This window comes from Heptranchias perlo, chromosome 11 (assembly GCF_035084215.1).
Source record: "Heptranchias perlo isolate sHepPer1 chromosome 11, sHepPer1.hap1, whole genome shotgun sequence".
NCBI classification, from domain to species: Eukaryota; Metazoa; Chordata; class Chondrichthyes; order Hexanchiformes; family Hexanchidae; genus Heptranchias; species Heptranchias perlo.
In genome coordinates this window covers 54,155,582-54,299,760 of record NC_090335.1, presented here as the reverse complement: position 1 = coordinate 54,299,760, position 144,179 = coordinate 54,155,582, and the positions used below count along the sequence as shown (strand labels likewise).

General features: G+C 43.4%; 1 protein-coding gene and 1 long non-coding RNA gene across 4 annotated transcripts; both read left to right on the top strand.

The window, feature by feature from the left end:
• The first annotated feature begins 3,313 nt into the window (after positions 1-3,313).
• On the top strand, positions 3,314-13,977 carry LOC137326974 (uncharacterized). 2 transcript variants are annotated; one of them, XR_010964315.1, is made up of 2 exons: positions 3,314-3,484; positions 13,386-13,977. It is a non-coding gene; the product is annotated as an uncharacterized lncRNA (long non-coding RNA). The 2 variants fall into 2 exon arrangements; XR_010964316.1 differs by lacking the exon at positions 3,314-3,484 and adding an exon at positions 12,465-12,942.
• Positions 13,978-27,293: 13,316 nt separating this feature from the next.
• On the top strand, positions 27,294-113,203 carry LOC137327351 (tapasin-related protein-like). 2 transcript variants are annotated; one of them, XM_067993055.1, is made up of 7 exons: positions 27,294-27,382; positions 83,155-83,233; positions 91,852-92,214; positions 101,330-101,632; positions 104,139-104,237; positions 109,862-109,989; positions 110,158-113,203. In XM_067993055.1, exons 2-7 carry the CDS (start codon positions 83,170-83,172, stop codon positions 110,164-110,166), a joined length of 966 nt encoding a protein of 321 aa, XP_067849156.1. In that variant the 5' UTR covers positions 27,294-27,382; positions 83,155-83,169; the 3' UTR covers positions 110,167-113,203. The 2 variants fall into 2 exon arrangements, with proteins under 2 accessions (XP_067849156.1, XP_067849157.1); XM_067993056.1 differs by lacking the exon at positions 27,294-27,382 and adding an exon at positions 27,804-27,912.
• Positions 113,204-144,179: the final 30,976 nt, after the last annotated feature.

Here is a 144,179-nt window from a genome sequence, read left to right as displayed (position 1 = left end):
GTCGCGATCTGCCCACTTACCTTCCGGGTTTTGCACCCGGAAATCTTTCCCTCGGCTCCCTTCCTGGGTCTCAATTAAAATTGACCCCTGGATCTGCGCCTCCCACAGCATTGCTTTTTAGCCAAGTGCCTGAAACTTTCAATCATGGGATACATGATTATGATTTGGTTTAGAAATGGTATTTCTTACATCTCCATTCCTTTTGACCCCGAGTGCGACCACTCTGGTTTATGTTTCACCTTATCTCCCTCTCCCACCCCCACCCTTTTAACGTTTGCCTTGGTCTTACCTAAGTTTACTTTGGGTATACATTTTGTCAACATTATGTTCACATAAACACACATATATGTATACATACTGCTTCAGTGGGCCTTAGTCCAACAAATTTATTTTAAAATCACAAGCTTTCGGAGATTATCCCCTTCGTCACCTGACGAAGGGGATAATCTCCGAAAGCTTGTGATTTTAAAATAAATTTGTTGGACTATAACCTGGTGTTGTAAGATTCCTTACATTTGTCCACCCCAGTCCATCACCGGCATCTCCACATCAGTGGGCCTTGTTTGTCATTAAGGGCCTGCCCAATCAATACAAAATAATTACTAGCCACAATGCACAGCATTGAAAAATAATTATAGTTGTACCACCATTCTTGTCCACGGGTGGACAGAGAAATTCACGTATTCAGCTTTTTATACTTTAAAATACTACACAAAACATTATAACCACAATTGTAATCAGAACAAACTGAACAAGGATTAAAACCTGTGAGAGAATTTTGGCCCAACGATGTTGTCCTACGTCATATACTGTTTCCCACCATTTAGGTTCCCCTAGCTGTCCTATATCACTTTCAATGGCCGCATTTTGTTGTTGTAGATGAATTAGATGATGCACTGATGTGACCGTCTGGTTGAGTACAGTTTTAAGATTTAGTAACAGTGGTGGAATCGGATGTCCAAATTTTATAACCGCTTTCTGAGCTTTGTCTCTTAAACCAATTTCCACCTGAATTTCCGTAGCATTAAGAATGTTCACTGGGATCAGGACTGAACTCGCAGCTCTCATTGGTAATTCAGGGGTAAAGCAAAACGATGGAGTTAGTACAGGGCACTCCTGTTTCCCATGGCGGTAAGTCAAGTCTGATGCGGTCACACAGTAACGACCTCTTCCCATGTATCCATGCATTGCCTGTCCAGATTTCCATCTTCTAATACAGAGTTAGGGGAGTGCTCATCTAGGGTGAAACCACAAGCCGGGACTCAATTCTGGGTAACATTGCACCAACACATCCACGCGCCCTTGATCTGAGTACAGCAAGATAAAACTGGTGCCACCCAGATTTCACCATCCTTTGTCGATACGTTTGGATAGTTGACAAATTCTTTATGTATGTCACCTTCAAGGATGCCTATGGACTCCACCTTGAAGACCTCTGAAGCCTTCTGATCGGGCGAAAGGCGTGGAATGACAATAGTCATCGCAAAAACGTATCCGTCTTTTCTGTTGTCAAAGGAGTGTTTCACTGGGTTTACAGATCCCAGGCACCTGATATTACAATGGTTTCCTCCATTCTCACCAATCCATTTATCTAGCTGTTCATCCATTATAAAAGAAGGGATGCGATTTCTCTCAATGTCTTCCAATCCCTTCTGCACTTGAGACAGCATAAACCCACCGTACATTCTGCACGTAATTCCTTTAGAGATCTGAATCTTAGATAACTCCATATCACTGGTCATTGTATTAACCTTTTCCTGAGTCTGTCAAAAGTTGTCGACCATCTCCTTCAGAAACATTAAAACTTGTTGCTGTTCATACAATGACCCTGTCACGACCCTATTCTCCCCTTTCATAATGCCTTTTAATTGCATCGCATGGCTTCATCATGTTCCCACATGCTCCCTATGTCTATCCTATTCCAAGTGGCCATTCCTGTTATAGCCCTCAACCATTCAGCCATTTCCCATTTTCCTTTCTGTCTACTGGGGGGTGTGGAGTTATTCCTTGGGACTTTGTCTATGTCCCGACCTGAGTTTCTCTCCATAAACTGTCTAAGTTTCTCAGATAACATCGGTTGGTAGAATCGCTCATAAGTTTCATTACACAAACTTGGTAACGGAGCAACTTTTGAAAAATTAAACAAAACAGGGAAGATGTCAAATCTCATATCATTGGATAGGGTCTGATATGTTTTGAAAACCAATAAATCATTGCTGAGACCTTTGTCTGCAACCAGGCACCCGGTGGAGGCCGAATGGGCGGTTGCTTCTGACAATTTTGCATTCTCGATTACTTTAAAGCAGAAGGACCAGGATGACAGCATTCTGGTTTCTTCTCTGAGTAGCCACCCATTGCAATCGGCATGTCGCTTCCAGACCTGAGGGAAATTCAGAGTGCTTGTCATTGCCCGTGTCCCATTAGGGAACGCAATGGTCTTCTTAGTGTCCCCTATATAGGGCATGTCAGAAAGCACCAGGTCACTGTCTTTACTGGTGTTCGCACTCATCTGATACCATTTGATAGTAGTTGGTTCTTTTCCCTCGCTGATACACATACATGTCAATCGAAGCCTTTTCCTGCGGGTACGTGAGCCAAAAAGTCCTGTGTTGACCATGGTCTGGTATCATTGGTGGTATAGCCCGTGATGTCACAGTCCCAGTAGTTCCGAAGGTGATTGGCTTCACCGAGGGGCAAGATGCATCCCAACACGACAGGTCACCGGTATGTTCATGATCCAACCTTGATAATGTGTAATATACCTGCAAGATGTGATATATGCTCTTAGAGAATATCTGATACCATTATTCATTTACTTACATGACAAACATATAGTATATGACTTGCCGTGACCAAATTAATAAAACGGTGCTTTGTGCCAATGTAAAGCACAAAGGTTTCCTTAAATTTAATTTGAAATGAAAATCTTTTATATGTTTATAGCAAGAATGCTTTAAAATCCTGTCATAAAAGACAGGACCACAGAGGGTTAAACTGCTTTTAGCTCTGTTGAAAGAAAAGGGCAGAGCTGACCCTAAAAAGAGGGCGGAGCTGACACTAAAAAGAGGGTGGAGCTGACACCGAAAACAATATCACACAGACATATTTTTTTTTAAAGTTGCTTTTTAATAAAAAAATGCTACAGCTTTTTAAACGTTTGTAGCATTCTTAATGTTAAGCTATCAGCAAATTCACCGATTACTGAATCACAGACTAATTGACACCCTCCTAACCTTCTTTCTTAGTTTCCATTGAGGGGGTGTCACATTACAGACGTATTCGCCTGAGGCAAGCCACTGTGGTTTCACACTAGGTCGAGCTCGAAGCTCTATGCTTGTTATGTTCAGAGGATTGGGGTGGGGACACCAATCTTCCGCATTCTCTATTGTTATAAGTCTCATGCTGGCCACACTACCCTCAAGTTCAGGTCTGTTGTACCGCTTTAGCTGATTTGAATGAACCCAGCGATTGTGGGATTGAACGGGTAGGTCCTTGGCAGTGTATTTTGTATACCTGTGGACTTAATTTGTCGATAATGGGATAAAGGCCTTCAAATTTTGGTTTCCATTTTCCCTCATACCTGTTAAGCCGGACCATCACTTGGTTGCCTATCTCATATCCATCTGAGGTGGTCTGAGTCTGGCCCAGTGGGCCTACTCGGGCGTGTCCCATTATTTCGGGATGCTGAAAGTTGCACTTGTTGTAACTGCTGTTGTAACTGCTGCATCCGGGTGTCCATTTTTACACCCTTTAGCTGAGGTCCTGAGAAATGACCTGCCATCCATATTTCAGGGAGGCGCATCTTTCTAACGGTTATTATTTCTAATGGGCTATACCCCGTGCTTTTAGAAGGGGTGCCTCAAATGGCCACTAGAGGAGGGATAGTAAGCTATCCCATTGTTTTCCTGAATCGGAGAGGGACTTGGCTAATCTATTTATGGTTCGATTCATTCGTTCCACTATTCCTGCTGCTTCAGGATTATATGGAATGTGGAATCGCTGCTGGATGCCTAATAATTGCAGTGTTTCTTGCATAACTTTGTCTGATTCAGTAGTGTCTGAAAACCCCACCTGGTGGATACATGTTCATCAAGATCCTCGCTGTTTGATGGGCGATGTTTCATGCCACTGGGAAGGCCTCTACCCATTTCAAGAAACACTCTACCACTACCAGGGCATATTCCTTTTATCACGTGGCGCGAGGCAAGGGCCCAATGTAGTCCATTTGCAGGCAGTTCCATGGCCCTGATGTGGCATTAACATGACCTGCTGGAATTTTAATTTTTGGACTGGGGTCATATTGGGCACAAGTGATAAATTGGTTTACCACTTCCCCAACAACGTCGCCCATTGTGGGCCACCACATATTTTGGAGTAGCCTCTGAATCAGGCCATCTCCATTGTGATGTCCGCTGGACGTATGAGTCCACCAGACAATTTCCCCACCTAAGGGGGCGGGAATTATCACTCATTCTTGGTAACAGACCAAGCCATCCAGGGTTACTGTGAGTCCTTCACCATTTTTAGGGGCTGTAGGAGGTCACGACCATGCCCGTAATGGCCTCTTTAATCTGTTTGATCCAGGAATCTTGGTCCTGTAACTCTATTAAATTCAGTGGGTTTGGTGTAGGGAAAACAGGGGTCATTGGGACGTTATCGGATGGGTTTGGGCTCCAACTTTCATCAGTCTGCCGGCAAGTGCGGGAGAGTTTATCTGCTACTCCATTTCGTCTGCCCAGGAGGTGTTTTTAGAGTGTGCCTTTAGCCTTACTATAGCAACTAGAAGTGCGTGCCCCTTGGCCATCGCCAAGATATCTTGTAATAGGTTAGCGGTGGGGAGTGGTTTACCATCAGCCGAGGTAAAACCCTGCTTTTTCCAAATGGCCAAATAGTCCGCTAATGATAGGCATGTACCTGGAGAACATATACCACAGCTGCCAATTCTGCCGGTTGGGCTGAGCGGCCTCCCGTAAGCATTACTGCTTTTTCTATCCCGAGTTCCGGGACATAAATGCCTAAGCCAGCTACCTGGCCTTTAGTGGTTAAGATGCTGGAGCTGTCTACAAACACCTGCAGGGAGTGAGTACCAAAGGGGCCCTTCCCAGGCTCTGGGATATTAATCGTACATTCATGGGGTGTTCCCGGGATTAACAATCCTTGTGCCAAATACAAGGGGGTGGAAATGTGTCAGACCTCCAAGTTGCTTTCTCCAAGACCCAACATCCATCGTGCGATGAGATCATTAGATACGGTCCCGTCTCCCACTTTGCCGGAAAATAATAATTCGGTGGGGGTATGGGCTGTGAATAGGATTACTTTGTCAAGCCCTATGTTATAGGCAAATTTATTGGTGGCCCAATACACTGCCAGCAAGTGACACTCGCAGGCGTTGTAAGTTTGTTCCGTGGGGATCAGCCCCTGTGAAGCATATAACACCAGCAACTGGTGACCAGGTCTCTCCTGTAACAGAACTGCCGAGGTTGCCACTTCCATGGAGTAATCCCTTCCCGCTTTTGGTATTTTAAGCGCAGGTGCCCGGGCTATAACTTGCTTCACAGCTACTGAGATCGACAGATTTTTGACTGAGATCGACAGATTTTTGACTGAGTTCGGCAGATTTGTGGACAATAAGGGAGTCAAGTGATATGGGGATCGGGCGGGAAAGTGGAGTTGAGGTTGAAGATCAGCCATGATCTTATTGAATGGCGGAGCAAGGCTCGAGGGGCCGTGTGGCCTACTCCTGCTCCTATTTCTTATGTTCTTATGTTCTTACATATCTCTGCTTGATCTTGTTGGGGTCCCCACAGTTTGGGCTGCAAAATTTTCCACAAACTGCAGGTGGTATTCCATCATTCCCAAAAATGACCTCAGGGAGGGAATATTGGCTGGAGTAGGGATGTTTTTTATTGTGGCTATTTTTTCCTCTGTAATCTGTCGGCATCCCAGGCTTATTTTTACCCCTAAGAAGATTACCTGTGGTCAAGCAACCTGCGCCTTACGTGGGTTTAATTTTAATCCACCCCGAGTTATTATTTCTAACAGCTCTTGTAGCAGTTCCACAGGGCCCTGTAAGATTTCGGTATGGAGTAGAAGATCGTCTACATACTGGACTAGGGCACGTGGTTGCAAGAAGTTTATCAATTGATCTCGCAAAATTTGATGAAAGATCAATGAGGAGTTATGAAATCCCTGGGGTAAATAGGACCACATATATTGCTGCTCGCTTAAGGTAAAAGCGAACTTATACTGGCACTCTTGGGTCAGGGAGATGAACCAAAATCCATTTGAAATGTCCAGCACTGAGAAGACAGCAGATTCCGTCAAGGTCATCGTGAAGGTCTTGGGGGATGAGGCAACCGTTGGGGCTGTGGCTGGGGTGTATTTATTAACCTCCCTGTAATCTATGGTCAAACGTCATGAACCGTCAGGTTTCCTAACTGGCCAGATTGGGGAATTACAAGTACTGGCCGTTTTGCGTATTACGCTCAGCTCAACTAGGGAGCGCACCACGGTCATCACTGGCCCTTCCGCCTCCCTTGGGAAGCGGCATTGAAAAGCTGGCCGTGGGGGGTCAAGTCCTGATATCTGGACCTCACGATCCACCCTACCGTACTCATTCTTATGTGTAGCCCAGCAACCCGCATCCCTCAATATGGTCTCAACTCCACCCACTCATTTCGTAAATGGCACCTCAGGTCATACATTTGTTTCGTCCCCACAGACCAGATCTTCCCCTCATGTTTAATTACTATTCCTCCTTTTGTCCCTTTTTCCACTTGCCGTAGGCAGCAGTTAGCCATTTCCACCATAATATCACGGCTACCTAGCCAGTCCACTCCCAATATATCGTCTGTCTCTCCTTGCTTTCTTGTGTGCACTATATTGTGACGTGTAGTCATATTTCCGACGGTTAGACCTGTTTCCACTATTACCCCTTTCACTCCGCCTCCTCCAAATCCTTCTAATTCTATAAATCCCTTAACACCAAACTGTTGTGGTATGTCTCTCCACAGACACGTGTGAGATGCCTCGGTATTGATCTAGGATGGCCGCCTACATGGGGCATACCGTGGGGATCTGTTCGTAATCAACCAATGGATCAATCTACCGTTGAGGCTGAGTACTGTCGATTTGCATGCTGGCCGTGATCATCCATATTGAACGGCTGGGTACTATCTGTCCGGCCCCTTTTCCAGAATTACCAATATGCCTTTCCAGTTGTTCCATTTTTTTCCTCAGCGTTCTGTCTTTGACTCTCCTTCCTTACTATTTCCTTTTGGGCATGCTGCGCCTGCCACCTTCTTAGGACATTGCTGGGAAAAATGACACGCCTGGCCACAATTCCAACACGCTGGACCCGACCGATCACTGGTTGGGGCCGATGGGGCAGGACGGCACTGGGATCTTCCCTCGTTCCTCCAGGTGGGGCTGTTGAGCCGCTCTGCGGTTTTATTGCTTATATCTTGGCCACCCTTGCCTTATTGTGTTCCCATTTGCAGTTCATCCACCCCAGTACCTATGCCTCATCATGAGTTGCTACCATGGGATCAAATATGTACATTATATAGATACATATATTGGTACCATATTTATCATTTAATGCCCCTAAGGGCTTTATAATAAGCCGCACACATTATCTTATAATTTGTGTCACATATTATCTTATAACAAGTCTCACATATTACAATCACTTAAATCCAGGGCCACCCAGGGACTCGAGAATGTTGGAAATATGTTATTATTAATGCTACCAAGGGTTGTTAATCCTTTTTAATAATAACTTCCACGATGATTAGGGCTCGAGTGTGACTGAACATGCACACTTTATTATAGACACAAAAAAAACGTTCTGATCATAGAAATAGAATCAAAGAAAGATTCCAGCATGGAAGAAGGCCATTTGGCCCATCAAGTTGGCCCAGGAGCAGCATCAGGCATACCTAAAAATGAGGTACTAACCTGGTGAAGCTACAACTCAGGACTACATGCATGCCAAACAGTGGAAGCAACATGCTACAGACAGAGCTAAGCGATTCCACAACCAACGGATCAGATCAAAGCTCTGCAGTCCTGCCACATCCAGTTGTGAATGGTGGTGGACAATTAAACAACTAACTGGAGGAGGAGGCTCTGTAAACATCCCCACCCTCAATGATGGCGGAGTCCAGCACGTGAGTGCAAAAGACAAGGCTGAAGCGTTTGCAACCATTTTCAGCCAGAAGTGTCGAGTGGATGATCCATCTCAGCCTCCTCCCGATATCCCCACCATCACAGAAGCCAGTCTTCAGCCAATTCGATTCACTCCACGTGATATCAAGAAACGTCTGAGTGCACTGGATACAACAAAGGCTATGGGCCCCGACAACATCCCGGCTGTAGTGCTGAAGACTTGTGCTCCAGAATTAGCCGCGCACCTTAGCCAAACTGTTCCAGTACAGCTACAACACTGGCATCTACCCGACAATATGGAAAATTGCCCAGGTATGTCCTGTCCACAAAAAGCAGGACAAATCCAATCCAGCCAATTATCGCCCCATCAGTCTACTCTCAATTATCAGCAAAGTGATGGAAGGTGTCGTCGACAGTGCTACCAAGTGGCACTTACTCACCAATAACCTGCTCATCGATGCTCAGTTTGGATTCTGGCAGGACCACTCGACTCCAGACCTCATTACAGCTAAAGATGGTAGGGCCGAGGAAACTGCCCTGAGGAAGTCCTGCAGCACTGTCTTGGGGCTGAGATGATTGGCTTCCAACAACCACTACCAGTGTCCTCGGCCCTACCATCTTCAGCTGCTTCATGTTGGTCCAAACATGGACAAAAGAGCTGAATTCCAGAGGTGAGGTGAGAGTGACTGCCCTTGACATCAAGGCAGCATTTGACTGAGTGTGGCACCAAGGAGCCCTAGTAAAATTGAAGTCAATGGGAATCAGGGGGAAAACTCTCCAGTGGCTGGAGTCATACCTAGCACAAAGGAAGATGGTAGTGGTTGTTGGAAGCCAATCATCTCAGCCCCAGGACATTGCTGCAGGACTTCCTCAGGGCAGTGTCCTCGGCCCTACCATCTTCAGCTGCTTCTTCAATGACCTTCCCTCCATCATAAGGTCAGAAATGGGGATGTTCGCTGATGATTGCACAGTGTTAAGTTCCATTCGCAACCCCTCAGATAATGAAGCAGTCCGTGCCCGCATGCAGCAAGACCTGGACAACATCCAGTCTTGGGCTGATAAGTGGCAAGTAACATTCGCGCCAGACAAGTGCCAGGCAATGACCATCTTCAACAAGAAAGAGTCCAACCACCTCCCCTTGACATTCAACGGCATTACCATTGCCGAATCCCCCACCATCAACATCCTGGGGGTCACCATTGACCAGAAACTTAACTGGACCAGCCACATAAATACTGTGGCTACAAGAGCAGGTCAGAGGCTGGGTATCCTGCTGCGAGTGACTCATCCCCTGACTCCCCAAAGCCTTTCCATCATCTACAAGGCACAAGTCAGGAGTGTGATGGAATACTCTCCACTTGCCTGGATGAGTGCAGCTCCAACAACACTCAAGAAGCTCGCCACCATTCAGGACAAAGCAGCCCACTTGATTGGCACTCCATCCACCACCCTAAACATTCACTCCCTTCACCACATCCCATTAACGAATAAAAAAAGAGTCCGTGCCGGCTATGCAAGAGCAACCCAACTAATGCAGTTGTACCTAACAACAAGTATTTATATAGTAATGTTCTAATATAGTTATATCAAATAAACAAGTTTTGTACAATCTTCCCTAGAAGATGTCAGGCTGTTCAGGCCTGGTTCATAAGGTACGTGGACGTCTGCCACCCCGCGAAGCTTCTAGCTTTTAGTGGGACAATGCCCCTGTTCTTATATCTTCCTGAAGCATATTTGCTTGTAGTACCTTAACAACATTAGTCCCATGATATCATCTGTCCCGGGTATCATCCCCCCCAGGGTGCCCATTGCTCCAGACATCTTTCGGATATCGATTCTATAGTGTTAACTGTTATCAGACACCTTTTCTATATCGACAGTTTCCTAGAAGTAAAGGGAATTAGGGGTTACGGGGAGCGGGCAGGAAATTGGACATGAATTTAGATTTGAGATTAGGATCAGATCAGCCATGATCTTATTGAATGGCGGAGCAGGCTCGAGGGGCCGGTTGGCCTACTCCTGCTCCTATTTCTTATGTTCTTATATGAAACTGTCTATTTCAGTTTTAAATTTATTTAATGATGTAGCTTCCACAGCTTCCTGGGGCAGCAAATTCCACAGACCTACTACACTCTGAGTGAAGATGTTTCTCCTCATCTCAGTTTTGAAAGAGCAGTGATGTGGAGATGCCGGTGATGGACTGGGGTTAACAATTGTAAACAATTTTACAACACCAAGTTATAGTCCAACGATTTTATTTTTAATCCCACAAGCTTTCGGGGGCTTCCTCCTTCCTCAGGTGGTGTGGAAATGACCACACTGCCTGAGGAAGGGGAAAGCCCCCGAAAGCTTGTGGGATTAAAAATAAAATCGTTGGACTATAACTTGGTGTTGTAAAATTGTTTACAATTGAAAGAGCAGCCCCTTATTCTAAGATTATGCCCCCTAGAGGCCAATCACGAAGATTACCTTATTATCTGAACAAAGCTCCTGCAATTAACATAACAGGATTAGTCTGTGTCGATGTCCTGAGCCTTTGATTATGCCCTGGGACTTCTGTTATCTGTTTCTGACAATTGGTCGTCAATGTATCTGTTTCACGCTTCTATTGTCTCTGCAATCTTCCCAATCACTTTGACTGATGTCAGATTTAATCTCTTGTAAACAATTTTACAACACCAAGTTATAGTCCAGCAATTTTATTTTAAATTCACAAGCTTTCGGAGGCTACCTCCTTCCTCAGGTGAACGATGTGGAAATGATTTAATCTCGTCAGAAAATATTTAATCTCGTCAGAACTAACTGCCTCAGCAATATCGATATTCCCATTTTCTATGGAATTACAGACACAGGGTCTGCGCTTCCCACAGCACCACTTTTTGGCCAAGCACCCGAAGCTTTGCATGATGGGATACATGATTATGATTTGGTCTTGAAATTGCATTTCTTACTTCTCCAACCTTTTGATCCCCAATGCGACCACTCTGGGTCATATTTCACCTTACCCCCACCCCCCCACCCCAACTTTTAACGTTTGTCTTGGCTTTGCCTAACATCACCCTGGGTTTACATTTTATCACCATTATATTCACATAAACACACATAGACATATATGTATACATATTGCTTTAGTGGGCCATGTTTGTCAATAAGGGCCCATCCAATCAATACGTACAAAATTATTACTAGCCACAATACACAGCATTGAAAAATAACTATAGTTGTACCACCATTCTTGTCCATGGGTGGACAGAGAAATTCACGTATTCAGCTTTTAATACTACACAAAACATTATAACAACAACTATAATCAGAACTAACTGAACAAGGATTAAAACCCGAGAGAATTCTGGCCCAACGATGTTGTCCTACGTCATATACTGTTTCCCACCATTTAGGTTCCCCTAGCTGTCCTATATCACTTTCAATGGCCTCATTTTGTTGTTGTCGATCAATTAGATGATGCACTGATGTGACCGTCTGGTCGAGTACAGTTTTAAGATTTAGTAACAGTGGTGGAATCGGATGTCCAAATTGTACAACCGCTTTCTGAGCTTCTTCTCTTAAACCAATTTCCACCTGAATTTCCGTAGCATTATGAATGTTCACTGGGATCAGGACTGAACTCGCAGTTCCCATAGGTAATTCAGGGGTAAAGCAAAATGATGGAGTTAGTACAGGGCACTCCTGTTTCCCATGGCAGTAAGTCAAGTCTGATGTGGTCGCACAGTATCGACCTCTTCTCATGTATCTGTGCACCCATAGCAATCGGCATGTCGCTTTCAGACTTGAGAGAAATTGAGAGTGCTTGTCATTGCCCGTGATCCTTTAGGGAACGCAATGGTCTCCTTAGTGTCCCCCATATAGAGCATTGCAAAAGGCACCAGGTCACCAGGTCACTGTCTTTACTGGTGTTCACAGTCATCCGATACCATTTGATAGTAGCTGGTTCTTTTCCCTCGCTGATACACGTACATGTCAATCGAAGCCCTTTCCTGCGGGTACATGTGCCAAAAAGTCCTGTGTTGACCATGGCCTGGTATAACCCGTGACGACACAGTCCCAGTAGTTCCAAAGGTGTTCGGCTTCACTGAGGGGCAAGATGCATCCCAACCAGACAACCAGATATATGCTCTTGGTGAATATCTGATACCATTATTCATTTACTTATATGACAAGTGTATAATATATAACTTGCCGTGACCAAATTAATAAAGCGGAGCACAAAAGTTTTCCTTAAATTTAATTTGAAATGAAAATCTTTTATACGTTTATAGCAAGAATGCTTTAAAATCCTGTCATAAAAGACAGGACCACAGAGGGTTAAACTGCTTTTAGCTCTGTGAAAAGAAGAGGGTGGAGCTGACACCAAAAACAATATCACACAGGCATATTTTTTTTAAAAGTGGGTTTTAAACAAAAAAAATGCTACAGCTATTTAAACGTTTGTAGCATTCTTAATGTTAAGCCATCAGCAAATTCACTGTTTACTGAATCACAGACTAATTGACACCCTCCTAACCTTCTTTCTTAGTTTCCATTGAGGGGGTGTCACATTACAGACGTATTCGCCTGAGGCAAGCCACTGTGGTTTCACACTAGGTCGAGCTCGAAGCTCTATGCTTGCTATGTTCAGAGGATTGGGGTGGGGACACCAATCTTCCGCATTCTCTATTGTTATAAGTCTCATGCTGGCCACACTACCCTCAAGTTCAGGTCTGTTGTACCACTTTAGCTGATTTGAATGAACCCAGCGATTGTGGGATCGAACGGGTAGGTCCTTGGCAGTGTATTTTGTATACCTGTGGACTTACTTTGTCAATAATAGGATAAGGGCCTTCAAATTTTGGTTTCCATTTTCCCTCATACCTGTTAAGCCGGACCATCACTTGGTTGCCTATCTCATACCCTTCTGAGGTGGTCTGAGTCTGGCCCTGTGGCCTACTCGGGCGTGTCCCATTATTTCGGGCTGCCGAAAGTTGCACTTGTTGTAACTGCTGTTGTAATTGCTGCATCCGGGTGTCCATTTTTACACCCTTTAGCTGAGGTCCTGAGAACAGCGTCCACGACACCACACAACCCTGCCACGGCAACCTCTGCAAGACATGCCAGATCATCGACACAGATACCACCATCACACGAGAGGACACCACCCACCAGGTACATGGTTCATACTCCTGTGACTCGGCCAACGTTGTCTACCTCATACGTTGCAGGAAAGGATGCCCCGGAGCATGGTACATCGGCGAGACCATGCAGACACTGCGACAATGGATGAACGGACACCGCGCAACAATCGCCAGACAGGAGGGTTCCCTCCCAGTCGGGGAACACTTTAGCAGTCAAGGACATTCAGCCACCGATCTTTGGGTAAGCGTTCTCCAAGGCGGCCTTCGAGACACACGACAACGCAAAATCGTCGAGCAGAAATTGATAGCCAAGTTCCGCACCCATGAGGACGGCCTCAACCGGGATCTTGGGTTCATGTCACGCTACACGTAACCCCACCAGCAGGGGATAAAAAAGTTATCTGTTTTAATACAACTGGAAATTCTCTCTCTCTCTCTGTGTCTTTCGGGTCCCTTTCTCTCTGTCTGTGTAATTTGACACATTGTCTATTCAGTATACTGGGACCTACTCTTTTCCGTGGCTAACCTGTCTGAACACCAACGACACCTTTGATTGGTGTGATGGTGTCCCAGCCTAATATACGATATGCGATTTGAGAACCTCCCATTCACTACTCACCTGACGAAGGAGATAATCTCCGAAAGCTTGTGATTTTAAAATAAAATTGTTGGACTATAACCTGGTGTTGTAAGATTCCTTACATTTGTCCTGATAAATGACCTGCCATCCACACTTCAGGGAGGCGCATCTTTCCAACGGTCATTATTTTGAATGGGTTTTTTTTTATTATTCGTTCATGGGATGTGGGCGTCGCTGGCCAGCATTTATTGCCCATCCCTAATAGGCCTTGAGAAGGTGGTGGTGAGCCGCCTTCTTGAAGCGCTGCAGTCCGTGTGGTGACGGTTCTCCCACAGTGCTGTTAGGTAGGGAGTTCCAGGATTTTGACCCAGCGGCGTTGAAGGAACGGCGATATATTTCCAAGTTGGGATGGTGTGTGACTTGGAGGGGAACGTGCAGGTGGTGTTGTTCTCATGTGCCTGCTGCTCTTGTCCTTCTAAGTGGTAGAGGTCGCGGATTTGGGAGGTGCTGTCTAAGAAGCCTTGGCGAGTTGCTGCAGTGCATCCTGTGGATGGTACACACTGCAGCCACAGTGCACCGGTGGTGAAGGGAGTGAATGTTTAGGGTGGTGGATGGGGTGCCAATCAAGCGGGCTGCTTTGTCCTGGATGGTATCGAGCTTCTTGAGTGTTGTTGGAGCTGCACTCATCGGGGCAAGTGGAGAGTATTCCACCACATTCCTGACTTGTGCCTTGTGGATGGTGGAAAGGCTTTGGGGATTCAGGAGGTGAGTCACTCGCCGCAGAATATCCAGCCTCCGACCTGCTCTTGTAATATACCCTGTGCTCTTAGAAGGAGTGGCTCAAATGGCCATTAGAAGGAGGGATAGTAAGCTATCCCATTGTTTTCCTGAATCAGAGAGGGAGTTGGCTAATCTATTTATGGTTCGATTCATTCGTTCCACTATTCCTGCCGTTTGAGAATTACATGGAATGTGGAATCGCTGCAGGATTCCTAATAATCGCAGTGTTTCTTGCATTACTTCTTCAGTGAAATGGGTTCCTCTATCCAATACAATAGTGTCTGGCAACCCCTCCGGGTGAATACATGTTAAATCAAGGCCCTCGCTGTTTGATGGGCGGTGTTTCTTACCACCGGGAAGGCCTCTACCCATTTCGAGAAACAATCTACCACTACCAGGGCACATTCCTTTTTTTGCGCAGTGTGAGGCAAGGGCCCAATCTAGTCAATCTGCAGGCATTTCCAATGCCCTGATGAGGCTTTAACATGTCCCAGTAGAATTTTAATTTTTGGACTGGGGTCCTATTGGGCACAAGTGATACATTGGTTTACCACTTCCCCAACAATATTGCCCATTGCGGGCCACCACATATTCTGGAGTAGCCTCTGAATCAGGCCATCTCCATTGTGATATCCGCTGGACGTATGAGTCCACCAGACAATTTCCCTATGTAAGGGGGTGGGAATTATCACTCGTTATTGGTAATAGACCAAGCCATCCGGGCTTATTGTGAGTCCTTCACCATTTTTAGGAGCTATAGAAGGCCACGGTGCCGTGCCTGTAATGGTCTCTTTAATCTGTTTGATCCAGGAGTCCTGGTCCTGTAACTCTATTATGTTTAGTGAGTTCGGTGTAAGGATAACAGGGGTCATTGAGACATATTCGGGGATGGGGGAATTACAAGTGCTGGCCGTTTAACGTAATAGACCCTGCTCAGCTAGGGAGCGCACCACGGTCATCACTGGCTATTCCGCCTCCCTTGGGAAGCGGTATTGCCTAGCTGGCTGTGGGGGGTCAGGTCCTGATATCTGGACCTCACGATCCACCCTACCGTACTCGTTCTTATGTGTAGCCCAGCAACCCGCATTCCTCAATATGGTCTCAACATCCACCCACTCATTTCGTAAAAGGCACCTCAGGTCATACATTTGTTTTGTCCCCATAGACCAGATCTTCCCCTCATGTTTAATTACTATTCCTCGTTGTTTTGCCCCTTTTTCCACTTGCCATAGGCAGCAGTTAACCATATCCACCATAATGTCATGGCTATCCAGCCAGTCCACTCCCAATATACCATCCTCTGTCTCTCCTTGCATTCTAGTGTTCATGAAACATAACAACCTGTGGGTTATGATGTGTAGTCATATTTCTTATGGTTAGACCTGTTTCCACTATTTCCCCTTTCTCTCCGCCTCCTCCAAATCCTCTTAATTCTATAAATCTCTTAACACCAAACTGTTGTAGTCTGTCCCTCGACAGACACGTGTGAGATGCCCCGGTGTCGACAGTAATACTCTGGAATGGCCTACTACCCATGTGTCTACATAGGGTCTACTGTGATGGTCCATACGTAATCAACTAATGGAACCGTCTACCATTGAGGCTGAGTACTATCTATTTGTATGCTGGCCGTGATCATCCATATTGAATGGCTGGGTACTATCTGCCCGGCCCCCTTTTCCAGAATTGCCCATATGCCTTTCCAGTTGTTCCACCTTTTTCCTCAAGCGTTCTGTCTCTGACTCTCCTTCCTTACTATTTCCGTTTGGGCAAACTGTGCCTTCCATATTCTTAGGACATTGCCAGGAGAAATGACCTGCCTGGCCACAATACTAACACTCTGGTCCCAACCGGTCTCTGGTTGGGGCCGATGGGGCAGGACGGTATTGGGATCCTCCCTCGTTCCGTTGGGCCTCTCTGGGGTTGTACCACATATATCTTGGCCGCCCTTGCCTTATAGTGTTCCAATTTGCAGTTCCTCCACCCCACTACCCATGCCTCATCACGGGTTGCTACCATGGGATCATATATGTCATTAATTGCCCCATATTTATCATTTAATGCCCCTAGGAGATACTGGACCCACTGCCTTGTACCGGGGCAGCCCAAACCATTATGGTCTTCTGCTGGGAAGGCACCTTGATAATGGTTCCATTACCTGTCTGCAAAAGCCTGTGGGTTTTCGATATTCTCCTGCCTACATTCTTGTAACTCTTTGAATCTGTTCCGTGCCTCATGGCTTTCCATACCATCCCTCTAGCTTCCTCCCAGGGATCTTTCCCATTTCTAAGTTGTCTGGCTGTGCCTTATATACCTCGGGGTGACATATGTGAGATAATAACTTAATCCTTTCCTTGTTATCACATTCATGTAAATCGGAGGCTTGCTCAATGATAGCCAGGCTGGTACCCAGGGGGTATCATCTCCCAGGGGGACCCACTCCCAGTATTATCGGTACTGATTTGCTTTTTGGTTACTGCAAACATTATACCCTTATGTTATTTCAATTATTCATTTATTTCACTAATCTCTTTTTGACATTGCTCGTGATTTCCCTGTTTATTAGCCTTAGGGTGATCTTCTTGATTCTGACTCGCACCCCTCGCAGCGCGGACCCGAATTCCTCCACTTTTACCTTGCGTTTCTCCGCCAGCTCTGTTTCTTCTGCCAGGGCTGCCTGGTATTCTCCCATTTATCGTGCCTTATAGCTACTATCTGACTGCAATCAGGATACTGATGCCGGGAGAGTTTCACAACACAATGTTTTGTCGGCTAATAATTTACTTGATTCTGTCTTTAACTTGCTAATCTGTGGAGTTTGTAACAGTAAGGGTACAGCTTTCCAACTACCTTTCTTAAGTTTCTTTTCCTTAGTGAGGGTCCATACCAGGATCCCAAACTCTTTTATATTATCAATATCTTTTACCAGGGTTCTACATAACTCTAACTTACCATCGACATATTACTGAAATGTCGACACCAAACCATTTGCATCTTTGCCATGGTTTCCGTAAAGATATATATATATATCTATATCTCTACCCAGGAATCGGTTACCGCTTTTCGGTTCCAATCTCACACTCCTCCAGAGGAATCGGCTACAACCGTACACTCCTCTCAGATATCTAATTTACCACGGAGTCGTCTGCAGCGGTTCAAGAAGGCGGCTCACCACCACCTTCTCAAGGGCAATTCGGGATGGGCAATAAATGCTGGCCTTGCCAGCGACGCCCACATCCTATGAACGAATAAAAAAAATAATAAATCTCACGTATTACAATCACTTAAACTCAGGCCCACTCAGGGACGTCAGAATATTGGAAACATGTTATTATTAATGCTTCCATGGGTTGTTAATCCTTCTTAATTAAAAACTTCCACAATGATTCGGGCCCTGGTGTGACCGAATATGCAAGCTTTATTATAGACACAAGAACAACGTTCTAATGCAGTTATACCAAACAACAAGTATTTATATAACAACGTTCTAATACAGTTATATTAAATAAACAAGGATTGTACAACCTGCTGTCCCTGGGAGATGTCAGACTGATCAGACCTGGTTCGTAGGGTATGTGGACCTCCACTGTCCCAAGAAGCTTCTAGCTTTTAGTGGGATAATACCCCAGTTCTTAAATCTTGCTGAAGCATATTTGCTTCTAGTAGCTTAACAACATTAGCCCCATGATGTCATCTGGCCCGGACATCTCCCTCCAGGGTGCCCATTGTTCCAGACATCTTTTGGATATCGATTCTATGGTGTTAACTGTTGTCAGACACCTTTTCTATGGGGTTAACTGTTGTGGGGGAGCTTATGGGGGAGGGATATACCCTTATCTTTCTGTATAGGCAGGCCCCTCCGTGACCTGTTTTTGCTCCACAATCTTAATTTGGATTGTTAGGATGCAAACATTTAAGATGTCTCATCCTGTGTAGACCTGATGTGGAGATGCCGGTGATGGACTGGGGTTGACAATTGTAAACAATTTTACAACACCAAGTTATAGTCCAGCAATTTTATTTTAAATTCACAAGCTTTCGGAGGCTTCCTCCTTCCTCAGGTGAACGTTGTTGGAAATGTGTAGACCAATCACGAAGGTTACCTAATTATTTGAACAAAGCTCCTGCAATTAGCATAACAGGATTAGTCTGTGTCGATGTCCTGAGCCTTTGATTATGCCCTGGGACTTCTGTTATCTGTTTCTGACAATTGGTCGTCAATGTGTCTGTTTCACGCTTCTATTGTCTCTGCAATCTTCCCAATCACTTTGCTTGATGTCAGACTTAATCTTGTTAGACCTAACTGCCTCAGCAATATCAATGTTATGATCTCCTGTGGAATGTTGGCTCCCTTTCTCTCACAGTCTCAGGGTCTGCGTTTCCCACAGCATCACGTTTTAGCCAAGTGCCTGAAGCTTTGCATGATGGGATACATGATTATTATTTGATGTAGAAATTATATTTCTTACAGTTTTAATAGAGTAAATAAGGAGAAACTTCTCTCAGTGGCAGAAGGGTCGGTAACCAAAGGACACAGATTTAAAGTGATTGGCAAAAGAGCCAGAGGCGACATGAGGAAACATTTTTTTAAACAGAGAGTTGTTATGATCTGAAATGCACTGCCTGAAAGGGTGGTGGAAGGAGATTCAATAATAGCTTCCAAAAGGGAATTGGATAAATACTTGAAAAGAATAACATTACAGGGATATGGGAACACTGCAGGGCAGTGGGATTAAATGGATAGCTCTTTCAAGGAGCCAGCACAGGCATGATGGGCTGAATGGCCGCTTTCTTATATTCAGACACTATCAGCATTAGTAGCTATCTATGTCTCCATATATATATAGTCTGACTTGAATCAGAAATTAGCTTCTGGGATCCAACAGATTCTAAGATTAAAACTGAATTCTCTTTCAATTTCTATTGTAAAGATTAATAGTGTTTCCAAATTATGAAGTGCTCGAAAAAAATTGATTTAAATCAATTTAATTTTAAAGTTAAAATGAGTTAATCTTGTAAGTAAAAATGTTTACCAAGTGATCACAAGGTAAATTTTGATCTTCAGTGCTTCTGGGGCAGAACTTTGGCTGCTGAGAGTACATACTAGTAAGGGAAAGGAGTCACCATTTGTGAGATAGGTTTTTTTCAGGTGCAGGATGTCAAGGCTTTCATCTAAGATGAGGTCATGGGTGGGAAAGGCCTTATTCGAGAGAGCTCAGATATTTTGAAGAACAAGGCAGAGGTGGAGGGTGGCTGGAAGCACATTAGCTGGAGGTCGGACAGGTGACTCACTCTGGGTGAGGGAGAGGATGGGTGGGGGAAGGATAATGGGGAGGTGATTTGAGGGATTTGTTCCAGTGAAACACAATGGGTGGGAGAGGTGCTGGAAAAGAGGAAGAGGATAGTTAGGATGATTGTTGGGGTAGAGCCATCGGTTGGAGTCACAATGGTCTTTGTAAGTAATCTGTTAAAGATTCGGTCTCTTGCACAAAGAGACTCGAGGATGTTTTGTTCCAAAATATAAAGGTTTCATTAAGAAGTTACAATATAAGCAGTAAAGATGTTAAAATGTGAGAGTACAATTATAACATACTAAATAAGACATTGGGATACAACCTGGCAAAGCTTAACAACCACAAGGTTCCGAGGCGATCACTCTCGAAGGTCCTTGTGGTAATACTTGAGCAGTCCAACCTCGCTCCGAGAATATTCTAACTAGTACACGATAAGTCTCGTGTACTAGTTATAACCACCCACTAGTTCTCACAGGACCTTGAGCTCCCCCTCCTCCCCTTTTGAGCCCACACATCAATTATTCTTTCTGTCACATTCCACAAGAAGGCAGAAGCAGAACTAATGGTTTCCCATGCCATGATCCTATAAACATTGAGACAATAATGAAGACATGTGGTGTAGGCTCTCACTGCATCATTAAATCTTGGGGCAGCCTTTGCATTCCTGGACTCCATTTCTCCTTTCTCCTTCAAAATCTATTCTTGGACTGGCCCTTTAAATAGTGGGCTTCAAATCGCGTCATTCAGGTGCTCAGTAGGTCCGCTGTGCAGCTTGGAGACACAAAACCTTGAAGTAAAGATAATTGACTGCAATCGAGTTGCGATTGCACATTTAAATGCGCGCATTTGACTTTCAGATTCCTCATGCGCCAATTCACCCACCCGCTGAGTTCCTGGCTCCAAGTTAAAATCCAGGCCACGGTGCCTCATGACGTGGTATTCATCAAGGATGCACTAACTACAAAAGGTTTAAACAATCTTAACAGGTTTGTTGAGGCTCTTAACAATCTTTAACAGAAAGCCTGTAAATGCAGTTTCTTAACAAGGTTAACAATATTCAGCAGAAAGCCTGTAAACATACTTATCTTACAGGCACGGTGAAGGATATCTATGTAGAGGTAGAGATCGTTAACCAAAATCTCTAAAATAAAAGATGATCTGGTCATTATCACATGGCTGTTTGTTGGACCTTGCTGGGTGCAAATTGCTGCATTTCTTACATTACAACAGTGATTACACTTTAAAAGTACTTCATTGGCTGTAAAGTGCTTTGGGACATCCTAGGGTTGTGAGAGGCACTATATAAATGCAGGTCTTCCTTTTCTTTCTTTGTGAAATTGAAACAAAAACTAACATTACCACAATAAAGTCAGTATGAGCTCTATTACTGTAACCCTAAACCAATCATAATTTTGAAAAGAGAATGAGATAAACAATTGAAAAAGAAAAAATTTAAAGGAGTATGAAGAAATGGCAAGGGAATTTGCTCTGAAAGTGGATAGCTCTTTCAGAGAGCCGCACAGACACAATGGCCCCGATATTAGTGGGGAGGCAGGTCGGCAGCGGGAGGGCGATTGGGTGCATGGCAAACCCGCATGAACCAAACTTACAGTTTCCGATGCAATCGCACGTTGATTGTTGATGATTAATGTCCTCTCCGGGTTTCGCGCCCGGCAGCTAGCCTGATTGACAGCCTGAGTGGCTCGGTAGCACCACTACTGACCGAGCTGGCCGAGTCCTGAAGGACATAGCTGCCAGACGGGGCCTGCAGCATGTGGTGAGCGAACCAACACGAGGGAAAAATCTACTTGACCTCGTCCTCACGAGCTGCAATGCGAGGTGGGGGGGGGGTGCAGGAAAGAGAGAGAGCCAGACGTCATCCGGCGCTGGACTGGAAGACTGGGGGGAATGGGGGTGGAGAGGGGAAGACCAGGGAGGGGAAGATCGGGAGCAGAGGGGAAGATCGGGGGGGGAGATCAGGGGAAGGTCAGGGGGGACATGGGAGGACATCGGGTTGGTGAAGAGGGGGACATCGGAGCAGGAGACATCGGACATTGGCGCAGATTTCAAAGGTAAGTACATTTAGTGTTTTAACGTCATTGCATGTTTTGTTATTTATTTTATTTAGTTTCTTGTTCCCTGATCTGGCCCTTCATGCCTCGTTTCACCAGGTGCTGAGCAAGCCGCCCAGGTAAGTTAAGAATCTATCTAATCACTTACTCTGTCACAGGTAAAGTGCCTTAATTACCTCAATGAGGTACACGACAAAGGCAAACCAAGCCCAGTCGACACTGCAAAGTCCTCTTCACTAACTTCTGGGGACTTATGCCAAAATTGGGAGAGCTGTCCCACAGACTAGTCAAGCAACAGCCTGACATAGCCATACTCACAGAATCATAACTTTCAGCCAACATCCCAGACTCATCCATCACCATCCCTTGGTATGTCCTGTCCCACCAGCAGGACAAACCCATCAGAGGTGGCGGTACAGTGATATACAGTCAGGAGGGAGTGGCCCTGGGAGTCCTCAACATTGACTCCGGACCCCATGACGTCTCATAACATCAGGTCAAACATGGACAAGGAAACCTCCTGCTGATTACCAACTACTGCCCTCCCTCAGCTGATGAATCAGTCCTCCTTCATGTTGAGCACCACTTGGAGGAAGCACTGAGGGTAGCAAGGGCACAGAATGTACTCTGGGTGGGGGACTTCAATGTCCATCACCAAGAGTGGCTCGGTAGCACCACTACTGACCAAGCTGGCCGAGTCCTGAAGGACATAGCTGCCAGACGGGGCCTGCAGCATGTGGTGAGCGAACCAACATGAGGGAAGAATCTACTTGACTTCGTCCTCACCAATCTACCTGTCGCAGATGCATCTGTCCATGACAGTATTGGTAGGAGTGAGCACCGCACAGTCCTCGTGGAGACAAAGTCCCGTCTTCACACTGAGGACACCATCCAACGTGTTGTGTGGCTACCACCGTGCTAAATGGGATAGATTCAGAACAGATCTAGCAGCTCAAAACTGGGCATCCATGAGGCGCTGTGGGCCATCAGCAGCAGCAGAATTGTATTCCAGCACAATCTGTAACCTCATGGCCCGGCATATCTCTCACCCCACCCTTACCAACAAGCTAGGGGATCAACCCTGGTCCAATGAGGAGTTTAGAAGAGCATGCCAGGAGCAGCACCAGGCGTACCTAAAAATGAGGTGCCAACCTGATGAACTTGCAACATAGGACTACATGCATGCTAAACAGTGGAAGCAACATGCTATAGACAGAGCTAAGCGATCCCATAACCAACGGATCAGATCAAAGCTCTGCAGTCCTGCCACATCCAGTTGTGAATGGTGGTGGACAATTAGACAACTAATGGGAGGAAGAGGCTCTGTAAACATCCCCATCCTCAATGATGGCAGAGCCCAGCACGTGAGTGCAAAAGACAAGGCTGAAGCATTTGCGACCATCTTCAGCCAGAAGTGCCGAGTGGATGATATATCTCAGCTTCCTCCCGAGATCCCCACCATCACAGAAGCCAGTCTTCAGCCAATTCGATTCACTCCACGTGATATCAAGAAATGGATGAGTGCACTGGATACAACGAACGCTATGGGCCCTGACAACATCCCCACTGTAGTGCTGAAGACTTGTGCTCCAGAACTAGTCTTCAGCACTACAGTGGGGATGTTGTCAGTGTTGTAGCTGTACTGGAACAGCTACAGTGTTGTAGCTGTTCCAGTACAGCTACAACACTGGCATCTACTGACAAAGTGGAAAGTTGCCTAGGTATGTCCTGTCCACAAAAAGCAAGACAAATCCAATCCGGCCAATTACCACCCCATCAGTTTACGCTCAATCATCAGCAAATTGATGGTAGATATAGTCGACAGTGCTATCAAGTGGCACTTACTCACCCCGCTCACCAATGCTCAGTTTGGGTTCCGCTCGGCTCCAGACCTCATTACAGCCTTGGTCCAAACATGGACAAAAGAGCTGAATTCCAGAGGTGAGGTGCGAGTGACTGCCCTTGACATCAAGGCAGCATTTGACCGAGTGCGGCACCAAGGAGCCCTCGTAAAATTGAAGTCAATGGGATTAAGGGGGAAAATTCTCCAATGGCTGGAGTCATACTGAGCACGAAGGAAGATGGTAGTGGTTGTTGGAGGCCAATCATCTCAGCCCCAGGACATTGTTGCAGGAGTTCCTCAGGGCAGTGTCCTCGGCCCAACCATCTTCAACTGCTTCATCAATGACCTTTCTTCCATCATATGGTCAGAAGTGGGGATGTTCGCTGATGATTGCAGTGTTCAGTTCCATTCAAAACCCCTCAGATAATGAAGCAGTCCATGCCCGCGTGTAGCAAAACCTGGACAACAGCCAGGCTTGGGCTGATAAGTGGCAAGTAACATTCATACCAGACAAGTGCAAGGCAATGGCTATCTCCAACAAGAGAGAGTCTAATCACCTCCCCTTGACATTCAACAGCATTACCATCGCTGAATCCCCCACCATCAACATCCTGGGGGTCACCATTGACCAGAAACTTAACTGGACCTGCCACATAAATACTGTGGCTACAAGAGCAAGTCAGAGGCTGGGTATTCTGCAGCGAGTGACTCACCTCCTGACTCCCCAATGCCTTTCCACCATCTACAAGGCACAAGTCAGGAGTGTGATGGAATACTCTCCACTTGCCTGGATGAGTGCAGCTCCAACAACACTCAAGAAGCCCGACACCATCCAGGACAAAGCAGCCCTCTTGATTGGCACCCCATCCACCACCTTAAACATTCACTCCCTTCACCACCAGTGCACCGTAGCTGCAGTGTGTACCATCTACAAGAAGCACTGCAGCAACTCGCCAAGGCTTCTTCGACAGCACCTTCCAAACCCATGACCTCTACCATCTAGAAGGACAAAGGCAGCAGGCGCATGGGAACACCAGCACCTGCACGTTCCCCTCCAAGTCACATACCATCCTGACTTGGAAATATACCACCGTTCCTTCATTGTCGCTGGGTCAAAATCCTGGAACTCCCTATCTAACAGCACTGTGGGAGAACCTTCACCACACGGACTGCAGCGGTTCAAGAAGGCGGCTCACTACCACCTTCTCAAGGGCAATTAGGGATGGGCAATAAATGTTGGTCTTGCCAGCGACGCCCACATCCCATGAATGAATATAAAAATATATAGTAAATTGATTCAACAATTTCACTTCGAACAAATGTACAAGCGCAGGTCCCACATGAGAGCTCAATTTGCAAATTATTCTGTAATTTAGGGGTGCTTTGTAATTAACAATTGACAATTAATGAATTGATTTCAACTTCTAGTGCATGTTAATGTGTTAAATACAGTTGATTTTGATGTTTGTTTTCTTCCAGAGTGCACAGGAGGTTATACCTTTCAAGAAGGATTGAACAGGCTGAGGCTCTTTCCTCTAGTACAGAGAAGACTGAGGGGTGACCTGAAAGAGGTCTTTAAGATCATGAAAGGGTTTGATAGGGTAGATGTAGAGAAGATGTTTCCACTTGGGGTGAGTCCAGAACTAAGGGCCAGAAATATAAGATAGTCATTAATAAATCCAATAGGGATTTCAGGAGAAACTTCTTTACCCACAGAGTGGTTAGAATGCGGAAATCGCTACATAAGAAGTAGTTGAGGCAACAAGCATAGATGCATTTTAGGGGAAGCTAGATAAACACATGAGGGAGAAAGGAATAGAAGGATATGTTGATGGGGTTAGATGAATTAGGGAGGGAGGAGGCTCGTGTGGAGCATAAACACCGGCATGGATCTGTAGGGCCGAATGGCCTGTTTCTGTGCTGTGTATTCTATGTAATTCTATGTAATATACTTGCAGTTTACATATTCTGAGTCAGGACTAGGTCTTTAACCAGTATAAACGCATTGGAAATGATCCAGAAAAATGTAGTCATTTAAGGGTCATGAAAGTTAGCCTTAGCTACTTGAGGGTTGAAGTTGCACTGTGCACTATTAGCAATGAAAGTGCAATCTCTCTGTCCATACTTTAACAAAGGCCAAACCCATTTAAAATGAATGGGATAATGCCATTGATAAATTGTGATTTCAGCCGAATTGATTTCTCCATGCTAATCAAATATATAAATAACTGAATTTTCCATTTGACTCAAAGCAGCCATAGAAAGCTCTTGGTACTCACATCGCCTTATCTAAATAATTTTATTTCATGGCAATTATAATTTCAGGCCATTGTAAAGCTGCTGTATTAAAAGAACACTCGGCAACTAAATTGCATTGCAAGGTAACTTATCTGGTTAGAAGAGTACAACAATGTGATTAGATACACAATGACATTAATGCACTCCTGATCAAGACTGCTGAATTTCTTGCAATTAACAAACAAGAAGCCATAGTATGAAAAATAGCAGTGAAATACATATTCTGACAGCATCTGCTAAACCTGGTTCAACATCTGAAATAAGACCAGAAAAATTCAAGTTCAACATCTGGTCCCATGTAATTGCTCCCCCATGGCCATACCTGTTCAAGCTGTACCCCACCTCACAACTTTAGCCCTTTAAAATCAGAATTTAGGGGAGGTTTCAGGTGTTACTTGATGTTTGCTGCGATATGTACCCCTCATTATCTTCAGAAAATCATCCATACTGTCATGGAAAAAAATGTGATTTGGTGTGAAAATGTTAAATTGCAGTTATCTGAGATTATATGCAGGAAACACATATCTAAATATAGTTTAACAGTGCTCTCCGTTTTGATGGCGAATCGAAGGAGCAAGTTGCCGCATTTGCACATGTGCAGTAAAATGCGGAAGTTGTGAACTTGTAATTGGTTCACCAGCAATTTGACAGCTGCGAATTAAAGGGCCATCGCACGCTACAATCATGGAAATCACTGAAAGATCGCAAACTTGCTCATCAGCCCAGCTCGAACGTAACTAATTACACCACCAAAAGGTACGCTTCAAAATATCAGGTCAAAACTAAGTTTTAAAAGTGCGAAACCCTTCATGTCTGCCAAACAATTAAAAATTAAATTTTAAAAATGTGGAGTCTTGTATTATTCCTTATTTTAATAGTTTTTGGTCATTAAAATTTTTTTTTTTAAATTAAAAAATTGAATTTTTTTTTGACTTTTCTCTTCTGTCTCTTTAACCTCGTTCAATTATTTCATCAGCTTTTTATTAAAAAAATAATTTTTTTATTTACAATGACTTGCGGAATATTACTTTAAATGAATGAAGTTTGCTTGCCTGCTTGGCGGCGTGACTTCTCGTCCTGACAGATTTTGAGGGCGTGTCTTCTATTCTCACAGACATTTCCCATGCAAATCAACCCATGCTGTTCAAAGGCTGGGTTGATCTTGCACGTTTTGTTATAACTTCAAAATCACACAAGTCGATGCCACGGAGCCCGCAGTAAGTACATTCATAAATTTAATTCACAGGAGCTGCAGCGATCGTCACTCTGCCCAAGTTCTGGCCCAATATTAGCTTGTATCCAATGTATGTGTTATTTTGCGGTATTTGCACCTTTATGATGCTTTTAACAGCTTTAAAATGAAATGTTCACTGGCAATATTTATACTTTGAGATGTGAAGATAAAGAGAGCAGAATACTGTAGACTGATGGCACTTTGGAACCATCCTTATCTCTGAAATATGTTCGTGAAGCTCTCATTGAAATTTTGGAGGAGGAAGGAAGTAAACAAAGCCAAATTGCATCATCAGTGCTCTAGTTTCACTGCACCTCTCAGTCAAACATAGTTTTAAAGGAAGATTCAAGCCCAACACATGTTATGCATTTCTGCCACATTTAAACTACCTACAAAGTCAGAACTTCAGAGAGTTTCTAGGTGTCTGCAGAGGAGCTCTACTGAATTAACAATCAACCACTTGTTTCTCAAGCCTCTCAGCAGAAAAAACAACTGGCACTGGAATTTAAAAGTGTAAGTAATATGTAATGGATTTATGCCTTCAGTGAATTGTGTGCTAATCTATCTGAGAGATATCAAGACGTTGGTACTAGTGTGAGCAGTGCATGTCAGGTATGGCCCAGGCCAGATTCAGAGTAAATATCTGCACCAATGAAAGAAGTAATTCCCAATTTTTATTGATAACTGGGAGGACACATCTGGGACAATGGGCTAGGTTTTCTGACTATTGACTATGGATGGTCGGAAATTCTAGCCCACTGTCTGCAATTTAGTGAACAATACTGTATCTACAAAGTCAACTGGTGCATTTGATGAAGCTTCAGAGAAAACCAACAAGGATAATCCCAGGAATGAAGGTTTTCAATTATGAGATGAATGGTTGAATTTGTTTTCATTGGAGAAGTGAAGATTGTGGGGAGTTCCATGGCATTAAAATGCCGAGAGACATAGAGCAGGCTTGAAAATAGAACTGGAGGACATGAACCTAAAATAAATGAACAAGCCTCAAGCAGGACAAGAGATAAGAATGTTTTCCCTCTTAGAGTAACAGATTTGAGGAACAAACATCACTGATGTGTTGATTAACTCCTTTAAAAACGAATAGGATAAATATTCAGTTGGAAATGCAATTGAAGGTTACAGACCTGAGATGGTCAACAGCAATGACTTCCATTTATATAGCTACCCTCGCGTGAAAGAGTGGGATATTACAGGGGGATAGTGAAATTGAAAGAACTTGGAGGGGGGTTGGGGAAGACACCGAAGGCACAGTTGAAAGAGGCACTTGAAATCAGGGCAAGAAGTAGCAAGGCAAAGTGCTTTTGAAAGAGTATCCTGGAGTAATAGTTGCTGAAAGATCAGCGTCTGCTGATGGAGCAGTAATCCAGGCCCTGATATTTATGGGGAGGCGGGGAGGGAGCAGGGGAGCGCGATTGTAGGGGAGAAACCCGGGGACGCAGAGGTCCTGCCGCATTTAACAGCAGGACCTCATTATAATTTTTAAATTCCGTTTCTACCTGGCAGCCAGCCAGACTGACAGGCTGACCAGGTGCTGGGCGGGAAAGCCTGTGGAAGAAGGTTGCAGTCGGCGACCACTGGGGATGGTCCCCGGCATTCAGGAAAGATCGGGCTTGGAGGTGGGGTTGTGGGGGGAGGGGGGCGGTCGGAGCTCGGCAATCGGGAGGGAGGGAGGGGAAGATTGGGGCTTGGTGGGGAGTGGGGGCGGAGCCCGGCAATCAGGAAGGAGGGAGGGAGAGATCGGGTCTCGAAATCAGGAACTGGAGGTGGGGGGGGAGGTGGTGGGAGGCAGATCGCGTGGTAGCGAGAAGAGGCCGTGATCATCAGAAGGTTTGCTTGAGAGGCAGGGGGCGGCGGGGGGCGGGGGGGAGAACTCCTACTCTTTCTGGCCTACTAGGAGTGCTGTAAAAAGCACTTACCGACTGCAGCCAGCTGCATCCATCTCCATTCCACTGCCAGGTTTCCTGAGCCCGGCTGGCAACTGTTAAATTTAAATCAGGCTCCCAAATGCACTGTGGGAGCCTGATTTAAATATTATAATGAAATGTCCCACCTCTCCAAAATGGGACACAAGCACGGCAAGCAACCCTCTGCCGTAAAAATGGCACGTATGCGGCGGGTTGGGGTCACGTTTCACGATTTTAAATTTTTAACCCCCGCCCCTACCCTCTCCCACCAGCCTTGGAGGGTTAATATCGACCCACCAGAGTCAGAGGGTTGTGTGGCTGGAGAAGGTTTTTCAGCTGGAGAGGAGCAAGGCTTTCTGGAGGGATTTGAAAATGAGGAAGAGAATCTGAAATCAATTCATTGGAGCACCTGGATATAATGGGGTTTGGGAAGTATGGGAAAGGACCAAGGCTGCAGAGTTCTTGGTTATGTGAAGCCTATGACTGGTGTTGCTGGAAATATGGGATTCACTAGTGATGGGGGTGCATAATTGAGCAAAACTCTAGAGATTAAAGAAGGGGGTTTTGGCCAGATATGGGGTTTGAAACTCAGCTCAGCATCAAACAGAACACTGAGGGGGCACGTCTTTGGATTGAGCCTGATTGGGCAGGCAGAGAGGTTGATGTAGCCAAAGCTGAACAAGATGGTGTCAAATTTTGTTGATATTGAGCTGTAGGAAACTTTAGCTAATCCACACTTACTGCTGGACAGGGAAATAAACCAAGAACATGAAAATGACAGAGATCCGTTAACTGAAAGTACGATCACTAGACAAAACCATGTTGGTTAAGGAGACAGAGTTACTGCCCTCCAGCACATGTTAGGCTGCCAGAGAAATTCTTACTAATTCCCCAGAGGAGAATTGCACACTCAAGGAAATAAGGAAGACTGTAATTTGGTATTGTGATTATGTATTTGATTTTTTTTTATTCGTTCATGGGATGTGGGCATCGCTGGCAAGGCCAGCATTTATTGCCCATCCCTAATTGCCCTTGGGAAGATGGTGGTGATGAGCCACCTTCTTGAACAACTGAGTGGATTGCTAGGCCATTTCAGAGGGTGATTAAGATTCAACCACATTGCTGTGGATCTGGAGTCACATATAAGCCAGACCAGGTAAGGACAGCAGGTTTCCTTCCCTAAAGGGCATTAGTGAACCAGATGGGTTTTTACAACAATCTGGTAGTTTTGTGGCCACCATTACTTATACTAGTTTTTTTTAATTCCAGATTTTATTTAACTAATTGAATTGAAATTCCCCAGCTGCTGTGGTAGGGTTTGAACTCATGACTCTGGATTACTAGTCCAATAACATAACCACTATGCTACTGTACCCATAGATTAATACAATCTAGTTACAATCCACCAGCGTAAATGTATCGAGATGTTTCATAGTCACAACATATCAAGGTTCTTGGGTGAATTTCACATTATAAACAAAAGATCCTGATTTCTCATCCTTTCTCCTTTTCTTTTTCCATTAGCTTCCTGTTTTCGTTTCCATTTGTAACTTCAGATAATCTATAGGAATGGTGGTTCCTCTGGAGTTGGGGGTCAGTGGTAGGCAAGGCAAGATTGAGCATGACTAGAGGGCAGCGAGCCTGAGTTGAGTAGTGGAGATATAGGTGTCATGATTTTTGTGCTACACAGGATATTTCTTGCTCAGCACCAAGGGCCAGTCCCGTAAGTGAGCCATCACTTTCCGTAACTGGTGTAACCTATGTAGTAAAGTAGCGTTGTCCAGTGATTGAACACACTGGTTACTGTCATTTGCTCACTGGAAATATCACAAGCCCTCTTGTGTTCTCCTGGTCTTTGGACAATGAAAGAATAACAACTCTGACAGACCTTAGGCTATAATCTGTTCAGGTTTATTAAAGACGAAAATGAACTGGTAGCGAGAAGTCAGAACAGTGGGTTTCATAAACCTACAACAGAAAATTCACAACTACCGGGTGCAAAGAATTAAGGTGCCATATTTCGGTAACCCTCCTAATAACACTGAATTTGGACCAGCGATCGTATCAAAAAGTTTTAACAAGAAGATCTAGCAAGCAGTGATTCTTCACGGTTATTACTCTGCTGCCCATGTGATCTCAGAAGTTCAAAGGTTGATTGACAGATAGATTATATACAGTTGAACTAAGCTATTGAATTAAATTGATGGTTTCCAGACCTTAACAGATGTTAGACACAAATTCATTTGGACCTAAACCTTCATTGATTATTTTCAGAACAAAGCAAGCAGATTATCCCCACAGACTCAAGGGAGGGCTTCCCTGCAGAGTATCTTCCCTACTGCATTTTGTTCCTTCATGGGGGTACTGTGGTTACATTTCAACTGGGGATAATCATTTGCTGCAGTGAACATATTGAAGCAGCCTAAACACAGTGTATATCTCTAAAGCCTTTATAGTAGAAAATATAAAGTCCTAACACGTTAAATAGGTCAGATTCTGATCTTTCATAGTGGGGATGATTATCTTTGAGAATCAGTAAGTATTTACACAGAAATTTCTCTCGGGGGTGGGGGCGGGGGGGTGGTAAATGGTCGGATAGGGCCCATGATAGAATAGATTTTACGTGGTCTATGGAAGGAGTGGGCTTTATAAAACAAATGTCCTTTTCTCATTCCATGCTTCCTTAAGTTCTAATAATGTGCTGTAACTGATATCTCTGAAGAGTTCCTATAACTTCATGTTCAAAGTTTGCAACTTCCTGCATTGCCACCTTAATACTCATCTAATACCAATTTGTGCCAAATTATGGGCAGTTTTGTGTTGCAGTTTCTCATCTATAAGAACTTGTATCGATTCTGCTCCAAACTCATTTTACATAGGATCTTTACAGCCAGTAGAGAGAGCATTTATCTCATTAGTCTGGGATAAATTCAAGCCCAGGCCCCAGAAAGCCAACCAGCGTTTCTTTAAAAATAATAGTAATATAAAGTAATATTTAAAGACAAGTTGTTTCTTTCTTTATCTTGTGTGCAGGTGCATTTGTCATGAAATCCTTCTGTGATCCTGTACAAATGCTTAATTTGGTACTTTTGTCAGGTATCTATTTGGTTTTACTTCCTCATGCATTATTTTGTAGCTTAATGCATTGAGTGATAAGGGTACAATATATTTGTAAGATATTACTTAGCCATTTATAGGAATAGAAATTGGACTGTCTAGCGCCCGTTGTTTCAGCACTATGCGGCTTCCCGATCATCCAAGATGGCGTCTTGGATGTGCATGCACACTTCTAGCGTGACATGCGCTGGATGCCAGCTTGGTAAAGGGTTTAGCGCATGCCCAAATAATGCACGTCGGCAGCATGTAAAGTAAGGAGAAAATGCATTCAATCAGTGTGCAATGCTGATTTAAAGTGATAGACGTCATTTTGGGACTTAACGTTCCGCTCAATGCACTGTCTTAACCACAACCACCTTAACAAGTCTTAGAGTGCCTGGAGGACCCCTCACTAGCGCTACTTAAAGAGACCATGCAGGATTTACAGGTTAGTTGTTGGATTATTACTTCTGGCTGGTGATGCATTTGTAACTGTTTTTGGTGGCCCCCTATACTTGAATACTAGGACGAGGGGACATAGCCTAACATTTAAAGCCAGGACGTGTAGGAGTGAAGTTAGGAAACGCTTCTACACGCAAAGGATGGGAGAAGTTTGGAACGCTGTTCCGCGAACAGTAGTTGATGCTAGCTCAATTGTGAATTTTAAATCGGAGATTGATAGATTTCTGTGAATCAAGGGTATTAAGGGATATGGGGCAAAGACGGGCATATGGAGTTAGGTCACAGATCAACCATGATCTTACTGAATTGCTGCCTCCTGTTTTGCACCACCTTCTCTTGCAAGAAAGCGGGACGCGTGTCTAGGTGATGTGCCTATTGAATAGCTGCCATTGTGTGTGGCCTGTGAGTTGTGGGTGTGTGGCTTGTAACAATGGTAACGTGTAAGGTTGAGAGGAAGCATCCGATTAGAAGAATTGAGCACTGATGGAAAGGGTTTATTGGTAGGTGTGTGATGGGGGTGTAGTGCATGGAGCAGTGGATGCGGCTAGTGGTGCAGTTGGTAGGTGATACCACTTGACAGTTGACCTCATTCACCTTGACCACTCATGTCAAAGCATTGAACTTCTTCCAGCACTGCATCCATGTTCGTGGTGCTATGCGCCTGGCATTGACTGCGTCCCCTACTGCCTCCTACTGCTTTTTGAGCATATGTCTAGAGGGCTTCTTGCCCCCTCCCCCTGTGGGTATAGGATGCCCCTCTTTCTGTCCACCTATTGCACTTAGGCCTCTAGCGCATCATCAGAGAACCCTGGTGCATGCAAATAACAGGTACCGGCTATCTTTAAGAGATTTTGGCAGGCTGTCAGAGGGACAGCCTGCCTTTAAGAGATTGGGTCTTCCCCTGCTGGTGAAAAGTGCAAATGTCCTTGAATCCTTGTGGCAATGCTGATTTGAAATGCTGCTTTCAGGTGAGTACTGAGGCTGGACAAACGTCTCGTCCTCCCAGCGAAGGAAGCAACGGGCGTGGGTTAATTGCGGATCGCGATACCCGTGCCCAGTTTTGACCCTATCCAATTCAACCCCCATAGTGTCTTGAATTGATGCACAGTTACATTCATTTGAAAGTTTTTGAAATTTCCATTATTAAGACAAATGTTCAAAAGTTTGAACACAAAATATCCTTACTATCTATCACAAGCTAATATTCTGTGCATGGGCAGAACTGTAAAAGTCCAAAAATCTAGAACAGTTCTGAATTCACACATCTTAGTCTGATGAAGATACATGCATGTTGCTGAAAGCATTTCTAAAACTACTATTGAGTAGACAGCAGCACAACAGATATTATTTGCCTCTGAATAGATTAAAAAGCTGCATAATTGTAATATTTCTTATATTGGTTTGATGTAGCCTTATAGTACTGCTATAAAGACATCTCAAATCAACACATAAGTTGTAACTGATAATTTACATGGCAAGAAAATGAAAGAATTGATGATAAGATAGCTCTAATGGGCCCAGTGCAGTATTCTACATGCATTTTTTTCCAATTCTTTAGATTCTATTCCACAGGTGTTGACATCACTGGGGTAAAAGCAAAAATGTTCAAGTAGACTTAAGGAGTTAAATGTTGAAGTCGTTAAGTAGATGCACAAATATAGAGACAAAGTCATAGAGATCCATTTCAAAAAGCATGATTTTAGAGTTAGATGTTGGAGCTTCCAAAATAATATGCTTGACATTTTTAATGAGATTTGTGCACATAACAGAATGCTCACAGGATTCAAAACAGCTAAGATATAAGACTAGAAATTAGTGGATGAATTTAACGGAGGTGTTAAACCATTTAAAATAAATTGATTTTATTCATCTCAGTATGTACTTAATCACCTCAGTATGTTTTATCCAGTTTGCTGTACTTGACTCCATTGAATATATTTCATAGGGTGTTATTTATCTCACTATATTTGTGTTATGTGTAAGGGGAATCATTTTCAAGATTGCTATGCATTGCTGTTAATGTCATGTTTAACTCAATACCGTGCCTTGTGATCAATCCGAATCTTGGAAAAGGATAATACAGAACATGAAAGCTCATGTACCACCATATGTGCTGCAATCATGCTAGAACCCAGTTCAGAATCCTTTCACAAAAATCATTGCAATTGAAATCAGTCCAAATGCAATGAGAAATTGACGGTGTGCAAATGACACTGTGAACTGAAAATCAGCATCTCTACATTATACATGATATTCTTTGTAAGTCTTGTAATGCTATCTGTAGTATACAAAAATAAGCACAGAAACTTTATGATCATTAAACAGGTAAGAAAGACATCTCATAGTGATAATCTCAGGGGTCAATTTCAGACTCATGAGTGTACACATAAGGTCGACACTTGATGGCACTACTGAGGCAGTGCTGCATTGTCAGAAGTCCTTCGAATGAGATGCCCAGCTCAGGTGGACTTAAAAGAACCCTTAGCATTATTCAAAGGAAGAGCAGTAAGTTCTTCTGGGATCTTGGCCAACATTTTTTCTAACTAATACCACAAAAAATTCATCCCTTTTGCTGTTTGTGGGACCTTGCTGTGTGCAAAATTGGCTAACAGGTTTACCCAGATAACAGCTATGACTGCACATCAAAAAATTAATTTGTTTGGCGCATTCTGACAGACACAATACGGCACTATATAACAACAAGTTACATTTATATAGTGCCTTTAACATAGTAAGATGTCCCAAGGCACTTCATAGTAGCGTTATCAGACAAAATTTGACACTGGGCTAAATAAAGAGGACAGGTGACTAAAAGATTGGTCAAAGAGGTAGGTTTTAAGGAGCGTCTTAAAGGAGAAGAGAGAGGTAGAGAGGCGGAGAGGTTTAGGGAGGGAATTCCAGAGCTTAGGGCTTAGTAAGCTAAAGGCACAGCCGTCAATGGTGGAACGATGGAAATCAGGGAGGCACAAGAGGCCAGAATTGGAGGAATGCAGAGATCGCGCAGCTTTCTTTACGTAAACAGTGTTCACTGAAAGGCATGGTGCATTCTGTTTATTGGTGCTTTTTTTCCCCTCAATTTTGGTTCCAATTTTCTCCTCTCCACCTTTCTCTCCTGAAGCCATTGACTCCCTCACTTGAGTACAGTTGCATGAGGACTGGGCATCTGACAGTATCACACCCAACTGACCATGATTCATGTATGAATCCTGACAACGAGTGCTGCAAAACTACCTGATGGTGGTGTGCATCATCTGAGCCATATCGTTTCCTCATCCAGCATTCAGATACACACAATTCAAGAAGGCTTTGTGGGTAGTGACTAGAGGCAGGATCCTTTGCCAAATTTCCCTTTTCATAACCCAGGGTACTGCAGCCAATTGTACAGTTTCTCCTCCCCTTCCAGCTGAGCTCAACTAATTCAGCAAAGACCAGAGATTGAATCTGGGACCTTTCCTGTTTGTATGATTCAGAGACAGAGGAGTAAAATTATACCTCATTGCAGCCGTTTTACGGGTGGAACCAACATCCTGATGCCAAAGTACACCTGAAAGACGTCCGACCCGATATTAGATTGGGCCATTTTGCAGCCGTCCCAGTCGGCCGCCTAAAGCAGACGTTAGGTCCCTTACAAATTTACATAAGTGGCCTAATGCCTGTTTTAGGCCTCTTTGCCCAAATTGGATAGCGATGAGTGGAGCAGGAGCCGGGCCTGCTCCACTCAAGATTTTTTGACAGCTGGTAACATTTTTTTAAAAATAAATAAATTCAAATTGTTGCTGTGAAGCCAGGAAGAGCAGGAGTGTTCCTCCAACTCCACAGTACACCCAAGTGACAACCCACCCTTTTGCCGCTCCTCCCCAACTTACTTACTTTTGGGCTGCTGCCGACGAGGCAAGTGGCCTAATATTCATTTCCTTAAAATGGCTGAGTTGCCTGCTGAGGCACGACAGGCCCTGGCTGCTTGCCCAAGTAACATTAATAAGGCCTGACGCCCAATAAATGAAAAGAAAGATCTCTTTAGGTGTAGTTGGTCATTAATGGCATTATGTAAGATATCTTTGTACACAATGCTTTTAATGTGTGTCACTCACGGGGAAAAAATATTCAAACCTCATGTTTTGTGATTTTAGAAAAATGCTTTCTGGAAATAAAAATGTTGATGTAGTTATTGGTCATATATAAGATTTATATAATGTTTGGTTGTATTTAGTTTAGCATTTTTCATTTTATACATCAATCATTTCATGATTGATGTATAAAATGGCACCAAGGAGCCCTAGTAAAATTGAAGTCCATGGGAATCAGGGGGCAAACTCTCCAGTGGCTGGAGTCATACCTAGCACAAAGGAAGATGGTAGTGGTTGTTGGAGGCCAATCATCTCAGCCCCAGGGCATTGCTGCAGGAGTTCCTCAGGGCAGTGTCCTAGGCCCAACCATCTTCAGCTGCTTCATCAATGACCTTCCCTCCATCATAAGGTCAGAAATGGGGATGTTCGCTGATGACTGCACAGTGTTCAGTTCCATTCGCAACCCCTCAGATAATGAAGCAGTCCGAGCCTGCATGCAGCAAGACGTGGACAACATCCAGGCTTGGGCTCATAAGTGGCAAGTAACATTCGCGCCAAATAAGTGCCAGGCAATGACCATCTCCAACAAGAGAGAGTCTAACCACCTCCCCTTGACATTCAACGGCATTACCATCGCCGAATCCCCCACCATCAACATCTTGGGGGTCACCATTGACCAGAAACTGAACTGGACCAGCCATATAAATACTGTGGCTACGAGAGCAGGTCAGAGGCTGGGTATTCTGCGGCGAGTGACTCACCTCCTGACTCCCCAAAGCCTTTCCACCATCTACAAGGCACAAGTCAGGAGTGTGATGGAATACTCTCCACTTGCCTGGATGAGTGCAGCTCCAACAACACTCAAGAAGCTCGACACCATCCAAGATAAAGCAGCCCGCTTGATTGGCACCCCATCCACCACCCTAAACATTCACTCCCTTCACCACCGGCGCACTGTGGCTGCAGTGTGCACCATCCACAGGATGCACTGCAGCAACTCGCCAAGGCTTCTTCGACAGCACCTCCCAAACCCGCGACCTCTACCACCTAGAAGGACAAGAGCAGCAGGCGCATGGGAACAACACCACCTGCACGTTCCCCTCCAAGTCACATACCATCCCGACTTGGAAATATATCGCCGTTCCTTCATTGTCGCTGGGTCAAAATCCTGGAACTCCCTTCCTAACAGCACTGTGGGAGAACCGTCACCACACGGACTGCAGCGGTTCAAGAAGGCGGCTCACCACCACCTTCTCGAGGGCAATTAGGGATGGGCAATAAATGCTGGCCTCGCCAGCGACGCCCACATCCCGTGAACGAATAAAAAAAAAAAAGACCTTTTTGGTTAAAGATGGCCTAACATCTTAAAAAAGGTAGCTTATCATGACGCTTTAGGTTTTAAAAGAAACATTACTTTAAGTAGAATTGTGGATAAGCTGAAAGGTCACCATCATTCTGGTTAATGTTTATCTGTGTCTGTCTGACCGCTGTTGATTACGCCGGAAACTGTATACAATCAAATGTTTTCACTGCTAGTTTGCATTTACTATTCTTAAAGGTCATGCAGAAAGTTTTAGATATTTTCAAATAACTGCCTCCCTGCATTATTATTAATTTTTAAAAACTGATAAATTTAATCTTTCTCCAATATTCACCATATATCAGGGAAAAGCCTGGGAACTACAGACCGGTGAGCCTGACATCTGTAGTGGGTAAGTTGTTAGAGGGTATTCTGAGAGACAGGATCTACAGGCATTTGGAGAGGCAGGGACTGATTAGGAACAGTCAGCATGGTTTTGTGAGAGGAAAATCATGTCTCACGAATTTGATTGAGTTTTTTGATGGGGTAACCAAGAAGATAAATGAGGGCTGTGCAGTAGACGTGGTCTACATGGACTTTAGCAAAGCCTTTGACAAGGTACCGCATGGTAGGTTGTTACATAAGGTTAAATCTCACGGGATCCAAGGTGAGGTAGCCAATTGGATACAAAATTGGATTGACGACAGAAGACAGAGGGTGGTTGTAGAGGGTTGTTTTTCAAACTGGAGGCCTGTGACCAGCGGTGTGCCTCAGGGATCGGTGCTGAGTCCGCTGTTATTTGTTATTTATATTAATGATTTGGATGAGAATTTAGGAGGCATGGTTAGTAAGTTTGCAGATGACACCAAGATTGGTGGCATTGTGGACAGTGAAGAAGGTTATCTAGGATTGCAACGGGATCTTGATAAATTGGGCCAGTGGGCCGATGAATGGCAGATGGAGTTTAATTTAGATAAATGTGAGGTGATGCATTTTGGTAGATCAAATCGGGCCAGGACCTACTCCGTTAATGGTAGGGCGTTGGGGAGAGTTATAGAACAAAGAGATCTAGGAGTACAGGTTCATAGCTCCTTGAAAGTGGAGTCACAGGTGGATAGGGTGGTGAAGAAGGCATTCAGCATGCTCGGTTTCATTGGTCAGAACATTGAATACAGGAGTTGGGATGTCTTGTTGAAGTTGTACAAGACATTAGTAAGGCCAAACTTGGAATACTGTGTACAGTTCTGGTCACCCTATTATAGAAAGGATATTATTAAACTAGAAAGAGTGCAGAAAAGATTTACCAGGATGCTACCGGGACTTGATGGTTTGACTTATAGGGAGAGGTTGGATAGACTGAGACTTTTTTCCCTGGAGAGTAGGAGGTTTAGGGGTGATCTTATAGAAGTCTGTAAAATAATGAGGGGCATAGATAAGGTAGATAGTCAAAATCTTTTCCCAAAGGTAGGGGAGTCTATAACGAGGGGGCATAGATTTAAGGTGAGAGGGGAGAGATACAAAAGGGTCCAGAGGGGCAATTTTTTCACTCAAAGGGTGGTGAGTGTCTGGAACGAGCTGCCAGAGGCAGTAGTAGAGGCGGGTACAATTTTGTCTTTTAAAAAGCATTTGGACAGTTACATGGGTAAGATGGGTATAGAGGGATATGGGCCAAGTGCAGGCAATTGGGACTAGCTTAGTGGTATAAACTGGGCGACATGGACATGTTGGGCCGAAGGGCCTGTTTCCATGTTGTAAACTTCTATGATTCTATGATTCTATTCTATGTCTGCCATGTCTTTTAAAATCCTTGCCTTTTTCAAAAAACTTGTGCTATTTTATATCTTCCACAACCCTGCCACCTTTGCACCCTCAGGAACAATGCAGCACAAGTACCTTATTTTAATTGTCCTCCAAATTTCTCTCTGATTTCATCACTCACAAAAGTGACAATTTATGCAGGTACAGCTTCACAAGCACCAACAGTTCTCTGGACCTTACCCAAGTTACCATTCTTCATGTTCGGGCCTAGCCCTGCTCAGGGGCTGAGGGGGACCACAGCCAGGCTTAGGGGAAGGGGGTGACCTGAGCAACACCAGATGGGTGCCAGAGACGCATACAAAGTGGTACCTGTCCCATGGTAATGAGGTACCCTCCCACTGACCACGCAAATTCCACCAGGGTCAGTGAATGAGCACCTCATTACCATGGGGCAACTGCCAGGATCATGACCCAAGGAATTTTGGGGTCCATGTTCTTAGTACTCATGCCAACCTGGTAGGCTTCCCATGGTATTAGGCACTAATAGGTATTCCCAACCCCAAACAACACTGAGATACCACACAAAGTGGAAAATAAAGTTTTATAAATTATTTCAGTGCCTATTCAACAATGAAATAATCTATTTCCTAGATCTATGTATCCCCTTCGTAACTGTGTAAGATGTACTCAATCTATTTCTTAACCTTATACTGTGCTGAAGTGTTGCCCAAGTGAGAGGATTAACTGTGGTGGCAGCCTGAGGTGGAGTGTTGTGAGCCACCTTGGATGGTCATGGCCATGATTGTCTGGGTGCTGGAGCAGCAGATGTCCTTGTAATTTTGGAGCCATGTGTGACAATGCAGTGGCTGCTAACATCGGTCCAATCTCAGGCACTTCCTCAACCCTTTGAGAGGCTTTGCTAGACAAGAGCATGTGGGCCTACCATGAGAGGAAGTTACTTCATCAAACCTTTCTGCAGCCATGCCACTGGTGCTGGGCCCCCAGCTGAAGGCCTGGCAGGTTGCTTGAGATAAGTTCTGCAATTTGTCTCCAGTATGGGTGAAGCCTGCTCTCCTGATTTCCTGGTCTTTCCAATCTGGCAGTGACTGACTTGTGCAAGATTTCCATGGCACCAGTCACAATATTTATGAAAGAACACTGTATCGTGATTGGTCCCTCACTGCTTTAGGGTTCCCTTGCAGATGGCTGTGAAGATGCCACTCGTACTCTGCATTGGTGCAAATCACTCCAATTATGTCTGAGGTGCTCTACTGCACGTTCTCCATATTCCCGCTCTCTCCCCATACTCCTTGATGCCTTTGTGTCTAGAAATATATCTAGCTCCTTCTTAAATATATTCAGTGACTTGGCCGCCACAGCCTTCTGTGGTAGAGAATTCCACAGGTTCACCACCCTCCTCATCTCAGTCCTAAATGTTCTACCCTGTATCCTGAGACTGTGACCCCTCATTCTGGACCCTCCAGCCAGGGGAAACATCCACCCTGCATCCATTCTGTCTAGCCCTGTCAGAATTTTTATATGTTTCAATGAGATCCCTCTTATTCTTCTAAACTCGACCCAATCTCTCCTCATACGACAGTCCTGCCATCCCAGGAATCAGTTTGGTGAACCTTCGTTGCACTCCTTTTATGGTAAGTATATCCTTTCTTAGGTAAGGAGACCAAAACTGCACACAGTACTCCAGGTGTGGTCTCACCAAAGCTCTGCATAACTGCAGTAAGACATCCTTGCTCCTTTACTCAAATCCTCTTGCAATGAAGGCCAACATGCTATTTGCCTTCCTAACTGCTTGCTACACCTGCATGTTTGCTTTCAGTGACTGGTGTACAATGACATCCAGGTCTCTTTGTACATCAACATTTCCCAATCTATCACCATTTAAATAATACTCTGCCTTTCTGTTTTTCCTTCCAAAGTGGATAACTTCACATTTATCCACATTATACTGCATCTGCCATGTATTTGCCCACTCATTCAACTTGACTAAATTGCCTTCAAGCCTCTTTGCATCCTCCACACAACTCACAATCCCACCTAGTTTTGTGTCATCAGCAAACTTGGAAATATTACATTTGGTTCCCTCATCCAAATCATTGATATAGATTGTGAATAGCTGGGGCTCAAGCACTGATCCCTATAGTATCCCACTAGTCACTGCCTGCCACCCCGAAAAAGACCCATTTATTCCTACTCTCTGTTTCCTGTCTGTTAACCAATTTTCAATCCATGCCAGTATATTACCATCAATCCCATGTGCTTTCATTTTGCACACCAACCTCTTATGTGGGACTTTATCAAAGGCCTCCTGAAAATCCAAATAAATCACTTTTACTGGTTCTCCCTTATCAATACTACCAGTTACATCCTCAAAAAACTCCAGTAGGTTTGTCAAACATGATTTCCCTTTCATAAATCCGTGTTGACTTTGTCTAATCCCGTTGATATTTTCTAGTGTCCTGTTATCACATCCTTTATAATAGACTCAAGCATTTCCCCTACTACTGATGTTAGGCTAACTGGTCTGTAGTTCCCTGTTTTCTCTCTCCCTCCTTTTTAAATAGTGGGGTTACATTTGCCACCCTCCAAACTGCAGGAACTGTTCCATAATCTATAGAATTTTGGAAGGTGACAACTAATGCATCCACTATTTCCATGGCTACCTCTTTTAATACTCTGAGATGCAGATTATCAGGCCTTGGGGATTTATCGGCTTTTAGTCTCATTAATTTCTCCAGGACTATTTTTTTACTAATACTAATTTCTTTATTTCATCCTTCTCACTAGTCCCTTGGTTCCTTGGCATTTCTGGGAAGTTATTTGTGTCCTCTTCTGTGAAGACAGAACCAAAGTATTTGTTTAATTGCTCTGCCATTTCCTTGTTCCCCATTATAAATTCTCCAAGGGACCTACATTTGTCTTCACTAATCTTTTTCTTCTTACATTCTTGTAGAAGCTTTTACAGTCCACTTTTATGTTCCTTGCAAGTTTACTCTCATACTCTATTTTTCCCCTCTTAATCAATCTGTTGGTCCTTTTTTGCTGAAATAATGTGTAGAAACAGTACAAGTAATAAAGGAATGGTGCTCTCTCCCATGGCACCAGCAGCCTGAACTTTCCTGGGCACAATAATTGGTTCCCGGTATACCAAGGGTTAATTGAAATTCTGGCAGTTGAAAAATAAAGTTAAAAAATTACCAGCAAATGTATTTTTTTAGTTTCCTTTGTGAAATTAAAAGGTCTAGAAATCCAACAGAAGCAGCTGGTAACTTTAGCATTATTTTGAGTTTTCTGACCCCCTGAAGAAAGACATTGTCAGACAAACATTCAGTAATAACTCTAGGTCAGGAACAATGAGGGCCAATGGATAATTTGTTGTACCAAACAGAAGTAGCGCCAAATAGCATTGAGATCCATTAATAACCTCTTAACTGGAATTATTAAGCAGTCAGAATTAAAACAATTATGTAAAATCAATCTTGAGATATCTAGCCCATAATAGAATGAAAAAATGACCTTTGGGCCTAATTTTTGCCAATGAGTGCCCAATTTCTTCAAAGTGTTTCTAGTCTCTGAAATGGCCCTCTGAGCCATGGAAAAACAAACAAGTAATGTGTTTATTTTTTAAAGGAAAATGGTAAATGATATATAGAATAAAGGATATTAGAATAAAATTAAATTAAATTAAAGCTGAAGTAATAATAGAAAAGGGAGAATGGGGAAAGGGAAGAAAGGATGAGCAGGAACATTGTGTTTAACATTTTTTTATTTTAGCATTTATTTTAGTTTTATATTTTGATCTTACGACAACGACAACTTGCATTTATACAGCACCTTTAACATAGTAAAACGTCCCAAGGCGCTTCACGGGAGCGTTATCAAACAAAACCTGACACCGAGCCACATAAGCAGATATTAGGACAGGTGACCAAAAGCTTGGTCAAAGAGATAGGTTTTAAGGAGCGTCTTAAAGGAGGAAAGAGAGGTAGAGAGGTGGAAAGGCTCAGGGAGGGAATTCCAGAGCATAGGGCCTGAGCAACTTTACAGTAATAAAGTTACTCCTGTGATTTAAGTAATTTTATTACTGTAAAATTAGGGTTTGTTTCAGTGCATAAGCTGAATCTTTAAAAACTGTCCAGTCAAAGGAGCCTGGAATTCCCAGGAGCCTCAGAAGAGTGGTACATTAGAACAGTTACGAACATTAGAAAGTAATATAAATCATTCTTTATTGTGCTTTTGAAAGTTTCAACAAACCTGCTTTGAAATATTCTTGCTTGTTCAGGTAAAAAAAAGCATATTATGCAAGATTATTAACCATTTATTAGACTAGACAGAAGCCTAATCTTAGTTAAACAATTACATTGACAAAAGTTATATTATATTATGATATCAATATAATAACCAAATCACCATCAATTACAAAACCAAATGAGAAAAAGGAAAGCTGAACTTTTAAAACGGTTTCCATTTCAAACTTAATACAACTGGATTCATTGAAGTATGTGTTCCTAGTCATGCAGTTCAGCATTGATGTTAAAATGATCAGCATCATAATTCCTATAATCAGATAAACACATTTATTCGAAACAAAGATATAAGAGCACTTATATCTTAGAGTATCCTTCTGGAGCGAAAGACCCTGCTCATATTGTTGTTCCATATTAAGCTTTATTTTGATCATTATTATCTTCCCATGGGTTCACATATACAAGCTAAGAGGTTAGAGCTTAGTCAATCATGGTCCCAAAAGTGACATCATTGCACATGTTAAGTAATCCCTATGTGAACTCTTTCCAAACTCTTCCCTTGCCCCCTACAGGTATTTATAAGTTAACATAGACTCCTCCATAGCTAGACTCAAACTCTGCAGGCTGCTTAGTACACTTTCAAATAACTGCATGAACTGATGACCTACATTGACCTGCCTGTGAAGTGCAAACCTGTGGGCTTTGCAGCTGAACGAGCGCTTAAGCTGGCTTTCCAGCAGCGCCTCCAATTCCTCCTCACTCGTGCTCAGTGCATTACCAGATTCTGCAAATTCACTAGCTAAACTTCTGAGGGTGGATTTATCTGTGCAGGGGCTTGCCACTGTATGAGTGAGTAACTCAGAATGTTGGGCCAAGGCTCATATTGCCCTTTGGAGTCTCCTTGTCATGGGAACTTATAGGATCAAACAAGAATGTATGTTGTAATGCTGCCAGTAGGACAACACTTCAGATATAGCTTACATAGCAAGATCGTCTGCGTTATGCTGCTGTAGGTCACTGAATGGCTGTGTTTCAATGAATGAATGAGTGAGCATGTTCAGTACTTGTTACTTCACACATTTCATGGGATGCAGGGCAAATGCACTGTGAAGGCAGAAATACAGACTACCTTAGTAAAACACGGGACTGACCATACATTTAGAGAGTACATGAACAGTTATCAGACTGATGCGCATTCTCCCTTTATGATGCTCCACTTATCTGTAATAAACTGCTGTTAAGATGCATTATAAGGTCACATTGTAAATGAAGCAAAATATGAGCACATTTATCTTGCTAACCTATCTCAGAGTGACAGGATTTCTTTCTTTCTCGCCTGCTCACAGGTGATGCAGCATTTACTCTTTCTTCCACCTCCGCCCAGGCTGCTCGGGCACTAGCGTTCACTGGAAGATGGTCTTCAACACCAAAAGGGACCACTATTCAATGCAGAATCCTCTGCAGCAGAATCTCCATAGTTGCTTCATTCAACGGAGCAGTTCTCAAAGGTTTTGTATTGTGGACAGTAAAGGTGGAAAAACTTCTGCATACTTTTGCCGTATAAATATTGAGTGTACATTTACAGTCATGGTGAGGTGCTCCACTCCAGACCCTTCCACTCCCCCACGACAGACCTGCCCATCACCAAATCACTAACTTGTCCGCTACCTCTATCACAGACCTGTCCAATGCCCCCTTCAAAGACCCATCTGTTGCCCCACCACAAACCCAATTGCCACAAATTGTCTACATATTTAAAACTGGTGGCGACTAAGCTTCTAACCCTCTGTTGTCAGTACGTGTGGTGTTCACACACTTTAAGCCATCATACAACTACAGTATATGAGCCTATTATGGTTTGAGCTTTTTCCAACCGTTTGAAAGCAGTGTCTGTAAACAGAGCACATTTCTTACAAACTGAAACCTATGTCTTTCACTCCCTGCTGCACCAGGTTAGTGTAGTCCAGCTTTAACAGTTAAACCCAATAATGGCAAAGTACTGACATGAAGAACATGCAGGATGCTCACCTCATCACCTGTCAATCTGAAAGTGGAAAATATTACAATAACAGAGGCTGAACAACTGATCAAATTTATTTACAATTAAAAAAAATTCACATAATCAAGAGGATACAGGAAAATTGCTGTGTTGGTATAAGAATAGAATCATACAGTACAGAAGGAGGCCATTCGGCCTATCGTGTCTGTGCTGGCTCTTTGAAAGAGCTATCCAATTAGTCCCACTCCCCTGCTCTTTCCCCCTCCCACCTTTCCAGAGAACTGGAAATGGTCCACAGGGGTTAATCTATCCCTTTCAGACATTAGGCTTCCTGTTGTTGAAGTCAGACAATGCTGGTTTCAGCTTTTCTTGCAGTTTCTTTGGAATGGAACGGTTTCTTTGAATGAGTCAGATGAGCCATCTCTTCTTTGGTAAACATAATGTAGTTTCAAAGTGTGTCTTATCAGGATGAGGTGTTACATGTAAAATACGAGGGCTGCAAACACCCACCATGTGTTTATGCCAGAACTGCTGACCACTGTAAAATTCTTGTACTTATACTACTTAATTCCTCTGAAGACAGTGCTGTCAATCAATTGTGATTAAAGGAACAATCGCTCAGACATTACTACATCAAATACATGAAGACAATCCCATGGAATGCTAATGAGAAGTTAAAGGTATGAGGCAAGATTTTCAGCTCTGCTTCCACCTGATTGGAAGTGATTAATGGGAAAGGACAGGAATTCTGGTGTTGAATACACCCAAATCCACCCAAATATGGGTGGAGTCATTCCAGAGACCTCAGACGTAACATTTTATAGAAGATTAAGAGGTGATCTAATTGAGGTGTTTAAGATGATTAAATGAGTTGATAGGGTAGATAGAGAGAAACTATTTCCTCTGATGGGAGAGTCCAGAACAACAGGGCATAACCTTAAAATTAGAGTTAGGTCTTTCAGGGGTGATGTCAGGAAGCACTTCTTCACACAAAGGGTAGTGGAAATCTGGAAATTTCGCCCCCAAAAAGCTGTTGGGGCTAGGTCAATTGAAAATTGCAAAACTGAGATTGATAGATTTTTGTTAGGCAAGGGTATTAATGGTTACTGAATCAAGGCGGGTAGATGGAATTAAGATACAGATCAGCCATGATCTAACTGAATGGCGGAACAGGCTCTAGGGGTTGAATGGCCTATTCCTGTTTCTATGTTCCTACATAACTAACATTTTCTGCTGTTGCCTCTGTAGCAACGTTGGACACAAGGAACTCCAGCATGTTTCTGGTATCCAGTGTTGCTATGGCATGTGGGAGGGGATGTAAACTGTAAAAGGCCCCTAAAGGAGTGCAATGATTATCAGTTGACTGATTGCTCTCCCACACTCCTCAAATCTGAAAATTATTTCAAACTTTGGCCTTCTTTTTTAGCTTCCCTGGAGATAGCTGGCCCCACTCCACTACTGCATGTATCTGAGGTCTGTGAGCAGCCATTCTCCCCTGCAAATTAATGATATGAACATTAACACCTTATTGAAACACTGGAAAAGTAGATTATTTCTCAATTAAAGCCCACGACATACTATAATGGACATCATCTGAACAGTACACATATTCAGACCTGTTTCACCAGACTTCATTTTGCACTGTATTAAGCAAGGAATTTTGAAAAAGGTAAATAATTGTGTTTCAGGCACACTACATCACAAGTTACTGGCAAACATGGTACTCTTTATGAAAATTCCACAGTGCTAAACCTGGTAGCAATATATATTCAGTGGTCTGAATTTACTGCTATCTCAGGTCTCAAACACCCTCACAAACCTAATAGCAATTGCAAAGCCAGAGAGAGAGCGAGAGAGAGACAGAGAGAGAAAGAGAGAGGAAAGGTTAGAGTGTGGAGAAACAGGAAAAGGATATTTCAAACTCCAACCAAATGTAAGTTCAAGCAGCTTTTCCTCCATGAGGTGTTACCCAGGGAAAACATTTTTGGGAGATTTCAAACTGCAGAATAGGCAACTGTATGGATAAGGTTAATGATTTTGTTGTGAAATGTGTAAGTTTTATGTATTTAATATGTTAGAAATCTTATTTTAGTATTATGTTCTCCAGTTACTGAGAAAACAAAACATGGGAGATGAGAGGAGTTTCAAAAAATATTTGAAGCAGTTTTATTGATACCCCTCCTACTCCTTGTGAGTTGCTTCATTGGTAGTTAATTGCTGAAAACTGATCCTTGATTCATAGTTTTCATATCTGCTTTATACTTCTTTCATTTGCCCTTACTATTTCTTCATTGGTAAGTTCCTGACTTAGTCAGTTGCAATTTGTTTATGAATATGAAATTTGACCTAGGCAACTATAATTGTGATACAGAAATTTGCATGTGGTGACAAAATGTGACCTTGATGTGTGATGGAGACTGATGCGCAGTAGTCATGATATATGATGATGGTTTGTCCATGATGACAGCCTATGATTGATCTCCAATTTAATACAGGTTTGGATTCTCATATGACTGTAAAGTCTGATTTTCACGAGGAATGTTATCGAATGCCAGATTGACCTGAGGGCTGACCTCTCCTCGATTTCCTTTGGGCTCCCTTATCCTTGGCTAGCTGGATACAACTTGATTCAAGCTTTGTTGTGCCATAGTAAATCGTATTTTGCCACTTTTTCCTATCACAAGCATCATGTTCCCATGTGTCAGTTGAGATGCTGCATTATAATATAATATAATTAATATAATATAATAATATAATACAATATAATTTAATAATATATGATCTAGTATAATAGAATATTTATTTCTTTATTTTGTTGTAGTCAAGACTTACACACTTTTTCAGATTACAGCATGAAATGGAATAAATAGCACTATCCAGATTACCGAGTACTTGTAGATATTTGAGGTCAGTTACATTTGTACAGCTCTACATCATTGGATGGGATTGCTGAATGACATGAATGTCACTTTTAAAATAAACCTCATCTCAATATCTTTAAATGGATACACAAATGCGTCACCTCTAACATTTCCCTGTTGTTGACTGTTTTATTTGAAATACAGCTTAAGTAGGCCTACCTTTTTTGCCTATCAGTGACTAAAACTGTAATTGAACAGTGGGTGGCCTTTAAAGCGGAGATGGTTCAGGAACAGTTTAGGGACATTCCCACGAGGCAGAAAGGTAGGGCAACTAAAGCCAGAGCTCCCTGGATGACAAAAGAGATAGTGAGTAAGATGAAATGGAAAAAAGGGACGTATGTCAGATGTCAGGTTCAATACACAAGTGAGAACCAGGCTGAATATAGAAAGTTCAGAGGGGAGGTGAAAAAGGAAATAAAAGGGGCAAAGAATGAGAATAGACTGGCGGCCAACATAAAAAGGAACCCAAAAGTCTTCTACAGGCATGTAAACAGTAAATGGGCAGTAAGAGGAAGGGTGGGGTCGATTAGGGACCATAAAGGAGACCTACTCATGGAGGCAGAGGGCATGGCTGAGGTACCAAGTGAGTACTTTGCATCTGTCTTTACCAAGGAAGAAGATGCTGCCAGAGTCTCAGTAAAGGAAGATATAGTTGAGATATTGGATGGGCTAAAATTTGATAAAGAAGAGGTAATGGAAAGGCGAGCTATACTTAGAGTAGATAAGTCACCCGGACCGGATGGGATGCATGCTAGGTTGCTGTGGGAAGTAAGGGTGGAAATTGCAGAGGTGCTGGCCATAATCTTCCAAACATCCTTAGATACGGGGGTGGTGCCAGAGGATTGGAGAATTGCAAATGTTACACCCTTATTCAAAAAAGGGTGTAAGGATAAACCCAGCAACTATAGGCCAATCAGTTTAACCTCAGTGGTGGGGAAACTTTTAGAAACGGTAATTCAGGACAGAATTAACAGTCACTTGGATGAGTTTGGATTGATTAGGGAAAGCCAGCACGGATTTGTTAAAGGCAAATCGTGTTAACTAACCTGATAGAGTTTTTTGATGAGGTAACAGGGAGTGTAGATGAGGGCAATGCAGTTGATGTGGTGTATATGGACTTTCAAAAGGCGTTTGATAAAGTGCCGCATGGTAGGCTTATTATCAAGATTGCGGCCCATGGAATAAAGGAGGCAGTAGCAACATGGATACAGAATTGGCTAAGTGACAGGAAACAGAGAGAAGCGATGAACGGTTATTTTTCAGACTGGAGGGAGGTGTATAGTGATGTTCCCCAGGGGTCGGTGCTGGGACCACTGCTTTTCTTGGTATATATTAATGACTTGGACTTGGGTGTACAGGGCACGATTTTAAAATTTGTAGATGACACCAAACTTGGAAGGGTAGTAAACAGTGAGGAGGATAGTGATCGACTTCAAGAGGATATAGAGAGGCTGGTGGCATGGGCGGATACATGGCAGATGAAATTTAAAGCTGAGAAATACAAAGTGATACATTTCAGTAGGAAGAACGAGGAAACACAATGTAAACTAGAAGGCACAACTCTAAAAGGGGTACTGGAACAGAGAGATATAAGAACATAAGAACATAAGAAATAGGAGCAGGAGTAGGCCAATTGGCCCCTCGAGCCTGCTCCGCCATTCAATAAGATCATGGCTGGTCTGATCCCAACCACAAATCTAAAGAACACAAGAAGTAGGAGCAGGACCCGGCCACTCAGCCCCTGGGCCCGCTCCGCCACCGACAGGGCCTTGACCGATCCGAATTCAGCTTCATGTCCAATTTCCTGCCCGCTCCCCGTAACCCCTAATTCCCTTTACTTCTAGGAAACTGTCTATTTCTGTTTTAAATTTATTTAATGATGTAGCTTCCACAGCTTCCTGGGGCAGCAAATTCCACAGACCTACTACCCTCTGAGTGAAGAAGTTTCTCCTCATCTCAGTTTTGAAAGAGCAGCCCCTTATTCTAAGATTATGCCCCCTCGTTCTAGTTTCACCCATCTTTGGGAACATCCTTACCGCATCCACCCGATCAAGCCCCTTCACAATCTTATATGTTTCAATAAGATCGCCTCTCATTCTTCTGAACTCCAATGAGTAGCGTCCCAATCTACTCAACCTCTCCTCATATGTCCACCCCCTCATCCCCGGGATTAACCGAGTGAACCTTCTTTGTACTGCCTCGACAGCAAGTATGTCTTTTCTTAAGTGTGGACACCAAAACTGTATGCAGTATTCCAGGTGCGGCCTCACCAATACCTTATATAACTGCAGCAATACCTCCCTGTTTTTATATTCTATCCCCCTAGCAATAAAAGCCAACATTCCATTGGCCTTCTTGATCACCTGCTGCACCTGCATACTAACCTTTTGATTTTCTTGCACAAGGACCCCCAGATCCCTTTGTACTGCAGTACTTTCCAGTTTCTCGCCATTAAGATAATAACTTGTTCTCTGATTTTTCCTGCCAAAGTGCATAACCTCACATTTTCCAATATTATATTGCATCTGCCAAATCTCCGCCCACTCACCCAGCCTGTCTATAGCCCCTTGTAGGTTTTTTATGTCCTCCTCACTCTCTACTTTCCCTCCCATCTTTGTATCATCTGCAAATTTTGATATGTTGCACTCGGTCCCCTCCTCCAAATCGTTAATATAGATTGTAAAGAGTTGGGGACCCAGCACCGACCCCTGTGGAACACCACTGGTTACTGGTTGCCAGTCTGAGAATGAACCATTTATCCCAACTCTCTGCTTCCTGTTAGATAACCAATCCTCCACCCATGCCAGAATATTACCCCCAATCCCATGATTTTTTTTATCTTAAGCAATAATCTTTTATGTGGCACCTTGTCGAATGCCTTCTGGAAGTCTAAATACACTACGTCCACTGGTTTGATCTGGGGGTATATGTGCACAAATTGTTGAAGGTGGCAGGGCAGGTTGAGAAAGCGGTTAAAAAAGCATACAGGATCCTGGGCTTTATAAATAGAGGCATAGAATACAAAAGTATGGAAGTCATGGTGAACCTTTATAAAACGCTGGTTCGGCCACAACTGGAATATTGTGTCCCAGTTCTGGGCACTGCACTTCAGGAAAGATGTGAAGGCCTTAGAGACAGTGCAGAAGAGATTTACTGGAATGATTCCAGGGATGAGGAACTTTAGTATGTGGATAGACTGGAGAAGCTGGGGTTGTTCTCCTTGGAACAGAGATGGTTGCGAGGAGATTTGATAGAGATATTTAAAATCATGAAGGACCTAGACAGAGTAGATAGAGAGAAACTGTTCCCATTGGCGGAAGGATCAAAATCCAGAGGATATAAGTTTAAGGTGATTGACAAAAGAACCAAAGGTGACATGAGGAAAAACTTTTTTACACAGCGAGCGATTAGGATCTGGAATGCACTGCCTGAGGAGGCAGACTCAATCATGGCCTTCAAAAAGGAACTGGATAAGTACTTGAAAGGAAAAAAAATTCTGGGCTATGGGGATAGGGTGGGGGAGTGGGACTAGTTGGCTTGCTCTTGCATAGAGCCGGCGTGAACTCGATGGGCCGAGTGGCCTCCTTCCGTGCTGTAACCTTTCAATGATTCTATGATTCTATAAATTCCTCTGTGTTTTGCTTCCATTCCACTGGCAAAGTCACAGTGAGTACAATTAGTTGGACCATGAAATAAATGTAACTCACAGAGGAATTTTTACCTCTATTTCTTAAATGACTGCTCACAGTTTCTATCTCCCAGTGTTAATCCATTAGGTGCTTTTATATTTGTTACCTCTGTAGCTTTCTATGACAGTAGAACCATGTTTCCCATGACCTGAGCTACAAATGTACCAAATGTAAAAACATCAATAGTCATTATTTCATTTATGTGGTTGATATACTGAGAACAGCCATTAATTGCTTTAAAGCAATTATTAGCTTCCTGTCCCCAAATAACTGTGACACTGCACTGTTTACAGATAACTGGAATTATTTGGAAATCATCATTTATTCCCGGGATGTGGGTAACACTGGAAAGGTCACATTTATTGCCCATTCCTAGTTTCTCAGTTAGGGTATTATGACAATCGGACAGCCTTCATGGTTCATTTCTGTTTCTGGTGCTAGCTCACAAACTTTACTGAATTCAATTTCACAACTTGGCCCGGGTGAGACTTGAGCTTGTGATCACTGGGTTGCTATTTCAGTGCCATAAACTTTTCACTACAGTGCCAGACTGAAGTTCATTTGTTAGGATTCCCATTAAACACATGAAATTTCTATTATCACAAGTAAAATCTATTTTTATCAAATTAACAGATAAGGCCTCCTACACTGGCATTTCTCATTACCCATGCACTTCAGTCATTGCCAGTGAGTTTTCTGTATGCAACATTTGAATGAGAAGTGAGGGTATCCATGAAGTTGCTCTTACTCATTTCATTTCTTTGTGGTCAAGTTCCAGATGATTTCATACCAGTACGGTTAGGTTACTGTTCCCCTTGTGGTACTTGTGATATTTGCTAATGAAAGCTGTGGACAAATAGGTTTATGTTACAAAGTAAAGAGTCATTCATTAGCCTTCTAAATAAATGAATGTTTTCTTATGATAAATTTATAAAACACATTTCAAATTGTTCTCAAGTATCAGGATGGACCCAGCAGCCATGATGTGTGGTGAATTATCATAGCTGTTGGGTCCATCCTGATACTTTTATGTTTCTTCTGAATCCATTAAATTCTATTTGTACAGAAACATAGAAACATAGAAAATAGGAGCAGGAGTAGGCCATTCGGCCCTTTGAGCCTGCTCCGCCATTCAATAAGATCGTGGCTGATCCTCTATCTCAATACCATATTCCTGCTCTCTCCCCATACCCCTTGATGCCTTTTATGTCTAGAAATCTATCTAGCTCCTTCTTAAATATATTTAGTGACTTGGCCTCCACAGCCTTCTGTGGTAGAGAATTCCACAGGTTCACCACCCTCTGAGTGAAGAAATTTCTCCTCATCCCAGTCCTAAATGTCCCACCCCGTATCCTGAGAATGTGATCCCTCGTTCTGGACCCCCAGCCAGGGGAAACTTTCTCCCTGCATCCAGTCTGTCTAGCCCTGTCAGAATTTTATACATTTCAATGAGATTCTCATTCTTCTAAACTCGAGTGAATACAGGCCGAGTCGACCCAATCTCTCCTCATACGACAGTCCTGCTGTCCCAGGAATCAGTTTGGTGAACCTTCGTTGCACTCCCTCTATGGCAAGTATATCCTATCTTAGGTAAGGAGACCAAAACTGCACACAATACTCCAGGTGTGGTCTCACCAAGGCCCTGTATAACTGCAGTAAGACATCCTTGCTCCTGTACTCAAATCCTCTTGCAATGAAGGCCAACATACTATTTGCCTTCCTAACTGCTTGCTGCACCTGCATGTTTGCTTTCAGTGACTGGTGTACAAGGACACCCAGGTCCCTTTGTACATCAACATTTCCCAATCTATCACCATTTAAATAATACTCTGCCTTTCTGTTTTTCCTTCCAAAGTGGATAACTTCACATTTATCCACATTATACTTCATCTGCCATGTATTTGCCCACTCACTCAGCTTGTCTAAATTGCCTTCAAGCCTCTTTGCATCCTCCTCACAACTCACGATCCCACCTAGTTTTGTGTCGTCAGCAAACTTGGAAATATTACATTTGGTTCTCTCATCCAAATCATTGATATATATTGTGAATAGCTGGGGCCCAAGCATTGATCCCTGCTGTACCCGACTAGTAACTGCCTGCCACTCCAAAAAAGACCCATTTATTCCCACTCTCTGTTTTCTGTCTGTTAACCAATTTTCAATCCATGCCAATATATTACCCCCAATCCCATGTGCTTTAATTTGCACACTAACCTCTTACATGGGACTTTATCAAAGGCCTTCTGAAAATCCAAAAACACCTCATCCACTGGTTCTCCCTTATCTATTCTACCAGTTACATCCTCAAAAAACTCCAGTAGGTTTGTCAAACACAATTTCCCTTTCATAAATCCATCTTGGCTTTGTCTAATCCCGTTGATATTTTCTAAGTGACCTGTTATCACATCCTTTATAATAGACTCTAGCATTTTCCCTACTACTGATGTTAGGCTAACCGGTCTGCAGTTCCCTGTTTTCTTTCTCCCTCCTTTTTTAAATAGGGGGGTTATATTTGCCACCCTCCAATCTGCAGAAACTGTTCCATAATCTATAGAATTTTGGAAGGTGACAACTAATGCATCCACTATTTCCATGGCTACCTCTTTTAATACTCTGGGATGCAGATTATCAGGCCCTGGGGATTTGTTGGCTTTCAGTCCCATTAATTTCTCCAGCACTCTTTTTTAATAATACTAATTTCTTTCAATTCCTCCTTCTCACTGGACCCGTGGTTCGTTAGCATTTCTGGGAAGTTTTTTTTTATTCGTTCACGGGATGTGGGCGTCGCTGGCGAGGCCAGCATTTATTGCCCATCCCTAATTGCCCTCGAGAAGGTGGTGGTGAGCCGCCTTCTTGAACCGCTGCAGTCCGTGTGGTGACGGTTCTCCCACAGTGCTGTTAGGAAGGGAGTTCCAGGATTTTGACCCAGCGACAATGAAGGAACGGCGATATATTTCCAAATCGGGATGGTGTGTGACTTGGAGGGGAACGTGCAGGTGGTGTTGTTCCCATGCGCCTGCTGCTCTTGTCCTTCTAGGTGGTAGAGGTCGCGGGTTTGGGAAGTGCTGTCGAAGAAGCCTTGGCGAGTTGCTGCAGTGCATCCTGTGGATGGTGCACGCTGCAGCCACAGTGCGCCGGTGGTGAAGGGAGTGAATGTTTAGGGTGGTGGATGGGGTGCCAATCAAGCGGGCTGCTTTATCTTGGATGGTGTTGAGCTTCTTGAGTGTTGTTGGAGCTGCACTCATCCAGGCAAGTGGAGAGTATTCCATCACACTCCTGACTTGTGCCTTGTAGATGGTGGAAAGGCTTTGGGGAGTCAGGAGGTGAGTCACTCGCCACAGAATACCCAGCCTCTGACCTGCTCTCGTAGCCACAGTATTTATATGGCTGGTCCAGTTAAGTTTCTGGTCAATGGTGACCCCCAGGATGTTAATGGTGGGGGATTCGGCGATGGTAATGCTGTTGAATGTCAAGGGGAGGTGGTTAGACTCTCTCTTGTTGGAGATGGTCATTGCCTGGCACTTATCTGGCGCAAATGTTACTTGCCACTTATGAGCCCAAGCTTGGATGTTGTCCAGGTCTTGCTGCATGCGGGCTTGGACTGCTTCATTATCTGAGGGGTTTTGAATGGAACTGAACACTGTGCAGTCATCAGCGAACATCCCCATTTCTGACCTTATGATGGAGGGAAGGTCATTGATGAAGCAGCTGAAGATGGTTGGGCCTAGGACACTGCCCTGAGGAACTCCTGCAGCAATGCCCTGGGGCTGAGATGATTGGCCTCCAACAACCACTACCATCTTCCTTTGTGCTAGGTACGACTCCAGCCACTGGAGAGTTTTCCCCCTGATTCCAATTTTACTAGGGCTCCTTGGTGCCACACTCGGTCAAATGCTGCCTTGATGTCAAGGGCAGTCACTCTCAGCTCACCTCTGGAATTCAGCTCTTTTGTCCATGTTTGGACCAAGGCTGTAATGAGGTCTGGAGCCGAGTGGTCCTGGCGGAACCCAAACTGAGCATCGGTGAGCAGGTTATTGGTCAGTAAGTGCCAGCTTGATAGCACTGTCGACGACACCTTCCATCACTTTGCTGATGATTGAGAGTAGACTGATGGGACGGTAATTGGCCGGATTGGATTTGTCCTGCTTTTTGTGGACAGGACATACCTGGGCAATTTTCCACATTGTCGGGTGGATGCCAGTGTTGTAGCTGTGCTGGAACAGCTTGGCTAGAGGCGCAGCTAGTTCTGGAGCACAAGTCTTCAGCACTACAGCTGGGATGTTGTCGGGGCCCATAGCCTTTGCTGTATCCAGTGCACTCAGCCGTTTCTTGATATCACGTGGAGTGAATCGAATTGGCTGAAGACTGGCTTCCGTGATGGTGGGGATATCGGGAGGAGGCTGAGATGGATCATCCACTCGGCACTTCTGGCTGCAAAACGCTTCAGCCTTGTCTTTTGCACTCACGTGCTGGACTCCGCCATCATTGAGAATGGGGATGTTTGCTGAAGCCTCCTCCTCCCGTTAGTTGTTTAATTGTCCACCACCATTCACGACTGGATGTGGCAGGACTGCAAGAGCTTTGATCTGATCCATTGGTTGCGGAATCGCTTAGCTCTGTCTATAGCATGTTGCTTCCGCTGTTTAGCATGCATGTAGTCCTGAGTTGTAGCTTCACCAGGTTGGCACCTCATTTTTAGGTACGCCTGGTGCTGCTCCTGGCATGCTCTTCTACACTCCTCATTGAACCATGGTTGATCCCCTGGTTTGTTGGTAATGGTAGAGTGAGGAATATGCCGGGCCATGAGGTTACAGATTTGTGCTGGAATACAATTCTGCTGCTGCTGATGGCCCACAGCGCCTCATAGATGCCCAGTTTTGAGCTGCTCGATCCATTCTGAATCTATCCCATTTAGCACGGTGGTAGTGCCACACAACACGTTGGATGGTGTCCTCAGTGTGAAGACGGGACCTCATCTCCACGAGGACTGTGCGGTGGTCACTCCTACCAATACTGTCATGGACAGATGCATCTGCGACAGGTAGATTGGTGAGGACGAGTTTCAAGTAAGTTTTTCCCTCGTGTTGGTTCGCTCACCACCTGCCGCAGGCCCAATCTGGCAGCTATGTCCTTCAGGACTCGGCCAGTAGTGGTGCTACCGAGCCACTCTTGGTGATGGACATTGAAGTCCCCCACCCAGAGTCCATTCTGTGCTCCTTGCTGCCCTCAGTGCTTCCTCCAAGTGGTGCTCAACATGGAGGAGGACTGATTCATCAGCTGAGGGAGGACGGTAGGTGGTAATCAGCAGGAGATTTCCGTGCCCACGTTTGACCTGATGCCATGAGATTTCATGGGGTCCAGAGTCAATGTTGAGGACTCCCAGGGCCACTCCCTCCTGACTGTATATCACTGTACCGCCACCTCTGGTGGGTCTGTCCTGTGGGTGGGACAGGACATACCCAGGGATGGTGATGGAAGAGTCTGGGAAGTTGGCTGAAAGGTATGATTCTGTGAGTATGGCTATGTCAGGCTGTTGCTTGACTCATCTGTGGGACAGCTCTCCCAATTTTGGCACAAGTCCCCAGATGTTAGTAAGGAGGACCTTGCAGGGTCGACTGGGCTTGATGTTTTGCCGTTGTCGTGTCCAGTGCCTCGTGGTCCATCCGGTTTTATTCTTATTATGACTTTTCGTAGTGCGATTTTACAACTGAGTGGCTTGCTGGGCCATTTCAGAGGGCAATTAAGAATCAGCCACATTGCTGTGTGTCTGGAGTCACATATAGGCCAGACCGGGTAAGGGTGGCAGGTTTCCTTCCCTAAAGGGCATTAGTGAACCAGATGGGTTTTTACGACAATCCGGTAGTTTCATGGCCATCATTACTGATACTAGTATTTTAATTCCAGATTTTAATTTTTAATTAATTGAATTTAAATTCACCAGCTGCCGTAGCAGGATTTGAACTCATGACTCTGGATTTTAGTCCAGGCCTCTGGATTACTAGCCCAGTAACATAACCACTATGCTACCGTTATTTGTGTCCTTTTCTGTGAAGACAGAACCAAAGTATTTGTTTAATTGCTCTGCCATTTCCATGTTCCCCATTATAAATTCTCCCGTTTCTGACTGTAAGGGACCTACATTTGTATTCACTAATCTTTTTCTTTTTACATTCTTGTAGAAGCTTTTACAGTCCACTTTTATGTTCCTTGCAAGTTTACTCTCATACTCTATTTTTCCCCTCTTTATCAATCTCTTGGTCATTTTTTGCTGAATTCTAAACTGCCCGCAATCCTCAGGCTTGCTACTTTTTCTGGCAACTTTATATGACTCCTCTTTGGATCTAATACTATCCTTAAGTTGGGCATTCAGTTCAGTAGAGTTTTATTGCACTTATCTTGTTATCAAGTACACTCTCCAAGCTGTCTGGTCTGAGCTGGATTTTAACCTAGGCTCCAGAGATGAACGACCAAGCATTTTATACTTCTTAAGAAGCCAACAATACGTTTGAACTTTGCTCACATACAGTGAAGATATATTGAGCTGGACTTAGGGGACTGCTGAAATTGATGTGCAAGAGGTCCTCTTGCATCATCAGGATGTGACCAGTCGGCTGGGTGCACCAGCTATGCCCCAGGAGGCAGTGCACCAATCCTGAAGAGTATGAAAGTTGGGTGGCTGGGACGTCGGGCTCACGGTGGGTCGGGGGGCAGGAGATCGAGAGGTGAGCGAGCGGTGACCGGCAGCAGCCCGCAGTTTCAATATGGAAATACTGGAAAGTACATTTTCTTTTACTCACCTTTTTGTGGCAGCCTCCAGCAGCTCCTTTAACAACCACTGGTCTGGCTGCTTTAGGCCCAATAAAACTGACCGCAGCATGTTGTCTGCAAAACTGGAATTTGGGATATGATTTTCAGGTCAGCTGTAACTTGAACTGGTACACTACTGTTGCTGGGAACTCCATTTTCCACCTGGTAATAGCAGTAAAAGTAAACTACTACCCTCTGAGTAGGTTTAGGGAAGAATTGGGCCAGGTTTGGGGTACCCTTGTAAAAGTTATTCTGTGGATCCCTTCCTTACTGTAGTAGTGAATCAGCAAAGGAATGGGCTGATCGCAAGAGATCGGGGGGGGGGGGTAATTTTAACCCCCAAGGACGGGTGGGTTGGGGGTGGGTGGGCAGTGAAAATTCTAAGAAATCGGAGCAGGACCACGTCCCGGCTCCAACTTCCGGGTTTGACCCAGGCGCATTTGGATGCATGCGCAGGTCTGACACCCGGAGGTCCAGCCGGCATTTAAAGCCAAAGAGCCAATATTTAAAGGGCCAATTTAGATATTTAAACACTTAAGGGGATTAACTTTTTGTACATTGAGTTACACAAATGATCTTAACTTTCCCTGAATGTGACCTCTGAAACACACCATGGAAACGGAGGTGAGTTGCAGCCGACCCTCATTTGGACCTTTAAACCAGTAATTGACACCTGAGTTTTTGCAGCAGGGCACTCGGTTCTCTCATATAAACCTTTGGCTGGAAGTTATTTGTGTTTAGACTGAGATTTCTTTGTTCACACTGAGAATTCTTGTGTTCAGACATATTTACCTACATTTTGGACCCCCTCAAACTGACAAGAACAGGATGGGTGGGGGTGCAATGGATCTATTCAACAGTACATCTGAGGAGGAGGCTCATCACCATCTGCGATAGGCACCTTGTGCAGTTCTGGGAGTTGCAGGTGCACAGGATAGAGGTGCGCCACAAGGACCTGGAGAAGAGCAGAGAGGGGACCAACGGAGGGGCCGGGTGGCTCAGATTCATGTCCTGACTGCTGAGATGCTCTTGGCCTACAACCTCTGGGTTTTGGAGCCTGTGAGGGCCCCGCCAAAGACTGTTCCACCTGCAACTGTGCAGGGGCAGACTCGGACATCAGTAGAGGAGGCAGCATTGCGGGTACTGTTGGGAGGGGTGCAGGTAACGGGTGAGAGGTGAGAGCGCTTTGAGTGGAGTCCCCACTTCCATGTCCCCTTTTGCCATCATCCCTCTCCTGAGCAACATCACTCCCACCACTCTGCTGGACAGCAGGCTGGTGAGGAGATGTGCCGCTTTCTAAGGCCATGGATGAAGTTTCTGTCTGCCTGTTTAAGGCGGCAGACATGTTGGCATCCAGAGTCTGTACGGCAGTTGTCATAGCCTGAATGAACTCATTTGAGAGCCATGCTTGAAGCTCAACAGAGGCTGCCATTCTCTCCATCAAAGACATTCCCGCACTTACCTGCACCACCAATCCACTAGCGGTGGAGTTGGACTCCTCCAACCTATCCGCTATTGTGGAGAGTGTGCGTGACTCGAGCTGAACCTTGATCATTCTCATTCTCAACAAAGACCCCGGGGTTCAGCATCTGGGTCCAGCTGAGCAGAGCTTGGAAAGGAGTGCGGCCCCTGATGTGGACTTTCCACAGCTGGCCCTGCTAACAGTGTCTGCTCGTGCTCACTTGTGAGTGTTGAATCGCCAGGTGACAACCCAACTATCTGCCTAACAGGACCCACCGAACTGCCAGTATCTGTGCTGGTGCATGTCTGGATGTCATGTGATGGTGCACCCTCAAACAAATGGAGCTCCTCTGATGAGTTGTCTTCTTCCATGGCACCTGCCTCCTCATCAATCCTTGAAGGCCCTGGAAGAGAACATAAAGCAATATTAAAAATCATTACAGAAGTTACTTTGCAATGAGCGTACTGAGGTGTGCAATAGGTCAATCATTGATATCATCAATTCATGATGTGTGTGAAGGATGTTAAAGTTCTGTCACCAGCCATTTGTGGGTTGCCATTCTCGCCATCTCCGACGACCAGGCATTCAACCGTGCGGCTCAGAGCCAAAGCCTCCTCCTCCGCGTTTGTCAGGGGCTCTTTTTGTGGTGGCCCCTCTCCAGTCCTACTCCTCTCCCGTGCATTTTGAGCCCGTTTCTCCCGCAAGGGGAGAAAGAACAGACGTGTAAGTGAGTGAAGGTGACGTGGTCACCCAATGGATGCATTGCTGACAATGAAACAAATGCATCAGAGGGTGACTATCAGACAGATTCATCACATTGCATCAGGGTTGGGGTAAGTGGGAGTGGTGGGTTCACAAATGGGGAGATGAGGAACTGCACAGAAAGTGAAGGTAAGTTGATGATGAAACTTAAGTGGATGTGAGGAGTGATGTCATGGAGTACGCCTGGCAAGACAGAGTCGGGGGGTGGTTAATGTACACTACAGGGTGTAAGTGAATCAGTAACTGTACTCATTTTTCCTGACCTGGTTAGGTCGTTAAAGCGCTTCCTGCTTTGTACCCGTGACCTTGCCTTCGTGCTCCTGCTCCTCAACTTCTCTGCTAATTCCAGCCATGCCTTCTTGTTGGCAGAAGCAGTAGCAACTCAAGAGGGGAGTCACTAAAATGGGGTGCTGCCTTACACCAGTAATGCTGCATCTCTGAAGTTTCCTCCTTTCTCCTTCAAAATCCATGGTTGCAATGCTCCTTTAAATATTCCAGTTCAGCACATCATTCGGGTGCGCAATACTCCCGCTGTGCAGCTTGGAGATGCGAAACCTGGAAGTAAAATTAAGGGCCTTCAATTTAGTCGCGATCGCTGGAGCCGTCGCGCAGAAAATTTTTCTGGGTTTCCCAGGCAACTACTCACCCCCCCCGCTGATATGTTAAAATCATGCCCCTGGAGTGGGTTGTTCTAGAGGGATCCAGTGTGAGCTGTTCTCAAGGGATCTGGAGTGGGTTGTTATTCTAGGAAAATTTAGTAATTTACACATAAGAAGATAAATTGAGGAGAAACAACAGTCAAATTATTGAAGAAAAATGATGATTGGAACAGTTGGAGAGAGTTCAATTGATGATTAGAAGATTATTTTCAGATCATTCTTGGATATCTACCGTGCGATTTTGTTCCACCCTCCGACTGATATTCATCAGCCATGTACCTCAGCCCACATTGTACATTCCTCTGGTTCCAGATTGCGGCTTATTCCCCTGCTCCCTCTATTCCATCATTTGAGGTTGATCTTTCAGTCAATTCACTTCTGTACTCTGGAATTCTCTACCAAAGACATTTGCTTTGCTACCTCCCTTCCTGCTTTCAAAAGCCTCTTAAAAACTCATTCCCCTAACCATGTCTTCGGCCTCACCTCCCTCTCCCCCGGGCAACGAGTTCCTTTTTTTCCTACTCAATGTCCACCTCTCTGTCTTGTAAACCATTTTCAGATATTATTTTACATGAGGAAGATTACATTGAATTACAAAGAATGTACAGCACAGAAACAGGCCATTTAGCCCAACAGGTCTATGCCGGTGTTTATGCTCCACAGGAACCTCCTCCCTCCCTTCTTCATTTAACCCCATCAACATATCCTTCTATTCCTTTCTCCCTTATGTGTTTATCCAGCTTCTCCTTAAATGCATCTATGCTATTCGCCTCAACTACTCCTTGTGGTAGCGAGTTCCGCATTCTAACCACTCTGTGGGTAAAGAAGTTTTTCCTGAATTCCCTATTGGATTTATGAGTGACTATCTTATATTTATGGCCCCTAGTTCTGGTCTCCCCCGCAAGTGGAAATGTCTTCTACGTCTACCCTATCAAACCCTTTCATAATCTTAAAGACCTCTATCAGGTCACCCCTCAGTCTTCTCTTTTCTAGAGAAAAGAGCCCCAGCCTGTTCAATCTTTCCTGATAGGTATAACCTCTCAGTTCTGGTATCATCCAACTGTATAAATGATTGTTGTTGTTGTTTATTTATATGGTGCTATTCTCTGATCAAAACAATGCAAGTTACATGAATGCTGTGGTTAAATGGATCATAGGAAATTTGCACAACGTCTGGAAAATTTGAGACTTGGATGGAAGTAAATGTGTTCATTTAGCTTGTTAAATTTCACAAATAACTGCTGATCTTTCCTGCAGTATGTTATCATCTGGTCTCTTGTACTCAAATTCTGAGACTACACAGGGATGCTTCACAAAGGTCTCCTCTTTGACTGTCAGTTGAGGGCTCTGTATTTCAACTGCTCACTTCCATATCTGAGGACGGTGATGGGTGGGCCAGCACTGTCTCACTGTTTTTTTAAAGCATTTAGATAACAGGAAGGCATACCTATTGGGTAGCAGAGATAGTGCATCTGGTTTGTACATAGATCTTGTGATACTTCAATTTAGCAGTTGATTCCACTGTTGTAACTCCTTTCCTGTTGATGGGATTGTCTAATCTTCTTGATAAAATAAAGTACATTTGTCTAATGCTGATACATTCTAACTAATTAAAAAATAGTATTTCTGTCTTTCCAATGCATGCATACATAAATTTAAACTTTAAAAAGAAGTCAGTGGGCCGAGGAATGGCAGATGGAGTTTAATTTAGATAAATGTGAGGTGATGCATTTTGGTAGATCGAATCGGGCCAGGATCTACTCCGTTAATGGTAGGGCGTTGGGGAGAGTTATAGAACAAAGAGATCTGGGAGTACAGATTCATAGCTCCTTGAAAGTGGAGTCACAGGTGGATAGGGTGGTGAAGAAGGCATTCAGCATGCTTGGTTTCATTGGTCAGAACATTGAATGCAGGAGTTGGGATGTCTTGTTGAAGTTGTACAGGGCATTGGTGAGGCCACACTTGGAATACTGTGTACAGTTCTGGTCACCCTATTATAGAAAGGATATTATTAAACTAGAAAGAGTGCAGAAAAGATTTACTAGGATGCTACCGGGACTTGATGGTTTGACTTACAGGGAGAGGTTAGACAGACTGGGACTTTTTTCCCTGGAGAGTAGGAGGTTAAGGAGTGATCTTATAGAAGTCTATAAAATAATGAGGGGCATAGATAAGGTCGATAGTCAAAATCTTTTCCCAAAGGTAGGGGAGTCTATAACGAGGGGGCACAGATTTAAGGTGAGAGGGGAGAGATACAAAAGGGTCCAGAGGGGCAATATTTTCACTCAAAGGGTGGTGAGTGTCTGGAACGAGCTGCCAGAGGCAGTAGTAGAGGCGGGTACAATTTTGTCTTTTAAAAAGCATTTGGACAGTTACATGGGTAAGATGGGTATAGAGGGATATGGGCCAAGTGCAGGCAATTGGGACTAGCTTAGTGGTATAAACTGGGCGACATGGACATGTCGGGCCGAAGGGCCTGTTTCCATGTTGTAACTTCTATGATTCTATGATTCTATGAAATGCAAAGAGTTTGAATTTATTATGTTGACATAATGGGGGCAATTTTAACCTAACTTGCTGGGCGGGAAGCCCACGGGATTGGTGGAACACTGGTTTTACACCCGGCCCGATATTACCCTCCATTGACTTCAATGATGGGCGGGTTAGGTTAATACTGCCCCTAAGTCTCTATAGATTAAAATGCTAGTATATTTTGGTAGCTCTATAAAGAAACTCAAGAGATGGAGGGAAAGCTGATCACCGTGAATCTATTTTATGTCTCACTTGGAAAAATGTCAAATTGTTGTGTCCAGTTTTTCCCTCTGTAACTCAAGGGGAAGGGGCAACTGCAAACGTTTGCTTCAGACAGAGAAGTAGAGAGACACCACAGTGATTTTGGAGCTCAGACACATCAAACCCCGAGATATGTCAAAGAATCTAGAGTAATTTGTTTAAAGAACTATGAAGCTGATTCCCCAATTGAGTGCTCCCAGTGAAGAGCAGTGCTCACAATGAGCATGGTTAGGATACTGTAGGTCTGCAGTCTCTGATTTTCCATTCATTAATTTAGATGGCTAGGGAATCAAGTGCTGCTGGTACGTGATTTCTCGACCAGCACTGCTCTTCGTCTGGAGCAGTTGATTGGAGCATCAGCCCTATAGTTACCGGGATCTAATGTGTAACATGTGTGTGCAAACTTACAGAAATAATTGATGAAATGCAATTTAACAAGTTTAAGGATCAAAATAGATAGGGAGGGAAGGTAAAAACTAAACAATTTGCTGCTTTGGATATAGGTAAATGCAAAATAAATTGCCAATTGTTAATTCACTCATGTTAAGACCATAAGACCATAAGAGAAAGGAGCAGGAGTAGGCCATTTGGCCCCTCGAGCCTGCTCTGCCATTCAATGAGATCATGGCTGATCTGATTTTTACCTCAAGTCCATTTTCCTGCCTTTTCCCCATATCCTTTGATCCTTTGCTGATCAAAAATTTGTCTAACTCAGCCTTGAATGTATTCAATGACTCAGCCTCCAGAGTTTTTTGGGGTAAAGAATTCCAAAGATTCACAATCCTCTGGGAGAAGAAATTCCTCCTCATTTCCATCTTAAACGGGCAACCCCTTATTCTGAGACTGTGTCCCCTAGTTTTAGATTCCCCCATGAGGGGTAACATCCTCTCAGCATCTACCCTATCGAGTCCCCTCAGAATCTTGTATGTTTCAATAAGATCTCCTCTCATTCTTCTAAACTCCAATGAGTATAGACCCAACCTGTTCAATCTTTCCTCATAAGACAACCCTTCCATACCTGGAATCAACCTAGTGAACCTTCTCTGAACTGCGTCCAATGCAAATATGTCCTTCCTTAAATAAGGGCACCAGTACTGTATGCAGTACTCCGGGTGTGGTCTCACCAGCATCCTGTACAGTTGTAGCATGACTTCCCTGCTTTTATACTCCATCCCCCTAGAAATAAAGGCCAATATTCCGTTTGCCTTCTGGATTACCTGCTGCACCTGTATGTTGACTTTTTGTGTTTCATGTACGAGGACACCCAGATCCCTCTGTACTGCAGCATTTTATAGTATTTCTCCATTCAAATAATATTTTGCTTTTTTATTTTTCCTCCCAAAGTGGATGACTTCACATTTTCCCGCATTATACTCGATCTGCCAAATTTTTGCCCATTCGCTTAACCTGTCAATATCCCTTTGCAGACACTTTATGTCCTCATCGCAACTTGCTTTTCCACCTATCTTTGTATCATCAGCAAATTTGGCCACAAGACACTCTGTTCCTTCATCCCAGTCATTGATATATATTGTAAATAGTTGAGGCCCCAGCACTGAGCCCTGCGGCACCCCACTAGTTACAGATTGCCATTTTGAAAATGACCCTTTTATCCCGACTCTTTGTTTTCTGTTAGTTAACCAATCCTCTATCTATGCCAGTATATTACCCCCAACACCATAAGCTCTTATCTTGTGCAGTAATCTTTTATGTGGCACCTTATTGAATGCCTTTTGGAAATCCAAATATACTGCATCCATTTGTTCCCCTTTATCCACCCTGCCGGTTACTTCTTCAAAGAACTCTAATAAATTTGTCAGACACGATTTCCCCTTCATAAATCCATGTTGACTCTCCTTGATTGTATGCTAGCGAATACTAGTTGCAAAGGCCACAACTAGATGTGGTAAGGAGATTAAGGGCAATGAAATGAGGATTTAGTTTTCAAGAGAATAATGATTCCAAATCTCAAGAATTTGTATAAAACATCAATAGAAGTAAAAACGTATTTCAGAATTTGAGCCTGATAAAATTGTACTTTACACTAATACACAAAAATCTATCCTGAGGTTCATAAATAAAACAAATACGGAGAGATACCAACAGTGTCAGTTCACCCAGTGGTAACACTCTGACCTCTGAAGCAGGAGGTTGTGGGTTTGACTTGAGCCAATGAAACTAGGCCGATGCTTCAGTGCGGTACTGAGAGATTGCTTTTGGATGAGACATTAAACCGAGACTCTGCCTGTTCTGCTGGATGTAAAATCCTATGGCACTATTCAAAGAAAAACAGCAAGTTGTTCTGGCCAACATTTATCCCTCATCCAACACCAGATTAGTTATCTCATTTTCTATTTGTGGGACGTGGCTGTGTACAATTCGCCTGCTGCATTTGCCTAATGCATTTCAAAAAGTAATTTGTTTGAAGTGCAAGAATCCGGGGTGTCCTGAGGACATTAAAGGTACTATATAAATGCAAGTTCTTTCTTGCTTGAGTTCAATTTGGCAGTCACTTATGCAGCTTAGTGCTTGGGCCTCCCCTCCCAAATTGACTGATTTCTACAACCCTAGGATTTGCAGGAGGCTTAAGAAAGAAATGAATGCAGTTTCTTATGAATAGGTAACTATGAATGTTAAATAAAATTGCTGATCCATGACTACTAAATATTGATTTAGCACCATTTATGTCTGCAAGTTGTTAGCTTCATGAACTAGTGAAGATGGAACTTACTTTTTGCCTGCAAATTGTAAGAACCCTGGATCGGTATCCCAACAAATATTTATCAAAGCACTAGACAAATCCTTAACCCCTTCACCTTAACTCCTCATCAAGGACCTGTCTGGTGTTTTCCACCCAGTCTACACCTAGGAGTGAATGATGCCTAAATTTGGTTTGATGAACTGTCTTACATCAACCAGTGTGCATTTATCCTACCAACCTCCAAGATACACAGAAACTGACACACAAGTGAGTTAGTTACCCTTTCTTGCCAAATCATCAAAGAAGAAGTCAGACAGCAAATCATGCACTAACAATTGTCTATTAACCTCAAAATCATAATTAGCAGCATCTTAAATCTAAACATTGAGCATGCCAATAATTACTAGATAGGGTTAACTAACAAAATGAATAACAGAGAGGATAGTAATAGACTTTAAGAGGATATAGGCAGGCTGGTGGAATGGACAGACACATGGCAGATGAAATTTAATGCAGAGAAGCGCAAAGTGATACATTTTGGCAGGAAGAACGAGGAGAGGCAATGGTACAATTCTAAAAGGGCTGCAGGAACAGAGAAACCTGGGGGTATATGTGCACAAATGTTTGAAGGTGGCAGGACAGGTTGAGAAAGCGGTTAAAAAAGGATACTGGATCCTGGGCTTTATAAATAGAGGTGTGGAGTACAAAAGCAAGGAAGTTATGTTGAACCTTTATAAAACACTGGTTTGGCCACAACTGGAGTATTGTGTCCAATTCAGGGCACCACATTTTAGGAAGGATGTGGTGGCCTTAGAGAGGGTGCAGAAAAGATTTACTAGAATGGTTCCAGGGACGAGGGACTTCAGTTACGTGGATGGACTGGAGAAGCTGGGGTTATTCTCCTTCGAACAGTGAAGGTTGAGAGGAGATTTAATAGAAGTGTTCAAAATCATGACGAGTTTAGATAAAGTAAATAGAGAAACTGTTCCCATTGGCGGAATGGTCGAGAACCAGGGGACACAGATTTAAGGTGTTTGGCTAAAGAACCACAGGCGACGTGAGGAAAAGCTTTTTTAAGCAGTGAGTAGTTATGATCTGGGATGCAGATTCAATCATGGCTTCAAAAAGGAATTGGATAAATATTTGAAGGGAAAAGCTTTGCAGGGCTATGGGGAAAGAGTGGGGGAATGGGACTAACTGGATTGCACTTACAAAGAGCCAGCACAGGCTCGATGGGCTATAACGATTCTATAAGTTAAAAAGGCAGTTAAGTTGTATCACAGTAATTCAGCATTAACTAGTTTGCTGATTATCAATTTGCACTTGAGATCAGTGTCTGAAATTAATATAAATTGGTAATTAATTTAGGATAAGACTCCTTAGACAGCATTAAATAGTCAGTTTATTTGACAGAGTAAAGTCTATATGATTGCAGTTAGCGATGTTTCCAGAACTTATACAACTTTGTGCTTAGGGGCTACATGGTTGAGTTGGTTTCTCGCCTTTCCGTGGGATGATGTGTAGGCCTTCTGGGATGTCAGGATGATGAGCCTCCATTAGTAGAGATGTTATCCATTCCTCTTGAACCCTTTGCTCCTGGGTAGTTCCACCTTACTTGCTGGTAACTGTATCTGGAGTAGCTTGTTTAAATCTCATCTCCCTTGATCTGAGGAATACTTATACATCCAAGTGGCACATTTATATCTACCCTGTATGTGGTTAGTACAGCCATAGGCCTAGAAATTTGATGATGCTGCACCGTTTTACCGATGTAAAGCGGACTCAAAAGCATCCAATATGACAGTCAGCATGCTGAGAAGGAAGTACTCAGCCTGCCATATTGGTATAGGCATTAAAAGTGGCATTCAGGGCCCGTGCCTGAAACCAGCGTTAGACTCTTTGCATATGCAAATAAAGGGCCTAACGCCTGTTTAATGTCAATTTACCAAATTTGTTTGCCCTGAACACAGCTCGATCAGCTATGCAGCCTAACTGGCAACTCTTAAAGGGACCTATTTACGTGAATGTGGAGCTGGGAGGTGAAGGAGTGCTCCTCCCGGCCGCACATTAAAACCAAGGGCTGCTGCTGGCCACTGCTCACCCCCCAGCCGATCACTTTCCCCCCATCTCCCGGTTGCTCTCTTTGCTTTTGATTGCTTACCCCCCCTCTTCCAAGACATACTCGAGGGCCACTGCTGACAACGCAGTAGCCCGAAATTCAAATGGTCTCCACTGACAAGCTGCCTGGGGATGCCCAGCGGGTGTTTGCAGCCGAAGGCCCATTATCGGGTGGACCTCAGGCCTACCTGTTCCAGCTCAGGCATCATTTTCTATGCCCAAGTCAGGCTGGCCTGCTGGCTCGAATCAAATTCTAGGCCGTACAATCTTACTTCTGTCACCTTTCTCTCGCTCTCTCACTCTATCAGAGAATGCACTTTCCATCTTTTACAGAGACACACTTCAGATAGGTCAATTTATTTGAGGGGGCTTCTTTGAAAATCAAGAAAATATAAGGTGGTGCATTGACACTAAAAAGAAGTTTTAAAAGAGGTCCAGTTCAGATTAGTTCTAGTTTTCTTTGTTCTTTAGTTCTCGTTCTTGTAGTAATCTTCTACTAAAGAAAACTTTAGGAGGGCGATCTCGGGGGGCGGTGGGGTGGGGGTGGGGGGTGTCTCCCGGAGCAGCAGCGGCCCAGGCTGGCTTTATGGAGCCCAAAGGAATACTCCTGCTCTTCCCAGCCCCACAAAAATAAACACAAACTTACCTGTCGGCTCCTCTTCAGCGAGTTGTTAGTCCGAAACTGCAAAGACATTATCAGGGCAGTTAGCTCCCATAGTTGGTAAGATTATAAAAATTAAATAAATAATGATCAATCTGTCGGATTGTAGCACCCACAGCTATTTGATATGCAGTACATGTCATAGTTTGCACTTTGTGATAGCAGCATATCTACAACCGGTCAACATCTGGTAAAGTGTCAGTGTGCAAAGTTTCACACTTTTTTGCAAAGTGCACAATTTAAGAATTTAGCTGCTATCCTATACTGCATACCAAATAAGCTGCATTAACCTCAGCCACAGTTCCGACTTTAGCTACACGTATCTAAAAATATTTCTGAATACTGTACAATTAGTATTAACAAAACATGGAATTTGTAATGTGTGAAGGGTATATTGAACAGGATGGTGTGAAGATCTGCATTTTGATAACTGTGACAAACATCCTGTGTGGGCTGGAATATGGGGAAATTTCAGTTTTACCAGTCATCAGCTACACCTCTTCATATTCTACACTGTGTTCCATTTACTTGACCCATGGTGATATAGGTGATATTCAAGGGTTGCAGAATATTAACACTAGATGCCTCTATGTAGGTGGACTGCTAAACAATTGTTAGGCTCAAAGATCCCCCAGGTCATAGAAACATGCTGCGTGAGAGACAGCACTGACTCTCTTGGCCACCTCCTGCCACATTCCCTGCACAGTGCCTTTGTTTGGAGGGTTCCCCTTTGCCTCAAAAATTCCTCTGCAGCAGCTTCCCCAGTAGCACATCCAGAGCTGAGGGGGCAGACCTGGGACTTGGTCCTGGTGCATAGCAGTCCTCCTGAGCACAAACTGCCACAAAAGCCTGTATGAGAGAAGAATTGAGCAGCAGTCTTTTAAGAGCTGCTGTAGATTCCCTGTCCACCTGCTACCAAAGCGTGTCGTGCAGATGTGAAAAAGACACAAAGAGCATATTATAATCATGTTAGTAAGCTGGCCTTTCCAAATATGTGCACCACAACCTCAAGACCATTTTCTTCAAGGTTGAGAATCAGCCTATCAGGCAGACTGAGTGCATTTGAAACCTACTTGTGATTGACGACTGTATTCGCTTATACTTTATACTAGTTTGGACTGCAAAGTAAAGACGGAGTATAATTGTGTCCTGTGGCAAGGTTTCTTTCATGAATCTCTGCTTAGCCAGACAGTTGAACCTTGAGCTAGTGGAAACACTGTAAATACCTGAGTTCATATACAAGGGCCAATTTTATAAATGTGCGCATCAAGGAAGCCTTCCAGATGCGCTTATCGGGAAATTGTAGTTGTGCGACTGTAATTTTCCCCACATTAAAATTGATGGATGGAAAATCGTGGGCAGCACGCCTTCAATTTCCTGATATGTACAGCCAGTGGGCGAGGCTTCCCACCAGTAGTGCGGATTCCTGAAACTAGCCCTATAAATCTTCTCCTTGCAGACGTGTGCCCCAGGTTACAAGAATTGTTAAAATTTTGAGACTTTTTAATTTTGAAATGGGTTTAAAGTACAATTGAGAATTCAAGTGTTCTCTTATTGAAATCTAAGAAATAAATTGCATCTATAATAATGCTTTTCACATCCTCAGGATATGCCAAAGTGCTTTACAATCAATGAATTGCTTTAAGAAGAGCAGTCATTGTTGTTACACAGCCAATTTGTGCACAAGGTCCCACAAACAGCAAATGAATGAATGACCAATACATCTGTTTTGATGGTATTGGTTAAGGGAGGAATGTTGGCCATAACACAGGGAGAACTATTTGTTCTTCTTCATATAGTTCCATGGGATATTTTACGTCAACCTGAACAGGCAAATGGGGCCTTGGTTTAACATTTCATCTGAAAGAGAGCACCTCTGACATTGCAGCACTCCCTCAGTACTGCACTGAAGTGTCAGCCTAGATTATATTCTCAAGTTCCGGAGTGGGGTTTGAATCCGCAACCTTCTGACACAAATGCGAGATTGCTACCAACTGTTCCTAGCTGATGGGGAAATTCTGATCCCTTGTTGCCAGCGGGGCCTTGCACACAGTTGGCAGGACCGCAAAATCATGGACGCTCTGGCTGCAATTTTCCACCATAGCAACGTGAGTGGGCCATTCAGCCCCTCGAACCTATATCACTCTGCCCTGACCCCAGCAAATTTTCTGGAGGCAGAGATATTTATGATAATTGTGGTGCACTTATAGTGGTACTTCCGGTTCTTTGGGATAGAGGGGAAGGAAATCCCTGCAGCACTTGTCGCTGTGTAGTGTGGCTGGCAGCGCCATCCGAAGAAACAAATTTAATTGGTATACTTCACGGTGCAATCACACGGTCTTTGATACCCTTTCAATTTTAAATCCTCCTGCCTTAGAAACGCTGGACACCAGGAATGCAGTACTAAGGTATTAATTACAGAAAATACATTGGATGACGTGTTTCCATCATTGACATTTAATATTAATATGCCCATCCAAATATAGTTTGCACCGTCCACCATTATTTCTGGTGGGGAAATCCCAGAGATGGTGGTGGAAGTTAGGGAGCTTGCTGAACAGCTCCCCACTGCATTTCCCACACTCACCCACCAAAATACCAGCCAAAAATGAATGATAAAAACCTTGGAAAATCTAAGCAATAATTTCTAGCCTGTGATATTTGGTCAGTCAGAGTGTTGTTTGTCCATCAGTCGGATAGATCAGGAGATTCTGTGACTAGCATATATATTGATGGTAAATGGGGTTATTGTTCACCCTATCTCCTAGATTACTTTGTGCATGGGGTCACACTTTAGTTAATAGGAATTGTTGGTTTGCCTGTGGAAGCAGTCATTTTCAATGGACATGAGATATAATATTTGAATATCATCTGAATCATAACAGGAGGGTTTGAGACCCAATAACAACAGCTTACATTTATTTAGTGCCTTTATTATAGCAATAGTCTCCCAAGGCACTTCACAGTTGTAGGTCAGAGGTGAAAAGGAGTAGGAGAGAATTAGGGGAGTTTGCCAAAGGTGCTATCAAATGGTAGGCTTTTTGCAAATGGGGAGAGATGTAGCAAGGCAGAGGGATTTAGCAAGAGAGTTCCAGACTGCAGGGATGAAAACTCTGCCACCAGAGGGAGGGTAAAATATATAGTATGCTACTGTAGGGCAGAGGGTGTGAGCAGGGATGTAGGGCTGGAGGAGATTGCACAGGTTGGGAGGAGCAAGACCATGGAGGGATTTGTAAATGAGGATGAGGATCTTGAAGTCAGTATGCTGAGGAAAGGGGAGCCAATAGAAGTTGGCAACTGTAGGGGTAATAGATGAATGGGAATTTGTGCAAGAAAGTTAGCAAGTAGCAGAGTTCTAGGTGAGTTGGAGTCTATGTAGGGCAGCTGTATACCATTTAAATACACACAGCTCCACCCTGTAGTTCCAAGGAAATGTGCATCAAGTATAAACAGGGCAGAAATCCAGTGATATGGGTCCCCGCTCCTAATTTCTCCCAGTAATTTGAGCATATAGAGCATTAGGCAGACAAAAATAGGCCCCAGATATGTTTAGCAGGGGGCACTCTTAAATTCAGTGTTACTTGTTGAGCTGACAAACAGTGAGGGACATCCTAGTGAGAAAAATCATCGCAAGCTATTTTCATTGCCTTCAAATCTATTTTTTTTCTGGTTAGTAACATAATTAGTTGAAATATATCTTATATTGATACTAGGACCTGCAAGGAAATCCACTCGTTCTCATTATTTCTTTCATGCTCCAACTCCTCCAGCCACGAGGAAATCAATGCTCTTTTTCACCAGAGGTAATATTGCTGTAGTACTGACTATCAGCCGCCAGGTGACAGGGTTATGTTTTGAGCCAATGGGGGATAAATTGGATAACCTCCAAAACCAGTCGTGGGAGTCGCGGTGCGCGATTAACTCGTGCACGTGAAATTCGTGCTGCTTAGTCATTTACCTGATATCTGCGGGCAGCCAGGCTGTTGAATGGCTTCTCACCAGCAGGGGAGGGGTCTGGATATCGTGTGAGTTGCTTGCACCTCTTAAAGGCATCCTGTACCTCTTAAAGGTAGCCTGCACCTCTTAAAAGCAGCCTGCACTTCTTAAAGGCAGCCTGCACCTCTTATTTGCAAAATATAAGATCCCGGTCCACACGGAGTCCGAACGGAAATCAGACATCGCACACGTAAACACAGATGCAGGTCCCGTCCCTATGTTTACACTGTTGAGTTATGTTAGAACATTGAATAAAGGTTGTGCACTATTAAAAAACCACATCCTCCAATCTGCACGCCAGACCTCACCAATCTGCCGATCTGAGTTTGTACCAGGCCTGCGAGAGAGCATGCACCAAAGTTCTCTGATGATGCACTAGAGGCCTTGGTGCAAGAGGTGGACAGAAGGAGGAGCATCCTATATCCTCAGAGGGGCAAGAGGCCCTCCAGACATATGCTCAAGAGGCAGTGGGAGGCAGTAGGGGACGAAGTCAATGCCTGACACATAGCACCATAGCACATAGATGCAGTGCAGGAAGAAGTTCAATGCCTTGACACGAGTGGTGAAGGTGAGTGAGTTCAATTATCAAGTGGCATATCCTACCAACTGCACCACTAGCCGCATCCACTGCTCCACACACTACACCCCCATCACCCACATACCAACAAATTCTTTCAATCATTACTCAACTCTTCCAATCAGATGCTTCTTCTCACCCTCACACATTACCACTGTTGCAAGCCACACAACTCACAGGTCACTCACACTAGCAGTTATTCAACCATGATAGACACATCACCCAAACATCCTGCAGGTCACTCACTGACACACGTCCCGCTTTCTTGCAGGAGAAGGTGGCACCTAACGGGAGACAGCAAGTGGCAGTGGCTCCATGGAACATGAACCTGCTGTCCTCTCTCAGGATGATGCCATTCCTGCCACTCTGCCAGCTGTTGCTTGTCAGTAGCCAGGCCACTCCCTATAGTGTATTGAAACTTTATTATAGGATCATAGGAAGATAGGAACAGGACTAGGCCATTTAGCTCCTCGAGTCTGTTCCGCCATTCAATATCATGGCTGATCTGTGACCTAATTCCATATACCCAACTTAGCCCCATATCCTTTATTACCTTTGGTTCACAGAAATCTATCAATCTCCGATTTAAAATGAACAATTGAGCTAGCATCAACTGCCGTTTGCAGGAGAGGGTTTCAAACTTTTCCCACCCTTTGCATGTAGAAGCGTTTCCTAACTTCACTCCTGCAAGTCCTGGCTCTAATTTTTAGGCTATGCCCCCTAGTCCTAGTATTTAAGTACAGGAGACCTGCAAAAACAGGTACAAATGCATCAGCAGCCAGAAGCAATAATCCAGCAAATAACCTGTAAATCCTGCATGATCCCTTTAAATAGCGCTGGTGGGGGGTCCTCCATGCTATTTATGACCTGCTCAGCTTTGCAAGATTAAGACAGTGCGTTGGCTGGAGCATTGAGTTGGAAAATCGTATCTGTCCCTTTAAATCAGCGTTTCACACTGATCTACCGCATATTCTCCCTACTTTACATGCTGCCAACGTTCATTATCTGCGCGGGTGCCAACACCTTTACCAAGATGGCATCCAGTGCACATCAAGCTAGAAGTGTGCGTGCGCATTGCGGACACCATTTTGGGTCCTTCGGAGGCCGTGTAGCACCTACAAAATGGGCGCTACATGGCCCAACTTATAGCTCGATGAGTTTTGTTATAGGAGCAGAATCACACTATAAATTTGAGCAAATGTGGCTTTCCCAGTTCTGTCAATATTCTCAAAAATTTGGCCTTAGGATTCATAAAATTTGTGAAACCAATTCTGAAGATCTGACTGGTTGACAAATGAGTCATCCCAGACCAGCAAGAAACATGGATGCATCCCCCCTCCCACTATATCAATCAATCAATGGCTAACAGTTATTGAAAGCAGAATCATTGTAAACCAACAGGGATCAGAGCTTCCACTTTTTTTCTATTATTCGTTCATGGGATGTGGGCGTCGCTGGCGAGGCCAGCATTTATTGCCCATCCCTAATTGCCCTCGAGAAGGTGGTGGTGAGCCGCCTTCTTGAACCGCTGCAGTCCGTGTGGTGACGGTTCTCCCACAGTGCTGTTAGGAAGGGAGTTCCAGGATTTTGACCCAGCGACAATGAAGGAACGGCGATACATTTCCAAGTCGGGATGGTGTGTGACTTGGAGGGGAACGTGCAGGTGGTGTTGTTCCCATGTGCCTGTTGATCTTGTCCTTCTAGATGGTAGAGGTCGCGGGTTTGGGAGGTGCTGTCGAAGAAGCCTTGGTGAGTTGCTGCAGTGCATCCTGTGGATGGTACACACTGCAGCCACAGTGCACCGGTGGTGAAGGGAGTGAATGTTTAGGATGGTGGATGGGGTGCCAATTAAGCGGGCTGCTTTATCTTGGATGGTGTCGAGCTTCTTGAGTGTTGTTGGAGCTGCACTCATCCAAGCAAGTGGAGAGTATTCCATCTCACTCCTGACTTGTGCCTTGTAGATGGTGGAAAGGCTTTGGGGAGTCAGGAGGTGAGTCACTCGCCGCAGAATACCCAGCCTCTGACCTGCTCTCGTAGCCACGGTATTTATATGGCTGGTCCAGTTAAGTTTCTGGTCAATGGTGTCCCCCATGATGTTGATGGTGGGGGATTCGGCGATGGTAATGCCGTTGAATGTGAAGGGGAGTTGGTTAGACTCTCTCTTGTTGGAGATGGTCATTGCCTGGCACTTATCTGGCGCGAATGTTACTTGCCACTTATAAGCCCAAATCACAGTAGATACGTTTTTTAAAATTGTTTGGTCAGCCAACTGTCTGATGTGCCGAAACCCATCACCATACTTGAGAAATCCATGTAAGCAGAGATTCCATTAGGCTGATATGGAGAGCAGACCCTCTCCATGTAGGGACACCTCACTTACCTAAATCTGGAAAGCCTAGGAGCAGGTTGGCAAAATCCATAAGTTAGGGACCCCCCTCATTGTGACTGGATACTGTGCAGTTAACCAGGACAGAGCACTGGTAAGCTTTTCATTGCTTGTTAAACTGGGGTCACTTACCCATTAGGGCATTGTCTTGTAGAATTAGCTGGAACTGAGTGGGAGGAATCCCAGCCCTTAGTGATAGGTCTAATCCCTCCATGTCCTGCTGGCTAGGCAAGCAATAACAGTGTCCTAGAATACTACAGATCAGATATCAGATTACCAAGTGATTGACTTGGTTGTAATTTCATACTGTGTAACCTTGGAGTGAATTTGACTGAATGAAACCCACTAACCACCCCCCCCCCCGCCCCATGGAGATTGGTCACTAGAAACTACAAGGTCAATTTTAAAAGGCTGCACTCCCGGAATGCGGATTGGAGAATCAGGCATGGAGCTGATTTGTGATGCCCCTAATTTTTGAATGATTAAAACTAATCACTGGAAAATTGGGAGCACTTGGAATATGGACTGTTGACCTCCTCACCAAATTCTCCGATCAATGATCCTGTTGAGTGAGGCTTCACACCAGCGGCAGAGCCGTGCAAAATTCACCCTTATAAGCCAACTTTTATTGTGGTTTGTTTGTCATGGCAGCAGGCAATCTCAAGTTACAACCGAGAAAATGCCAACAAGCATGCCCAGTGGAGCTTTTTTTTTATATATAAGGACATGCCAATATCAAACTGAGATAAATCAGGCCACATTTACCACTTTGAAATATTTGCTTATTATCGTTATTATTTGCATGGTCCAGTTCAGGGTACTTCAGGTTATCAGTTAACTTGTACCCCCAAATATCCAACTTAGATCCTACTTCAGTGTTAACTCATATTGCTTGAGTGTGTGACCTGAAAAAAACGAAACCTTTAAAATCTCCACCTTAAATCCAGGAATGTAGATAGTCAGAAAACAAAAATGAAAAATCCTGTTCAACCAGGAAAACTGGTTTCTGTAAAATGTACTTCAAATTGCTCATGTGTCAAAAGAAGTACAGAGAAACTAGAATATTTTAATATTGTCTCTATGGGGTAAACTTTTCAGATGGACAGAAAATTGTGGGCTGGGATTACACAATTTTTTAATATGCGCTGTTGGGATACACCAGGAATTACAGGAGCAGGATTTGTATCCCTGTACGCTATACCATGGGGGCAGCCTTCTAGTATCCTGGTTATACAACCTGCTGGGCTAAACTGAACTCTCAGGTGCCTGATCTTCCTTGGGTGTGCCAGTGTCAAGGTAGAATGAGATACAAATACTTCAGAGCTGTTTAAAATGATGAAGGGGTGGGACAGGGTAGATAGAAACAGACTGTTTCCATTGATTGATGGCTCTAGAATGAGGGGACATGGATCTGATGGTGAGGGAAAATCTTGCGAATACTGACCGTAACATGATTGAATTTGATATTAGGTTTGAGAGAGACAAGAGCAAGTCACAAACCAAGGTTTTAAATTAAAGTAAGGCAAACTTTGAAGGAATGAAAAATAAATTGGCCACAGTAAACTGGGATGAACTGTTAATGAGTCAGTCTACAGACAAACAATGGGAAGTATTGAAAGAAATATGTGGTACAATACAAAACCAGTATATATCCCTAAAAGGCAAATGCTCCATTTGTGTAGTGAAGCAACCATGGTTAACAAATCATAGAATCATAGAATCATAGAAGTTTACAACATGGAAACAGGCCCTTCGGCCCAACATGTCCATGTCGCCCAGTTTATACCACTAAGCTAGTCCCAATTGCCTGCACTTGGCCCATATCCCTCTATACCCATCTTACCCATGTAACTGTCCAAATGCTTTTTAAAAGACAAAATTAGGTAATAGACAGTATCAAGCTAAAAAATAAGGCTTACACAAATACAAGGAAGTACTAATCCAGTGGACTGAAAGAGCTATAAAGAAAACAAAGGGATACAAAGAAAGTAATAAGAGGTGCAAAATGGGAAAATGAAAAACAACATGCAAAGGATATCAAACCTAACATTAGGAGAAAGAGTGGTAAGGGGTAACATGGGCCCATTAAAGACAGATGTAGGGGAGACTATAATGGGCAACAAGGAAATGGCAGACTTGTTAAATGAATACTTTGCATCTGTTCAATAGAAGAAGAGAATAAAATACTATAAGTACAAAGGAAGCAAAAAATAAGCCAAGGGGAGGAATTTATTGGATTTAATAGAAGGACATGGTGATAGGGTTAGATGAAGAAGGATGGGAGGAGGCTCGTGTGGAGCATAAACGCCGGCATAGACCAGTTGGGCCAAATGACCTGTTTCTGTGCTGTAAATTCTATGTAATTCTATGTAATATAAGATTAAATGTAAGAGATTAGGACAGAGGGCAAGAGAAACTTTTTTACACAGAGTTGTGTGGCCATGGAATGCAGTTAGTGATTGAAGCAGAGACCATGTCAACATTTAGGGAAAGGTTAGAAAGGTGGTCAAAGAAAAGAGGAATAAAGGGATATGAGAACAGCCTAGGCACATGACATTAGGACTACTGGTCATATACAGGATAAACACCAACACTGATGTTTGAGCCAATAGGCCTGACACCATATTTTAATTTCTATGTAATTTTATGAGAATTAGCAGCAGGTAACTTGCGTCTTGTTGCTTTAGAAAAATTAAGGTAGTTTGAAATGGGACAGTGGGCTCTTTGCTGGGATTGACCATAGTGGGTTGCAAGCTGGTGCATTAAGGTGGGGGCAAGATTTAGGTATACGTCTGTGGTTCCCTGCAAATAGAGGGATGCTGAGCAAAGATCAGGTCTTGCCTCACAGAGGGGGAGGGAAAATCAGAGGGGCGGTTACCAGGACTGCTTCGACACACCTCCCAGTGGCCAGTGGTGGGAAAAGGCCTCAAATAGGGGTGTCCAAGCTTTTTTCTTCATGGCCCACATAGGTGCATATCATGTAACCTTGAGGCCACATATAAAGGCAAATTTTCTCTTTAGTGCCCAGGCATAAGAGCTTGGTGCGGCAGAAGCTCTAATCTCAAAGCTGGGTACAAGCTGTCCGTCATTTTCCATCTATTAAAATGAATGGATGGAAAATCATTAGCAGCTTGTGCCTCAGTTTGTGATAAATGTTTCCGCCCCGCCAAACTCTTATGTCCAGGTGCTGAAAAGGAAAATCTGCTACATAAAATTTGAATCCATTCCCATTTACTTGCACATTCCTCAAGTTGCCGATATGAACAAATCCCGGTGTTCTAATTTATATTTTATCCAACAAAGAGCCAATAATGTGAAAAACAGCCCTTTTCAAACCTCCAGTCCACAAAATTCAAATCAGTATAAAAAAGAAAAAAAGTGCAAATAGGACTGGGTTTTGCAGCTGAATGGCTAGGACATAGGGCCTGGGGCTGCAGGTTGGAAATTGGCTGAGCGAAAGGTGACAGAGAGTTGGGATAATGGGTAAGTATTCACATTGGCAGGATGTGACTAGTGGAGTCCCGTAGGGATCTGTCTTGGGGCCTCAATTATTCACAATATTTATTAACGACGTAGATGAAGGCATAGAAAGTCTCATATCTAAGTTTGCCGATGACACAAAGATTGGTGGCATTGTAAGCAGTGCAGATGAAAACATAAAATTACAAAGCGATATTATAGATTAGGTGAATGGGCAAAACTGTGGCAAATGGAATTCAATGTAGACAAATATGAGGTCATCCACTTTGGATCAAAAAAGGATAGAACAGAGTACTTTCTAAATGGTAAAAAGTTAAAAACAGTGGATGTCCAAAGGGACTTAGGGATTCAGGTACATAGATCATTGAAGTGTCATGAACAGGTGCAGAAAATAATCAATAAGGCTAATGGAAAGCTGGTCTTTATATCTAGAGGACTAGAGTACAAGGGGGCAGAAGTTATGGTGCAGCTATACAAACCCTGGTTAGACCGCACCTGGAGTACTGTGAGCAGTTCTGGGCACCGCACCTTCAGAAGGACATATTGGCCTTGGAGGGAGTGGAGCGTAGCGTACTAGAATGATAGCCGGACTTTAAGGGTTAAGTTACGAGGAGAGATTACACAAATTGGGGTTGTATTCTCTAGAGTTTCGAAGGTTAAGGGGTGATCTGATCAAAGTTTATAAGATATTAAGGGGAGCAGATAGGGTGGATAGATAGAAATTATTTCCGCTGGTTGGGGATTCTAGGAGTAGGGGACACAATCTAAAAATTAGAGCCAGACCTTTCAGGAGTGAGATTAGAAAACATTTCTATTCACAAAGAGTGGTAGAAGTTTGGAACTCTCTTCCACAAACGGCAATTGATACTAGCTCAATTGCTAAATTTAAATGTGAGATAGATAGCTTTTTGGCAACTAAAGGTATTAAGGGATATGGGCCAAAGGCAGGTATATGGAGTTAGATCACAGATCAGCCATGATCTTATGAAATGGCGGAGCAGGCACAAGGGGCTGAATGGCCTACTCCTGTTCCTATGTTCCTAACAGCTCTGTACCTCCTCAGTCACAGATATGTGATTTAAGGAGACTTCAAAAGAGAGAAAATGAGGGAATAAAACAATAAACTACAAAAACAAAATAAGTAAGATTACCTGTCGGTATCTACAGTGAATAAGTGAATGTACCATGACCAAAAAGAAATTGCATTTATATAGCATCTTTCACGACCTCAGGGCATCCCAAAAGCGCTTTACAGCCAATGAAGTACTTTTGAAGTGTAGTCACTATTGTAACGTAGGGAAACGCAGCAGTCAATTTGTGCACAGCAAGGTCCCACAAACAGCAATGAAATAATGACCAGATAATCTGTTTTAGTTAGTGATGTTGGTTGAGGGATAAAAATTAGCCAGGACACCGGGAGAACTCCCCTGTTTCTCTTCAAGGTTACTGGTTTCTGGTTTCATGGAGAAATGGATGAATTTTGAAATGTTATCCTGAAAACACTGGTAAAAATCTCCTCAACATTTAGTTCCTCTGACTCCAGCTTACTGTGCATCCCCTCTTCACCCCAAAGCCTTCAGTTGCTTCGCTCTTAATCTTTGGAATCTCTCGCTAAAGCTCACTGCATCTCTACCTCTCTCTACCTTTGAAAACCTTTTCAAGACCCGTTTCTTTAACCAAGCTTTCAGTCATCCATCTGAATGTTTCCCTTTCTGGCTTGGTGTCCATTTTTCTTACATCTACTTGTGAAGTGCCTTGGAACATTTCTTTACGTTATGGGTGTAAGTTGTTGTAAATGATATTGTCCTAACATACTAACAAAGTATTTCCTTTTTCGTCAAAGTTACTGATTTCTATTCTCCTATCTTCAGAATGAGACAAATGAAATGTTACTTCTGGGAGCACAGGGGATCAAACTTTGTGTTTTGCTTCACTTCTTTCTAATTGCAGGTAAGACTAATTCAAATCTAACAACAGGCAAAAGTAACTGCAGTCATTATTAATTGCATTGGGATGACAAAGAAAAGAAAAATGTTGCTTTTGCCTACTGGCAAACAAAAATGTGTCTTGCTTTAACTTTACAAATCACTGCATAGAAATGGGCTCTACCACAGGTATTAGTTGCAAATAACGTTAAAATGCCATGTATTCAAAATCAGCTTTGTATTCATGTCTATATGAATGCAAGTTCTTTCTTTCTTTCCAGTAACACGAGTAGCAAAGCCCATTTTTATTGTGTATCATATGGAGTGTAAATAAGGAGAGGGCAGGGAAGGCAGCAGAGACTGCAAAGAAAGGCAGGCTCTATGAGGGACAAAACAATGAAAATAATGAGCTGAGAACAAGAAAAACATTTTAAAAATCATGCAAGGGTAAGCAATGATTTGAAGAAAGGAGGTTATTAAATTTTAAAACTTTCGAAATGGCTTTGCACAGATTTCTTTCAACAGATTGGTGCTGGGAAGTATTAAATCATCAATACATCCAGACAGTTTTTCCTCCTTTCAGGGGAAAAGATTCACATTGGTCTTTATACCGACCCAATTAACCCCCTGGTTCCCACTGAATCACAAACTACTAACAAAGCTTTACATTTATCAGAGAATATATTCAATGCTGATAGGAGATTGTATACAGTTAATGTAGAAATACAGGGGCCTGTCAGTGCGGACTGCACGGTGTGCGGATATTACACAGTGTGCTGAGAGTTCGGTACGTGTGGGAGTTGAAGGGTTGATCTCTTTAAATCTAGTGCATATTGCTTCAACTGTTTAAGGTCAATTTAAAAGTTTAAATTTCTAAGTTTCTGTCAGGTGTGGGAGTTGAAGGGTTGATCTCTTTAAATCTAGTGCATATTGCTTCAACTGTTTAAGGTCAATTTAAAAGTTTAAATTTCTAAGTTTCTGTCAGGTGTGGGAGTTGAAGGGTTAATCTCTTTAAATCTAGTGCATATTGCTTCAACTGTTTAAGGTCAATTTAAAAGTTTAAATTTCTAAGTTTCTGTCAGGTGTGGGAGTTGAAGGGTTAATCTCTTTAAATCTAGTGCATATTGCTTCAACTGTTTAAGGTCAATTTAAAAGTTTAAATTTCTAAGTTTCTGTCAGGCTTCAGCAGAGAGCTGCTGTAGCAAGTTAATTGGTCAGCTAGATTCAATTGGTCCCTGAAGGTGGGGCAGGCCTGACTCATCTGAGTCTCAACTGTAGAAATACAGGGGCCTGTCAGTGCGGACTGCACGGTGTGCGGATATTACACAGTGTGCTGAGAGTTCGGTACGTGTGGGAGTTGAAGGGTTGATCTCTTTAAATCTAGTGCATATTGCTTCAACTGTTTAAGGTCAATTTAAAAGTTTAAATTTCTAAGTTTCTGTCAGGTGTGGGAGTTGAAGGGTTGATCTCTTTAAATCTAGTGCATATTGCTTCAACTGTTTAAGGTCAATTTAAAAGTTTAAATTTCTAAGTTTCTGTCAGGTGTGGGAGTTGAAGGGTTAATCTCTTTAAATCTAGTGCATATTGCTTCAACTGTTTAAGGTCAATTTAAAAGTTTAAATTTCTAAGTTTCTGTCAGGCTTCAGCAGAGAGCTGCTGTAGCAAGTTAATTGGTCAGCTAGATTCAATTGGTCCCTGAAGGTGGGGCAGGCCTGACTCATCTGAGTCTCAACTGTAGAAATACAGGGGCCTGTCAGTGCGGACTGCACGGTGTGCGGATATTACACAGTGTGCTGAGAGTTCGGTACGTGTGGGAGTTGAAGGGTTGATCTCTTTAAATCTAGTGCATATTGCTTCAACTGTTTAAGGTCAATTTAAAAGTTTAAATTTCTAAGTTTCTGTCAGGTGTGGGAGTTGAAGGGTTGATCTCTTTAAATCTAGTGCATATTGCTTCAACTGTTTAAGGTCAATTTAAAAGTTTAAATTTCTAAGTTTCTGTCAGGTGTGGGAGTTGAAGGGTTAATCTCTTTAAATCTAGTGCATATTGCTTCAACTGTTTAAGGTCAATTTAAAAGTTTAAATTTCTAAGTTTCTGTCAGGCTTCAGCAGAGAGCTGCTGTAGCAAGTTAATTGGTCAGCTAGATTCAATTGGTCCCTGAAGGTGGGGCAGGCCTGACTCATCTGAGTCTCAACTGTAGAAATACAGGGGCCTGTCAGTGCGGACTGCACGGTGTGCGGATATTACACAGTGTGCTGAGAGTTCGGTACGTGTGGGAGTTGAAGGGTTGATCTCTTTAAATCTAGTGCATATTGCTTCAACTGTTTAAGGTCAATTTAAAAGTTTAAATTTCTAAGTTTCTGTCAGGTGTGGGAGTTGAAGGGTTGATCTCTTTAAATCTAGTGCATATTGCTTCAACTGTTTAAGGTCAATTTAAAAGTTTAAATTTCTAAGTTTCTGTCAGGTGTGGGAGTTGAAGGGTTAATCTCTTTAAATCTAGTGCATATTGCTTCAACTGTTTAAGGTCAATTTAAAAGTTTAAATTTCTAAGTTTCTGTCAGGCTTCAGCAGAGAGCTGCTGTAGCAAGTTAATTGGTCAGCTAGATTCAATTGGTCCCTGAAGGTGGGGCAGGCCTGACTCATCTGAGTCTCAACTGTAGAAATACAGGGGCCTGTCAGTGCGGACTGCACGGTGTGCGGATATTACACAGTGTGCTGAGAGTTCGGTACGTGTGGGAGTTGAAGGGTTGATCTCTTTAAATCTAGTGCATATTGCTTCAACTGTTTAAGGTCAATTTAAAAGTTTAAATTTCTAAGTTTCTGTCAGGTGTGGGAGTTGAAGGGTTGATCTCTTTAAATCTAGTGCATATTGCTTCAACTGTTTAAGGTCAATTTAAAAGTTTAAATTTCTAAGTTTCTGTCAGGTGTGGGAGTTGAAGGGTTAATCTCTTTAAATCTAGTGCATATTGCTTCAACTGTTTAAGGTCAATTTAAAAGTTTAAATTTCTAAGTTTCTGTCAGGCTTCAGCAGAGAGCTGCTGTAGCAAGTTAATTGGTCAGCTAGATTCAATTGGTCCCTGAAGGTGGGGCAGGCCTGACTCATCTGAGTCTCAACTGTAGAAATACAGGGGCCTGTCAGTGCGGACTGCACGGTGTGCGGATATTACACAGTGTGCTGAGAGTTCGGTACGTGTGGGAGTTGAAGGGTTGATCTCTTTAAATCTAGTGCATATTGCTTCAACTGTTTAAGGTCAATTTAAAAGTTTAAATTTCTAAGTTTCTGTCAGGTGTGGGAGTTGAAGGGTTGATCTCTTTAAATCTAGTGCATATTGCTTCAACTGTTTAAGGTCAATTTAAAAGTTTAAATTTCTAAGTTTCTGTCAGGTGTGGGAGTTGAAGGGTTAATCTCTTTAAATCTAGTGCATATTGCTTCAACTGTTTAAGGTCAATTTAAAAGTTTAAATTTCTAAGTTTCTGTCAGGCTTCAGCAGAGAGCTGCTGTAGCAAGTTAATTGGTCAGCTAGATTCAATTGGTCCCTGAAGGTGGGGCAGGCCTGACTCATCTGAGTCTCAACTGTAGAAATACAGGGGCCTGTCAGTGCGGACTGCACGGTGTGCGGATATTACACAGTGTGCTGAGAGTTCGGTACGTGTGGGAGTTGAAGGGTTGATCTCTTTAAATCTAGTGCATATTGCTTCAACTGTTTAAGGTCAATTTAAAAGTTTAAATTTCTAAGTTTCTGTCAGGTGTGGGAGTTGAAGGGTTGATCTCTTTAAATCTAGTGCATATTGCTTCAACTGTTTAAGGTCAATTTAAAAGTTTAAATTTCTAAGTTTCTGTCAGGTGTGGGAGTTGAAGGGTTAATCTCTTTAAATCTAGTGCATATTGCTTCAACTGTTTAAGGTCAATTTAAAAGTTTAAATTTCTAAGTTTCTGTCAGGCTTCAGCAGAGAGCTGCTGTAGCAAGTTAATTGGTCAGCTAGATTCAATTGGTCCCTGAAGGTGGGGCAGGCCTGACTCATCTGAGTCTCAACTGTAGAAATACAGGGGCCTGTCAGTGCGGACTGCACGGTGTGCGGATATTACACAGTGTGCTGAGAGTTCGGTACGTGTGGGAGTTAGGTAAAGTGGGGGAAGGAGGTGCTGCTTTGCCTTGCTTTTCTTGCAGAGCGGTAGTGGACCTGAGAGCGGTGAGCGGCGGGAGAGAGCGAGACCAGAGCGGGGATATAAACAGCGCGGAGAGAGCGAGACCAGAGCTTACTCTGAGAGCGAGACTCTGAGACCAGCGGCAGTTCGGGGTGACGTCACCAGTCAGAAAGTGACGCGGCACAGGGGAGGCAGCTGATTGGTGAGTAGGTTCAGGTGAGTATTTCTACCATTTTACTGTAAGTAAAGTAATAAGAAAGGGAAGATCTGCAGGTTTTATAGCAGATAGTGTTTTTTTTTTAGTGAACCTAGGTCCCTAGTATAGTTAACATTTTCTAATTTCAACATAATTTAAAAGGGGTAACTCAGCTAAGGCAAGTCATGGCAGCAGACCTCGCACCCGTGATATGCTCCTCCTGCAAGATGTGGGAAGTCATGGACACTACCAGTGTCCCTGCCGACCATGTGTGCGGGAAGTGTGTCCACCTGCAGCTACTGACCGATCGTATCTCGGAGCTGGAGCTGCGGGTGGACTCACTGTGGAGCATCCGCGATGCAGAGAAACTCGTGGATAGCACGTTTAGCGAGTTGGTCACACCGCAGGTAAAGGGTATACAGGCAGGAAGTGAATGGGTGACCACCAGGAAGAGTAAGAGATGCAGGCAGGTAGTGCAGGGGTCCCCTGTGGCCATCCCCCTCTCAAACAGATATGCCACTTTGGATGCTGTTGGGGGGGATGACTTATCAGGGGAAGGCAGCAGCAGCCAACTTCCTGGCACCACGGGTAGCTCTGCTGCACAGGCTGGGAGGAAAAAGAGTGGCAGAGCTATAGTGATAGGGGACTCAATTGTAAGGGGAATAGACAGGCGTTTCTGCGGCCGCAACCGAGACTCCAGGATGGTGTGTTGCCTCCCTGGTGCAAGGATCAAGGATGTCTCGGAGCGGCTACAGAACATTTTGGAGGGGGAGGGCGAACAGCCAGCTGTCGTGGTGCACATAGGCACCAACGATATAGGTAAAAAAGGGGATGAGGTCCTAAAAGCAGAATATAGGGAGTTAGGAGGTAAATTAAAAAATAGGACCTCAAAGGTAGTAATCTCAGGATTGCTGCCAGTGCCACGTGCTAGTCAGAGTAGAAATAGGAGGATATTTCAAATGAATACGTGGCTAGAGGAATGGTGCAAGGGGGAGGGATTCAAATTCCTGGGACACTGGAAACGGTTCTGGGGGAGGTGGGACCAGTACAAACCGGACGGTCTGCACCTGGGCAGGGCCGGGACCGCTGTCCTAGGAGGAGTGTTTGCTAGTGCTGTTGGGGAGGGTTTAAACTAAAGTGGCAGGGGGTTGGGAACCTGAGCAGGGAGAGAGAGGAAAGCGTAACAGGAAGGGACAGAAGGTATGGAGTAATAGGTAAAGTGTTAAAAAAGGAAAAAGCAGGAACTAAGCGTCACAAAACAGATTTGAAAGTTCTTTATCTGAATGCACGTAGCATTCGTAATAAAATGGACGAGTTAACGGCACAAATAACTACGTATGGGTATGATCTTGTGGCCATTACAGAAACATGGCTGCAGGGTGACAACGACTGGGAATTAAATATGCCAGGGTATTTAACAATCAGGAAGGACAGGCAGGAAGGAAGGGGAGGTGGGGTGGCTATGTTAATAAAGGAAGGAATCACTGTAATACAGAGAAATGATATTGGGACAAAGCATCAAGATAATGAAACAGTTTGGGTGGAGATAAGGAATAATAAGGGAAAAAAAACATTAGTGGGCGTAGTATATAGGCCTCCTAATAGTTGCAACTCTGCTGGAAGAAGTATTAATCAGGAGATAGTCGGGGCATGTAATAAGGGAACAGCCATAATTATGGGGGATTTTAATTATCATATTAACTGGACAAATCAAATTGGGCAGAGCAGCCTTGAGGACGAGTTCATTGAGTGCATCAGGGATGGATTTCTTGAGCAGTATGTAACTGATCCTACAAGGGGGCAGGCAACCTTGGACCTGGTCCTGTGTAATGAGTCAGGATTAATTAATAATGTCCTAGTTAAGGATCCCCTTGGAACGAGCGACCACAACATGGTTGAATTCCATATCCAATTAGAGGGTGAGAAGGTTGATTCTCAAACAAGCGTACTGAGCTTGAATAAAGGAGACTATGATGGTATGAGAGCGGAATTGATTAAAGTGGACTGGGAAAATAGATTAAAGGGTAAGACGGTACATGAGCAGTGGTGTTCATTTAGGGAGTTATTTTACAACTTTCAAAATAAATATATTCCACTGAGGAAAAAAGGGTGTAAAAGAAATGACAGCCACCCGTGGCTAAGTAAAGAAATCAAGGATAGTATCCGACTAAAAACAAGGACATATAAGGTAGCCAAACTTAGTGGGAGGATAGAAGATTGGGAATTCTTCAAAAGACAGCAAAAAGTAACTAAAGGATTGATTAAGAAAGGGAAGTTAGATTATGAAAAGAAATTAGCAAAAAATATAAAAACAGATAGCAAGAGTTTCTATAGTTATATAAAAAGAAAAAGGGTGGCTAAGGCAAACATAGGTCCCTTAGAGGATGAGACCGGGAAATTAATGGTGGGAAACATGGAGATGGCAAAAATGCTGAACAAATATTTTGTTTCAGTCTTTACAGTAGAGGACACTAAGAATATCCCAACACTGGACAAACAGGGGACTCTCGGGGGGGAGGAGCTAAATACGATTAAAATCACTCAGGAGATGGTACTCAGTAAAATAATGGGACTCAAGGCGGATAAATCCCCTGGACCTGATGGCTTCCATCCTAGGGTCTTGAGGGAAGTGGCAGTGGGGATTGTGGATGCTTTGGTGATAGTTTTCCAAAATTCCCTGGACTCAGGAGAGGTCCCGGCTGATTGGAAAACTGCTAATGTAACACCGTTGTTTAAAAAGGGTAGTAGGCAGAAGGCTGGAAATTATAGGCCAGTTAGCTTAACATCTGTGGTGGGTAAAATTTTGGAGTCTATTATTAAGGAGACAGTAACGGAACATTTAGATAAGCATAATTTAATAGGACAAAGTCAGCATGGCTTCATGAAGGGGAAGTCATGTCTGACAAATTTGCTTGAGTTCTTCGAGGATATAACGTATAGGGTGGATAAAGGGGAACCAGTGGACGTGGTGTATTTAGACTTCCAGAAGGCGTTCGACAAGGTGCCACATGAAAGATTATTACTTAAGATAAAAAATCACGGGATTGGGGGTAATATTCTGGCATGGGTGGAGGATTGGTTATCAAACAGGAAGCAGAGAGTTGGGATAAATGGTTCATTTTCGGACTGGCAACCAGTAACCAGTGGTGTTCCACAGGGGTCGGTGCTGGGTCCCCAACTCTTTACAATCTATATTAACGATTTGGAGGAGGGGACCGAGTGCAACATATCAAAATTTGCAGATGATACAAAGATGGGAGGGAAAGTAGAGAGTGAGGAGGACATAAAAAACCTGCAAGGGGATATAGACAGGCTGGGTGAGTGGGCGGAGATTTGGCAGATGCAATATAATATTGGAAAATGTGAGGTTATGCACTTTGGCAGGAAAAATCAGAGAGCAAGTTATTTTCTTAATGGCGAGAGACTGGAAAGTACTGCAGTACAAAGGGATCTGGGGGTCCTAGTGCAAGAAAATCAAAAAGTTGGTATGCAGGTGCAGCAGGTGATCAAGAAAGCCAACGGAATGTTGGCTTTTATTGCTAGGGGGATAGAATATAAAAACAGGGAGGTATTGCTGCAGTTATATAAGGTATTGGTGAGACCGCACCTGGAATACTGCATACAGTTTTGGTCTCCATACTTAAGAAAAGACATACTTGCTCTCGAGGCAGTACAAAGAAGGTTCACTCGGTTAATCCCGGGGATGAGGGGGCGCACATATGAGGAGAGGTTGAGTAGATTGGGACTCTACTCATTGGAGTTCAGAAGAATGAGAGGCGATCTTATTGAAACATATAAGATTGTGAGGGGTCTTGATCGGGTGGATGCAGTAAGGATGTTCCCAAAGATGGGTGAAACTAGAACTAGGGGGCATAATCTTAGAATAAGGGGCTGCTCTTTCAAAACTGAGATGAGGAGAAACTTCTTCACTCAGAGGGTGGTAGGTCTGTGGAATATGCTGCCCCAGGAAGCTGTGGAAGCTACATCATTAGATAAATTTAAAACAGAAATAGACAGTTTCCTCGAAGTAAAGGGAATTAGGGGTTATGGGGAGCGGGCAGGAAATTGGACATGAAGCTGAGTTCGGATCGGTCAATGCCCTGTGGGTGGCGGAGAGGGCCCAGGGGCTACGTGGCCGGGTCCTGCTCCGACTTCTTGTGTTCTTTAGATTTGTGGTTGGGATCAGATCAGCCATGATCTTATTAAATGGCGGAGCAGGCTCGAGGGGCCGATTGGCCTACTCCTGCTCCAATTTCTTATGTTCTTATGTTCTTATGTAATCCTTTTTATTTTTTTCTTCAGTGAAAAGCAAAAACCTAACTGTCTACCAGACACCATCAGAGATCAGAATATTGAAAGGGGAAACAGCACAAATAAACTGTTCATACAAGTATACAGATGCTGAACAGTTGAGGATTGCATGGAAAAGAAACACCAGTGCACAAATGTTGTGTCAACTTACAGAAAATAAAGCTAATTTTACTGCTTTCCGGGATTGTACAGAACGTGTTAACATTACACTGGACCTCTCAACAAACTCCTCATCTTTAGTAATCTACGATCTTCATTTAAATGACTCTGACATTTACTTCTGCAAGGTTTCTATTGAAATACCTCCGCCTACACAAACAGCAAAAGGTAAAGGCACGCACCTAACAGTGGAAGGTGAGTTTTACATCCGCAATTCAAAAGCAGCATGTATTTATCACTTCTGTGATTGTAACAGTTTATACTACACAACCAGTGTTTCTCAATACATTGCAGGACAGAAAATAGAGAATTAGGAAACAACAACATCTTGCATTTATATAGGGCTTTTAATGTAATAAAATGTTCTAAGGTGCTTCACAGGACCACTTTCAAACAAACTTTGACACCAAGCCACATAAGCAGATATTAGGACAGGTGACCAAAAGCTTGGTCAAAGAGGTAGGTTTTAAGGAGCATCGTAAGGGAGAAGAGAGAGGAGGAGAGGCGGAGAGGTTTAGGGAGGGAATTCCAGAGCTTAGGGCCTAGGCAGCTGAAGGCTTGGCTGCCAATGGTGGAGCGATGAAAATTGAGGATGCGCAAGAGGCAAGAATTAAAGGAGCGCAGAGACTTTGGAGAGTTGTAGGACTGGAGGAGGCTACAGAGATAGCAATACACGTATCTGTCCTAAGCAGCTCTATTAAACAGCCTAAGTATACCCCTTAATCACTGCAGGTGTATAAATGAGTGTGAAACTTGGCAGAAAGGGGTGCAGCTTTCAGCAGAACATATACAGTGGAACCTTCATCATTTGCCATAAAGAAAGGAAGCCTCTAGGGGATAATGGCAACTGGCAGATGATTGAGTGCACTAAACTTTGGTCTTACATGTATGGCACAGTAATACCCTTTAATACAAATAACAAAAGAAATATTATGTAGTTTCAACAACTGGCTCAATATTTTATCCCACAACACATCTGGTGGATTTTTGGGTTGGTGGTTAATTGGAGAGCAGATAAAGGAAGTTCCACTGTAATTACTTTTTTCCATTTGAATACAAGCAAGATATGGAGTTGTTACACTGTCTCCTCTGTCTTTTCTAATTCTTTTCAAGAGGATTGGACACAGGATTTGATGGTTTATTTATTGTAGGTAAGTAAAGCAAGCATTGATTGGAAGTATAAACACTACATAAACAAAATTGTCATACGTGAGCCACATAGAACTTGACTACTTTATGTTCTCACGACCCACGCCGCAAACAATGGTCAGGAGTGACATGCAGATGTGGTGAAATGTCCTGGATTTAGCTAGGATTTGGGAAATATAAATCTTTCTTCTTTTAATTTCAATTTCATAAAATTTAAAGATGCACACAGTTCAATGTAAAAAGACACAATTTGAAGCAATGCAGTTCAAAGCAATACAATGCAGATCGTACACACTACAGTCCTATTATTACAATACAAAACATAATATATGTCTTCTAATACATTCTGTACAATACAAAGTGGGGTGGCCTTACATGGTGGCCTTTCCCCGTAGAGCTTTTGCATAATTGTAAACAATTTTACAACACCAAGTTATAGTCCAGCAATTTTATTTTAAATTCACAAGCTTTCGGAGGCTACCTCCTTCCTCAGGTGAACGATGTGCATAGGCTGTACCTTGCTTCAGTGCGTCCCGCTAGTCGGCAACACTCGGTCGTGGACAGCTCCTTCACCAGCTCCAGAACATACTTCAGCTTGTTGGCGATGACCTTAGACAGAATCTTGTAGTCGACATTTAGCAAGGAAATGGGTCACCAATTTCTGATTTCTTCCCTCTCCCCCTTCTGCTTGTAGCTGAGGGTGATGATGCCTTTCCTTATGGATTCTGACATGCTGCCTGCCAGAAGCACATCCCCATACACTTCCAGTAGGTCTGGGCCTATCCAGTCCCACAGAGCCGAATACAACTCAACCGGTAAGCCATCGCTTTCAGGAGTTCTACGGCCTTTGTCAGCTTGTCCAAAGTTAGCGGCCGATCCATGCTCTCCCGCTTGCTGTCCTCTAAGACTTCCGTGATAGAGGTCAGGAAGGACTGGGAGGCCGTGCTATCTGTGGGCTTCGCGTCATACAGCCTGGCATAAAAGGACTTGTTGATCCTCAGTATGTCGGCCTGCGAAGACGTCACCGAGCCGTCTTCCTCCTTCAGGCTGCAGATCACAGAGGTCTCTCTGTGCAGCTTCTGGAAGAAGAATCGAGGGGACATCTTGTCCTGCTCCATGGAGCGGAATCTGGACCGGAAGATGATCTTTGAGGCCTCAGAGGTGAAGAGCGAAGCTTGCTGTCCTTTCACCTCTCGGATTTCCTCCCTGACATCGACTCCCATCGACTGCAGCTGGAACAGATTCTGTATGCTTTTCTGGAGCTGTGACACTTTCCTCTGTATCTCTCTCGCCTTCTGAACACCTTTGAGGATGAAGATCCTCTTGATGTTGGCCTTGATCGCTTCCCACCAGTGCACCATGGAGTTGAAAAGGGATTTCACGGTCCTCTAGCCTGTGTAATCCCTCCTTAGTTCCTCAATGTTCTCCGGGATCAACAGTATCGCGTTCAGCTTCCATATACCCCTGCCTGCCTTCTGGTCCTCCTGCAATTGACAGTCGGCCAGTAGGAGGCAGTGATCAGAGAAGAACATCGGCTGAACGTAGGTGAATCTGACCTTGAGCATTGGGGACACGAATAGGAAGCCTATCCTGGAACGGACAGACCCGTCTGGCCTGGACCAGGTGCATCTCTGCGGCGCTCCGATTGCAGGGTTGCTGAAGATGTTGCGAAGCTTTGCGTCTTTCACCGCTTCCATCAGGTGTTTGGACATCGTGTCTGGTATTCCACTGACCATGCTGCACCATCCAGCCACATCGATGGTGCAGTTGAAGTGTCCAGCAAGAACGACCGGCCTGGAGATCGCCAACAGCATCGGGAGATGCCCGTAGACCTCCAGCCACTCGCTCCTGAGGGTCGGGGCATACACATTGATTAGTTGTAGAGGGGCGTTCTTGTACAGAATGTCTGCTACGAGCAGGTGGCCCCCCACCACCTCCTTAGCCTCGGTGATGGTGAATTGGCCTCCTCGTAGCAGAATCTCCAGGCCCGGGGAAATACTATCGTTGCCTCCCGACCAGATCGACTGCCTCTGGGTCCACATACGTAAGCACTGCCGGTAGTTGCTGATCCTGCACTCCTGCAAGAACAGCAGGTCGCTCTTGATCCTGGACAGGTAGTTCAGGGTCGCAGCACATTGTGAGGTCGATTTAATGCTACGCATGTTTATGGATGCAATTTTTAAAGCCATTTTAAAAATACAAAAGGACAAACATTAATGTCTTACAACTGCATCAGTCCGGGTTCTACGTTACCCTCCATTTCCAACCCTTGGTCCAGATGCTGTATTTGTGTGGTGTGTAGGAACTTCTGGACGGTCCTTGGGCTGAGGAAGGTGGCCTGTCCTCCTTTAGGGGAGTGTCCGCACTTGGGGGTCAATGGCGGGGTCTCATGGAGTGGTGTGTCCATGAGATCCACGACCAGGTCCGGCTCCTCGGCCTTCGCTGGTGGTTCGCTCTCCACGGCCGTCGTGCTGCTTCTGGTTTCCCGGAGTTGGGGAACCTCGCTCTCCGCGTTGCATCTCCTGGAGTTGGGGGATCGCGGTCTCTGTCACTACTCCCGGCATCCCGAAGTTGGGTTGCGCTGTGTGCATCGCTGCTCCTGGTGCCCTGGAGCTGGGTTTTACTGCTCCCAAGTTCGTAGAGTTAGAGCATGTTGTCGGTGTCACTGGTCACCGTCATGTTTTGCCGCTTCCTTTGTTGAAGGTGGGATTTCCCCCCTTTACCTTGTTCATCAGCCGAGGAGTGGTCGCTGTTGTCCGTTGGGGGCTCTAAGCACCTCTTGCTGCTGGTCCCACCTTTGGCGTTTGTACCTCTGGTCCTATGGGACTTCCTCTTTCTCTTTCCATGTGTCATCCATCCTTCTTCCGCCCTGGGTCACTTTCCATCGACTCTGCGTTCTCGGTGGAAGTCTCGGGGCTGGGTGTTGGGGTTTGGTTGCTTTCCTCGACTCTCCCAGCTCTTTGTCCTCCTCTTGGTCGTTGGCTCTTTCACATGGGGCCACGGTGGGGTGGAGGGATCTGGCCTCCTTTGGGGCAGCCATGACTGCTGCTCTCTTCTCCTGCATCACCTCACCTCTCGCTGCCTATGCATAGCTGTGTCTGCAGTTTGGGCAGGTGACCAGCCTCTCCACACAGGTTGCAGCACTTTGCCTCCTGACAGTCCAATGTCTGGTGGCCCTCCTTCCTGCAGATCCTCCTTGCAGGAGGCCACCTCATGCCCGGGTTTGTCACAGGATTGATACACTCTGGGCTGCCCCTGGTACACCATATACACACGACTTGTCCCAATCATGAAACTTGACGGGAGGTGGATGATGTTTCCCTCGTCATTCACCCTCAGCTTCGCCTTGATGCTCCTCTTGCTGGTCCAGATCCCTAACATATCCTCGAAGTCGATGCTCCGATTTTCTCCGTCCACATATCTATTGAGGGACATCAGCACATCCATAACAGGCACATGTGGGTTGAACATGTGGATCATCAGCATCTGTTCCTTCTCCTGCAGGAGCTCTCTCACTGCTTGAAGGCCAACATTTGTGACTATCCATCAACTTTAAGAACATAAGAACATAATGAATAGAAGCAGGAGTAGGGGCCCCTCGAGCCTGCTCCACCATTCAATCAGATCATGGCTGATCTTTGACCTCAACTCCACTTTCAGGCCCGATTCCCATATCCCTTGATTCCCCTAGAGTCCAAAAATCTAGTTATCTCAGCCTTGAACATATTCAATGACTCAGCATCTACAGCCCTCTGGGGTAGAGAATTCCAAAGATTCACAACGCTCTGAGTGAAGAAATTCCTCCTCACCTCCCACTCTCTAGTTCTAGACTCTCCAGCCATGGAAAACATCCTCTCAGCATCTACCCTGTCAGAATCTTATATGTTTCAATGAGATCACCTCTCATTCTTCTAAACTACAGAGAGTATAGGCCCATTCTACTCAATCTCTCCTCATAGGACAACCCTCTCATCCCAGGAATCAATCTAGTGAACCTTCGTTGCACCATCTCTAAGACAAGTATATCCTTCCTTAGATAAGGAGACCAAAGCTGTACACACTACTCCAGGTGTAGTCTCACCAAAGCCCTGTACAACTTATAGCAAGGCTTCCTTACTCTTGTACTCCAACCCCCTTGCAATAAAGGCCAACAGGCCATTTGCCTTCCTAATTGCTTGCCGTACCTGCATGTTAACCTTTTGTGTTTCGTGTATGAGGACACCCAATTCTCTCTGAACACCACATTTAATAGTTTCTTACCATTTAAAAAATATTCTGTTTTTCTATTCTTCCTACCAAAGTGAATAACCTCACATTTCCCCACATTATACTTCATCTGCCACCTTCTTGCCCACTCACTTAACCTGTGTATATCCCTTTGCAGACTCTTTGACTCCACCTCACTGTTTACTTTCCCACCTAGCTTTGTATCGTCAGCAAACTTGGATACATTACACTCGGTCCCTTCACCTAAGTCATTAATATAAATTGTAAATAGCTGAGGCCAAAGCACCAACCCGTGCAGCACCCCGCTAGTTACAATCTGCCAACCTGAAAATGACCCATTTATACCTACTCTCTGTTTTCTGTCCCTTAACCAAGCTTCTATCCATGATAATATATTACCCCCAACCCCATGAGCCCTTATCTTATGTAACAACTTTTTATGTGGCACCTTATCAAATGCCTTTTGAAAATCCAAATATACTACATCCACTGGTTCCCCCTTATCTACCCTGCTAGTCACATCCTCAAAAAACTCTAATAGATTTATCAAACATGGTTCCCCTTTCATAAAACCATGAGACTCTGCCTATTCATATTATGGTTATCTAAGTGCCCTGTTACCACTTCCTTAATAATGGATTGCAGCATTTTCCCAAAGACTGATGTCAGACAAACAGGCCTGTAGTTCCCTGTTTTCTCTCTCCCTCCTTTCTTGAATAGCGGGGTCACATTTGCTACCTTCCAATGCACTGGGACTGTTCTAGAATGTAGGGAATTTCAGAAGATCACAACCAATGCATCCACTATCTCTGCAGCCATCTCTTTTAGAACCGTAGGATGTAGGCCAACAGGCTTTTAGTCTCATTAATTTCTCTAGTACCTTTTCTTTACTAATATTAATTACTTTAAGTTCCTCACTCTCATTAGTCCCTTGGTTCCCCATTATTTCTGGTATGTTTTTTGTGTCTTCTACCGTGAAGGTTGATACAAAATATTTGATTATACTCTCTGCCATTACTTTATTCCCCAGTTTCTCCTAGTTTCTCCTAAATCAGCATCTAAGGCACCCATGTTTACTTTCGCTACTCTCTTCCTTTTTACATACTTGTAGAAGCTCTTACAATCTGTTTTTATATTTCTTGCTAGTTTACTCTCGTATTCTATTTCCTCCCTTTCTATCAATTTTTTGGTCATCCTTTGCTGGTTTCTAAAACTCTCCCAATCCTTAAGCTTAGTACTCTTCTTGGCAACATTATAAGCCTCTTCTTTTAACCTAATACTACTTTTGTTAGCCACAGTTGGATCATTTTTCCTGTGGAGTTTTATTTCTCAATGGAATGTATATTCGTTGAGAATTTTGAAATATCTCTTTAAATGTTTGCCATTGCTTACCTACTGTCATACCTTTTAATCTAATTTCCCAATCTACCTTAACCAACTTGCCCCTCATACCTATGTAATTGGTTTTATTTAAGTTTAAGACTCTAGTTTCGGACTTAAGTATGTCACTCCCAAATTCAATGGGCAATTCTATCATATTATGATCATTCTTCCCCAGAGGATCCTTTACTATGAGATTACTAATTAACCCTGCCTTATTAGACAAGACCATATCGAAAATAACCTGTTCCCTGGTTGGTTCCATGATGTCTTGTTCTAGGAAACTGTCTCAAATGCATTCCATGAACTCGTCTTCCATAGTACCTTTGACAATTTGGTTTGCACAGTCTATATGAAGATTAAAGTCCCCCACGATTATTGCATTACCTTTATTATAAGCTCCTATTATTTCTTGCTTAATACTCTGTCCAACGGTATAGCTACTGTTAGGGGGCCTATAAACTACTCCCACCAGTGTTTTCTGCCCCTTGTTATTTCTTATCTCTACCCATACTGATTCTACGTCCTGATCTTCCGAGCCAAGATCCTTTCTAACTACCATCCTTTATTATCAGGGCTACACTCCCACTCCTTTTCCATTTTGTCTGTCTTTTCGAAACGTCAAGTACCCTGGAATATTTAGTTCCCAACCTTGGTCACCTTTCAACTTTGTCATGCTCCAGCCTTTATAGGTCACTGTGTGACATCAGCCTTCACCTCAGGCTGGCCTCACTGTGGACCGCATTCTCCCACCCATCTCAATCGCTGTGCACAAATTGTTTGGACACACAGCAGCAGCACTGCCAGGTGATTTTACCTTCCTGAAAACCTCTGCTTTAATGTCGTTTTTTTTAATGTTCTCCTCTCACTTGCATATCAGCAAGTCTCTGTTGCATGAACCAGGCATGCAACATCTTGTCTGCCCGTTAATGCTCTTCCAGTTTGAAACATCTGCATTTCAGCGTAGATTTGAAACCCACTGTCTGCAGATGATCCCTCGTTTTCTTGTAATCTTTCTGTCAAATTTGCAGAGTTTAGCCTGAGTTCAGTGTAAACTTTAATCTCTCTTCCCAACCAACTGAACTGTTCCCAGCTTATCTTCAATGGTGTAGTGCTTTCTTTTCAGTGCAGATATAATGCAAATCAGGACATTAACAGCAGACAGCATCTGTACGAGAAATAGTCTTTCAAATGAATGATACTTCCCGTGATCAATCAGGAGTTTTTGAGTAGTCCTAAATATTGTAGATTTAAATCTAATGCAGTTCAATTCCGCCATCCAAACATTATAATTGATCTATCAATGCACTGAATAGTAGCCCCTCATAAGTAAAAATGGGGTGGATTTTCCTGTGGGGGCAAAATTGGGAAGTTGTACCCAAAATTATGGCCATTCGTGCTCCCATTTGCTGATGTCTATTTATACCCAACTTTCTTGCCAATCTCATTGATATATGCCAGAACGCAAAAATGAGTCTAAACATGCGGAAATCAGCGTAAACAACTGGGGCACGAGGAAAGCACCAAACTCACACCATATATTCCTTTTTTAAGTATGATAATTAAAGTTTCAAGACATTTGGCCATCATTCATGCACATTAGGCACAGCATGTTTAAGAATATGCAATCAGGTAAGATTTACAGTTTTTAATGTCACTTTTACGGATGCCATAAAAATGCATCTAAAGAAACTATGCAAGTTTCAGTGAGGATAAATAAAAAAAATGCTAAAAAAAGTCACAAAAACATCAGAAAAATTATTTTGTTTCCTGCTGCATTTAGAATTCCGGGCTTAATTTTACACCCGTTTTGAACCAGCGTAATTGCAGGAAATTTGTGTGTATGACTCTTTAGCATGTGGGCGGAGCCATTATAATGAGCACTTGAGCGCGGAGATCGATAGATGGCTGTAAAAGATCGAGGAAATTCGTGCGTTGTGTAAGGATGGGAGTAAGTTACTTATGCCTGAATTTAACGATTATTTGCACCAGAAGTCGATATTGACCGTGATTACACCGTTTTTAAGGTGCAAATTGACAGGAAATACCACCCCAATGTACAAAGTGCTCTGTTTAGCATTATTAATCCATTTAACTGCTCAACTGCTGATCTTTTAAAAGTTGAAAAACAGCTTAAAAACACAAATTTTGGAGGCCAAGCACAAATAGGCATGGTGTTGTAAAAGAGCACACTGTTCTGAGAGACATCCATACAGTAACAGCTCGAGCTGACATTGCTAACATGTTTAGAAATATTTGTGTAACATTTAAGAACAGTTTGTTTTATTTGTTTTATGAGTGTTTGTAATCTTTAACACAAGTATAAATGGTCAAGCCTAGTAACAAAGGGAGTTGTATCACACCTAGGTCACAAAATGTATATGTATTTTGTACAAGAGGTTGTTGGGGCGATTTTCAAGTAGTGCCCAAAACTGTGCAAAGTGAGGCCTGAGCACTCCTACTCCTCCTCTCTTGGGGGTATTCATTACAAAATGACAGGCAGCCTGAACAGTGGAAGTAAAGGATATAATAACATATTCTAATCAATTTTCAGCTCCACCAACAATCCAGTTAACAGCAGAGACTCTACCTTTCCCTAATGAAGGTATACAGCTAGTCTGCACATCAGTGGGATTCTATCCCAGCTGCATTCGAGTATCCTGGTTTAAAGGACAGTTAATCATCAATGAGACTGACGACGGGACCCTCTACTCTAACAGTGACGGCTCATTTTCCTTCACAAGTTTCCTGAATCTTTCTGTATCTGACTGGAATGAAGGTGCAAATTATTCCTGTCAGGTGAACCACTCCACACTCCCTACACCCATCACTAAATGGATTTCTGTCAGGAACCAAGGTAAGAATAGCTGTGTGTTTTGTTTACACAAATCTTTAGACTCTGCAGACTTGAAGGGGTGGAAGTTGCATACTTTGAATGATTTTTTTTGTCTTTTTAAGATATGAATCAAATATATAGTTGAACGTTGCACTGATGGTGTGATTAGTTTGGCAAATATTTTCATAACCAAAGTTGACTTTACAATTCAGGCTTACTCATGCTTTCCACAATACACAGCTTGCATAGGCAAGCCCATGTTCCCTGTGACCTGAACTTTAATCTTATGTGCTTATAGTATTTGGAATATGCAAGAGCAAACAATCTTCACGTTTATTGTACTTGCTATTGTTCAGATGTATAGATGACAACTATGTCTCACATCACTTCAGAAGATGGATAATATCAGCCATGCCAGACTCTTTTTGTAACAAGCTCAGCCATTAAGTAGTTTTCATCGGGAATACATAAGTGAAAAGTGTAATACTGTACTACAGGTATGGTAGGAATTCACAAGGGATTAATCAAACCAGTCGTAAAAAAATCATTTGAATTCTTCTTACAGAACTTGAAATACAAATATATGAAAAAGGGCAGGAAGAGACCAGCTGGTCCATCAAGCCTGTCTTGTCACATGTGATGCAACCTGCTCATATGATTAAACCCATCCCACCCCACCACTGTAGTCATGTAATCTCCTGGAAGAGAAAAAAAAACACAAAGAAAAAAACCTGGGCCAATTTAGGAAAAAACACTCTTACACCCCCCCCCCCCCTCCTCTACCCTCCCCATAAACAATGAAGTAAGCTCCAGGAGACCACAGTGACTGGCACCACTATCTCCGACTATCCACCTAGCTCCCATAGCTTGACATGTTTTCCACTCCCTTTTGAATACTTCTCGGAAAGAAATAAGCAATCTTGTTCCTCAGTTAAAAAATACAGTCTGTATGAGTTACATTATTGTAAGCTTAAGGATCCTAAGTCATCCCTATGCTCCATGGCAAGAGAAACCAAACTGCTGACACTTGACTAGTAATTCCTGTGAAGAGTAGACACTTGCTTTGAAGCTATTTTGTTAGATGAAGGTGATCACAGAACAAAACCAATAATTTTCATAACCTATAGACACAAAGGTATGAGGATGACCATATGGAGGATGCTGATGAGGGTTATAAATAGCATTATTCTGAGTTTGGGCAAATGATACTATTTCGACCCCAATAATATTAGACACATTCCATTCACACCTACTTGCAAGCAAGTAACCTTCTTCCCGTAGCCTGTTCTGATAGGAATGGCCTTGTGGTACACCAACTCCTAACGACTTTGCAATCAAAATATTAGCATGTCAAAATATTTTAGCTTCTTCAAATAGGTACCAGATATCTCACCTTGCAAAAACACTTTGACCTAGAAATGTTGGTCCATATTGGGTGCGGAATCAACACATTCAGGGCAAGGGAGAGGATTTTAGGGCAGCACCTGTTTCCACCATGTTTCTGCCCCTCACTGGTCTCATTGCTAATCCCGGAGTGCTTCTATCCATCATGACATCATACTTAGAGGGACTGGCAGGATGGTTGGCTCCCTGGAAATAGCTCCAGTTCTGCCCAGTGTATGACCAAAAGTAAGTACGTTTGCTTTGCCACACAACAGCTGTAAGCTCCACAATGCTTATCCCAATGGCAAGAGATCTCTATGAGATCAACTGCCATTAGAGAGTTGGCACATGAATAAAGGAGCATTCTGCAATAACTCTGTATCAATGAATACTTTGATCAGATCAGCCCACACCCTCCCCCCACGATGGAGCAGCAAAGTACGAGTTTGAAATTCCACTGCCCCAATAGCACAGCCACCCACTTGGAAATATATCGCCATTCCTTCATCGTCGCTGGGTCAAAATCCTGGAACTCCCAACCTAACATCACTGTGGGAGAAACTTCACCACACGGACTGCAGCGGTTCAAGAAGGTGGCTCACCACCACCTTCTCAAGGGCAATTAGGGATGGGCAATAAATGCTGGCCTTGCCAGCGACGTCCACATCCCATGAATGAATAAAAAAAAACTTTGGGACAGGGCCAAATGAGATAAGTATGTGGTGGTCCCACCCTGCTACACGTGTGGCAGTGGAGCTGGTTTCCGGGAGTTTTTGGGCTGCTGAGTTTTATTGAAAATGTGATCTCCATTTTGAGTGTGGTGCTTTAAACCTTTATTTAAAGCTAGTGAAAAGAGGAAAAACTGTCGACAGAAATTCAATTTTTGTCACAAACATTTTAATGTGCAATTGGATAGGTGTGAGTTAGCAATGCAGAATAGGTACAGTGAAATCTGTAAAAATAAATATCTTACAAAAAAGAATTATGTTTGCCAAACTGATCACATCACCTTCACAGTTGTTGACATGTGAACTTATTTAATAGTTAAATTGAAAGAAAAAAATACGGTTAAAGTCTTAAGTCCTGCTTTGTGGTATTTTATCCACCACAACTTTTAATGTATGTCCTCAATAATTCTCAACAGGTCCTGCTGGTGATAAACTATTATGGATAATATCGATGGCTACCGGTCTAATTGTGGTGTTTGTGGTTGTTGCAGTACTTTGTACATGTTCAATTTTAAGTAAGTGCTTACGTTTTATAGATTTCAATATAACTTTATTTTTAATCCATTTCTTTCCCAAAGAAAACTCTTGTGGCAAGCACATTTGGAGTTTGCTCAGAGTTGTATGGCTAAGATTTATGCTATGAAGTGAACACTCAAGTCTAATGGCACAAATTGTCTGATTAAGACTGCCCCATGCTGTGGACTCTTCTACCTGAACTCACTGGCTCTTCACAGCTGGCAGAGACTGAAGACTCTATAAGCCATTTATGGGCTGATTTGTAATTTTCAAATGCACTTTACTGTGACTTTGCAAACAAACTGAGTACTCAAAATGAGCGATGATATCTGATTCTGATAAGCAGTATCTGAATATATATTTGAATATTTGCCCTTCTGTCCTTGCAAATTACCAACCAATCTCCAACCACCCTTTCCTCAACAAAGTACTTGAACATGGTGTTGCCTTCCAAATCCGTAGCCATTTTCCCCACAACTCGCTGTTTGAGTCTCTCCGCTCAGATTTTCGCCCCTGCCACAGCATTGAAACAGCCCTAACCATAGCCACAAATGATATCCTCTGTAACTGTGGTGTGTTACCCCTGCTATGAAAGCTATGGCTTAGTGGTAGCATTCTTGCTTCTGAGATTAGAAAGCTGTGGGTTCAAGTCCCACTTCAGAGACTTAAGCACAAAATCTAGGCTGACACTTCAGTTCAGTACTGAGGGAGTGCTGCACTGTCAGAGGTGCTGTCTTTTGGGATGAAACATTAAATCAAGGCACTGTCTGCCTTCTCAGATGAATGTAAAAGGTCCCATGGCACTATTTCGAAGAAGTGCACGGGAGCTCTCCCTACTGTCCTGGCCAATATTTATCCCTCAACCAACATCACTAAAAACCGATTATCTGGTCATTATCATATTCCTGTATGTGGGACCTTGCTGTGCATAAATTGGCTGCCGCTTTTCACACATTACAACATTTCAAAGGTACTTCATTGGCTGTAAAGCACTTTGGGATGTCCTGAGATCGTATATAAATGCAAGTCTATCTTTCTTTCTCCTTATCCTCTTCGATCTCTCTGCAGTCTTTGAAATGGTCGACCAAACCATCTTTTTGTCTTGTCGAGCTCAGTGTGATTACCCTCACTTAGTTCCACTCTTACCTATCTGATCGTAACCAGAGCATCTCTTTTGTTTAAATTCTTTCATGGTATTGCCCTTCCCTATCTATATAGCTTCCTCCAGCCCTACAACCCCTCCACTCCCTGAACTCTCCATTCCTCTGATTCTGGCGTGTTGTGCATTCCCCCTCCCTTTGCCCCACTAGTTCTGGGCAGGAGGGATCTGTTCAAGATGGACAAGTTGCACTTCAATGCAGCAGGGACCAATGCTCTCATGGGGATGTTAACTAGTGCTGTGGGGGACGTTTTAAACTAATTTGGCAGGGAGATGGGCACCAGGATGAAAGGAGAACCAGAGAGGAGAAACAAGTACACAGAGGACTGGGAGGGACAAATAGCACTAGAGTAAAGAAGAGTTCAGAAATAGGAGGGATCAGACAGGGGGCAAATGCGAGGCAACTGAAATGAGTTTGGAGTGCATGTGCATAAATGCACGTGGCATGGTAAATAAGGTTGGTGAGCTGCAGGCTCAAATCACCAAATGGGACTATGATATAATGGCAATAACAGAGACCTGGCTCAACGAAGGGGAGGATTGAATACTTAATATTCCTGCTACAAGATATTCAGGAAAGATAGGGAAGGAAAGAAAGGAGTAGCAGGTGGGGGAGAGGTGGCTGTATTGATCAAAGAAACTATTATAGCACTGGAAAGGGGTGATGTAGTTGAAAAGTCAAAGACAGAATCTATTTGGTTAGAATTAAGGAACAATAGAGCAGTTATTACGCTACTGGGTGTATACTATAGGTTAGCAAATAGTGGGAAGGAGATAGAGGAGCAAATTTGCAGGTAAATTACAGAAAGATTTAAGAAATATAGAGTCGTGATAATGGGGGACTTCAGTTATCCCAAAATAGACTGGGACAGTAACAGTGTAAAGGGCAAAGAGGGGGAGGAATTCCAGAAATGTGTACAAAAGAATTTTCTGGAACATTGTGTTTCCAGCCCAATGAGGAAGGAAACAGTGCTGGATCTAGTTCTGGGGGAATGAAGTGGGCCAGGTGGAGCATGTTTCAGTGGGGAAGCATTTGGGGAACAGTGATCATAATATCATTAGGTTTAGAATAGTTATGGAAAAGGACAAAGAACAATCAAATGTGAAAATACTTAACTGAAGGAGGGCTAATTTCAGTGAGTTAAAAAGGGATCTTGCCCAGGTGGATTGGAATCAAAAATTGGTAGGCAAAACAGTAATTGAAGAATGGGAGGTCTTCAAGGAGGAGTTGGTTCGGGTACAGAGTAGACACATTCCTACGAGGGGGAAAGGAAGAGCATCCAAAGCCAGAGCTCCCTGAATGACTAAAGATATAGAGATTAAACTGAAACAGAAAAAGGAGGCTTATGATGAATGTAAGGTTCATAATACAGCAAAGAAACAGGCTGAATACAGGAAGCATAGAGGAGATCTAATAAAGGGAATGAAGGGGGCAAAGAGAGAATATGAGAATAGATTAGTGGCTAACATAAAGGGGAACCCAAAAGTCTTTTATAAACATATAAATAGTAAAAGGGTAGTCAAAGGAAGGCTGAGACCGATTAGGGGCCAAAAAGGATATCTTCCTGTGGAGGCAGAGGGCATGGCTGAGGTACTAAATGAATATTTCGCATCCGTCTTCAGTACAGAAGAGGATGCTGCCATTGTAGATGTAAAAGAGGAGGTAGATTGATATTGGATAGGACAAAAGTAGATAAAGAGGAGGTACTTAAAAGATTGGCAGTACTCAAAGTAGAAAAGTCACCCAGTACAGATGGGATGCATCCTAGGTAACTGAGAAAGGTAAGAGTGGAAATTGCAGAAGCTCTAGCCACAATCTTCCAATCCTCCTTAGGTATGGGGACGATGCCAGAGAACTGGAGGATTGCAAATGTCGCATCCCTGTTCAAAAAAGGGGGGAGGGATAAACCAGGCAATTTACAGGCCAGTCAGCCTAACGTCGATGGTGGGGAAACTTTTAGAGACAATAATCCGGGACAAAATTAATTGATACTTGGAAAAGTATGGTTGATAAATGGAAGTCAGCATGGATTTGTTAAAGGAAAATCGTGTTTGACTAACTTAATTGAGTTCTTCATATGAAGTATTGGAGCGGGTTGATAAAGGTATTGTGGTTGATGTTGTGTATATGGACTTTCAAAAGGCATTTGATAAACTACCACATAATAGACTTGTTAGCAAAATTATAGCACATGAAATTAAAGGGACAGTGGCAGCATGGATACAAAATTGGCTAGGGGATAGAAAGCAAAGAGTAATGGTGAATGATTGTTTTTCAGACTGGAGGGGTCCCCTGGGGTCAGTATTAGGACCACTGTTCTTTTTGATATATGTTAATGACCTAGACTTGGGTTTGGAGAGTATAATTTCCAAGTTTGCAGATGACACGAAACTTGGAAAAGTAACAGACTTCAGGAGAACATAGACAGACTGGTGAAATGGGCAGACACATGGAGGATGAAATTTAACGCAGAGAAATGTGAAGTGATTAATTTTGGTAGGAAAAATGAGGAGAGGCAATATAAACTAAATGTCACAATTTTAAAGGGGGTGCAGGAACAGAGAGACCTAGGGGTGCACATACACAAATCTTTGAAGGTGGTAGGAGAAGTTGAGAAGGCTGTTAACAAAGCATGTGGGATCCTGGGCTTTATTAATAGAGGCATAGAGTATAAAAGCAAGGAAGTAATGCTAAACCTTTATAAAACACTAGTTAGGCCTCAGCTGGAGTATTGTGTTCAGTTCTGGGCACCACACTTTAGGAAGGATGTCAGGACCTTAGAGTGGGTGCAGAAGAGATTTACTAGAATGGTACCAGTGATGAGGGTCTTCAGTTATGTGGAGAGACTGGAGAAGCTGGGGTTGTTCTCCTTTGAACGGAGAAGGTTAAGGGGAGATTTGATAGAGGTGTTCAAAATCATGAGCAGTTTTGATAGAATAAATAAGGAGGAACTGTTTCCAGTGACAGAAGGGTCAGAACCAGAGGACACAGATTTAAGGTGATCGACAAAAGAGCCAAAGGAGACATGAGGAAACATATTTTTAATGCAGCGAGTTGTAATGATCTGGAATGCGCTGCCTGAAAGGGTGGTGGAAGCAGATTCAATAGTAACTTTCAAAAGGGAATTAGATAAATACTTGAAGGGAAAAAATTACAGGGCTATGGGGAAGGAGCTGGGGAATGGGACCAATGTTATAACTCTTTCAAAGAGCTGGCAGAGGCACGATGGGCCGAATGGCCTCCTCCTGTACTATACTTACTATACTTACTATGATACTATGATACTATTGGTAGCCGTGGCTTCAGCCGCCTAGGTCCCACAGTTTGGAATCTCTTCTGTAAACCCCACCACCTTTCCACCTCCCTCTCCTCCTTTAAGACCCTCTTTAAAACTCACCTCTTTGAATAAGCTTTTGATCACCCCTCCTAATATCTCTATCTTTGGCTCGACATCCATATTTTCTTTATGCCTCTGTGAAATATCTTGGAATATTTTTTCTATGATAAAGGCAACTGATGGCTTGCTAGGCCACTTCAAAGGGCATTAATAGTTCCTATTATCTAAAAGGCCCAGATATATGCCTCAGATATAGTTAAGTCAATGCATAATGAGGTGGGTGAGGCGGCAGATATATGTAGGAGGCCCTTTTATTAATGGACAACACATTCAATTATTCAAACTGGGATCACTGTTCTTTGCATCTCTATTTGGTCGACTTTTCACCACAGACATGTAGTTCCTCTACATCCTAATGAATTCCAGTTTTGTCTGTTCCTTCTGTAGGATATCTAGAACTTTCTTAGTTCCAATTCCTACTCAGGCACCCTTCCTGATCTCTTCCTCTATTACATTGATGACTGTGTCTATGCTTCCTGCTCTCTCTCTGCTCTCGGGAATTTAATTTACCAAGATTCCAATTCCTTATTCCTCACCTTTACAAACTTCATCTCTGACTCTTCCCTTCTTGGACTTTTCTGTCACCACCTCCAACAATTTTCTATTAAGCTGTTTGCAGGTCATTTAACCTATTTACTTCCACTGTGTGATTTATTGATTCTCTCCCTCTCCCTCTTTCTCTTTCTCTTTTTCCCTCTGCTTTTTCCAACCTTACTAAGATACTTGTTATATTTCAGTCTGCAGTTCTGGGGAAGCGTGCATGCCAGAAACATCATATTCTGCCTTTTCTCTTTACAGATGTTCTCTGTCTTATTGCGTATTTACAGTATTTTGTGTTTTTGTTTCAAATTTCTTGTCGTTGCATGTTTTTTTTTCTTATTTTGCTATTCCGTAATATATTTCTACACTACATTACACAGTTGAGTTTATTTAAATTTCATTTTCAAACAAACTCTTCATACTGCAGCTGACATTACATACCCGCTGCAACGTATGGGTTGTTTTACCGATTGAACAGAAATAGACTCCTCTAACAATTTTCCTGTTTAATTTGTTCCCGAAAAAGAAGTTCTGTCATCCAGGAAAACAGCCACATCTGAAAGTGAAAGAAATGTGAGAGCCCCAGTGAGAGAGCAATCTAACAATGATAATGAGGTCATCTACTCACTACTTGGACAAAGCCACCATTCTAATGTATGAACCGACCATCTGTTTAATCAAAGGCTATCTGCATAGTCTATCGTATTATTTGAAATGTTTAAAAGCTCCTATACTTCAATGAGAAAATTTGACATTTCTGTCCCTATAGGAACATAACCAATGCCTTTTACTCATTTTGTGCTATTTTATAAATTCTTACAGGTGGTGTGAGCAAACATTACTCCAATAATTCTTACACCTGACACATAGCTGTTTTGTGCTATGACACTGAATGAATAGTCATCTAGTGGGAATGTCATCTTAAGGCAATTTTACCTTGAAAGAATATGGTTGACGGCCAATGAACAGTTCTGTCATCATAAAAAAGGAGAGCCTTAGACTTCCAATGGCATCACAGACCTAGAGCTGCCATCAAATTAGGTGTTGGCCCACAAAATACATTGGACTGGCTCTTCATGTCATAATGCTATTTCATGTGATCATAAAAACATGCAGACACACAGCTGGCTCTGCACCAATTCCTGACGTAAAACACAGTGGAGAGAATGTAATGTTGAAATAAATACTTTTTTTTATAAACAAGTGAACAAAATAACCAGTCGTCCAAGTCCATGGGATGAAATGTACAAACTTTATAAAAAATCTTTTAGCATGGGTTTTGCAACTTGTGTCAAGTCATGTGCACACACAAAGCATTAAAAGTAGCCTCTAATGAGCCATGATTTTGAGAGATGGCAAGAACAACAGTAAATAGGAGAGTTAGTGCACAGAGCTCACAGGTGTCTATTAGACCAGTGCTCGCCCAAGACTCCAAATTAAAAGCAAAAGTGCTTTGTCTTTCAAAAGCATACAACTGAATTATGATAGAAATTGAAGAGCTTACTTATTGTTAATCTGCTGCCACCCATTCCTCCTGATAATACTATACCTGTCATTGAATGCTATATGTCTTCAAATCCTGTGGGAGTACGTTTACTTTTGTACACTTATGACTTGAAGCTCATTCTCCTCCACATTCCTGTCCATAATCCGATAGGATTGAGATGCAGACTGTTGGGAAGTTTTGAAAGTGAGGCCCACCTCGTCATGTCCCCTGACTGGGCTTTCCCTCCACTGCTGCAACTGCCATTGCCCGCTATTGGGGGGGGGGGGCATAGCCTGAGGTTCCAGTGGATTTCCCCGCTCTCTTTCACTTTTAACCTTGGTGCTGTTGTGTATGATGAAAGCAGAATTTTTGTCCTACAAGAAATATGAAAAAATTCTGCACCATACTTATTTCATACGGCAGGAAATACACTGGGGTAAATGTGTTTGAGAAATAACTAGAGATAAGATGGAAGATATCTTTATTAAACTACAAAAAGGAGGCCAGACCACAGCTATCTGTGAGAATGGAGGCAGGTTCTTTGATCTGTAGATAAGCCAGGATGTGGAAACTTTATCATGGATGATTAGTCTAGCTATACTTTATCAAAATGTTAACATATATGCAAAGCTGCAAACAGATAATGATCATGTGCAGAAAATACATTTGTCCCTTTGAAGTTAATTCATAGGTCTTAGTGGCCTTTTGGACTGGGATGTATGCTGCAGGCTACGGTTAGTGGGCCAGATTTCGCTGTGAGCGGCGTCATTCATTAGACTGGCTCTTGCCCATAGACTTTCTATGGGGTTTTGCATGGCAATTTGCTGTCAGCGGGAGTGCCGAACAGTGCGGCGCCCTCTACAGGGCATCTGGGATCTGTGTGAACAGGGCAAGCAACTGTTATCTCCTTGACCAATCAGGTTGAAGAATCGTTAATGGGCAGCGCAGAGCCTGAACCAGGAAGTGTAAGTTGTCATATCAATTACAGTAAGCGAAATAGAGGAAAAGAAAGATTGGATTAAGAGAGAGAGACAAAAGAGACAGAAAGAAAAAGTAAAAAAAAAATTAAAAATTTGTTTTTTAAATGTCCAACAACAATTAAAAGCTGAAGGAATAAACTCCACACTTGTAAAGGTTAGTTTTCAGTGCCAGAGAGGTTGTTTGCCAGTCATTAAGACTTAACCCGCTGTTAAAAGGGTGCTTAGACTGGAATGGACAAGCCCTCAGGAATGATATATTGGCCTTGGAGGGAGTGCAGCATAGATTTACTTTAATGATATCTGAACTCCAAGGGTTAAATTACGAGGAGAGATTACACAAACTAGGGTTGTATTCCCTGGAATTTAGAAGATTACGGGGTGATTTGATTGAAGTTTTCAAGATATTAAGGGGAACGGACAGGGTGGATGGAGAGAAACTATTTCCACTGGTTGGAGAGTCTAGGACTAGAGGACATAGCCTAAAAATTAGAGCCAGGACTTTCAGGAGTGAAGTTAGGAAACACTTCTACACGCAAAGGGTGGTCGAAGTTTGGAACTCTCTTCCGCAAATGGCAGTTGATGCTAGCTCAATTGTTAATTTTAAATCTGAGATTGATAGATTTTTGTTAACCAAGGGTTTTAAGGGATATGGGGCTAAGGCGGGTATATGGAGTTAGGTCACAGATCAGCCATGATCTCATTGAATGGTGCAACAGGCTCGAGGTGCTAAATGGCCCACTCCTGTTCCTGTATTCCTAACTTTTTGTGGCGAACTTAGTCCATATCTACGACGTCAGTACAGGAACTTCAAGCTGTTCAGTACATTTGAATGGGGAGCCAGGTGACGAGATGCTTTTTCACGTAGCTGACGGAGGGGCAGTGCATCTCATAGAGCAACTTCCAGATTTCTGCGTCTGACTGCGCAGCTCCACTCGCCGGAAGTTGCTGTCCGATTTGCGTATAAATAACGGTGAGTGTGGGTAGCCTCACCATTATTTTCACAGCAAAATCTGGGCCAAAATCTTCAGTTCAGTTATTAATTTTGGAGATCACTTTCTCAGTTTGATCCAGTTTCTGGAATTGACATTCAGGCCCCGATATTTACAGGGAGGCAGGGAGGGAGCGGGATCACATGTCTGTGGCTGGGAAACCCAGGAATGCAAGGAAGGCTGAGATGCTGCCGAATTTAACAGCAGGACCTCATGAGCATTTTTTTTACTCCATTTCACGTCCGGCGGGCCGGCCAGATTGAGAGGCTGATCAGCTGCCAGGCGAGAAAGCCAGCAGTAGAAGGTCGCAGCTGGGGACCGCTGGGGATAGTCCCCGACAATCGGAGAAGATCTGGGCATTGTTGGGGGGAGGCAAGGTGGGAGGGAGGAAGGGAAAGATTGGCCTATCACTGGAAGGGAGAGATTGCGGGGAGGAAGAAATCGTGGGAAGGGAGGGACCACGAAGGGAGGGGGTGGTCGGCAAATCACGGTGGGGGTGGTGGCTGATTTTGGGGTTGAGGGAGAGAGCGCAGCAGAAGGTTAGCTTGGGGGGCCGAGGAGAAGCAGTCCCACTCCTCCTGGCCCACAAGCAATGCTGGAAAAGCACTTGCCTGCTGGATTTGGCAGCTCCCACTTCCCTTCAATTGCCGGGTTTCCCGAGCCTTGGGAAACCCGGCCCACAGCCATTAAATCCAAATGGCTGCCAAAATCTGAGGAACGGAGCTTCATTTAAATAATAAACTCTTGGATCCGTCGCTGGAGAGTGGGTTACTCGGCTGCCCCCACACCCGCCACGGTTAAACCGGAAGTAGGCCCACTTGCAGTGGGTTGGGGTTGGGTTTCACATTTTTACCGATTTAACACCCCCACCACCACCCCCCACTTCCCACCCCGACCCTCTCCCGCCCATCGTAGGGGGGTTAAAACTCCCCCTTCAGACTCTGTACAGATACCAGGAATATCACCTCACACACACGCAAGCATCATATTGGGAGGTCTATGAAAGACTGTTTTCCCCAAAGTCTTACAGATAAAAAGGAGTAAAATTTACTATTCGGTCACGCAGCACCTGTTTTTCGGGTGCTACTGGGCCTACTAAGCCCGCAATATGGCGGGCAGAAGTGAGCACATATCTCTAGCCAGAGCTGCGCCTTCCGCCATCTTGGGACACGATAAAAAAATCGTCGTGGAGTGTCCACACCTGAAATAGGCCCTTTGCATCTTCGAATAAGAGGCCTAACTCCTGTTTGAGACCTCCACTGCAAGATTGGTTTGCCTGAAGGCAATGGAAATAAAAATCAGGAGAGATATAAAACGGGCTGCCGATTTGCTATCACCTGTTTCACACTATCGTCCAAAGTCAAAATCTACCCAAACTTGTTAAATGATTGGAGAGCCTAGGTATGATTGAAAATATTGGTTTTAAATTCCAGATATTAATCAATCCTCTTATTACCATATACTTCCCTGTTAACATTCAAGTTCTATGACAATATTCAATATTATCTCCTCTTTCACTATTATGTAAAAATGCATTCACGAAAGGAAAAGCGCACTGTTTCAGTGGTTAAACTTTATAACATTTACAAGCTATTTACAATAAAATATTTTCAAAAAAACTATATTGAGAAATGCAAATTTTAAAAGTTGCATCTAGCATTTAGTACTTAAAGGGGCAGCATGTTCAGGATAAGTGTTTGATAAATGATTGTTATTATTGGGGAGAAAGAAAACTCAGAACCATGCATCATTTTCACCATTACAAGATGTGGAAGTGAAGTAATGATTTGCTAAACACTTTTTAATGAAAGCCGTGTCCCTTTAAGAAGTTAAAGTAAGTTGGCTGCTTAAGACATTAAATTAGAAATGCAACAAAGTGAAATCAAGGAGACTTCAATAAGAGTAAACTTAGAGTTCATTATGTGTGCTTTTTATTATCTAATTGTTGAACATGTGGTCACAGGAAATACATTTAGGGTCCAATAAAAAATCAAAGCTCACTGTCTGGTGCTTTTTACATTTCAATGTACAGGACTGGACTATATTAAAAATGTTTCACATTAAAGATCACATTAAACAAAACGTGAACACATTCATTGCCTCCATGGTTTGCTTCTCTTTTGCTTTAACACTTCACCACACCCCTCATAGATAGGTGTGTACTGATTGCCTTTAAATCAGTTATAACAAACACTACTTCAGTTTATATCATTTCATTCACCTCTATGTCTATAGGCTTTGCACTCCATTAAACAATTAGATTACTGTTACTTAATGATATTGACATTTCCTGTTATTGCTGATTTCCTGAGAATGATTGCACAAAGAATGTTCAGCTTTCCACATCCTGTGGCATTTCTTAAATACGAATCAGCATAAATTTATTCAATCAAATCTCACATTATGCCAGGCACAGCCTTATCCATAAGGATACCAAGAAGCTCTTTTACTGTATGAAGACAAAAGAGGGTAGAATATTCAATCAGCATTTTTCATATATGAATGCTTAACAGCCATGTATTAGATTTTTTTTTATTCGTTCATGGGCTGTGGGCGTCGCTGGCAAGGCCAGCATTTATTGCCCAACCCGAATGAGCAATATGGGCAATCATTTCTGCACTGCACTATTTTTATGCAGGCATTAACCTGTTTAGTATGAATGTTTTATGGCTCATGCATGAGTGTCACCAATCGGAAGTTCTGTCCTTCAGTATATTGATGCTTCATTACAGTTCTGGGTTTTTTAAAGTACACCTTTCTGTTCCAATGGTTTCACAGCAGAACCCTGAAGCAGAGCCTATTCTCTATAATCCACAAACTGTACCTGTCCAATAAAGTGTCCTTTTAGATGCGCTTGAACCCCTAAAATTGACAAATAGGGGTAGCTGGTGACTTTGTAAAGTCAATGGAAATAAAATCGGGAGAGATGTAAATCGGGCTGCCAATTCGCTATCACCCGTTTCACACTATCGTACAGAGTCATTATCTACCCCATAGTCTTGTCAATGATTTATCTTGAAGTTTGTGAAATAAACCTTCAGTAATTTCATTTTTTAGCGGCAGAATCAATCAATGACAATGACATCACCACTCACGTCATTTGCAAGCCTGGTAAAATGATACACAAGTCACTTTATCAGGTCATGTGCTGTGAAGAACCAGATAGTCCTGTAATCTCATATGTACCCAGCAAACTGCATATAATAATTAATCGCACACTCAACATTCTCTTGACAAGAAAATAATTTTTCGAACATGTATAAGTTATGAATTTATTTCAACACTGCAAAGAGAAAAATGACGTTAAATTTAATGACAGCTCTATTTAACTGCTCGACACTTATCATTTTATTTTTTATGCCGATGTTTCCCCTTTAAAGTGTGACTTGGAGATTAGAGCTAGAAAAAGTTGCTGAGAGGGCTGCAGGGTGCTGTGAGATCCCATCTTTTTTTAATTCATTCTTCGAGATGTAAGCTTTGCTGGCAAAGCCAGTATTTATTTTCGATCCCTAGTTGCCCTTAAGAAGGTGGTGTTGGGCCATCTTCTTGAATCACTGCAGTCCATGTGGTGAAGGTACTTCTACAGTGCTGTTAGGTAAGGAGTTCCAGGACTTTTACCCAGCGACAATGAAGGAACGACGATATATGTCCAAGTCAGGATGGTGTGTGACTTGGAGGTGAACTTTTATGTGATAGTCTTTCCATGCCCCTTGTCCTTCTAAGTGGTGGTGGTTTGGGAGGTGCAGCCAAAGAAGCCTTGGTGACTTGCTGCAGTGAATCCTGTAGATAGTACAAACTGCAGCCATGGTACACCAGTAGTGGATGGTGTGGATGTTTAAGCTTGTGGATAGGTTTCCGATCAAGCGGACTACTTTGTCCTGATGGTGTTGAGCTTCTTGAGTGTTGTTGCAGCTGAACCCATCCAGGTAAGTGGAGAGTGTTCCATCACATTCCTGACTTGTGCCTTGTGGGTGATGGAGAGGCTTTGGCGGGGGGGAGAGGGTGGTGAGGAGGTGAGCCACTCGACGCAGAATACCCAGCTTCTGACCTGCTCTAGTAGCCATGGCATTCAGGCAGCCTTCAAGGGTGCTGGAGATGGTAGTTGCCTCGCTCTTGTGTGACAAAAATGTTATTTGCCACTAATCAGACTAAGTCTGCATGTTATCCAGGTCTTGCTGCATATGGGTATGATCTGCTTCATCATCTGCAGAATTGCAAGTAGAGCTGAACACTGTGCAATCATCAGTGAACAGTCCCACTTCTGACCCTATGATGGAGCAGCTGAAGATGTTTGGGCCTAGGACGCTGCCCTGAGGAACTCCTACAGTCCTTAGCTGAGATGATTGGCCTCCAACAACCACAACCATCCTCTGTTATGCCAAGTATGATTTCAGTCACTGGGGAGTATTCCCCCTGATCACCATTGACTTCAGTTTTACTAGGGCTCTTTTGGTGCCACACTTGCTCAAATACTGTCTTGATGTCAAGGGTGGTCACTCTCACCTCACCTCTGGAATTCAGCTCTTGTGTCCATATTTGGATCAAGGTTGTAATGAGGTCTGGACCCGAGTGGCCCTAGTGGAACTGAAGATGAACACTGGCGAGAATGTTATTGGTCACTTAATACCTCTGTTGATGACCCCTTCCATCACTTTTCTGATGACTGGGAGTAGGCTGATGGGGCAGTAATTGTCTAGGTTGCATTTGTCCTGCTTATTGTGGACAGGACATACCTGTGCATTTTTCCATATTTTCGGGTAGATGCCAGTGTTGTAGCTGTACTGGAAAAGCTTAGCTAGGGGCGCGGCTAGCGTCGGAGCACAGGTCAGTGCACTGGACACAGCAAAGGCTGTTTCTTGATGTCACGTGGAGTGAATCAAATTGGCTGAAGACTGGCATCTGTGATGGTGGGGACTTCAGGAGGAGGTCCAGAAGAATCTTCCACTCAACACATCTGGCTGAAATTGGTTGCAAACGCTTCAGCCTTATCTTTTGCATTCACGTGCTGGGCTCCGACATCAATGGGGATGGGGATGTTCAAGGAGTCTCCATCTCCCATTAGTTGTTTAATTGTCATGAGTGGTGGTGGACAATTAAGCAACTAAAAGGAGGAGCAGGTTCCATGAACATCTCCATCCTCAACAATGACGGAGCCCAGCACATGATTTGTTTAAATGTCCACCACCATCCACCATCTTGTCCTGGCAGTGCTGGCAGGTGCTGTTCCAGGCCTGCAATGACAAAAGTGACAAAAGTTGCAATTGTCTCTTTAAGAGACGCTGCCAAACAAAGCTCGGAGTACAGGATTCTAACTGTGCAAGTGTGGTTATGTTTATGCCAGTGTGGGAGCGAGTAAGAGGGGGCAAATCATTAAAATTTGAAGGTACTAGCTCTTAGTTTGGGGGAGGACTACCACTTCACTGTCTCTTAGAATTTTAATGCTTTTATGATCATAGTTGCCCAGGGTGGTGTTTTCAAAGGGAGACAAAGACTTATAATTCCTGACTTCTCTAGTTTGGATCTGTTCCCTGTATCAGGTGCCATCTTGTCATGTAAGCAGAGAAGTAATTTTTTTATGTTGTAAGTTAAAGGAACACATTTAGTGACAGACATGTACATCAGCTGCAGCCCATGCTCAGGGTCATTAAGTGACCAGGCATGCAGCTGGACTGTGTTACAGTGCTTTTACATGTGAAGCACTTTGAAGTTGTGAGTGTGCCGAGGCTTTCAATTTACAATTAAGGGTATGCATGAACTGTAAAGTTATGTAAGGGTTTAGTATGGGCCAGAGATAATTCTACAGCAAGGTGCCTAGCAACATTTTATGGCATGTGTATCCTGACCATATACTGTTGGGCTGCTTTCTTAAGGTGCACCGCCCTCTTCTGCATATGTTCCTGTGTCTTATGTACTGAGACTGAATTTGCTAGGCATACTACATGCCTGTCCTCTGGAGAGATTTCCATTAAGTGCCAAAAAGGACAACACTGCTGATACCCACTTCATGTAACAGCTCATTGACCTTTCTATCAAGTAGTTGGTTGGGTACTGCGCTGTTCCCTCACTTGTCAAGAGACACCATTGCTAACCTTCATATATATTTTGTCTATCATTAGTTTTTCCATGTGCAGGCTTTATCAATGCTTTGCCAATGTTTGGGTAATTAATAGGCTTATAAAAGCTTTTAAGAAAAAATTCCGCCCCACATTTGTAGCCACTTACCTTTCAGTGACCTCATTCTTTTTAAATTACCGTGTTCAAAACCAATGGCTGAAATGTCACTATCCTATGATTCTGTGGGCTAGATAGATTTTCTGCTAGTTTTTTCCATCATAGACATTTCATTTTTCAGGCAGTAAGTCCATTATTTTAATTTGTCTGCAGCAGTATGCAAGAAATGGTAAATAACTGAGATAAAGGAAAGGATACGTGAACCAGCAGGAAGTCAGATGATAAAAAATAGAAACTTGTAAACCTGCTAATGATACTGTTGAGTAGGCTTACCTTGGCAGTGAGTGGTTAGGCAGATTCAGCCTTACACTTTGAGAGGCTCTATGCCTCAGAGATTTGGGACACTTCAACCTTAACTTGTAAATACAGGTGGACATTTTCCTGACCTTGGTCCCAGGGAACGCCTACTCCCTGGTGACAAAGGTCAGGAAAAAAGGGGTGGAGACTTTTAAAACTCTCTGCCCCCTTTACGTAGGGTTTCCAACCCTTCCTCTAAGGGGAGCAGCAGGTCCTGCACTAGCAATGGGTGCAGACACAGCGCACTGATGTAAATGAGGTGGGATGGGGTGGAGGCCTTATGCCTCCATTTCCTGTGGTTGCGGCACAGGGGTGCCCAGACACAAGGGCTCAACACGAAACTGACTATGGGTTGTGCCAGGATCCCCCTCAGATCAGAGGGCATTGGGGGGCTCGGCAGCAGGGGGAAGAGGTCCAGAAGTAGGTGGGAAACTCTTTTTCATCAACAGTATGGTGATTTCTTTTTCAGGCTCGGATGCCCTTCTGGCAGGCAAGAGGTCCCAAGGACAGTCATCAGGACTGCAGCTGCAGTCTTCTTTCTGCCCCTGTTTCCCAGTGCAAAGTCCTGCCATATGGCAAGCCTGCACTAGGGTATGACCATGCCATGCTAATGGCCTGGTATGCCAAACTCAGGTACAGCTTGGCCTCGACAGTCACAGCGCACCTCGGGCATGTTGCATCTGTGCAGTGGTTGGGGGGGGGGGTAGGAAACGGCCCCAATAGGCCCAATATTTCTGGACACCCGTTGCCCAGGCGGTGAACAGACACAGCACAGCCCACACCCTGGCAGGGCCTCATGCCATGAACTGGGGCAGGAACATCGACCGCAGCTGCAACAGCAGCCAGAAAACCTGCTGCCGATCCCTGGAACCACAATCCTAAAAACAAAAGGTCCTAATTGGAGATGTAGGGGGTGGTGGTGTGTGTCAGCTTCACCTCTAACTTCTGAGCGGTTCGAATCGCTCCCACTCCCTGGGTTCTAGACCTTGGACTTATTTGGGGGCTGTGACAAAGTGCAGCAGACAACCGGTTTTGGTGCAAGAAACTTCGATCTTTATTCAAGAGAGAAAATACAACACAACAATCTTAACACTCTAATAAAATGGGGAACACTTCGGTACACACGAGGGAAATTGCAGTAGAAAGATACCTCACCCCTTCCAATCCCACTTTACTAGCTAAATTGGACTCTAAAGGACCAGGGATAATGCTCACCAAATGAATCCTTGACAGTAATTCACCCAGAGGTAAGTCAGAAATAGATTGTAGAGTGGAAACTTTGCGGATCTTCGGTTTTCTCCCGAGTCGGTTTTCTTTGGTCGCGGTGGCCCAATATTACCCGGTTGGTTGGTGGCAATATTTGGTTGGTTGTTTCGTAAGGCCCTTGTTGCCGCGAGGTGTCTGATGGTCAGTGGGGCTGTTGTTCTGGTTTCTTCTTGTGTGTCGGCCTGCTTCTAGAGCTGCTGACCTTCTCTCTGTTGCCCCCTCGCCTTGTTGAACTGTCACCTCCCGAGCTGTCGAACTCCTGGCCAAACTGAACTGAACAATCCTTTGCACTTGCAGGTCTGGCTGACCGGTTCTCTCACGTAGGGTTCCTTGGTTTTGCTGGAAGCTGCTCTCCTTCCAGAGACAGGCAGAACAAGAGAAGCAGAACACAAGAGCCAGCAAGAGCCAGAGAGAGAGAGAGAGGGGTTTCGAGTTTCCACATATATATCCCTCTCTTACAATGGTCTTCGTCACTTAAAATAAAAGGCACTTCATGTCTGTTTGAACAGTTCTTACAAAGTCCTTCAGAATCTTTGATGGCTTTTGATGGTTTCTCATCATGTTGCAATTGTTTTTCTTGATTTGACATTGTTAATTCCGATTTGTAGAGCTTGCCACATAAGGCTTCCTTTTGTATCCAACGTCCTAGGTGTTGATTGGTTTTGCTTTAAAACAAAGACATGGCCCCACTTAGTCTGGAGCAGTTGCCTCTTTCAATGACCTACTGCCTTTTGAATTAATGCTGAGTGTTGACCACCTGCTGTAGGTTTTGCATTAAAACAGAGACATATCTGAAGCAGTAATTCTCCCACATTCCACTGTGTGTGTTGTTGATTCGTCTGGTGACCTCTCACCTATCCTTCCATCTTAGGATTTTAGTCAACGGCCAAAGTTTTCCATTCTCAGGGAAAAGGTGAATTCCCAAAATTCTTACAGTTGCCCCTACGAGGAAGCGAGTCCCTTAAAGGACGTGAATTCCTCGAAAAGTACTTTTCCCTGGTTGATGCTTCCTGGTGCGGCGCGTGTGTGAGTTGGCCCAATATTTCATCACCCTGAAATGGTTAGAAAAGAGTCCCAAGTCCTTTTCATTAGGGTTTTCCTCCGAGTTTTGGGGGATCTGTGAATTTTGAGAATCTTACAGAGAAGGGCTGGGAGCAACACCTTAAGCATTGTTTCTTATGGGTGCCCTTCCAAAGGGACACCCCACTGGAAAAGCTACTGAAAAATGACGCAGGAATGATGGAAGTTTCCCCCTACACCTCATTTCCATTCTGTTGCAGCCACAGACCTACATCAGCCCCATTGGTGAAGGCCTAGAAATCTCAGGGCAACATAAAGGGATGAAGACTTGGCAGGGTGATACATTTCAGTAGGAAGAATGAGGAGAGGCAATATAAACGAGAGGGCACAACTCTAAAAGGGGTACAGGAACAGAGAGATGTGGGGTTATATGTGCACAAATTGTTGAAGGTGGCAGGGCAGGTTGAGAAAGCGGTTAAAAAAACATACGGGATTCTGGGCTTTATAAATAGAGGCATAGGGGGTGATTTTAAACCCCAAGAATGGGTGGGTTGGGGGCGGGTGGGTGTTGAAAATAGTTGGGTTTTTTTGGGTCGCAACCGTAATATTTTTGGGCTTGGCATTCCCAGTGGGAAGCCTGTATGTGCCACCGTTAAACCCAGAAATAAAGCCAGGTTGCAGTCCCGACCCAAAAAACAACAATTTTCAACTCCCACCCGCCCCCAACCCACCCGTTTTTGGGGTTTAAAATCACCCCCATAGAGTACAAAAGTATGGAAGTCATGATGAACCTTTATAAAACTCTGATCCGGCCACAACTGGAGTATTGTGTCCAGTTCCAGGCACTGCACTTCAGGAAAGATGTGATGGCCTTAGAGAGGCTGCAGAAGAGATTTACTAGAATGGTTCCAGGGATGAGAGGCTTTAGTTACATGGATAGACTGGAGAAGCTGGGGTTGTTCTCCTTGGAACAGAGATGGTTGTGAGGAGATTTGATAGAGGTATTCAAAATCATGAAGGGTCTAGAGAGGCTAGATAAAGAGAAACTGTTCCCATTGGCGGAAGGATCAAGAACCAGAGGAGATAGATTTAAGGTGATTGGCAAAAGAACCAAAGGTGACATGAGGAAAAACTTTTTTACACAGCGAGTGGTTATGATCTGGAATGGTCTGCCTGAGGAGGTAGTGGAGGCAGATTCAATCATGGCCTTCAAAAGGGAACTGAATAAGTGCTTGAAAGGAAAAATTTGCAGGGCTACAGGGATAGGGCAGGGGAGTGGGACTATCTGGATTGCTCGTTCATAGAGCCGGCGCGGACTTGATGGGCTAAATGGCCACCTTCCATGCTGTAACCTTTCTATGATTTTATGATTCTATCATGGACCCTTTTATCCTAAACTCTGCATCCATGGAACAGGCATTCTGCTCATGTCGACTTGAGGAAAATCAGCCCTAATTACTTTTCTTTAAAATATAAAAATAATTTATTACTGAAATAAATTTATTACTCAAATAAATTGTAGAAAAATACTGAAAGATCTCTTCTGGTTAAAATGTTGTTTTTAACCCCCCCCCCCCCACCCCCACCCAACACGTTAAAAGTGAAATTGCTTCCCTTTGCTGTCTGTTGAGGATTATTCGACAGCATGGTTCCCATGTTGACCCATTTGTCCCATTTTTACAATGTTTTTCTCCATGGCCATCAATCTCCTGGCAGCTGCTCCTGCTGCGACACTGTAACTTCACTGGAAGTGATGCATAAGCTATTTACGTGCATAAAAAAGCAGGGGGCTTCTCCCTGGTGTCCTGGCCAATATTTATCCCTCAACCAACACCAAGAACAGATTATCTGGTCATTATCGGGTGGATAGAAAGGCGACAGAGAGTAGGGATAATGGGAAGGTACTCACATTGGCAGGGATGTGACTAGTGGAGTCCCGCAGGGATCTGTCTTGGGGCCGCAATTATTCACAATATTTATTAACGACTTAGATGAAGGCATAGAAAGTCTCATATCTAAGTTTGCCGATGAGACAAAGATTGGTGGCATTGTAAGCAGTGTAGATGAAAACATAAAATTACAAAGCGATATTGATAGATTAGGTGAATGGGCAAAACTGTTGCAAATGGAATTCAATGTAGACAAATGTGAGGTCATCCACTTTGGATCAAAAAAGGATAGAACAGGGTACTTTCTAAATGGTAAAAAGTTAAAAACAGTGGATGTCCAAGGGGACTTAAGGGTTCAGGTACATAGATCATTGAAGTGTCATGAACAGGTGCAGAAAATAATCAATAAGGCTAATGGAATGCTGGCCTTATATCTAGAGGACTAGAGTACAAGGGGGCAGAAGTTATGCTGCAGCTATACAAAACCCTGGTTAGACCGTACCTGGAGTACTGTGAGCAGTTCTGGGCACCGCACCTTCGGAAGGACATATTGGCCTTGGAGGGAGTGCAGCGTAGATTTACTAGAATGATACCCGGACTTCAAGGGTTAAGTTACGAGGAGAGATTACACAAATTGGGGTTGTATTCTTTAGAGTTTAGAAGGTTAAGGGGTGATCTGATCGAAGTTTATAAGATATTAAGGGGAACAGATAGGGTGGATAGAGAGAAACTATTTCCGCTGGTTGGGGATTCTTGGAGTAGGGGGCACAGTCTAAAAATTAGAGCCAGGCCTTTCAGGAGCGAGATTAGAAAACATTTCTACACACAAAGGGTGGTAGAAGTTTGGAACTCTCTTCCGCAAACGGCAATTGATACTAGCTCAATTGCTAAATTTAAATGTGAGATAGATAGCTTTTTGGCAACCAAAGGTATTAAGGGATATGGTCCAAAGGCAGGTATATGGAGTTAGATCACAGATCAGCCATGATCTTATCAAATGGCGGAGCAGGCATGAGGGGCTGAATGGCCTACTCCTGTTCCTATGTTATCACATTGCTGTTTGTGGGACCTTGTGTGCAAATTGGCTGCCACTTTTCCTACATTACAACAGTGGTTACACATCAAAAACTACTTCATTGGCTGTAAAGCGGATTTGGCACGCCCTGAGGTCATGAAAGGTGATATATAAATGCAAGTTTTTCTTTTCCTTCTAAATGGGGTTTCCACCGCAATTCCAGCAAAATCACAGCAGCAGAGCCCAAAAATTCAAAATGCATGTTTTTCTAGCTTCCTTTCTTTAAACTCTGATGTCTTGAAATTCGACTCAGAATACTAGTGAACAACTTTTGTACAAAATTACTTTCTCCACTATTTCAATGGACTCACTAATCCCTATATTTTAAGTGGGTGAACATTTTCCTTAAAATAGAAGAGGAAGAAGCTTAATAGATGCATATTAATTGTTCATGACGTAACTTCAAAACCTGTTGATCCTAGCCATGATTGATAATCCGTGCTCTGCTACACTTCCCTGTATACACAAGATTAGTTGCGTTGCTAGCCTTTGGAGTTTTGTTTTATTACAGTGGTAACTCCACCTTAAATTTTTTAAGTGCAAAGTTACCCGGTGAGTTTCGCAGGTGTATTCAATGATGTCCTCAAAGAAAAATCTTCAGGAAGCAATAGAAACATAAATGAAAAGCTAAAAGAAACTGCAAGATAAAGAGCACTGAGAGAAGACTAGAAAATGTAAGTAAACTAGTTTTAAATGTTACTAAATCTGTAAGCATGTTAAAGTTATGCCATGGTGTAATCTTTAGTGCTGGACTTTGATTTAAGGTGCAGGTTCATATGACAGAGTCTTTCCAATGACACTGCAAATAGTTTGATTCGGTGAATTTAAAATGTTACTCTCCAAGCTGAACAGATTTGTGATACAGTACAAATTACTTATTATTTAAATATCTTTTCTTGACAATTTTCCCCTCTCATCTCTAAATTTAGAATGGCAGTGCCCCCCACCTAGTTTACTGGGTGCGGATGGTGGCCGATGCAGGGGTGCCAAAAAGAGCTAAGAGAGAAAAATACCTTAAAAAGGAGCCTCTCTGAAAAAAAGATTGGCTCCGATTTTTCTGTATTGCTGCAATTCTGTTCTTACTGGATAAGAACTGGTGCGAACGGTGTCGGATTGATCAGTCTAGATATTGGTTAGCACCTGACTTCTGGCACGAACCCAATGGTGGCTGCGAGCCGTTGTGTTAAAACTGATAGGCAAGAGAACCACACAAAATTGTTCCTTTTATATCATCTGGACCCAACCTGTGCACTGGACGTGTTAATCACATCCCAAAAGGCAGTACACTATTCATGGAGAGGAACAAAGTCTGCTGATGGGGGCACCAGCACTGGGCCCATGTTGAGTCCAGTGTGGGGGTGGGTGGGGAGAGACCAAGAGGTGGGGAGAGCGGTGGCTGGCAGCGGCCTGCAGTTTTAATGTGAAGCCAGGAGGAGCCAAAAGACTTGATTAGTCCAATGCTTTTCTAACCAACCTGCTATTCCAAACTCCTCAAACATCAGCTTTTCCAAAACTCTGCTGCCCATATCCTATCCCGAACCCAGTCACGCTCACCCATCACCCCTGTCCTCCAGACCTAGATTGGCTTCTGTTCCCCAGTGCCTGAAATTTAAAATTCTAATTGTTTTTTTTCTATCCCTCCGTGGCCACACCCTTCCCTATCTCTGTAACCTCCGCCAGCCCTACAATCCCTGCCCAAACTTTCGGTTCACACTTTTGCGCACATCGCCTTCCTTCACCCCACCTTTGGAGACTGTGCCTTCAGCCACCCAACCCTGGAAATTCATCCCTAAATTCCAACATCTCTCCTCCTTAAAATCCAGCTCTTCGACAAGCTCGACCGACCCTAACCTTTTTTGACTCAGTGTCCATTTTTCCCCTTACTCCTCTAAAAAGCACCTATGTTAAAGGCACTCTCTCAATGCACTCAAGGCACTCTCTTCTTGTTGATAATTATGCAACTTACTACATTTTTATGGAAACATATGTTTAGTTAATGATTTTATTAGATTTATTTTTGGCTTAATAATTGTTGTTTAGTTAGTTAACCTGCCATACTTTAGGAGAGGACAGAAAATTAAAAATCAAATTTTCCTCTTACTTCAGAGCCCTGTTAGATGGAGACAGTAATAATTAAGGTTATTAAGATTTTTGATAAATTTTCAACATCAGTAAAGCCTCGGTCCTATCCTACAATTCATTTGATAGTTTTGGACTTGGCAAATGGAGACAGTCCTAGTCACGTTCCATTTTATCTTCAGGACACACTAGTTTTATGTCATTATAGAATTATAGAATCATAGAATGATACAGGACAGAAGGAGGCCATTCAGCCCATCATGCCTGTGCCGGCTCTTTGAAAGAGCTATCCCATTAGACCCACTCCCCTGCTATTTCCACATAGGCCTACAAATTTCACCCCTTCAAGTATTTATCCAGTTCCCAGGTCATAACGATTTGCTGTGTAATTTTTTTTCCCCATGTTGCCTCTGGTTCCTTTGCCAATTACCTTAAATCTGTGTCCTCTGGTTACTGACCCTTCTGCCACTGGAAACAGTTTCTCCTTATTTACTCTATCAAAACCCTTCATGATTTGAACACTTCTATCAAATCTCCCCTTCTCCTTCTCTGCTCTAAGGAGAACAACCCCAATTTCTCTAGTCTTTCCATGTAACTGAAGTCTTTCATCTCTGGTACCATTCTAGTATATCTCCTCTGCACCCTCTCTGATGTCTTGACATCCTTCCTAAAGAATGGTGCTCAGAATTGGACTCAATACTCCAGCTGGAGCCTAACCAGTGTTTTATAAAAGTTTAGCATAACTTTCTTGCTTTTGTACTCTATGCCAAGATTTATAAAGCCAAGGATGCCGTATGCCTTTTTAACAGCCTTCTCAACTTGGCCTGCCACCTTCAGAGATTTGTATACATACACGTGAGGTCTCTCTGTTCCTGCACTCACTTTAAAATTGTACTATTTAAGTTTATATTGCCTCTCTTCATTCTACCTACCAAAATTAATCACTTCATGCTTCTCTGCGTTAAATTTAAACTGCCATTTGTCTTTCATTTCAACAGTCTGTCTATGTCCTCGCGAAGTCTGTTACTATCCTCCTCACTGTTTACTACATTTCTGAGTTTTGTGTCATCTGCAAACTTTGAAATTATGCCCTGTACACCCAAGTCCAAGTTATTAATTTATATCAAAAAGAGCAGTGGTCCCAACACTGACCCCTGGAGAACACCACTGCTCACTTCCCTCCAGTCTGAAAAACAACCGTTCACCACTACTCTCTGCTTTCTGTCCCTTAGCCAATTACGTATCCATGCAGCCACTGCCCCTTTAATCGGGCTTCAATTTTGCTAACAAGTCTGTTATGTGGTACTTTATCCAATGCCTTTTGAAAGTCCATCTACACAACATCAACTGCATTGCCAGACAGGTGCCAGGCAATGACAATCTCCAACAAGAGAGAGTCTAACCACCTCCCCTTGACATTCAACGGCATTACCATCGCCGAATCCCCCACCATCAACATCCTGGTGGTCATCATTGACCAGAAACTTAACTGGACTGGCCACATAAATACTGTGACTACAAGAGCAGGTCAGAGGCTGGGTATTCTGCGGCGAGTGACTCACCTCCTGACTCCCCAAAGCCTTTCCGCTATCTACAAGGCACAAGTCAGGAGTGTGATGGGATATTCTCCACTTGCCTGGATGAGTGCAGCTCCAACAACACTCAAGAAGCTCGACACCATCCAGGACAAAGCAGCCCGCTTGATTGGCACCCCATCCACCACCCTAAACATTCACTCCCTTCACCGTGGCTGCAGTGTGTACCATCCACAGGATGCACTGCAGCAACTCACCAAGGCTTCTTCGACAGCACCTCCCAAACCCGCGACCTCTACCACCTAGAAGGACAAGGGCAGCATGGGAACAACACCACCTGCATGTTCCCCTCCAAGTCACACACCATCCCGACTTGGAAATATATCGCAGTTCCTTCATCGTCGCTGGGTCAAAATCCTGGAACTCCCTACCTAACAGCACTGTGGGAGAACCTTCACCACACTGACTGCAGCGGTTGAAGAAGGCGGCTCATCACCACCTTCTCAGGGGCAATTAGGGATGGGCAATAATGCTGGCTTTGCCAGCAATGCCCACATCCCATGAACGAATAAAAAAAAATTACCCTCATCAACCTTCTCCATTACCTCATCAAAGAACTCAATCAAAAGCAAAGTGTCATGTACTGTTAAAAATGTAAATGCATTTCAAACTTCATTTGTTTTCAGCCTTGGTGTGATTAAGTTAATGCCTAACCCAATGGAGTAAACATAGACAAATTTCACAATGTTTGCACAATCCCTTGCATCCACAAAACCTTTGATATGTGCAGCAGTATCAACTGATAAGATTACGGTATGGTGAGAATTCAAAATGTATATTCCATTAACTTAATGTATAGTCATTTCAGCATTTCAGCCAAATGTCACTATCACTAAAATATCCTGGAGTTATCATGGCTTGTTTTGCGTTCTTAGGGAAAAAAAATTACTCGAGAGCAAAGTGATAATGAACTGCTCTGCAGTATTTTGCAACCTGAATTATCTTGGCACAAATGTTACAAAGCATGGGGTAAATATATAAATAGAAAGAGAAAAGTCAAGGCTGTAGAACAGAGTAGCGATTTGGGTAAAAACAAGTGGAGTGTGTCAGGAAGTGGCAGAGAGTTTAACAAAGGTTTTAGGGCATTAGTCACTAAGGTCAGATCAGGGAAAAATAGTAAAAAGTTAAAATTAAAGGTGCTGTATCTGAATGCACAAAGCATTCGTAACAAGATAGATGAATTAATGGCACAGAGATAAATGGGTTTGATCTAGTAGCCATTACTGAGACGTGGTTGAAGCATGACCATGGCTGGGAACTAAATATTCCAGGGTACTTGACTTTTAGAAAAGATAGGCAAAATGGAAATGGGGGGTGCGGCGGGCGGGGGGTGGCCCTGATAATAAAGGATGACATAAAGGCAGTAGTGAGAAAGGATCTAAGGTCAGAAAATCAGGATGGGTGGAGCTAAGAAATAACAAGGGCCAGAAAACACTGGTGGGAGTAGTTTCTAGACCCCCCTAACAATAGTTATAATGTTGGACTGAGTATAAATCAGGAAATTAGAGCAGCATTTAACAAGGGTAATGCAATAATTATGGGGGACTTTAATTATCATATAAAATGGGCAAACTAGATTGGCAAAAGTGGTTTGGAGGTCGAGTTCATGGAATGCATTCAAGACAGTTTTCTAGAACAATATATCGAGGAACCAACAAGGGAACAGAGTATTTTAGATCTAGTATTGTGTAATGAGACAGGGTTAATTAGTAATCTTATAGTTAAGGATCCTCTGGGGCAGATAGAATTTCATATTGAGTTTGAGAGTGATGTAGTTAAGTCCGAAACTAGGGTCTTAAATTTAAACAAAGCTAATTACATAGGTATGAAGGATGAGTTGTCTAAGGTAGATTAGAAAGTTAGATTAAAAGATGTGATGGTAGATAAGCAATGGCAAACATTTGAAGAAATAACTCATAATTTTCAACGAATATACATTCCCTTGAGGGATAAAACCTACACAGGAAAAGTGATCCAATCGTGGCTAACTAGAAAAGTTAAGGATAGTATTAGATTAAAATAAGAAACTTACAATGTTGCCAAAAATAGTAAGCCTGAGGATTGGGAGGGTTTTAGAAATCAGCAAAGGATGACCAAGAAATTGATAAAGAGGGAGAAAATTGAATATGAGTGTAAACTAGCAAGAAATATAAAAACAGATCGTAAGATTACATAGAAACATAGAAAATAGGAGCAGGAGTAGGCCATTCAGCCCTTCGAGCCTGCTCCACCATTCAATATGATCATGGCTGATCCTCTATCTCAAAACCATATTTGGCCCTTTGAGCCCGCTCCACCGTTCAATATGATCATGGCTGATACTCTATCTCAATGCCATATTCCCACTTTCCCCCCATACACCTTGATGCCTTTTGTGACTAGAAATCTATCTAGCTCCTTCTTAAATATATTCAGTGACTTGGCCTCCACAGCCTTCTGTGGTAGAGAATTCCATAGGTTCACCTCCTTCTTAGAGAAGAAATTTCTCCTCATCTTAGTCCTAAATGTCCTACACCATATCCTGAGACTGTGACCCCTCGTTCTAGACGCCCCAGCCAGAGGAAACATCCTCCCTGCATCCAGTCTGTCTAGCCCTGTCAGAATTTTATGTTTCAAGAGATCCCCTCTCATTCTTCTAAACTCGAGTGAATACAGGCTGAGTCGACCCAATCTCTCCTCATTCGACAGTCCTGCCATCCCAGGAATCAGTTTGGTGAACCTTCATTGCACTCCCTCTAAGGCAAGTATATCCTTTCTTAGGTACGGAGACCAAAACTGCACACAATACTTCGGGTGTGGTCTCACCAAGGCCCTGTATAACTGCAGTAAGACATCCTTGCTCCTGTACTCAAATCCTCTTGCAATGAAGGCCAACATACCATTTGCCTTCCTAACTGCTTGCTACACCTGCATGTTTGCTTTCAGTGACTGGCGTACAAGGACACCCAGGTCCCTTTGTACATCAACATTTCCCAATCTATCACCATTTAAATAATACTCTGCCCTTCTGTATTTCGTTCCAAAGTGGATAACTTCACATTTATCCAAATTATACTGCATCTGCCATGTATTTGCCCACTCACTCAACTTGTCTAAATCGCCTTGAAGCCTCTTTGCATCCTCCTCACAACTTACAATCCCACCTAGTTTTGTGTCGTCAGCAAACTTGGAAATATTACATTTGGTTCCCTCATCCAAATCATTGCTTTATATTGTGAATAGCTGGGGTCCAAGCACTGATCCCTGCGGTACCCCACTAGTCACCGTCTGCCACCTCAAAAAAGACCCATTTATTCCTATTCTCTGTTTCCTGTCTGTTAACCAATTTTCAATCCATGCCAGTATATTACCCCCAATCCCATGTGCTTTAATTTTGCACACTAACCTCTTATGTGGGACTTTATCAAAGTCCTTCTGAAAATTCAAATAAACCACATCCACTGGTTCTCCCTTATCTATTCTACCAGTTACATCCTCGAGATTACAGCCTTGAAGATTAAAGGCAAATCGTGTTTAACTAACCTGATAGAGTTTTTTGATGAGCTAACAGAAAGGGTAGATGAGGGCAATGCAGTTGATGTGGTGTATATGGACTTTCAAAAGGCGTTTGATAAAGTGCCGCACGGTAGGCTTATCATCAAGATTGTGGCCCATGGAATAAAGGGGGCAGTGGCAACATGGATACAGAATTGGCTAAGGAACAGGAAACAGAGAGTAATGGTGAACGGTTGTTTTTCGGACTGGAGGGAGGTGTACAGTGGTGTTCCCCAGGGGTCAGTGTTGGGACCACTGCTTTTCTTGATATATATTAATGACTAGGATTTGGATGTACGATACAAAGCTAGGTGGGAAAGTAAGCAGTGAGGAGGACGCAAAGAGGCTGCAAAGGGATAAAGACAGGTTAAGTGAATGGGCGAGAAGATGGCAGATGGAGTATAATGTGGGAAAAAGTGAAATTGTCCACTTTGGTAGGAAGAATAGAAAAGCAGAATATTTTTTAAAAGGTGAGAGACTAAGAAATGTTGGTAGTCAGAGGAATTTGGGTGTCCTTGCACATGAATCACAGAAAGTTAATATGCAAGTACAGCAAGCAATTAGGAAGGCAAATGGTATGTTAGCCTTTATTGCAAGGGGGTTGTAGTATAACAGTAAGGAGGTCATGCTGCAATTATATAGGGCTCTGGTAAGACCACACCTGGAGTACTGTGTACTGTTTTGGTCTCCTTACCTAAGGAAGGATACACTTGCCTTAGAGGGGGTGCAACGAAGGTTCACTAGATTGATTCCAGGGATGAGAGGAATGTCCTATGAGGAGAGATTGAGTAGAATGGGCCTACATTCTCTGGAGTTTAGAAGAATGAGAGGTGACCTCATTGAAACGTATAAATTTCTTAGAGGGCTTGACAGGGTAGATGCTAAGAGGTTGTTTCCCTGGCTGGAGAGTCTAGAACTAGAGGTCATAATCTCAAGATAAGAGGTTGGCCATTTAGGACCGAGATGAGGAAAAATTTCTTCACATGGAGGGTTGTGATTCTTTGGAATCCTCTACCCCAGAGGGCTGTGGATGCTCAGTCATTGAATATATTCAAGACTGAGATCGATAGATTTTTGGACACTAAGGGAATTAAGGGATATGGGGATAGGGCAGGAAAGTGGAGTTGAGGTAGAAGATCAGCCATAATCTTATTGAATGTCGGAGCAGGCTCGAGGGGCTGTATAGCCTACTCCTGCTCCTATTTCTTATGGTAAACTCTGCTTTTGCACAAACTGTGATTTTGTGTCTCGAAACCATGGCCCAGAATTTACTGTGAAGATAACGGTGAGACTAACAGCGATCACTGTTATTCATTCCCAATTCGGACAGCAACTTCAGGCGAGCGCACATGCGCAGCTGAACACGGAAATCAAATACGTTGAATGGCATGAAGTTCTCATACTTAGTTGGTAGATACTGACCAAACTCACCACAAAAAGTTAGGGCTTGTCCATTCCAGTCTAAGCACCCTTTAAACGGTACGGTAAGTCTTAATTACTGCCAAACAACCTCTCCGACACTGAAAATTTACTTTTGCAAATGTGGAGTCTCATTCCTTCAGCTTTTAATTATTGTTGGAGATTTAAAAAAAATTAAAATAAATTATTCTTCTAGCTTTCTATCTCTTTTATCTCTGTCTCTTAATCCAATCTGTCTTTGGGTCTCTTTATTTCGCTTTCTGTACCTGATTTGACATTGAATTCACTATTCTAAATTCCACATCCGGGTTCAGACTCTGCTGTTATTAACTATTCTTCAATCTGATTGGTTAAGGAGATACACAGTTGCTTTCCCTGTTCACACAGATCACAGATGCCCTGTAGAGGGCGTCGCACAATTTGGCTGTCCCGTTGACAGCAACTTGCAGAGCAAAACGCCATAGAAATTGTTTGGGCAAGTGCAAGTCTAACGAATGGCTGGCATCGTTCATTCGCCACTTACAGTAAATTCTGGCCCCATGTATTTTTTTTTAATCGTTCACGGGATGTGGGCGTCGCTGGCAAGGCCAGCATTTATTGCCCATCCCTAATTGCCCTCGAGAAGGTGGTGGTGAGCCGCCTTCTTGAACCGCTGCAGTCCGTGTGGTGACAGTTCTCCCACAGTGCTGTTAGGAAGGGAGTTCCAGGATTTTGACCCAGCGACAATGAAGGAACGGCGATATATTTCCAAGTCGGGATGGTGTGTGACTTGGAGGGGAACGTGCAGGTGGTGTTGTTCCCATGCGCCTGCTGCCCTTGTCCTTCTAGGTGGTAGAGGTCGCGGGTTTGGGAGGTGCTGTCGAAGAAGCCTTGGCGAGTTGCTGCAGTGCATCCTGTGGATGGTACACACTGCAGCCACAGTGCGCCGGTGGTGAAGGGAGTGAATGTTTAGGGTGGTGGATGGGGTGCCAATCAAGCGGGCTGCTTTATCTTGGATGGTGTCGAGCTTCTTGAGTGTTGTTGGAGCTGCACTCATCCAGGCAAGTGGAGAGTATTCCATCACACTCCTGACTTGTGCCTTGTAGATGGTGGAAAGGTTTTGGGGAGTCAGGAGGTGAGTCACTCGCCGCAGAATACCCAGCCTCTGACCTGCTCTCGTAGCCACAGTATTTATATGGCTGGTCCAGTTAAGTTTCTGGTCAATGGTGACCCCCAGGATGTTGATGGTGGGGGATTCGGCGATGGTACTGCCGTTGAATGTCAAGGGGAGGTGGTTAGACTCTCTCTTGTTGGAGATGATGTGGAGATGCCGGTGATGGACTGGGGTTGACAATTGTAAACAATTTTACAACACCAAGTTATAGTCCAGCAATTTTATTTTAAATTCACAAGCTTTCGGAGGCTTCCTCCTTCGTCAGGTGATTTTCACATCGTTCACCTGACGAAGGAGGAAGCCTCCGAAAGCTTGTGAATTTAAAATAAAATTGCTGGACTATAACTTGGTGTTGTAAAATTGTTTACAATTGTTGGAGATGTTCATTGCCTGGCACTTATCTGGCGCGAATGTTACTTGCCACTTATGAGCCCAAGCCTGGATGTTGTCCAGGTCTTGCTGCATGCAGGCTCGGACTGCTTCATTATCTGAGGGGTTGCGAATGGAACTGAACACTGTGCAGTCATCAGCGAACATCCCCATTTCTGACCTTATGATGGAGGGAAGGTCATTGATGAAGCAGCTGAAGATGGTTGGGCCTAGGACACTGCCCTGAGGAACTCCTGCAGCAATGCCCTGGGGCGGAGATGATTGGCCTCCAACAACCACGACCATCTTCCTTTGTGCTAGGTATGACTCCAGCCACTGGAGAGTTTTCCCCCTGATTCCCATTGACTTCAATTTTACTAGGGCTCCTTGGTGCCACACTCGGTCAAATGCTGCCTTGATGTCAAGGGCAGTCACTCTCACCTCACCTATGGAATTCAGCTCTTTTGTCCATGTTTGGACCAAGGCTGTAATGAGGTCTGGAGCCGAGTGGTCCTGGCGGAACCCAAACTGAGCATTGGTGAGCAGGTTATTGGTGAGTAAGTGCCGCTTGATAGCACTGTCGACGACACCTTCCATCACTTTGCTGATGATTGAGAATAGACTGATGGGGCGGTAATTGGCCGGATTGGATTTGTCCTGCTTTTTGTGGACAGGACATACCTGGGCAATTTTCCACATTGTCGGGTGGATGCCAGTGTTGTAGCTGTGCTGGAACAGCTTGGCTAGAGGCGCAGCTAGTTCTGGAGCACAAGTCTTCAGCACTACAGCTGGGATGTTGTCGGGGCCCATAGCCTTTGCTGTATCCAGTGCACTCAGCCGTTTCTTGATATCACGTGGAGTGAATCGAATTGGCCGAAGACTGGCTTCCGTGATGGTGGGGATATCGGGAGGAGGCTGAGATGGATTATCCACTCGGCACTTCTGGCTGAAGATGGTTGCAAACGCTTCAGCCTTGTCTTTTGCACTCACGTGCTGGACTCCGCCATCATTGAGAATGGGGATGTTTGCAGAGCCTCCTCCTCCCGTTAGTTGTTTAATTGTCCACCACCATTCACGACTGGATGTGGCAGGACTGCAGAGCTTTGATCTGATCCGTTGGTTGTGGAATCGCTTAACTCTGTCTATAGCATGTTGCTTCCACTGTTTAGCATGCATGTAGTCCTGAGTTGTAGCTTCACCAGGTTGGCACCTCATTTTTCGGTACGCCTGGTGCTGCTCCTGGCATGCTCTTCTACACTCCTCGTTGAACCAGGGTTGGTAATGGTAGAGTGAGGAATATGCCGGGCCATGAGGTTACAGATTGTGCTGGAATACAATTCTGCTGCTGCTGATGGCCCACAGCGCCTCATGGATGCCCAGTTTTGAGCTGCTAGATCTGTTCTGAATCTATCCCATTTAGCACGGTGGTAGTGCCACACAACACGTTGGATGGTGTCCTCAGTGCGAAGACGGGATTTCATCTCCACGAGGACTGTGCGGTGGTCACTCCTACCAATACTGTCATGGACAGATGCATTTGCGACAGGTAGATTGGTGAGGACGAGGTCAAGTAAGTTTTTCCCTCGTGTTGGTTCGCTCACCACCTGCCGCAGGCCCAGTCTAGCAGCTATGTCCTTCAGGACTCGGCCAGCTCGGTCAGTAGTGGTGCTACCGAGCCACTCTTGGTGATGGACATTGAAGTCCCCCACCCAGAGTACATTTTGTGCCCTTGCTACCCTCAGTGCTTCCTCCAAGTGGTGTTCAACATGGAGGAGGACTGATTCATCAGCTGAGGGAGGACGGTAGGTGGTAATCAGCAGGAGGTTTCCTTGCCCATGTTTGACCTGATGCCATGAGATTTCATGGGGTCCAGAGTCAATGTTGAGGACTCCCAGGGCCACTCCCTCCTGACTGTATATCACTGTACCGCCACCTCTGGTGGGTCTGTCCTGCCGGTGGGACAGGACATACCCAGGGATGGTGATGGAAGAGTCTGGGACGTTGGGACGTTGGCTGAAAGATATGATTCTGTGAGTATGGCTATGTCAGGCTGTTGCATGACTAGTCTGTGTGACAGCTCTCCCAATATTGGCACAAGTCCCCAGATGTTAGTAAGGAGGACCTTGCAGGGTCGACTGGGCTTGGTGTTTTGCCGTTGTCGTGTCCGGTGCCTAGTGGTCCGATGCCGGGTGGTTTTATTCTTATTATGACTTTTCGTAGCGAGATTTTACAACTGAGTGGCTTGCTAGGCCATTTCAGAGGGCAATTAAGAATCAACCACATTGCTGTGGGTCTGGAGTCACATATAGGCCAGACCGGGTAAGGGCGGCAGGCTTCCTTCCCTAAAGGGCATTAGTGAACCAGATGGGTTTTTACGACAATCCGGTAGTTTCATGGCTATCATTACTGATACTAGTATTTTAATTCCAGATTTTATTTTAATTAATTGAATTTAATTAATTAATTGAATTTAAATTCGCCAGCTGCCGTGGCGGGATTTGAACTCATGACTCTGGATTTTAGTCCAGGCCTCTGGATTACTAGCCCAGTAACATAACCACTATGCTACCATACCCGTGATCTGATAACTACTCTCACATTCTTTAACAAAGTCACAAATAGGGTTGCCACATTTTACCAAGGGACAAGACAGGATCAGGTCGAGTTCAGCTCTGATGTTTGGTTTACTAAATCTTAATTACGAATGTCTCCATACCATAAGGCACAGAAGAAAATGGGGAAAAACACAGACTTCCATTTTTTTTAAAAACTGACTTTTGAGGGGGTATCTTATGATCAGGTTTGATCACGTTTGTATGCTCAAATCGGACAAACCTGATTTCTGTTGCGCTCACATCAGTGGAAATGAAAGTCATGTGGGTTCCATAACAGACGGACAATCCACTCGGCCAATTTACTGCCTAAGTGGTGAATGTGAAAATTGCCCTCAGTATGTCATGCTTTCAGTGGTCCTGCAACAATATCAAAGACTTGCATTTATATCGCACCTTTAATGTAGTAAAACGTCCCAAGGCGCTTCACAGGAGCGATATCAGCAAAATTTGACACCAAGCCACATAAAGAGATATTAGGACAGGTGACCAGAAGTTTGGTCATAGAGATGGATTTTAAGGAGCATCTTAAAGGAGGAGAGAGAGGTAGAGAGGCGGAGAGGTTTAGGGAGGGAATTCCAGAGCTTAGGGCTTAGGCAGCTGAAGGCATGGCCGCCAACAGTGGGGCGATGAAAATCGGGGATGCACAAAAGGCCACAATTGGAGGAGCGCAGAGATCTCGGAGCGTTATAGGGCTGGAGGAGGTCTACTATAAAGAAGATGGAGAAGGCCTGCAAACGAAAGGCTCTTTTGTCAATGCCAACAATAGCAAGCTGATCATTATTATTTGTGTCTTTGTACTTTGAAACTTATTTAGAACGTTGGCTGCTAATTTGTGACCACAGATGCTGCCTGACCTGCTGAGCGTTTACAGCATTTTCTGTTTTTATTTCTATAATTTATGACTGTTCTTAGATGTGAGATTTGTTTTATTACAGTAGAAAGATGATTCTTAAGGGATAATCTGGACTGTTCCACTGAGAAACGAGATGAAGATTCTCGCTGCATGTATCTTTATTTGTGAAGATACTTTCGGATGCAACCTATTGTGAACTGAAGGAGGCACAAAGATGTTACAGCAAATAGTCTGCCTTTGTTTTTTCGGAATTTTTCAACTACTAAGTACAGGTGACATCCCATTTTATTGATGTTTTATATTTGCATGTTGGCTTTAACTATAAGAACATTGAAGGTTAAATTGGGATCAAATTGAGGTTTTCAAGATTATGGCTGGTTTGAAAGGGTAAATAGTGAAAAATTGGCATATTGGTAAAAGGGGAAGTTACCAAAATTAAGGGGGAGTTAGAAGACATTTTTTTCACACAGAGAGTTCACATGGAATACTTTACCAAAAATGACGAGTGAGCAAGTACTGGTGGTGGGAAATCTTGCCCGTTGGCCTTGCATATTCCAAAATCGTTGGTCTATTGCCCCTAATTTACCGGTACTGCTGGTGGTCTGTTAGAAAACCAATTCCTATAACATCCTTTAAAAGGGAATTAGATAAGATTTTTGAACATGAAGAATATGAAGGATATGGGAAAGGGCGGGTAAATGGAACTAGAGGGGTAGATTTTAACTTTCAGGCAACCGACTGACGGAGCACACCTGTGCCGATAGCGAAGAGGCCGGTGCCATTTCGAGGCTTTCACCTCATTGAAACAGAACTGACAAGTTGCTCGCTCCAAACGGGTGTCCCGATGCAGCTTGCTGCATTCAGGCCGGCGCAATTTCGGGCGGATGGTGGGTTGCCCGACTGTCAGCAAAGTAAGTCCTGGGAGGGGATGTGACACTTACAGAGGGGGGGGGGGGGAGTTCGGGGAGGCAGTGGCCCAGCTTATTTTTGTGGGGCCAAAGGAGCACTTCTCCTCCTCCTGGCACCACAAAAATAATTTTAAACTTAGCTTTTTGGGGCTTGTTCGGCTGTACCACCATTGAAACAGGTGGGTGCTTCAGCTACCCACCAGTAGGCCCCTTTAAAAATAGAGGCAGCCGTAGTGTCAGCATTAAGGGGATAGTAAGTCTACCGACTGCATTTTTAGGCTGTTAGCGTCTCGTTTATGCCAATTTGGCCAAGTTAAAATCAGCCCCAGAGCAGATAGCTCTAGTTGAAGAGGCACAATGGGCTGAATGCCCTCCCTTGGTGTTATAATTTTTATGATTCTATGATAATTAAAGTGACTAGAAATACCATTCAAAATAAGTGAAAATGGTGTTGGAAAAGAGCACTGTTTTTTGCACTTTTCAATCACCAACGAATAATTTTGAGTCACATCTAGTTCACAGATATCTGTGTATTGCTTCAATCCTACGTTCAGAGTAACAGCCCCTTACGATGCTAGTGTGTTCCATTTTCCCACAAAATAATGGTCCTCTCTGTGTGAAATTATTGCTGGTGATTCTTCAGTCCATTGTGAAGAGGCATTGGTTTGTTTTTCAAACTTGGGAATTGGATCACAAATGTCAAACACTTTTCACCAGAAAACACTCTTTTCTCTCTGTTTCCTTTTAGATGCGAGTATCACAGCCATCATTTCCAAGGACGTTGTTTTGCCATGTACATTTCGACCAACCCAATTGTCTGAAATAGTGCTTCACTGGATGCGCAAACTGTCTAAGGAGACCATTGTTGTTCACAGCTTTTATCGCGAGACTGATCAGCTATCCAACCAATATCAAGGCTACAAAGGAAGAACAATGCTTTTTATCGATGAGATAATGAATGGAAATGCATCCCTTCATCTTACAGGAATTAACAAGATTGATGAAGGAGAGTACCAATGTTACATCAGTACGTCAGAAGGAAAACAAGAAATTAACATCGAGCTACAAGTGGCTGGTCAGAAATACATTATTCTCCATTGAAAATGAATTTTCTGTGAATTGATTGTGATTTGGAAACTAATAGAATGTGAATACATTTGATTGCAAGCACTTATCAAAGAGTCATATAATTGAACTAAATCTATAATAACCTTAAAATAAAACAAAATATTTTAAAATTTTACATAGAAAGATAGGAACAGGAGAAAGCCCGTCAGAACCATTCAATTAGATCATGGATGATCTGTCCCTCAACTCCAATAAACCGCTTTTGATCCATATCCCTTGATACACTTACCCAGGTATTATCCTTTGTAAACAATTTTACAACACCAAGTTATAGTACAGCAATTTCATTTTAAATTCACAAGCTTGTGAATTTTAAATAAAATTGCTGGACTATAACTTGGTGTTGTAAAATTGTTTACAATTGTCAACCCCAGTCCATCACCGGCATCTCCACATCAGGTATTATCCTCTAAGAGGACAATTATTGCTGATATAAAACTTTATCGGGAGTCAAGGCTTAGCTCAGCACTGACTAGGTCGCAAACATCCTACATCATTGCATATCATTCATACACTTTGAAGACGAATGCAGAAATTCAGGATCTGGCCAAAGCTGTGCTGATATATGGGGCAATAATAGAAGCATAGAAAATAGGAGCAAGAGTAGGCCATTCGGCCCTTCGGGCCTGCTCCGCCGTTCAAAATGATCATGGCTGATCGTCTAACTCAGTACCCTGTTCCTGCTTTTTCCCCATATCCCTTGATCCCTTTAGCATTAAGAAATATATCTATCTCCTTCTTGAATACATCTAATGACTTGGCCTCCACTGCCTTCTGTGGTAGAGAATTCCACAGGTTCACCACCCTCTGAGTGAAGAAATTTCTCCTCATCTCGGTTCTAAATGGCATACCCCGTATCCTGAGACTGTGACCCCTGGTTCTGGCCTCCGCAGCCATCGGGAACATCCTCCCTGCATTTAGTCTGTCTAGTCCTGTTAGAATTTTATATGTTTCAATGAGATCACCTCTCATTCTTCTAAACGCTAGTGAATATAGGCCTAGTCGACCCAATCTCTCCTCATACATCAGTCCTGCCATCCCAGGAATCAGTCTGGCAAACCTTTGTTGCACTCCCTCCATGGAAAGGACATCCTTCTTCAGATAAGGAGACCAAAACTGCACACAATACTCCAGATGTGGTCTCACCAAGGCCCTGTATAACTGCAGTAAGGCATCCCTGCTCCTGTACTCAAATCCTCTTGCAATGAAGGCCAACCTACGATTCGCCTTCCTAACTGCTTGCTGCACCTGAATGCTCGCTTTCAGCGACTGGTGTACAAGGACACCCAGGTCTCGTTGCACCTCCCCTTTTCCCAATCTATCACCATTCAGATAATCTGCCTTTCTGTTTTTACAACCAAAGTGGATAACCTCACATTTATCCACGTTATACTGCATCTGCCATGTTCTTGCCCACTCACCCAACTTGTCTAAATCACATTGGAGCCTCTTTGCATCCTCCTCACAGCTCACATTCCACCCCAGATTTGTGTCGTCTGGAAACTTGGAAATGTTACATTTAGTTCCCTCATCCAAATCATTAATATATATTGTGAATAGCTGGGGCCCAAGCACTGATCCCTGCGGTACCCCACTAGTCACTGCCTGCCACCCGGAAAAAGATCCGTTTATTCCTACTCTCCGTTTCCTGTCTGACAACCAATTCCCAATCCATGCCAGTATATTCCCCCCAATCCCATGTGCTTTAATTTTGCATACTAATCTCTTGTGTGGTACCTTATCAAAAGCCTTCTGAAAATCCAAATACACCACATCCACTGGTTCTCCCCTATCTATTCTATTAGTTACATCCTCAAAAAACTCCAGAAGATTTGTTAAGCATGATTTCCCTTTCATAAACCCATGCTGACAATGTCCAATCCCGTTAATGCCTTCCAAGTGTTCTGTTATCACATCTTTTATAATAGACTCTAGCATTTTCCCCACTACTGATGTTAGGCTAACTGGTCTGTAATTCCCTGTTTTTTCTCTCCCTCCTTTTTTAAATAGTGGGGTTACATTTGCCACCCTCCAATCTGTAGGAACTGTTCCAGAGTCTATAGAATGCATGCATTATTTCCAGGGCCACTTCCTTTAGTACTCTGGGATGTAGATTATCAGGCCCTGGGGATTTGTCAGCCTTTACCCCCATTAATTTCCCTAGCACTATATCATCAAAATACAAAACCTTAAAAGACTGATGAGGATCACAGGAAAGAGGGAGAGCAAATCCTGATGATAAAAGCAAATTTGGAAGGGCCGGATTTGTGGCCGCCACTTCTCAGATCTGTTTCGTGATAGTGTGGGTGCTTTGTTATTGAGCCAGGACAGTAAGTGAATTAGAACTGGAGTTCAAGTCCTGATGAATCAACTCATTTTATCAAATCTTGACATTATGTTTCACTTGAGTTTCCTCACTGCAAATCCTCCGTTTCTAATATCCTTTGCAGGCTATCTTATTAATTTCAATTAATTTCACATTTATTTCTAAGAAAGGTTTTGCAAAGAACATGGCCCAGAAATTCCTGGGAATACCTTTTAGAGGTGGATCTTGGGCAGGACAGGACTTTTGTCCATCCAATATCCCAGAGTCAGAAGCACTTACATTATCTGGTCAATTCCCTTCTTCAGGGCGGGGGAACAATTTTGCTACAGCACCGTGTTGCAGTGTAAGTGGACCCTGCAGTCCTGAGGAAACATTAAAAGAATCTATTTTAACTGGCTATTTAACTTTGGTGATGATTTCTGTAATGCAATTGCGATTGATTGCATTGAAGAAGCTGTCCTTTTAAATTTTAAATCACCCTGAGGCCTTTTTCTATGCTGGATGCGAGAAACACACAGGCATCCCTTGCTTCCAGTATAGCCAGGGCCAAAATAACAGGAAATATAGCACATGACACATTTCCCTCATTTGCTTGTCGTTATAATATGACCGCCCAGTTGTGGGCAGGTATATTATACAACTGCCCTCACTTCCTGTGGAATTTTTGGCAGGAAGAAAAAGTACCAGGAACCTTGTGTAACTAAGTCCTGCCCCAAATTCTATCTCTGCATGCCCCTATTATTCAGACTTTTTACAAAGCCAGACCCCAAGCTAATTTATTTGAGCCAGGAATGGAATATTTCTTTAACTGTTTATAGAGTTAACCAGTATTGTTACAGATAAAAAGATAGACAAACTACTGAGTCCTGCAGGGTGAAATAGTCTAAATTAACACTAATCTAGGACAATAAGTACGTAAATCACATTTCACAGGTATTAGAAATTAAAAGACACAGTAACACAAATATTAGTATCTCTACTGATCTTAGGAGTGCAGTTTCTTCCGTTGTCTCATTCCAATCATAAGCCCTTAAATTATTACAAAGCTGCCACAGTAATTTCCAGAATGCTTCTAACTAAACAAGCTTTATCTGAAATATAGAAGGTACAGCATGGCGCAATAATTCTTCTGAGCTCCTTGATTAGATTATTTAAATTCACTAATAGCTAGCCAGTGTTATTTATATTTAGAGCATAGTAAATATTATTTATTTGCAAAACTTTTACTTTCCCTCCCTAACCCTCCACTGCACCACCTCTCTGTCCTCCTTTAAAACCACCCTCAAAATCCATCGCTTTGACCAAACTTTTGGTCATCCCTCTTAATCTCTTCTTTTAGCTCATTTTCTATTATCCATACATATATCTGTGAAGTACCTTGCTGTTTTTTTATGTTAAAGGCACCATATAACTATCTAGTTGTACCTGGGTACTTCTTCAGAGGTAGCAGTGATTTTGACTTTGTGCGATAGTGTATAATGGGTAATAGCAAATTGACAGACCGTTTTACATCTCTCCTGATTTTTATTTCTATTAGTATGTTTAAAGATAAATAGTATTGATTTTAAGCAGCTAAGCTGTCTAAATACTGAATCAATGGTTTATTATTTCCTTCCAGCTGACTGTAAGGAT

Bases quoted from the DNA above. Each gene is read 5' to 3' on its own strand.
- LOC137327351 (XM_067993055.1), top strand. From the start codon at position 83,170: ATGTTACTTCTGGGAGCACAGGGGATCAAACTTTGTGTTTTGCTTCAC. The intron at 92,215-101,329 runs GTGAGTTTTACA...ATCAATTTTCAG, and splicing joins CACGCACCTAACAGTGGAAG to CTCCACCAACAATCCAGTTA. The intron at 104,238-109,861 runs GTAAGTGCTTAC...TTCCCGAAAAAG, and splicing joins TTGTACATGTTCAATTTTAA to AAGTTCTGTCATCCAGGAAA.